This window comes from Pleuronectes platessa, chromosome 9 (genome assembly GCF_947347685.1).
Source record: "Pleuronectes platessa chromosome 9, fPlePla1.1, whole genome shotgun sequence".
NCBI classification, from domain to species: Eukaryota; Metazoa; Chordata; class Actinopteri; order Pleuronectiformes; family Pleuronectidae; genus Pleuronectes; species Pleuronectes platessa.
The window spans coordinates 24545986-24669224 of NC_070634.1; the positions used below are offsets into that span (position 1 = coordinate 24545986).

Consider the following 123239-nt stretch of genomic DNA (forward strand, 5'->3'; position numbering starts at 1 on the left):
TAGATCCGAGTGAACTTAAAGATGAAAAACTGACATTTCTGATCCAGAAAAGTTCCCACGGTCACTTTGGCTGAATAGTTAACTCAACACTATATTGGAATCATCAGTAAACATGGATTTGGTGTTAAATTAAATCAAGCTGCACCAAATTTCACACACTCGTAGATATTAGTCCCCTGAATGTGCATGATTCTTTAAATCAATAACCATGAATTGTGAAATCTGTGAAAATGTCCTAAAAGGTCCCGACTCGCAAGAAAGTGATGCAAATGTCGGGATTCTAATAAAAACAATAATGAAAAACATAACTTGCCTGGCAACAATGGTTATATTTAACCCAGATATTAAAAAATGATTTTGCTTCATGGTAATGTTGCCATCGTATGACGAGGAATCATTTCTGATAAATATAAGATTGATTGACTCCATTATTTACTGGGATGTCTTTCAAAATGTGTATTTTGAGCCTTAGTTTGTTGACTCTCTAACCTTCTGGATATAATAATAATAGATAATAAATAATATTCAGAAACGAGGTACAGTTCACAACAGTCTTTACTGAGGTAGTGGGGTAAAGGTTAATGAAACTTAAATATAGTTTCCTCTCAGGGAATCTTCACAGTATATACGTCAACATTTTCACTCCACCAGTAACAGTAGGAAAGTGAGAGGAGGTGTCTGATCAGATTTCTATTAAGAAGGAAACCTCTAATAAGGCCTCAGGTCAAACGTTGACACATTAAACTGAGGGTTTGAATAGTATCATATTATTGTGCTTGTTCCAAACCTTTTCCTAGGATTGTGTTAAAATCTGTATTTTTCCATGTGCAGGTCTGTGAGTCTGACAGAGAAGTGCCTGCAGTTCGAATCCTAAATGTAAAACAAAAACAATTTCGCTCTTTTCTACGATGATATGTTACGTAAGCTGCTGAAAGGTCTCCAGTTCCGGGGGGGGTAAATGTAGAAATGTTGTCTTTTTTTGGCTCAGTCAACTCCCCATTGAGATCCTCCACAGATTCACCACTGATAACCTTCACTGTTTCCACTGCACTGGAGATAATAACCAGAACCTTTCCTCCTGTCACGAGGGACTTCAGACAACTGAAACCATGTCCTGTGAAGAAGAGGAAGGGTGACACATCACTTTTTCTGGGACAGGTGAGCTGTGAAGATGGTGGCTGGGTGTGTTGTAAAGGACCAGTACGTAGGGGGTCAATTGTTTTCAATGAATTATAATAAATATACATGATAACAACATGTGAGCTGGGATTGACTCCAGCTCCTCCGGCGGCCCTTACAGGAAAAGCCGTAAAGATCATGGATGCTAATGCTTTCTGCATCCTCGTCACTAGGGGGCACTACATCTTTCTTGGTCCTGTAGAGGGAAAATGCTCTGAAACAACCAAACACATTTGAATTGTCAAGGATTCAGTTGGGGGAAGCACAGTGGCACAGTGGCACAGTGGTTAGCGGGGTCATCCCGCAGCAATAAGGTTCTCAGTGTGAATTCCAGTTTGGTCAGGGACTGGTCTGTGTGGATAAGATCTTTAAGGGGAATGCATGAATGGATGGATGAGTGGATGGAAAGATGAATAGATTGAGTGGGGTTGGTTCAATGTATAGACAAGAGATAAGATGACCTGACTGATTCAATATTGTGATATCTAACACATCCCATACTTGATGGATTGTTAGTTTTGCTCTAAATAAATGTTCTCCTTTATCCATGTTGTGTCCTTTCCCGTTATTTGTTCTGACGCACAAGTCGGGTTGTGACAACACACACTCAAAGACACACGGGAATCGAGGGAATCTTCACAGTATGTACCTCAACAACTTCAAATGAATGGGAAAGTGAGAGGAGGCGTCTCATCAGATTCATTATATTATTTTACAGTAAGAATCATCACAATTGGGATGTGGCGCTAACTTGCTGCTGCAGACAGAAGACGTGTGAAAGGCTAAATTACAGATATATTTAATACTTGAACAACTAGCTAGTAAGTGTGGACAGGCCTTGATCCTTCAGATTTATTATCTAACTTTCCCTTCAAAGTCCGGAAATAAAAAACAAACCAAATATGCAAGAATCCCATTAATAAACACTGTGACTGAATTCAGCTCTTGTTTCTCATTTCATCAAATTTATGTCCACGTGCAAAATAAACCACAAAACACACACTTGATGCTGGGAATTATTTTATTAGTAGAAACATGCATCAGGGTTAAACAACCACAGAGACACATGTTTGATTCATCCTGTCACCGGTCGTCAGGAGGTTTCTAACTTAGGGTTGTAGCTAAAATGTTTATTTCAATTTGGTCAATTCTCAAATTAATACTTCTTTAAAAAAGGGCCCCCAGTTTTATAGCAGATTCAAAATGTCAGTTGAGAAAATGTTACTGTTCAGTTAGATCATTTATTTGGGATAAAATCGACCTGTCACAGCTTCATCAGGACAGAATGCAAATTTAGTTTTGTTTCTTTGTGGATAAGTTTGTTTCTCTTTTGTCAACTTTCTTTCACCGCACACATTAAAGTGTACTTCTGTTGTTACATTCAGTTCATCATCACTTTGTATCTTGAAGAACAGATTATAAATGTTTATCTGGAAAAACAGTTGTTCTTCTATTTATTTTTCAGCCTGGCGCCATCAGGATGAGCGAGGATGACGCTGGAGGAAGAGGAGGAGGAAGAAGAAGAAGGTGAGATGTCTGCGTGTCGAGGCTGTAAAGACAAAACAACAAATATTGCTTCAAGTCTGCTGCAATGTTACATTATATATATTAGACAATATTTGACCTTTATTGTTTTTGTTTTTTAAGATGCTCAGAAAAATGTCAAGTATTAACTTCAGTCAACAACTGTTATCATTTCCTGCATGTTTCCATTTCTCATAAGAGGAAGAGTATTTTGATATGGACTCACCATGTGCTAGTCCACACTTCTCTTCCCTCTGTAAAGCACTGCACAGATTGAAGTGGTATTAGAAACAAAAAGCATAATATTGTGATGTAAACCTCAAAACAATTAAAGTTCAAAATATTAAAGTACTCACCTGTGCCGATGTTGTTGTCTGAGCAAGTTACTACAAGAGACAACAACAGCAAGTCAGAACAAATGTTTTATCCTTACTTCTATATTAATAATATTAAAGGTTCATTACTGTCAAATTCTCTTTACTGCTGTCATTATAAGTTTTAACTGTTATAATTGTTGTTATGTAATAATTGCCTATTAAGTCAATTAAACTAAAACTTTCCAGTTGTGTGTTGATGCTTGACATGAGATAAAAAAAAATCTTACTTAAAAACTTAAAAAGGTGCAAACGTGTGTCTCGTCACGTGACGTCACTGTGAGCCTCCTACCTGAGTAAATTCTCTGAGCGCAGAACAGCACTCTGCTGCCCCCTGGTGCGAGCGGAGCCACCACCACGTGGTACACGTCTCCACACTGGACGTTGCCAACATCACAGCTGCTCTCCCCGGGTGATGCAGAGCAGGTGTAGTTGTTGCTGCCTCCCACCATCTCGGCCTGGTGGCTGTGGCTGCTGCCTGAGCTGCGCCAGTACAAGCGCATGGAGTTCCCTGCCGTCCTGTAGAGCCTGACCCCTGATGGACAGCACGCACCTGTGGGACAGGGAGAGAGAGAGAGAGAGAGAGAGAGAGGAAGTCCCTGGTCTGTTGAGGCCTTGTTGTCTCAAACAGGATGTCAGTGAACACCTGACACGAATATCCTGTTTGAAATGATTTAAATCTGTGTGTCTCTGCTTCTCATTGGTCGAGAACCTCCTCACTCACTGGACGAGAAGCCCTGATAGGTGCACTTGGCCTGGCGCCCGCTGTGGCTGAACGCCTCCATGGTGACGGTGTAGTTGGTGCCGCAGGTGATGCATCCCATGAGGCAGTGCGGGTCCTGTGTGTGGCAGCGGGCGTGGCCTCGCGGCGAGGTCAGAGAGCTGATGAAGGACTGAGCCCCTTTGGCCTGAGACCAGGAGACGTTGGTCATGGCCTGGGTCACCTGGGCCACCGTCAGGTTCACCGGGCAGCACGGTTCTGTAACAGAAGAAGAAGAAGAGGAAGGTGGAGGATGATGATGATGAAGAGGGTGTAACTCTGTGTCTGAATCTGCTTCAGAACAAATATATGTATAAATCATAAAGAGTAACGAGAAGTGAGGCCATTTTACATAAGATACAAACAACTTTAAAGAAGGAGAGCAGAGAGAAATAAGAAAGTGATAAATATGAATATATGCTTTTTATTAATGATCTCATAGAACCTCATAACATCAGGAAACATCAACAGGGATGAAGATTAGTGTTATTATACATGTTGAGCTTAAACAAAGTCCTTTGTTTACACAAACACAGGGGGTACAAATATCCAAACACTATAAAAAGACTTCAAAGCACATTAATATCAATGTACAGATAATATCTTTGTATTTGGGGTCCCTCCTACTGGATGTGCATGGTCATAAACTGTTGACCACAGCACATAACATGTATTTTCTATTAATTCTCACATCAAACTGATCTGAGAATCCGTATTGTGCAGTAACTGTATAAATCAGACCTCTCACCTGTCTCCAGGGTTTCAGAGTAGCTGGGTAAACTCCGCCCTGCGACGCCGTGTGCGATGACACTGACTTCAAATGTGCAGCCACAGGGAAGGTCACCGAGGTCGCAGCTGCTTCCTGTGGTGGTGCAGGTGCGTGCTCCGTCGACTCCCACCGCGCTGACGGTGTAATTGACGGCTCTGTTGTTCGCTGTCCAGCTGACACCCACGCAGGAGGAGTTCTTCACGTTCAGCATCGTGTTCATGGGCATGCAGGGAGCTGGTGGGGGGGTGGGGGGGAAGGAGAGGAGGAGGAAAAGTAAATATGTTGTGCTTTGTATTGTCTTGTTATATAAGGTCTTAAACTATGTGTATTGTAATGTTTGTGATAAAACAAAGAAATTTACTGATTTACTGATTTTACGCACATTATATTATATTATATTATACTGCATTACATTGCATATTGCAATGTCTTGCATCTTGCATTTCACTTTTTACTTCACTTTTTATATCTTTTATCTATTACATATATTTTATTTAGATATGTTTATGTCTAAATAAATGTTACTTTGTATAAATATTAGAAAAAGGGAGTAAATAAGAAGTAAATAGTGAGTAAATATATATTGTTTCTTTTTATTGCTTTTCTTATGTGTGTTGTATTTATTGTGTTTTTATGTTTTTATGTTTCTATGTTCATTGTTTGCACCAATAACCAGAGCAAATTCCTTGTGGGTGTAAACCTACTTGGCAATAAATACTTTCTGATTCTGATTCTGATTCTGTAACTTATAGTTTAAATTGTAACTGGGAGTTTGCTGGACGTTCTCCACCTGTGTCTTTGGTGTGAGCTTTGCATCCACGGTTGCAGCCTCTGATGTCGTTGCAGGGGGTCACCACCACGCTGTAGGCCCGGTCACAGTGGAGGTCGGAGAGGGCGCACACCGGCGCCGTGTCGTTGCACAGGATGACCTCTGAACTGTCCGCGGCCCGGGTCTGGTACATCTCCGCCCCCCGAGAAGCCGTCCACATGATCTCCAGAGTGTCTGTGCTCACCGCAGAGATGGACACACCCTCTGGACAACAGGGCACTGAAGGACACAGGGGATTTGCAGGTAAACACACATGAAACATATGATGAAGATGAAGACATGTGATCTCTGCTGCTACTTACAGGTGGTGTAGTTGAATCTGTCTCCTGGAGGACTGGTGCCGGCCTGGTTGAAGGCGAGCACAGACACCAGGTAGGTGTAGCCACACTGGCAGTGGAAGGTGCAGTTGCTGCTGCTGGTGTTGCAGATCTCTTCCCCACCCTCGCCTCTCTTGATGAAGGCCATGTAGCCGTCAGCGTGAGGCACCGTGTTCCAGGTCAGAGAGCAGTTTCCGTCAGTCACCTCCTCCAGGGCCAGAGCCTCCGGTGGGCAGGGGACTGAGAGCACAGGACAGAACGGAGGTCAGTCTCCATCAGGGCTTTTACAGTTTCCTCTAAGTGTCTGTTTGTGTTTTTGTGTCTTTACTCAAGAAGATCTCAATGGTCTAGATTTGTATGTTTTATACTTGGCTTGTCTGCTGCTTCCTGAAGTGGGATCAATAAAGGTTTATCTTATCTTATCTTATCTTCAACATAAAAATAAGGATGTATGTTCACAGAATGTTTGTCATTTCTCCCTTTAATCACAAACTGTGGATTACTGGGACATTTCTACATTTAGTCTGATGCATGTGATCAAAATATCTATTATAGCTTTAATTAATTAATTAATTAATTAATTAATAGTCTGTTTGTTGGTTGGTTGGTTGGTTGGATTTTGAACAAGATTACACAAAAGCTTTTGGACATATTATTACAAAACTTAGTGGAAGGATTGTGGTACGGCTCAGGAAAGAAGTGATGACATTTTGGTTTGGGTCCTGGTGATTAACATTATAGTGAAGTTATGAAATGAAAGTTTCTTTTCAAATTTCAACAATTTGCCAGGGAACAAACCATGAATCTTGATGAAAAGATTCAGGTATATTAAAGGGAATTATATCTATGAATGTGTTCAATTTTGTGCAGCTTGATTGAACATAAAGGGACAGTTAGGCCCTTGTATTGTGATTAAACTTGGACTTGTTTTGTACACAGCTGCCTTCCTACTCAGTTGTGCCAGGAGTCCAAACAGACTAGATCTTAACACTAATATGACCTTTGTAGAAACTGAATCTATTTGTATTGTGTCTATTGTCTCTTGTCATCTCCCGACTGATCTGACTTCTGTGTTGTGCCAAAGTCCAAATCCAACTGTGTGGATCTGACTCAAAGTGACTCTGCTGCTCACAGGTGATGAAGACCTCGGGCTGGGACAGGGTTCTGGACCCGCCCTCGTTGGAGGCGGTGACCTGGATGGTGTGAACCTGTCCACAGCTCACTGGAGACAGGATGCAGGAGCTGGATGTGGAGTTACACGTGAGGTTCTGGTCGCTCGTCACCAGATACTCTACAGGTCCGTGGACCTCCGGACCGACCTCCCAGGACACAGAGAGCTCGGCCACACCGCTACCCATCCCCACGGAGATGTTGACAGCAGAGGGGGTGGGAGATCCTGTTGAAGGACATAAGACAGTGATGCTGTAAGAATACACAGGTTCACACACTGAGCCAGTTAAAACATGTAGATATGTCATACCACTGTGCATCTAGACACTAGTGCAATTGGTTTAAATACAATGTTAGTCATTGATAATTAATTTAATGATGAAAACTTCACATCTCTCCTTGAGGATAATATTGAAGTCATCATACAGCTGCGTAGCATATTTTCTTATGTCAGCTAATACACATGTTGGAGGTGTTCTTCCTCATTATAACAAACACTTATCAGTGAACTGTCAGTGCCTCCTCACGTGTTGTCTGGTTGATGTACAAGCTGCCGTCTCCCTTGCGGCCCTCGATGTCCCAGGCGTAAACCCTGGTGACGTAGAGCGAGCCGGCCTCCAGGTCCGAGATGGTCAGATTGGTGCTGGAGGTGTTGTACTTCATGCTGGTGCTTGAATTAAACTTGTACACGGACAGGGTGTACTGGGCGGCTTGAGCCACCGGAGCCCAGGACACAGTGATGCTGTCGTTGCTGAGGGAGGAGGCGGAGGGCTGAGGAGGAGGCAAAACTGTGGAGGAGAGGAGAGATTGACAAAGTTCACATTTGTGAGATGTCTTAGGAGATGAAGTCTGAGCTGCTATTTACAGGCCACGCGTGTTCCATTAAAGGCAGAATATGAGTACATACATATAGCCTGGTTATTGTACACAAATCCCTACAACCGTCAATAAGATCTGAATAAATTACATCCACCATCTGTTTAATAAAAATACCTTTAGATGTTTTTTGCCTTTAATTGGTGCTTAGTCCTTTGTTTTACGGTTTTATATCTTGTGACTGAAAAGCCTGTTTTTAGATCAAATAATTACTTATTTATCATACATCACCATTTCTTTTGTTAATATGTTTGTTATTTTATTTGTTTATTTTTTAATTATCTATGGAATTGTTTTGAATTTCTCTCTAAATGCTTATTTTTGTATTGTCATGATGCTTTTATATCTTATGTGAATCATGTAGAATAGCCCTGTTGTTGTGCAATACAAATTATTTCCCTTTTCCTTTATCATTTTAATGTGTAAGAATTTGAATCTATGATATAATAAAATTGAATCTGACACATTAAAGTTACATCTGTTCTGCAGATTATCTGGTCTTTCCTTTCAAGCTGTTTCTGCTTCTGTAACACGAAGTTGACGTCATTAAAGTTTTGTCTTTGTTTTTGCAAATAAAACCACTTGTTAATGGATAAGTGATTAATACTACAACTTAATTAGTATTAGGTTTTGAGACCAGGTGAAGAAGAACGTTTCGGAAAAAATTCCCAAGTGATTTTTTTGTGAAGGACAATCAAACAGTGAGCAAACAAATGGTGAAACTGTTGAAATCCTTCTTTACAGCTCACGAGGATCCGATGTTCCCCTGGAGGAGGCAGGGGGGGGGGGTGAGAGGTGACACCTTCGTGCTCGTGATGAGGTCATCTCTTTGTGTGTCTGTCTCACAGGGGTCAGGTGCAGTTACCACAGACCCTGAGGGTTGCTGGGGCATTTCTTCACTTAGACAAATCTGGATTTTTCACACACACCGAGAGTGTATGTGCCTGAGGATGATGCGAGTATCAATCACTCACAGTAATGGACATGCGGGGGGGGGGGGGGGGGGGACAATGGGAAGGATCAGTTGACGACTATGGGGGCACGAGGAGCGATCACAAAAGGGTCCGGTGTCGCTCAGTGAATGTCTGACTCGTTTCTTCACACAAATTCGCCCTGAGGTGATATTTAACTGAATTCATGTCTGAACTGTGGTTATTCAAGCAGTGGAAAGTAAAATTACAAAACTAAACATCCACATCACACCTGTCTTTGCAGTCACAGGCAGAGACGGCTGGCTGCTGCCTCCTGCGTTCACTGCCATGATGCTGAGCGTGTACTCGGTGTACGGAGTGAGGGACTGGATCTCGGCGGGGGGGGGGGACACCGTGTCCTCTCTGAAGAAGCCACTGGACGTCTCGACACGTACGACGTACTGAGTGGCGCCGGTGCTCGGGCTGAAGTCCACCATCAACGTCCTGCTGTCCTTCGGCTTCACTGTGTGGATGGGTTCCATCCTCTCAGGGGCTAAAAGGGAATAAAACAAAAAGGGTTTTCAAAATGTAGTAAGACACAGACACAACAGCACAATAGATATTAAAAAAATGTATATATTCTACTAGATGTCCGTCTGTCTGTCTGTCTGTCTATCTATCTATCTACCATCTATCTATCTATCCATCTATCTATATCTCTATCCATCTATCTATCTATCTATCTATCTATCTATCTATCTATCTATCTATTTATCTATCTGTCTATCTATCTATCTATTTATCTATCTGTCTATCTATCTATCTACCATCTATCTATCTATCCATCTATCTATATCTCTATCCATCTACCTATCTATCTATCTATCTATCTATCTATCTATCTATCTATCTATCTATCTATCTACCTATCTATCTATCTATCTATCTATTTATCTATCTGTCTATCTATCTATCTATTTATCTATCTATCTATCTATCTATCTGTCTATCTATCTGTCTGTCTGTCTGTCTGTCTGTCTGTCTGTCTGTCGGTCTATCTATCTATCTATCTATCTATCTATCTATCTATCTATCTATCTATCTATCTATCTATCTATCTATCCATCTATCTGTCTGTCTGTCTGTCTGTCGGTCTATCTATCTATCTATCTATCTATCTATCTATCTATCTATCCATCTATCCATCTATCTATCTATCCATCCATCCATCCATCCATCCATCCATCTATCCATCCATCCATCCATCCATCCATCTATCTATCTATCTATCTATCTATCTATCTATCTATCTATCTGTCTAGCTGTCTAGCTGTCTATCTATCTATCTGTCTATCTATCTATCTATCTATCTGTCTATCTATCTATCTATCTATCTATCTATCTATCTATCTATCTATCTATCTATCTGTCTAGCTGTCTAGCTGTCTATCTATCTATCTGTCTATCTATCTATCTATCTATCTGTCTATCTATCTATCTGTCTATCTATCTATCTATCTATCTGTCTATCTATCTATCTATCTATCTATCTATCTATCTATCTATCTATCTATCTATCTATCTATCAGCTGTGTCTCTTCTCACCTGTTGATGACTCGACTGATGCGTTGCCCAGTATTTGCTGATTTTGGTCCTGAGCCTGGAAAGTGAAGACATAGTTGACGTTTGGGGACAGAGAGTTGATGGAGCCCATCACAGTGTTTGGACCAAACGTGGAGAAAGCGATGATGCTGCTGGGTGAACTTTTGGTGGCGACCAGGATCTTGTACGAACTCGCTCCCGAGACCCGGGTCCATCTGAGAATCGCAGTCTTGGATGTTACTGAGAACACGGACAGCTGGACGCCTGAAGAGAGACATGAAAGAAATGGAAATTGTACTTATCAACCTCAAACTCTGAAAAATGTATGTGGTACTTTTACTTTTACTTGAGTACATTTCTGTCTATGTATTTGTAATTTTAAGTCAAATATATTTCCTCCACCACTGATAATACAGTTGTGAGATTGTTCTTCCTCATATATGACAGTGATAAGATATTTAAGAGTGGAATTAATGTTGAAAGAGCAAAACAGTACCTGATGCTGTCACAGCCTGCAAATACAGAAAAGAAAATAGATTTAATTATACAATCCAAGTTATTACGAACAAGTTAAAAACTTTCCATGTGATTCTTTAATTGCGTTGCCTTCTTCACTTCTCCTCACAAAATGTCAGTGTCTTTTCAATTTTAAATGAATAAATAAATAAAGTTTCATTACCTGTGAGCATATGCCTAACGAGACCAAAATGGTCAGCCACTTCATGACGCCCATTCTTCACGTCTGTATCTGGAAACACTTTCACCTTCTCAGGTCGTAGCTTCTCTTGGATTTTCTGTTTTGCTTCACTCTTTTCTGTTTGACCTTTTCTTGTCTAGGTGGACATACCCGCATCTGGCTCCTCCCACTGGTTGGAAATGTCCAATCGTAGAGGAGCAGAGAGATGTACCTTGGCGGTCAGGTGCAGGTTGAATAGCATGAGAAGGAACCACCTACAGCTATGGGCATGTTATTCTATATTCAAGGATGTAGTCAAAGAAAAAGAAGAGTGACATGAAGAGGGGGTCAGGAGTTCCCCTGGCTAGAGGCTTCAAAACACACCCTGTCACACTGATGTGTTCACAGGAATAATAGAAATAGAAGCTAATTCCTCCCAGGGAAGAAGGAACAGGGATATTTTACTGAAATCCAGAACATATAAGACAGAGCCTGAGGACAAACAGGGGGTAGTGATTTCACTTTAAAACACTTCTGCAAGTGCTGGATCATAACAAAACTGTAAAAAGTGTAACGTCAGACAGAAGAAGCAAAATGTGGTAAAGGTGGTAAAGATGCTTTAGTACACGGGGCACTGGTCACCTCTGTGGAACTAATAAAAACAGAAAAATACATAAAACCACACTATACAAGAACATTTGATATATGTTATATAATAAATCAGTCCAATATAAAGCTAGAATCACATAATTGAAGATAAATTACTATGAATATGAAAAGTTAGAAGATTGGAAATCAAAATCATGAGATGTGGACATAGCTCACAAAGTAAAAACACAAGCGGAACTTCTGAACATATATCTCAAGACAATGACTAAGTATAATTTATTTTTTACTTATGTGATATTTATACTTTTTCCTTATTTTATTGTTCACTTATTTCATGTTGACAGATGAGTGATTTTGTGTAACTCTTAACATCGTTAAATCGTAAAATTACCCAAGAAACTACTGAACTTTTTTTTTTTAAAGTAAAATCCAAAACTCTTAATAACTATCCAACCGTCAGATATTAAAAGTGAAAATACCTAATACACCTATTAGATTTATTTTTACAAAATTTACCTGTGTTTTTTTTGTGTTTGGTTAAATCATGGAGGACAAAAAACGTTATTTCATTTAGTTATTTTTTTGTCCATAAACTTTGAGTATATTAATGTATGTATTTTACTGATAATGCATTTATTGTTATTTTTGTACTAATTTATATTGTATTCATTAATTAATGTATGAACTTTTTTTCATTGTTTTATTCGGTTGTGAGTCAAAAAACTGCAACGCTCCATCGCACACTTGATGACGCGGATGACGTCAGAAGAGGAGGACACAGGGTACAGGAAGAGGAGGAAAAGAAAGATGGCGGCGGTTTCGGATCACGGGCTGAAGAAAACAGTTTGGAAAAGTAAGTTCACGTCTAACGAAAGACTTTGTGACGTTGAGGGGAAGCAGCGTTAAACATTGTGTTATTATAACGCTAAGGGTTTGAAAGTGAGTGCGTGTTATTTCATTGGACGTTTCTCACAGTGAACGTCAGCTTCAGATCTTGTTGTGTTTCACAACGGAAGTGTTACAAATGTGTGTGTGTGTACGTGAAGCGAAGTGATAACAACAGAATACACAATGAACACCGTCCTGTCGTGACACCGACACGTCCTCCTGTTGTGGCCCCGCTGTAGTCGCCCGGGGCCCCGCCTTGCACGTCTCCGTGTGTCGCTGACACACCGACACACACTGACACCAGGTTGTGTTGTTTCCGGTGGCGTTGGGGTGAAGTGAGGCTACTACAGCATAAACATGTAGAGAGCAACGATCTGTCAGCAGGGTCAACTCCTTTAACCTCCTGCGATGCGACGACATTTGGTTTGGTAGTCTTTTGTGTATGGCCCTCTGTTTCACTCTGTGTGTGTCTGTATTTGTCACTTCTGATCGGGGGGGGGGGGCGTTTGTGCGTGTGTTTGAATGTCCTTATTCTTTCAGTTTCAGTTCTTCAGACAGGCATATAGGCGAATTTCACACTGCCTCCTTAAAAGGTTAAAACCAGTGATCCCATCCACAAACACATCAGAAGAAGAAGAATCAATGATCACTGAGCTCGGACCTCGGTTTTCTAGCCTTGGTTCCGTCCATAGCTTCATGGCTCGGTTGTGACGGGGGGCTGTAGTGGAGTGTTTCTGGGTTTTATTAAAACACCATCATTTAGAACAGTAAATAGAAGAACACTTAAGAACACTGTATGTGTGGTGCGTGTGCGCGTGTGCGTGTGTGTGTGTGTGTGTGTGAGAAACCTGTTAGAAAGCACAAACGATGACAAAACAAAGTGCAGCTTGGGAAATGTAATGCTATCTAATAAAAGGCTGGGAACGTAATATATAATATGTGTTTTAAGAAGTGATTTTAAAAGATTGACTGAACACATGAATTTTTCCATCTCGGTTTGAGTCATGTTGTTTTTTCATGAGTCATGTTCTGTGTCTCTTACAGGAATAAAGGAAACGATTATAGCTGACAGCAGAAAGTCTGATATATGGAAGGTAAGACAGCCCTCACTTCCTAAATCAAAATGAAAGACGACCTCCACGCTCTAGATCCAACTACAATGGCACTCAGTAAAGGGCACACCGCCGCCAAAGGCCAAACAGTCTCCTTCAATTCAACCAAGCCGCACCGAATGCCACACGCTGATCAGAAATCAGTCCCTTCAAAATATGCCAGATTTAGTTTCCATCTAGATCTATGAATTATTCCCTGGGAAATGAGTGAAAATCTCTATGTTAAATAAAGTGGAACAAATTCCTGCATCTGAACCAAAAATGTAATACATAAACTTTTTGTGATTGATTCCAGTTGCGCACAGATTCCCGAAATGAGAATTGTAATGTCTGTATTTCTGCAAAGTTCCAGAACTTTGAATGTCTTGCTCCATAACCTTTCAGTTATAGTTCAGTGTAACCCTTTATCGTTTTCATAGATTTTGATTCTGGACCCTTTCACCACCAAGCTCCTCTCGTCATGCTGCAAAATGTCCGACCTGATGTCAGAAAAAATCACAAGTTAGTGAAACACTTTGTTTATTATTTAGTCGGTATGTGGATTTCCCCGTCACTGCTGTTAAACTAAATATCTTGTTTCAAATATATAGTTGTGGAGGACCTGTACAGAATCAGGGAGCCTGTTCCAGAAATGAAGGCCATCTACTTCATGCCACCCACTGCTAAGGTTTGATATTATAACCCTGTAATGGTCACTTTGCCTTTGGATTCCAGTTTTAATTTCTCTACATTGATTTCCTTTATGATGATGTTTCTTTCCTAGTTTCATTATACCTTCTCTTTCCTACTTCCAGTGTGTGGATGCCTTCATTGCGGACTTCAAAACCAAACCCAAGTATAAAGCAGCTTACGTTTATTTCACTGACTGTGAGTAACAAACAAATATCAACTCCTATCTACTATAGCAGCAACATAACTGAGAAAATGACACATAAACTGACTTCAGCTCAATGTTTGTGATGTTTCTGTGTCCGACAGACTGTCCTGATGACCTGTTCAACAATATGAAGCTTTACTGTGGAAAGTACATCCGAGTCTGTAAGGAAATCAACATTTCCTTCATGCCGCAAGAGGCACAAGTGAGTGGTGAACGCTTGTTTTCATCCTTTGTGTCTTTTTATGTATTTTGTTGTGGTAACTCCCCTTATTTGGATGCTTTATGCTTTGTCATTGAGAGAAGGATTTTTGCAGCGTTCTGTGTGAATCTTTGTGGGTGTTGGCTGCTTCAAGCTGTGATGTAATGATTTTGCTATGTTTTTATTATAGTGGCTCGAGAACAGCAACTAGTTCCAAATGTTTTTGAGATCTTTACAAAGTATAAAACAGTTCTTATTTATTTCTTCAAATATTTAGAGATTTAGATCAGAAGCCAGCAAAAATTTCACGAGATTGAAAAGTTCCACAGTCTGCTTTATTATTTGATTGTGTTTAGATTGTTTAAATAATGAATCGATAATAATAAGTAAACATTTTTTTCAGGTGTTCACATGTGATAATCCGGGAGCGTTCCAAAGCATCTACAGTCCCAACAGCCAGGACAAAAAGAAAACCCTGGAGACCATGGCTGACCAGCTCGTCTCTCTCTGTGCCACGTTGGACGAGTATCCAGGAATCAGATACAAGAAGTATGTCAGAGGAGATTTGGTTTCTCAGCTTAGAACACACCTCAGCCACTAAATCACAGCTCAGGAGAGAACCTTGTGACTGATATCAGGATGTGTTATCGTACTGTAATAGAGGCTCAGGCGAGGGCTCAGGTTGCACGTTACTAGATAAAGAATTGATCACATCAAATATCAAATGTGTTTTTACCTGATATGCTTGGCTTCCCCAGAAGGCAGAGTAACATTGCATCAGTTAAACCTATTTTAACCAATGACGAATAATGTAAAAACTGTTGATATCATTTCTAGAGACAGCAACATGGAGAATGCCAAGACTCTCGCAGAGCTGGTGGACAACAAGCTGGCCAGACACTACGAGCTGGACGACAACAGCAAGAAAAAGGTGAGACTCCTGCGGAGTCAGGAATGTTGGCAGTGTAAACAAGGTCTTAGACCAGGGAGTAAATGAGAAACCGGAGATACAGTGTTTTTTTCTCCCTCAGTGGTTTAACAGTTAAACCTTAAAGAAGTGTTGTCCTTCCTCAGATATTTAAAAGTGAAAATGTTGTTGCTTGGTGGCAACATTCTCACAGAAAGCAAGGAATAAGCATAACAATATAATTGATGTTTCTTGTTGTGTATTTTCCCCTATCACCAGGGAAAGACTCAGGCCCAGCTGCTGATAGTGGAAAGAGGTTTTGACCCCGTCAGCCCCATCCTACACGAGCTGACCTACCAGGCCATGGCCTACGACCTCATCAACGTCACCAACGACTCCTACAAGTGATACAAGCTTTTCTCCCTGGAATTCTCCATATTCACATGTGCAGAATATGCTCCTCTTGTCAGTCAATACGTCTTTCAGATTATAACATTTCTAGTTGAAACCAATTATCCGGTGGTTTTTGTGGCCAGGTTCAAGTCCAAAGATGGCTCGGAGAAGCAGGCCCTGCTGAATGAGGACGACATGCTCTGGGTGAAGCTGAGGCACAAGCACATCGCTGAGGTCTCCGAGTAAGTGTGAGCAGCATCTGATTGGTGGAGGTGTCCTGTTCCTTTCTTCCTCACGTCGACCCTGACCCTGTGTTTCTCTCACGATAGAAAAATCCCCAAGATGGTAAAGGAAATAGCTGCAAGCAAGAAACAGCCGGATGGGAAGGTACAGGTTTTTCTCGGTCTATTGGAACTCTGAGCTTCACACTTGACTTAAAATACCTGAACAGACATTTGATTAGATTTTCTCTCCAGATCTCAATTAGCAACTTGGCCCAGATGATGAAGAAGATGCCTGCGTTCCGTAAAAAGATGACTGAGGTATGAAGCATCACTCTACTTAAAAAGCATTTACTCTTACCTTAAAGTTATCTGTTCAGCTTGATTAGACTTCTAGGACTTGATTATTGGATGCAACAGGTTTAAGGACAAATATAATAAATTAAAGCTCATCACGTTGTGGTTGGGTGTGGAGTTGCAAAGCCCTGTTTTCATGTGTGTTTAACTAAAGCATGTTGTGGCAGCAAAACTAAATGGAAAGTCATAATCATAATTATATGATATATACCTTTTTATTATGGGAAATCCTTGAAACTCCAATAATAACATGTATACAAATTACAAGAGTCACACTGTCTCTCCCACATTGTTTTTGAATTCATAGCAAGCCGTTCACCTGCAGTTGGCCGAGGACTGTATGCAACAATACTCGAACAACGTGGAGAAACTCTGCAAAGCGGAACAGGTCTGTCCGTGCTCCTGTTTTTGTTTTGTTGGGGGGTAAAAAGTGCCAAACATTTTTGCCACTCAACCCTGATGGAGTGAGTCAGTGGGTGGACTGTTGTTTAGTGAGTGGGAGTTTGACATTTAACTCTAAATTGGCTCCTAAAATGTGTCTTAAAGGAAAAGAGTGGGATTGTGGTTACTGGTCATTCCCAGTATTCCCAGCCTTACTGAAAGATGAAACGTGTTTTGGCTCTGTGTAGGACCTCGCTGTGGGAGCGGACGTGGAAGGGGTGAAGGTGAAAGATCAAATGAGGACCCTGCTGCCGGTGCTGCTCCACCCGTACAGCACCCACGAGAAGGTCAGAGCCGTGCTGCTCTACATCTTCAGCCAAAATGGTACGACCTTCCTCTACCCTCAGCAGATTGCTCTCTTTTCGTCTGTAAAGTAGTCCCTTGCTTTGTAGTCGTACATTTTTATATATTATTAGACACTAAGACCCTGATTGTTTGATTGTTTGTTTGTTTGTGTGTAAACAGGAACGACAGAAGAGAACTTGAACAAACTCATCCAACACGTCAAGATCGAGGATGAACGAGAATTTATCCTGAACTGGAAAGAACTGGGAGTCCCCATCATCACATCGGTAAGTGGAACAGACGAGAAGAGAAACCGATCGTGGACGAGTTCTTTATCTTGCGTGTCATCCTGTTCTCGTTCTGTTCGTCTATTCAATTCTCTCGTCGGTCTCTGAATCCCGCTTATTGTTTGGCGTACGTATTTTTGTTTCCAGCCGAGTCTCTTCGCTCGCAGACCATCCAGGCGCGATCGTTCCCAGGATGAGACGTACAACCTCTCCAGATGGACCCCTGTCATAAAAGATGTGATGGAGGTCAGTGAGGGGGGATTATTTTACTATACAATTTATTCTTATATTCAGTCAGGTGTCAGCATGTCAAAACTAAGGCCTGACTTTAGGTATGAGAATAATTTAAACGGCATAACTTCAAGGTTTGGGTACATGTAGGAGGTGGTGATTTAAAGGATGCAGGGTGTAAAGGTAAAAGACGTCTTACATGATACACATGCAGCTCGCTCTAGGTCACTATGCTACCCCAGTCCCCCTGTGGGATTTGAGTGTTGACCCCTGGGGAGCGTCCCTTTGTTTCATCAACTCCCTCTACTGATTCCTAAGTGCCTATAGCGTTGAAGCATTATATGTTTTCTGTAAAAGAGGTGAATACAACAAGGTTTACTGTTCACTGCAGGGACCAGTTTCCTCCTGCAGCAGGAAACAGACTAGTCTTTGATGAGCGGGAGCCTAGAGGGAAAGTTTCTGAGACATCAGATTGTTTCTCTCCATGTTAAGTTGTTTGTTCACATACTACTGACGAACTACTGACGACAAAATCACACTTGTTTCCCTGCTATTTAGCTCTATTCACTGGAAATGTAAGGTTTTAAGTAGTGTTCACAAACTACAGGTTTTATGTTGGGGAAAAAGAAAAGGTCAAACTCAAGCAGAAGGAAAGTTTCAGGACCGTCAGATAAAAATCCAGGATTGAAACTTGTTTTTAAATTGCTGGTTAGAAAGAAAGATACCTCACAAAATGTCAAACTAAATCATAGCTCAAGCCGATTTTTGTCTCTGTGGGGATTAACTTCTGCAGATGATGGATAAGTTAATGGTCCTTCACTTTTCAGGATGCTGTGGAGAACAAGCTGGACACCAGAGAGTGGCCCCACCAGTCCGAGTCTCCTGCTGCCTGGAACGGCTCCGGAGCTGTCAGGTGGGTTGTGTATGAGTCATCGCACGAGAACTAGGTCAGTTAGTTTCTCTGCGAGAGATGCTCTGATCAGACTTTTTTATATTTGATCCCAATTACTTATGGATCAGGAAAGCCCTTTTCTCACTTTCATCTGACAAAACAATCCCGGGGACACATTTGACAGTCATAGTGCTATAATCTAGCGCCCTCTAGTGGTCATTTGTTCGACTGTATTCATCTCCTGTTTCGTGATGTGGTGTTTTTGGTGATAGTTTGCTGTTTCCAGGTCTATGTTCAGTATCCAGGGATAGTTCTCCCATTTTCTTTCTTGCCAGGATGCATATTTATGTTTTTTTGCCCCATAATTTGAACATTCAGCCGGCAGTTTTAATATTTCTAAATGCCCCTCAGCGCCCGTCAGCACAAAACCATCTCTCAGGAAGAGCGGCGGACTGGCTCCCGCCTCATCATCTTCATTATCGGGGGAATGAGCTTCTCAGAGATGCGTTCTGCCTACGAGGTCACCCAGTCCGTCAAATCCTGCGAGGTCATCATAGGTGAGTGTGTTCATTACATAGATTAGGTGTTAAACTGCCTCTTCCTGGACAATTAAGTATTTGTGTATTTTTTGAATTTGACACCTTGTGCTAAATTAGTTTGGCTGCTGGTTGGTTATGATTTTAGTGACACGTATTTTCTTAGTCTTTCCACATGAACACACTGATTGAGTCTAATATTTCTTTATCCTTTGATTCCAGGGTCCTCCCACATTTTGACCCCCACCGGTCTCCTGGAGGACATCAAGGCCCTGAGCAAACGCCCCGTGGAGACCTTCACAGTAGATGAACGGAGCAACGCCTGAGAAGTCTGCTCCCCCCCCCTCCCCTCATCTTCCTGCATTTCCTGTCTCTCTGCACACTGCACTCAAATCTACTTCCTGAATGGAAGGCTGAAGGGAATTTACCTTTATACTCATCTTTATGTTTCCATACTCGTTTAAAAACCACGTGCACATTAACAACAGGTGTGGAACAGATTCTCAATCGAAAACCTTTGGCCAGAAGGATATGGTCTGACTTTGAAACTCAGCCATGTGCACATTGGTCTTATTAAAATTGACTTTTTCTCTTCCTACCGAGAACTTTTGAAGATGGTCTAACTCGCCTCTCTGTGTTTTGCCTTTGTCCTTTAGTAAACCTGCCTGTAATGTTTCATGTTAAAGAGCAACTCTCAGAAACAGAATGATTTTGGAGGAGTGAAGCATGAAGCTGATGTAAATACTGTACGTAAGCACTGAGTTGTTGACCTTTGACCTTTTCAGTCGCTGCTGTTTATAAACACTTAATATAATTTTCAAGAGTGTCTTTAACATAGAATCTTTATGTTGTTGTTTTGAATGACTGACTAATAAAAGGATGAAGTTGTTCAAAACGAGTCAGAGTTTCAGTTAATCTTCTTTTTGCTCTGAGATGGAGTTAAAAATAATTTCTGTAGCTTTGCATGTTTCTATATTATAATGTTGAGTCGCTGCTCTGACTTCAGTGTTTTTATAGAATAGAATATGATGCATTTAAGTGTGTAAAGCATTAAAAAAACACATTGACACCTCTTTACAAATATGCAATCAGAGCTCATGCACGTTGTTGGTCTAAACTGGTGTGTGAGTTTATTTCCTTTCCCCCCCCCTGACTCCTTGAAGCTTTTCCGGCTAATTTCCATTTAAAAAAAGGGTTGTTGAATTCGGGTCTCAGGAATATGCTGTTTTTCAATGCTGCAGAACCAATAATGTTGCCTAAAGTTATAAATACATGAAGTAATAAAGAACTGAAGAACTAACGGCACTTTGCAAGAAGAAATATCTTTATGTTCTGACACGTCTCTGGTGAAGCTGTGATTAAAAATTGTCATCCCATATTAACAAAGGGAGAATTACAGAGAATTAAGAGTCAGGAATCAGTGTCAGGTAACACACACACAGGCTGGTCATGCTCCAGTGATCCTACATGGAGGAGCACTCACCTTTAACAAGGTGACTTACTCTCTCTTTCCTCTTCTTTGGACAGTCAGTAAAGCAGAAGCATAGTTTGATTATTTATATAATATAAAACAACATACAGTGGGAGGCCCTATTGAAATTGTAAAGATTATTTATTTTTACAGGCAAATAGATTGGCTTTTTGAGAGCTTCAATCTGCTCACATTCTTACCAAAGTTTGCAGAAAATTAGAAGGTGGTGAAAATGTACGTATTGTGGAGTAATTCTAAATGGGCGTGGCAAAATGGCTCAACAGCGCCCCCTGGAACGCAGCCTCTAGGTTTCCCTTTGAACGATCTGCACAAAAATCGTAGCCCACGTGTATCATGACCAGACAAACAATAAAGTCTCAAGGGGCAACGTGAAAAACGCAACAGGAAAGCCTGCCATTTTGCATTTAGTGACTTTTTTGGCCATATTCAACATTTTTACTTTGAGGTACTACATTATCATCATAACTCCTATTTCAGAATCAGAATCATAAGGTATTTATTGGCTAGTAGGTTTACACCTACCTGGAATTTGCTCTGGTTATTGGTGCATACAACGAACATAAAAACACAATAAATACAACACACATAAGAAAAACAATATATAAAATAAAATATATAAAACATAAAAGATATAAGATATAAAAAGTAAAGGAAAAAAGGTGAAATGCAAAATGCAAACAGTGGAACAGTTTCAAATTGCAATATGCAATGTAATGACATATTATAATATAATATATGTGTTATGTCTCCACTTTGTGTTGGTCTATTATTAGTCCTGTGTTTTATCTTCTCCTTCTGTTATATTGAAATTGGTGATACATTTTGAGTTATTTAAAATTTGAATAAGAAGTTATATGGGCGCATGCGCGAAAGGGGTTTCCATGACCACCAGCGGGAGACTTTAACCGTTAGAAAACAAATCAGATCGAGAAGATGGAAACTTTTTCCTCCTCGAAACTTTAACGGTTCACCGGTGAATTCCCTCGGTTGAATCGGTGAGTGACTCCGCCGAGTTGTGTCCAGAGACTCGCTCCGGTTGAAATGTTGTCGAGGACCAGGAAAGGTGATCCCCAGGCGGCAGGAGGAGCCGGAGGAGCCGGGGGAGGAGGAGGAGGAGGAGCAGCTGGACGTGGAGGTGAGAAGCCGGGGTCAGGAGGACACAGAGCCGGCCACCAAGCAGCTGCCCCCGGGGAACAGGGGCGGCTTGTCCCCGGTGTCCAGGAGGGAAGCGACGGGTCCAGATACGTGGGACAGTTTATGGACGGGTTGAAACACGGAAGAGGAAAATACACCTTTGTCAACGGAGAGGTAAGAGATGTTTAACTTTATATTTATCATGTAAATATTCAGGTGCAGGAGGAGACTCCATTGTTTTTAATCAAGTCTCCAATGACTCTGACCAGGGAGTTAAAATTGTATTATTTATAAATATACAGATGTGTATTAAAGGTTAAAACATAAAAGATAAAATGTAGTGGAGTAGCATGAATTACTCAAGTGAAGTACAAGTACCTCAAAGTTGTGCCTAAGTACAATACCCGTAAATAGGGTTAGGGTTAGGGTTAAAGGTTAAAACTTATAAAGTAAAATGTGGTAACATGAATCAAGTTAAGTACAAGTACCTCAAAGTACAATACCTGTAAATGCTCCTTGTACTTTCCACTACTTGATGACTTGTTATACTGCTGGGTAACTTGTGATTGGTTTTCAGTGAGGTCATCTTAATCTAGTATAACACATGACACTAGTAAGTATAATAAAATATATTCAATTATATACAAGAACAGTACACTTTAGCGGCCTCCTGCAGTATTGAAGCTGTCTGCTCCTCTGTGTAGTACCACGAGGGCTCTTACTACAAAGACTACAGACATGGGGACGGTCAGTACTGCTGGCCAATGGGACAGAAGTTCACTGGCAAGTTCTACCTCAACAGACGGGAAGGATATGGACACCAAGTGTTTCTTAATGGAGCCACGTTTCAGGTAAACTGGTTTGCGTGGATGATGATATTGTGGATTGAAATACCAGTGAAGAGTAAATCCCCTCTCCCCCCCCCCTCAGGGTTTGTTCCACATGGACCACAGGCTGGGTCCTGGGGTGGTGACTTATTCCGATGGTTGTCAGAATGTGGGACTGTGGGTCGGGCCGCTCCTCCTGAGGTTCTGCTCCCCTCTAGAGGAGGGCTTCAGTCTCAAGAACTTCCCTGAATATGCTGCCTACATGGACCCAGCTGCCGCTCCAGATTCCCTGACCCAGGTACTGAGTTACCGCTAAAACATCTGCATGAAGTATTTGGCTGTAAGAATCAAGTTTTACTGATTTTAAAACAATGTCAGGGTCCAGGCTGGAAGTTGTAAAACCCCTCATCTGACCGTAGATTTGTGTTTTTGTGTTCAAATATTTATACAATTACAAAAACGATTCTGAAATGACCCCTGTGCTTGTCTCTCGTCTTCATCAGCCGCCCATTCTCGATTTCCCGAAGGTAAACTTCTTCTACGATGAATATTTACATGAGATTTGTGATTTAATTGAAAGCAGATGAACTGATCACCTGTTCTCATCAGACTCAAGCAGACAGAGACCTGCTGCTCGTGGATGAGGACTGTATCTACCCCCCCGGCATCGAGAGGTTCTGCACCAACGGAGATCTTCTGCCTCTGCCCCCGCGCCGGAGGAAAAACCTGGATCAGCAATTCTTCGGCGAGCTGTGGGAGCCGGAGATGAATCCGTACCTCGGCTATAAACGAGACCCATACGCCGATTTGCCATTACAGGCCCGCCTGCGGGAGAACATACACAAACACAGGTCAGACATGTGTTATGACATAAAAAGTGCTGTTAGGAGCCACTCATCTTGCAGAAGTGATTGCAAACATGACTGCCAGTGTCTAACATGTAGGTTTCCATGTGTGCTTCTCAGACGACAGGCTGAACACGTGTGCTGGGACGTGGCCGCCGTTCTCTCCATGAACAGAGAAGGTTTCGGTCCCAAGGGGATTCTGGAGGTGTCCTCCGAGCAGCTGATCCGGCACGCTTCCCGGGGGGAGTTACCGGCTGTTACTCAGATCCTCCAAGGGCGTACGGTTTACCCTGATGTAGCAGATTCACAGGACAACACTGCACTGATCGCCGCCACAGTAAGACTCTATTCATTGTTTAGCCTTTTGTTTGTTTAATCAACTCTATGCAACTTAGAATAGTAGCTTCAAAATCAGTTGGGACACTGACTTGGGACAGGGAGAATGTTTCTGCTTCTCTTTCCCTCTCCTCACCCAGATCAATGGAGGACCATACATGACTTAAGTATAAATAAATAATAAATAAATAAATGTATAAATAAATACAGAAATAAATAAATAAATAAAAAGGGAAATAAATTAATTAATACAGAAATAAATAAATAAATACGTTAATAACAACAGAAATGTCTAAATAAATGTCTTAAATATATTTGCACATTTATTTATTCCCTGATTTATTTATTTTACGGTTTCAGTGTCCTTATGCTAATGAGAATGTTGAACCCAACCGCAGTCTCATGCAGGATGCTATTAACATATAAAAAAAATTATTCCTGTATTAATTAATTTATTTCCTTTTTTATTTATTTATTTATTTCTGTATTTATTTTCTACATTTATTTATTTATTTATTTATACTTAAGTCATGTATGGTCCTCCATACAGATCGTCTGTTCTTGTTCTCTGTAACTTTGGTGATATTTGTTGGCGTAAAATTCAAAGTGTCCCTCACTACTGTTCTTTGTGTCTGACAGATAAACAACCGCCATGATGTGATGCACCTGTTGTTGAATAGAGGTGTTGATATAGACAAGCTGAACTGTGAAGGGATGTCCGCCCTCGCCGTGTGTCATGTCCTCTTCTACCCGTCTCACTCTCTGAACACCACCATGTTGGAATCTCCTCAAACCCAGGTAACAACTTTAACATAATGTCAAATCCGATGTGACCATTTCCCCCCCAAGTTCACTTTTCCTGTTTTCTCATAATCTCTAGTTCATATTTGGATTTTGCACTGAAAACAAACTGAAACAAAACTCTTTGCATTGTCCGATGTGTCATCAGGTTTTAAAGAATCCATCTAAATGTGGGAGCAGTTCCCAGATCAGCCAAGTGGACTTCACCAGGGACCCGCCCGTGCTTCACAACAGACCCCAGACCTCTAACACAACCCTGAGCCAGCACTCACACTGGTAGGAGTGTCGCTGTTAACACTGCTCTGACACATTATTCTGCAGGAACTGTATATTAATATATTCCATTTCTTTTTGGATAATAATTAAGAGAAAGCAAAAATGATAATAGTCATGAAAATGTTGCCTTTATATATTTGTTTTCAGTTTCATTTGATGTGTGAATTGATTTGTTGTGGTTTCTTTTCAGGACGGCAGAAGAACCAACCGACCACATCTCTCATCACGGCAGTAATGAGTCAAACAACAGTGAAGAAGAAGTTGAGGTGTTCTAGTCTTCTACGTGTTCCTGCTTATTTTTCACCAAGATCCATGAATTACTTCAGAAATCAGTGAAAATGTCAATGTTACCAATGTCTTATTCACACTCCCTGTGGTGGATCAACATTCCATCCAGTGTCATGGTTAATCCATCTTGTAGTTTTAATGGAATCTTGCTTCACGAACAAACAGAGACACATACAAACTAACAAACCTACTGGAGTAACCAGTCGTCATCTTGTGTGTTTGTTGCAGGATGACTCCTCCTCCTCCGTCAGCAGCACGACCCTCCAGGACACACAGGAGACTGCACACAAAATGGCTGCCATGTCAATTGAGTCAGTTCTCTCTCTTCCTCTGCGTTGTTCTGTTCCGATGATACTTTGCGTGTGTCCATGTGTGAGTTTTATATGTTGTGTGTCCGTCTGAGCAGAAACGATGCTCGATTGGAAACCCTGAAGATTCTGCTGGAGCGGGGAGCTGACCCCAACCTGTCCCGGGTGCCCATGCCTGTCCTCTTCTTAGCAATCATGGCGTCCGACACCGACGGCGTCCGGAGGCTTCTGCTCCGTGGAGCTCGAACTGACATTCCCCTTCCACCTGAGGTAGGGAATTCATAGTTCACCTCCTCTGAAGGAAGTGTTTATTTATGGCAAGTTGAGCCAAAGAGAATAGGCATTTGTGTGATGGCACAAGGATTAAACAAAGACCCCTCGACCTCTCCTCCTCATTGTAGAGGAAAGGGTTTTATCCGCTGCACGTGGCTGCAGCCCTGCCGGGGGGAGCAGGTCTCCAGATCACAGAGATGCTGCTCTGTGCCATCACCGACCCGGACGCACAGGCGTGTGACCAGGACCACGTCTTTGAACCAGATAAGGTGCGTGTCTCCGGTCAGGCCTCTTAAAAGAGTTTATTGAAGCTGATTGATGAGCTCAGGAGATTTTTTTTTTCATTATTGTTCTTTTCGGACTTTCCAGAAGTCTCAGGAAACACTGAGCACTGACGAGCAGCCACGTCTTAGTGGAGGAGGCAGAACAGCTCTGCATGTGGCCTGTCAGAGAGTCAGTGACTCCCAGGTCAGTACTGTGTGTGCACAAACGCACAACTACACTTCACTAACATGACACACAGACGGATCAGGTCTGCAGCATGTTGTCAATAATAAAACACAACTTTGCTGTTGCCTCTCCATAAGATAAGAGCAGCAGGAGGTTTAGTGTGAGGCAGATCACAAATATCACACAGTCTACTCACAGTACGTTCATGGTCCATTTATAAAGAACCTGTGTGTTGGATTGTGTTTTCTCAGGATGCCGGTGAGGTCGTGGCCCTTCTGCTCTCACACCGAGCCAGCACACACCTCCTCTGGAGTGGACACTCCCCTCTCTCTCTGGCTATAGCAAGTGGCAATGAACAGGTGGATACCACACACACATACACACACACACACACACACACACACACACACACACACACACTGTACTTCACACTGTCTTTGACTGTTGTTAGGCTGTGAAGGAGCTGTTGAGAGGAGGTGCAGATCCTAACCTCCCTCTGGGCCGCGAGGTGGGCAGCGCCCTCTGTGCTGTCTCCAACATCAACTACCACTGGGGTGACGACAGACTCCAACTGGTAACACAAAAACACACAAACACACAAAATGGTATCCGCTACAGTCATTCCCAAAGTGTGGGCCTCGGCGCCCTGGTGGGCCGTGAGAGGTCATCAGGAAAGAAATAGATAAACAAGTTTCAGATTTGTTAGTAAGAGTTTAATAACACCAAACATTTATGATTGATTCAAAAAAATGTTATCATCACAGGTTACGAAACAAAGACATGAGGTTTAAATTCCACATTGTTCCTTTTTTATTTGACCTATACTGCAGGTGTTGTTGTATTTGCACTGAAACGCTTTATGTATATGTGGTTACGCCTCAAATGTGTTTGTCTTCTCGCGGATATCGTTGTCGTGCCCTGTTATACAAACAGTAAGAACATATTTTTAACAATACCCTATGTGATATGTATGATATTAGTCCTGTGTGTGGATCATATAGTTGTGATTAAAGGTGTGGGGCGGCCGCACACATTTTTCAGTTTTCAAATTGGGACGCGGCCTTCTTAAGTCTGTGAATGGCTGCCCTACACCAACAAGTGCATACAGTTGTTTTAAAAATGTACATTTAGCAGCTGAATGAACTTTGGTACGGTGATGTTTGTCCGGCATCTCTAAATATTTGTGGTTCTTTACTTTTGAGTCTGTGTTTATCTTCACACCTGTTTTCCAATATGAATATATTTCATTGAGAAAGTGAGACTCAGTTTCACAAGTTACATCTGAAAACACAGATCACTGAACACTAAGCTGTGTTGAGTCATTCAGTCCTGTGTGTGTGTGTGTGTGTGTGTGTGTGTGTGTGTGTGTCTGACGCAGCTCGACATGTTGGTTAAGGCTGGTGCTGACTTCCTGATGCCGGTTATGGTCGGTGGCGTCGAGGGAACCGCAGTGGACTTTGCATACAACTCCTTTAACCAGGTAACGCCCCCTTCTGTAAGAACACTGTGTAGACGATTCAAATGTTTGCATGGCAGAAAACAGAGTCACCACTATATTGTGTTTTGTGCAGTCTAATACACCTCAATACAATAACTTCTGCATTAGTCCTACTTTTGTGATTATGTTGATGTTTATTTTGTGTCAGTGGTGCTGATCCAGTGTGTCTGTACTTGTTGAGGCTGTAGTGAGTTCTGCTGTTTTAATGTACAATATCAAATCGACAAATATCCATATTTTTGTGTCGCTGATGGAGCTGAAGCACCTCTTCTCTGACACTCTGTCAACAAACTGGATGAAGTAAACAAGCCCTGATGACTTTTTATGTTTCTAAAACTTATGTCTGAATCTGAACATCTGTCTCTGGTTTAATGTTCCTGTCCAGGACGGGCGTATTGCCCACACTCCCTATCTCACTTTGACACATCGGGAGAGGGAGACGTTCAACAAACGGCACCAGATCCTGAGCATGATGGGAAATCTGCTGAGAGAGGCCGCTGTCCAGAGGGAGAGGGAGGCTCTAGAGAGAGAGCAGCAGCTCACACTAAATGGTCAGGGTGCTATCATGATGTTTTTGAAGTTCAGCTGTATATAACACAATGTGTTAATGTGAACTAACAGGAAACAGTAACATAGAGAGGTTTGTGTACACAGAGCCTGGGACCAGTTCCTCCAATAAGCCCCCCCTCAGACGTGAAGGTCGAAGACACAATGCAGAAAAACAGAGGTACACATCGATGAAGCATGTTTATATTGTCCCATTTCTTTTTCTAACAAAATGGTCATTAAAAATAACTTTCCTGAGCCTGTTTCCAACTCTATATGTGTGAATCTCTTTTCCAGGAAACCCTTGTTTAAGTTCTGTTATGACTGCGGTCGCTCTGCGTCCGTGAAGCTGACGTCTTGTTTCAGCTGCCACAAGGTTTCCTTCTGCTCGCAGGACTGCAAACTGAAGGCATGGAAGGCAAGACACAGGGACGAGTGTGTCGAGGGGAAAGGTGGGAGTCTTCTTCACTTACAAAATCCTATCACAGGAGATGCTCAGGAATATCACTAAATACGCATTTGATAAAATAACAATTCCAACCTAGTGTTTTTCATCTGTGATATTTACAGAGAATATGATAAAAGTTTGTAAATACTGTGTCTGTCTCTCTGGTTCCAGCGTCTGGATCCCACAGGAAGGATGTGGTCCACAAGCAGCTGACAGGGACAGAGAAGGTCCAAGTCAGGATGAAGCATAACTACAGCCACATCTGACTGTATCTAGTTCAAACTTCACTTTATTACTGAGGACTACATTTAGTGCCATGATCATTTTTATTAACATTGTATTTTATAAACATTTTGTTCTAAGTATCACAGGTAAAAGTTCCTTGATCCTCTGTGACTGATATTATACTGGTATTTGAATTGTTGTACTTGTTTGCTAATTTCTATAAATTGTTTCTTCTCTTATCTTTGCATTTTTGTGAAATACTGGATCATTTCCCCTCGTCCTGAGAAAAGTTACATGTATAAGAAGATGAATTAGAAAATGTTATTTGTAAAAAACGGAAAATCACATATTTCCACCAAAAAATTTGTAATTACAGCAAAATCTATATTAACAATATTATCAAAAGTATTAAATATGACATATAAAAATATTTAGGCCTTAGGTCAATTATATGTAAAGTTTCATCATCTTTCAGGTAAGAGTCAGTACAAAATGTGTGCATTATAAACACAATATTTAAAGAAGGGAAAAAAGCGTTAGAGCATCAAACATGAAAAAAGTGGGGAAAGCACAATTAATATTAAAATTATAAACAACTTTAGTAGCATCAAAATATACTTAAAGTTTATACCACAGCATTTCTGTGAATTTCCGTGAAATTAAACTACAGTTTACTTGTAGAAACTGAATTTTGAACAATGAACTCAAACCTTAATTTCATTGTCTCTCATCCTCCCTCATAAATACCCTCATAAAGACATTTTCAATGTACGGCTGTGAACATCAGTGTGTGTGTGTGTGTGTTTCTTTAATGTAATTGCAGCTGCAGCCCGTGGCCTTGCATCACACACACATGAGTCAGCAGTGGGATGGGCCTCATTGTTTCCTTATGCTGTGGAATCACTGTCAGAGCTGCCGGTGGAAAGACTTGTACAGACTCACAGGAAACAGGAACACACAGTTGTCAGCTGACAGGGAGCTTCAGGGGAGTTGGTCTCAGTGTGGGACACAGGAGACATGACCTCTGACCTGGAGGAGCAGGAGGACGAGCTGCTCGCTCTCCTCAGCATCTTCGGGCCGGAGGAGTTTGTTCGGAATGAGTCGAGTCCGGCCGGTGAAATCCGAGTGTCTGTGGAGCTTCCTGCTGAATTCACTGTGGCTCTGACAGAAGGTAAACAAACCAATGACGCTGTTTATTCTGTAAAATGAAAGTTTTTATATCTGCAAACATAAAATACACAAATCACAAACTCATATCTGCCAATTTGTTAGATCAAAACTGATAAATGAGAATGTTCCTCAGGGAAAAAGTGTTTTCAAAGGTGATATTAATGACTATTGTTAATGTGTGGTGAAAGTTGTGTTGTGGTCACGTTGTGTTGTTGCTTCTCTACCTGAGGTGGAACCGTGAGACAGTATGAGCTGTCGTTCCTCCCCCCTCTGCTCCTGACCTTTGAACTCCCTGCAGATTACCCATCATCCTCCCCTCCTTCCTTCACCCTCACCTGCAGCTGGATGACACGCTCACAGGTACAGATGTGGGTCCCATGTATCACCCAATAAGACAGATGTTTCTCCACAGTTCTGACCCTCTCTCCCTCCACAGCTCTCTGCACTGTGCGCTCAGCTCACTGACCTCTACCAGGCCACCGGAGGCGCTGTGGTGCTCTTCTCCTGGGCCCAGTTTCTCAGAGAGGATGCCCTCAAGTTCCTGGATGTTGATACTCACCTGGAGCTCCCCTCGGGCGAACACATCTCTCAGCACTTTAGCCTGAACTCACAGAATCACAACAATGGAGACACGTCGGAATCAGGATCCACAGATGACCTTAGAGACGCAGGGGTCTATCTCTGGAGGTGATCCCTGCTGAAGGCCCCAATCCTCCCACCTCAGACTGGAGCAGCACACACTCTCAGGGAGCTGGAACATTACAAGACAGTAGTGCACCCTCCCAACATGAATTCATTGAGGATTCAGGGCCTTCTGATGATTCTCAGCAAACTGCACGAGAGTCAGAACCAAGTGATCAGATCCTGAATGATCTGTCGTCAGAGGATAACAAAACCAAACCTCTTCCATTGGCTGACCCTGATCAGAACCGTGAAGGTTTCTCAAATGAAAGGGATGTCTCCTCCTTGCCTCCCTTTGGCCCCTTAGGGGAGATCGATCACATTGAACCAGGAGCTCCTGCTCTGCCGCTGCAGCCGAGAGAATCCTTTCAGAGCACAGAGCCAACCCCCTCCAGTCCCCCCCCATCTCCGTCACTAACTCTCCTGTCCCAGCTCTTGATCCACGACGCTGCCCAGAAGCAGAGACAGTTCTCCGTCACCCTGTTTGACTGCGGCGTGTGTTGTGGGAGCTGGCTGGGGTCGGAGTGTGTGCAGTTGCCTGAGTGTGGTCACGTCTTCTGTCAGGCCTGTCTGTCTCAGTTCTGTAAGATGCAGATAACAGAGGGGAACGTCCGGGGCGTCTCCTGTCCTGAGACGTCCTGCAGGGCCAGTCCCACTCCTGCACAGGTACAACCCTTAGGAATTTTCATCTAAATCATATCTTCATATTTTGTGAGTACAAGTAAAGTACAAGTACCTCACCAATCGGGTGGTTTCAGGTGGACAAGCTATGTGGTGGTGATACTTTTCTCCTGTAGGGACATTTCTGATCTGTATTTGTTACCTGCTTTTATAAATATATATTCATAAGAATGAAATCAGCTAAAACTTTAATTTGACAAAATAACAACGTGGAAAAATGCTTTGGAAATGGTGTAATTGTGTAGTTTGTCCAGCAGAGACCGATACAACTGCATTATAGTTATTTATAATAAAGTTTATTGTATGATAACATCTAAGGGATCATTGCCATTAATATATATATATATATATATATATTTGAGATGAGCTCTAGTTTACACACCATGACTTCCTTCAGCTGATGCAGTTGGAATCTCTTCTGGGTTGAACCTGATTTCTCTCACCTCCCTCAGAACGTGTCTCTGTGAACTTCTGCTCTGGTTCTGTTTCGCAGGTGAGGAGTCTGGTCGGAGAGGAACTGTTCAGCCGGTACGATCGTCTCCTGCTGCAGTCGACTCTGGACCTCATGTCTGGTGTGTTCATGTGAAACTGAAGAGGCTTTATATATACACAAGTCTTTCCTCCAGAGAAGTTAAAGAACCAGAAAACACATCATCTCTAGCACCTTCTTATGAAAAGAAAGTTATTTCAATGTTTTCTATATTGGCTTCATGTCTTTTCTCTTCTCGTCCCACGTGCAGATGTGACCTACTGTCCTCAGCGCTCCTGTGGGTCACCCGTCATCGTGGAGAAGTCCCACGCCGCGGCCCTGTGCTCTGTGTGCCGCTTCCCTTTCTGTGTCCGCTGCAGGAAGACGTACCACGGAGCCGCGGACTGTCAGGAGAACACCACCATGAAGAAACTGATGGAGACAGACCTTCAGGAGGGGAAGGTGGACGTGCCACAGTCACAAGGTGCACGAGGAAAAGATATATCGGCACATATTGGACAGTATATATATATATATATATATACCGATATATCTATGATAGGTGTGTTTGCAGATAACATGTGATCAGTTCATCGGTCAACTCTACAGGTCATTTCTTAACAACCACAAAGAACAATGTTAAACAAGGTCCCATTACGTTGTTCAGCAACAATCCACAGATCAGATAAACGTTTCATGTTTTTTTGGGGAGTTTGAGCTCATGGGATGTGAGGATTTGCCTCTTATCAGTATTTTCTTACTTGTAATATCACTTTGATGTTGATTGGGTCCTTTTTTGATCATTTGATGACAAAGTATTTGGCAAATTTTCTAAATAATAGAAACAATCAGGTGAATGAACTTTATAAATCTGTCAAGTGACATCTAAAAGAGCTGAAGATGTAACGTGTGAGTTGTCAGTTGTACCACAAAATGCAATCAGAATTTAAGTTCAAAGACTTTGTTCTTATCAACTGGTCATAAATTAAGAATTAACATAATGTTATAAATTAATTCAAATGTCTTTACATTTGAGAAGAACTATTGAAGGTAGAAATAACCGATAAAGAAACCAATTTTTTTGTCGTTTTAATATTAATTTACGATCTTTAAATTCATTTCTATGTGGCAGAGATAAAACCTGTCTTAGTGGAAGCAGATACAATTGTTTGACATTTTGAGATGATGATAGAAAACAGTCTGATAGCAGAAAGCAGATGATCTATAAATACCAGTCCTGGAATAATCGGTTTGCTTGGCTGCAGACGTGATGCAGACGTGTGTCAGTGTGGATCTGACGTGATGCCCTGTGTCCCTGTGTCCCTGTGTCCCCGTGTCCCCGTGTCCCTGTGTCCCTGTGTCTCTCAGAGGGGATGAGGGCTCTGTCAGACGACTACACCAGCGGCAGCGAGGAGAGACGGCGCCTCCTGCAGAGCCGATACGGCCGCAGGATGCTGCAGGTCGTTCTGCCGGAGTTCCTGAGTGAGGACTGGGTGGTGTTCAACAGCAAGAGCTGCCCTCACTGCTTCTGCAAGATAGAGGTATGTATACCTATCATCTTATCATGAGCCCAGACAGATCTGGGCCTGTTTCACATTTTAAAACCATGTTAACTTGGTGGTACATGTGTGTTATGATGTGTTTTTTTGCTGCAGAAAAGTGGAGGATGCAACATGATGACGTGCTCTCGGTGTAGACAGCTGTTCTGCTGGACCTGCCTCCTCAGACTGCAGAGAGTTGGTTCAAGTCACTTTCAGGAGGGCACCTGCTCTCTCTATGGAGGATACCTGCCCTAGTCCTTCAGATCCTGTCCCCATCAGTGATGTGGATCATCACTCTTTCATATTAAATTAATAAATACCAAAGTTTAGAGCATGTTTTAAAACTATTATGATCACAGTGGAGAATCTATATCCTGTAAACGTGAGGTGTTTTATGGCTCAGGAATGTTTATTTAAAGAAAACTTCGAAAAATACAAATTACACATTAGTGTTACTGAAAGAAATATAAATTTCAAACTCAGGCTAACTTAATAACCTATTCACAAATAACATGTCCATCATTATGTGTCATAGTGTCGTATGGCTGCTAGAAGTTGTGGTTGCATCATGAATTATGGTTCAACTGATAATGAACTAACAACTGAGAGTTATTTACTTGAAAATCTGATTAGCTGGACAAATGTCCCTCATGTTGTAAATATGATCAATGACTTACAAACTGAAGAGTGAAAAGTAATGTCTTCAAACTGTCTTAAAAGTTAAAAATAAGAAAATTCCATCATTAAAGACAAAGTAAAAAATAAAAACTGACATTTTAGAGGCTAAAACCAGTAAATCAGTTTTACCAAAAAATGACTTGAATGATCATTTGCACTTTACACTCACCACACATTATTTATTTATGTAAATGTTCTTTTATTGTTGCTGCAAAGCCAATCAGCCGCCACCCAAGACTCTTACCTAGCAAATACTACATGCATGTAATTGAATATACATATTAATCATACGTGATCTGATTGCTGCTATTCACTTTTCAATAATCAATCAATTAAATGACTAATCCCTGTAGCTCCCAGTAAACTTGGCATACCCATCACAGCAATGAACGAATAATTCTACTGGAGATTTAACTGTGAAATAACTGCTTAATATTTTCATAGGTGAATAATCACAGGTTTGAATTCCCTGCTCCAATGATCCTGTGAACTAAACAGGTTCTGTTCAGATCGTTTAGTCGCTTCTCTAAATCATCCATCCATCTATTATCTATACTTTTAATTTTGTGCCAGACCAAGCATCTTTTAGCTCCATCCCGTTTTCAGCGTAACAAATAACAATATGGTGTAGGTATCGTAAAAGAAAATATTTTAAGCCTTCGGTAAAAAATGATGATGTGCCTTCTTTTAAGACCCGGCCTCCAGAAGTCTCTCACATGGAGAGGGTCTGATACAGCTTCACTTTGCTCTGAGACCTTTCTGTTCTTATCTCTCAATCAGGGTCCTAAATGTGCACATATGAGAGTATGTGGGTCACTGATTTGCAGATTTATCGGTTGGTGCTGATTTGTTTTCCACATGAGCAGATTCTTCTTTTGTGTATTGTTGTTTTTCTTATTTTTTTTATTGTTTTTGGTGCACTGCTTCTGTATACAACTGAAGTTTCATAAATAAAATATGGGGGAAAAAGGGGTCAGTTTATGGGTCATTTAGCTTCTATCCTCTCCGACTGACTTCCTGTTTTGGAAGCGTCTCCCTCCCTTCCTCCTCTGCTCTGTCACAACAGTGGAACAAAGACCACTGTTACTGCAACATGTCCCCGGGCGGCTGAGACATGATCAGAAATCTACAGCTGTCTTTCATATCGAGCCAAGAAACACTGGCCCCGCTCTCTTGTTGTCTTTCTTTGAGGGTGTGTGTGTTCAGGAAAGAATCCAGTTTCCTCACAGGGGTCATCATTTTCCCCATAAATGTCTAAACATCTTTTTGCCCTCATGACCCACAGTCCTCTGTCAGAGCCTGGAGAGCTGGAGCTGGGCCTCCATGTGTTTTTGTGGTCGACGAGGCTTTTAGTGACAACATGCGAGGCATGACGTTGCCTGTAAATAAAAAGTCACACTTCCAATGTTGTGAAAAAGAACTGGAATTATAAAACGTGTTGAAAATCTAAAAGAAACTAGAGTGGCAATCAGAATGAGTCCTTAACCGCCGCCAAGCTCCAAAGGTCCCCTGGGATTCAATCAAACCACATCACATTACACACTCATAGATATCGGTTCCCTAAATGTGCCTCATTCTTTAAATCATGCTTGAGGAAAAAGTAGATGACATCCACTGGGCGACTGGACAAGTTGGTGAAAAGGCTCGGGGCTCAAGCAAGAGGACCCTGGTGGAGTTGATGCACAGGGAGAAAGCTGCAGACCATCTTGGACAATGTGAACCGTCCCCTGCACAACGTCTTGGACAAAGAAGACACAGCAGTGGACGTCTGATCTCACTGCAGGACGAGTGCTTCTCGATCCTCTGTCCTTTCAGCCATCAGGGTTTTCACTGCTGCGTCCAACGAATCATGAGCTGGACGAAAAACTCAAGCATGCAAGTAAGAAATGTTTTCTATTCTAAACCAGCAATAAAGCAGCTTTAGAATTAAGGGATGGGGAATTTTGAAGAGGAATTATATATATCTAGAAACATACGTCCCATTAATTAAAAAAGGAGCAGTAGTATAGGATTATCTTATTATAGAAAGAGTTTAACTTTTAATTTATTGTATTGCTTTTAATCAGAGGTCGGTTTGTCTTATTGCTTTTTTACCCATTTTCTCTTGCTATATATATCATATTATATTAAACTCTATTCTATTATTATTAATGTTTAAAAGAAAAAAAATTTAAGCAGAAATCTCAGGTTTTATTAACGTCTCCTCATTGCTGGTTTATTTACACCAGCACCTCCAGTAAATATAAACCCTTATAACCTGCATTCATTCATGACAGTGTCAGCAGTAGCAGACGATGGCCCTTTGCAGCATCGTGTCTCTGCTGGACAAATATAAAAGATCCACCGAGTGGCAGAAATCCAAGTTTGTGAATCAACACAATGATTTAAACCTGAGGCCAGGAAACCACATTCTAAGCATAAATATATATATATTTATACTGCTGACAGGCAAGGGGCAGAGGAACAGTTTTCTGGGCAGGACTAACACCAGGAGTAATGACTTCATCATGGTTAACAGCACAGAGCTTCTCCCTGTGAGTCAATAACAACATCAGCCAGCAGAAGCTTTATTTCCCCCGGAGCGGTGCGAGAACAAATGATCATCACAACAGCTCCATCGTTTAGATCATCTGCACGTTTATTCATCAGAAAACACACACACACACACACACACACACACACACACACACACACACACACACACACACACAGCTACAGAAATCAGTGCGTCAGTCGTCCAGGTTTCCAATCAGTCAGTGTATTGGCAACTTTGTTCAGAGGCACATGAAGTGTGCTGAGGTTTTCACATGGGGTGAACACTGTCCTGCAGGGGGCACTGTGATGATATCTGGGGCCCCTGACAGTGGTGTGGGGTCCTGAATTCTGACTGTAATTAAAGATGGACGACACGACGGCTCCCCGAAAAGTGAAGCCAGTGCATCTAGATCGCCCCCCGGTGGCTGGCTACGGTATAGGTTATAAACACTGTCTCCTCCATGTCAGTGCATCGGACATGGACCAAACATATAATTATGATTTCTGTTTGTTCAAGATTTTTCCAGTTGGTTTGGTGTTGATTCGTTGATCGATGTTCAAACCAGACATCATGATTGACTCGACAGTGGCTTGACCTCAGCGCCTCGGTCCCACTCCACATTCACTTCTGCAGAATGGCGTCCAAAATCCTGCATCCGGGATATTGTTAGCTACATTTTTATAAAACGGGACAAAGTGCAGAGGCGTCGTCCATCTTTATTTACAATCTGTGGCCTGCACACAAGGATAAAAGAGCTTTTCTACGTAAGGCAAGCATTCGCCATTCCATATATTCTGAAACCAATGCAGCTGCCATGCACATGATGATACCTGCAGGCAAGAGGAGATTATTTCAGGATCTATGTTTGACATTTTGGGACCAATTCTCATAAAGCTACAGCGCTACCTTTACAAGGTCCATCATCTCTATCGTTTTTTGTCAAACTCTGATCAGTTGTGTCTAATTTCCTTGCAGAGTGTGTATATTATTATGTTTCATATTCCTTTGTGCTACATCTCACAGGTCACAGTGTCGTTTTCTCCTACTTGGCCTCACAGTGTCGCCCGTCTGCCCCCCCGGTCTGATCCGATCAGTCCAGCAGAGCAGCACACGGAGAAACACATTTACAAATATGATACATGTCCATTAACAGCTCCCTCACCTTGTAAACATTAGGATAAAACTCATCGAAGAGGCAAATGATAACAATGGTAGCAAAGCGTTCACTTGAAATAAACGATTATAATCTCTTTATAACAACATTTTGTTTTTATATTCAGTGCAAACTCGTCATTCGGACCAATGCCCCGTTTTGTGGATTCAGCACATTTCAAAACGCACATCTTCATTTTCTCTCATCAGTAGAAACATCGGAATTAAATGTGAAAATATGTAACAATAATACATCTTTGTGATTTACAGCAAAGCACAAACTCTGTAACTTGTGGTGCTGAAACACCGCAGAGTTCAAATCAACATAGGAAATCAATTATTATCTATATATTCTAGTTAGAGAGCGTCACAGTCTCAAACGTGGAAAAGACAAAATAATCCGAAGTGGTTTAAAGACGTCACCGGACCAAACAGCAGCTGAACAGATCGTTTATAAGCGTTAATGTGATCTTATGTATAATTAATAAAAATCCTGATTTAAAATAATACCACCATGAACCTGGTACTGACCCTTTCATCGTATTAATACCTTTATTCACCACCGTGCTTTTTAGCGCCTTAAAACATTTGTGCGACCAATATTATATATTATATATTTAGACGTTTAAGGTTTAATCACTGCAACAATATTGAAGTAGTTGTGTAGACATTTTTCCAGAGATCAGACGTGTTTTACTCCATTACTATAAGATGTGTTTACCATTTCATTTCTAACTCTTTCATTTTCTTTCCATTAATACCTGTTGTGTTCAGGAGTCAATAATCATGTATTGTTTTTTATTATAAATGACATAATATTGATAGTTTTACATTTTTTCCCCTGTGAAACTCTTTCAAATGATCCAGGAGGCTTTGGGTCAAAGGTTTAAAGTCATAAATACAAAAACAGTGCATGTCTCGTCATTTTTTTTACTGTTTTGACTTTAAGCGAGGAGCACAGATGAATTTTTTTACATGTTTCCCAAAATTAAATCTTGTTGTAATAAAAAAAAAGCTGACAATAATGCCTAATGGTTTGGAGCAGTGGCCTCAAGGTAGAAAAGATACATCTCAGGAGTCACAAGATGATTTTGAAAGAAAACAATATTCCTTCAACAAAAAAAAAATCACATTTTTTTTCTTATTTGAAATGAAAATAATTAGATACTGAATGAATTGCAAGGGCGTCTGGGATCCTGTGGCAGCTGCACAGCTTGTCCAGCCTTGTTAAAATGAATCTGAAAAATCAATCTTTGGTTGAGCTGCTCATAAATCAGGTCCAAACTAATCTGCACCGAGGGGTCTCCAGTTGGTATTTCCACATTTTAATTGGGCAGCAACGGGAGCAGAAGCCAAAATGGTTTCCCGATGCTTTCCCCAGTACCTTTAAAGAGCCTTCAAGCAAAGTGTGTAGGAGCCTGTTCATTTCTCCTCCTCTCCTGTGCAGCCTTTTATTTCATGCACTAGCTGAAGGTGTCTGCACTAAGAAGCCTGTCAGCACAATGAAGGCTGATGCTACCAGGACTCTCATATGAGACAAAGCGTGTTATTTCTCTGAGGAGGAGGACAGACCGCAGCTCCGTCTAATGGGAAGATCTCGTCGACTGGGCCTCGCCCACAGCTTTGGTTCCAGCTCTGCTTTCTCCAGCTCCTCTTTGTTCTGCTCTGTGTGAACACGGTGGGCTAATGAAGCAGCCAATGGTTTGATTTGCTTTGCTTTGTTTGTCTCTGCCTCTCTGACTCCCCATCCTCTTCTTTTTCTCACGTTTAAATCCCTGAACGCGGCAGTCCGCTGTCCCCACAGTACGATTCTCCTGAGTGTGTGTGTGTGTTTGTGTGTGTGTGTGTGTGTGTGTGTGATCAGGTGTGTGTCTGTGCTCTGGAGACACATGTGAGATGTAAACAGCTGCATCTCCCCTCAGTGAACGCAACCAACCGCACACAAACACTGGACGCTGCTTGTAACACATCTGGATATGCAACGCTATCAGGCCTGACTGATTGAATTAAGTGTGAGTGTGTGTGTGTGTGTGTGTGTGTGTGTGTGTGTGTGTGTGTGTGTGTGTGTGTGTGTGTGTGTGTGTGTGTGTGTGTGTGTGTGTGTCTGGACATGGCACATGTGTGCACGCACTGCTGTCATAATGGAAAAGTTTGAAAACCAAATTTAGTTTAATTTGTTTTATTTTCAGTCTCATTTTCTAACTCTGAAAAGGGGCTTTGGTTGATAAATCAAGCATTATTATTATTATTATTATTATTATTATTATTATTATTATTATTATTATTATTTGGTAAATACAGTAGATAATAAATAGATTAATATACACTAGATCAATTTAGATTTGTTTGACCTTTGATCCTTGACCTGTTATCTTTGAATGCCGTTGAGTTGAAGGCACTTTTTACTCACGTTTCCTCATTAAATGTTTGACTAAAATGTAAGATCTTCTCAGGATTGGTTGGATGTTGCAGAACAAGCTGAGCAGGTCGTCGAGGGTAAAAGAAAACAAAAGCATTTGTCTGAAGACGCAGACGTGTGTTGCTCCTCTGCAGCCGTTTCACACTTCAGTAGAACCTCAGCTACATACGTCCCCTCTGGGAGTCGAGATTGATCAGGACCATTAACTTGATATGTCTCACAACCAGAAACACTCAGGAGCTCTCCTCACGCAGCACTGTTCATTTCAGTTGCAAACTAATTAGAAAGTTTGGAGTTAAAGACAACAAAGTAGTTTTCAAGAAAGCAGAGAGCAGCTTTTCACTACAGACCAATGGTACCAAAGTTACGTTTTCAACAAAGGCCCCATCCAAGTGGTACAGGGGGCCTGCAGTACACACACACACACACACACACACACACACACACACACACACACACACACACACACACACAGGGCAGACATTCAGTCAGTGCACACTTTGTACAAGATTCCTGATAATTAATAAATAAATTATTTACAATATACACCAGGCTAACATTAAACAAAGAATCTATTGTACTCACTTATTCTATGTTTCAACTCATTGAATTTGAGGATATTTACATGATATTTGTGTAACGAGAAGAAAGATGACAGAGAATATAGAAAATCCCAATCAACACTGTGGATTGGCTTCTACTGTGTTTGCTGAATGGCTCGCCAAGGTTGATTCTTTAGCCTTATTCCCACTGAAGGCACGTACGAAGCTGAGCAGGGCTCGGCCGTTAGCCTGAAACACACCAGAGGGCCGGTAGGTACAAGGTTGGCGAAGGCGAACAGATTTGTGTCACACCGTTTCTTCCAGGTGATGTTCATTGTGCTTTGTTTTAGTTTTTAAATAGTACTTTGGATTTTATTGCCTGCATCAGGTTATAAAATGTTTGATTTTCTCTTTTGTGACCTGTGGTCACTGAGTGGTCCCTGCTATAGAAACACCTGCAGGGCTCATTCCTTCCCTTGTTCGCCGCTCGACTCGTCTCCTTCCTTTTACTTCCATCAACAATTTCTCTCTGTTTTCCAGTTTTCTCTCTCTCTCTCTCTCTCTCTCTCTCTCTCTCTCTCTCTCTCTCTCTCTCTCTCTCTCTCTCTCTCTCTCTGTCTGTCTTTGTCCTCTCCTCTGGCATTTCGTCGTATCCTCTCAGAAAGCAACCCACTCAAGACCTTGGATGAAACTTGACCAGAAACAGTCTCACTAAAGCTTGTAGTCAGTGCCTTGATATATATTTTTTCTTCTGTGGTGAAAGCTGCACTTTTCACCATTTTCCTGCAGCCTGGTTTGTTTCTAAAGGCTGATTTTCAAAATGTCCAAAGCCAATTATAGCTTTGTGTGTTTGAGCATTAGGTCAAGTTTCTGATCCATAAATCAAATGAACTACAACAAGCTCTTGAGGCCATTTGGGCTGGTCCCTTCACTACTGGTCCCTTCACTCAGTATTACCCCTTCAACACAGGTCAGTATTTGCCACCTGGACCCGTTCTATCCCTTCTCTCACCCCCCCTCTCATCACATGTCCCTTAGCTGTAGCCGAGGTTCTCCATCTCGTGGCGGTATCTCAACTCGGACACTTTAGCCTTGTGCTGCTTGCTCTCCAGATGTTGCCTGAAGTCCGTCTCCTGCTCGGCACCACAGTTGCACATGGAGCAGTAGAACTGTCCGCTGGGAGTCACACACATGGCCAAGTCCCTGGGGATGCGCTGCCTGGGCCTGGGGTTGTAGTACGGCCCTGCAGGGACAAAGAGAGGAGAGGTTGGCTGAATTCTCTCTCCTGACAGCTGGAAGGAAACTTTAAAGTAGGTAAAGAGTATATGAGGTGAAGGGCTACAAGGGATAAATGCTTGTTTTGTCTGGCCTGTGGTCCCAAACCTAAAAATATTAAATTTATAAAAGTAAACAGTAGACAAAAGCTGAAAATCCTTAAATTCATGGTCAGCCGAGAATGAATCCTACTGACGTTGGCTTGTTTTGTTATTTAGGTCATCTATGGTTTTGAGTGAATGTTTCAACCATAGACACCAAATCATGATGTTTTTATATCGTCGAATAACTAATTATTCACATGAACACAGTGTGATACAAACTCAATATAATGACAGAAATAAATTTGACGTGTACTAGTTTGGTCCATGTCCCATCCACTAACATGGAGGAGGTCGTGTTTTTCCTGAATGATCGATATGTATTTTGACATTAGCATGAAGGCTGGAGACAAACACAAAGCTACACTTCACGTCTGATGTTGAAAATAGATCAGTATCAAAGAGTGTGTGTGTGTGTGTGTGTGTGTGTGTGTGTGTGTCTGTGTGTGTGTATGTGTGTGTGTCTTTACACGGCAGAGAAAGATAAAAAATGACAGTGAGGAGTGAACTGCAGGAGCAAGTGCAACTATTCTGGGGTTTGTCCATCAAGAAAAATGATTAAATCCGTTGTGAGGAGAGGGAATAAGAGAGAGGGAGTAAGAGAGGAAGAGAGGGAACTAGAGAGAGGGAGTGAGAGAGAGGGAGAGAGAGAGGAAGAGAATTTGCTCTACAGTGAGATTTATGCTGTTTCATGCTAACATGTGGTGTCTGTGTCTTTGCCTGTAGAAAGAGTGAAAGACAGCGAAAGAGAGAGGTGGTTGTTTGACGTGAGCGCAGAGTCTGACGTTACCTCGTCTGTATCTGTTTACACACACACCCACACACACACACACACACACACACACACACACACACACACACACAAACAGAGACACACACACACACAGAGAGACATACGGTCCGGCTAATGGAAGCTTTCAGATAAAAAGGTTGTATTTCCGTCTATAGGTCGGATGAGACACTGGTAAAACTGTCAGTGATGCAGTTGTGTGGTGATTATTGTGTAGGAAGTTATTATTATTATTATTTATGATTAGTATGGTAGTATTAGTAGTAATAGTAGAAGTATTATTGTTACCTCCACCAAGGAAGTTATGTTTTCACCTCATTCAATTTGTTTGCTGGATGGTTTGTTGACATTTTCACTTATTTCCAGGGAATCATTTATGATTCTTGATAAGAAAAATCCAGCATGTTTAGGGGATTGATAACTATGAGTGTGTGAAAGTTAGTGCAGCTTCATTGAACACCCTGAGTGGACTGTCGGGCCTTAGTGGAACCTTTTCACTTATTACTATTGTGCATTATATACTGGGAGAGAGAGGGCTTGCGCTTGAACAAGCCAATAAAGTGACACTGACTTTTCATTATACCACTAAATATGTTTATTTTCAGCGCAGAGGTTCCTAATGTTATCGTCTTGTCCTCAAAATAACACAAATTATTTTCGGTGTCCTTCTCACTGAGCTGCAGCAGCTTATTTCACTGACGTCTCCTGTCATCAGTCTATGGGAGAAGATTTGCTTCTGGTTTTCTTCCCTCTCTCTCTCTCTCTTTCTGCCCCAGGGGCGTTCATTACAGCTCGGCTTCTGGAGTCGAGGATGAGACGCTGGACAGCCAAACGCCCTGGACAGAATATATAGTGCATATGTGCAGAGAATTTTATGGATTATATCACATTTTATGCCGGGGGAAGATCCAGTGTGAAGTGCTAGAAGCCAAAGGGTTGTGCAGTTGCTCACCATGCTGCACAGAGTTAGTGCCGACTGGTGGATTCATGTAGAAGCCAGTGAGGCGTGATGTGCACCCTGAAGATATGGTGCATATACACCATACACCAATCAAGCAGTTCTAACGTTTTATATCATATAATAGATTCCACAATGATGTCATCATGACATAATTTAATCCATATGATGTATGTGATACATTTTCTTGGTTGCAAAAGTGACTTAACTGTATGACGTCATCTTCTGACCTCACGGTGATGCCATGATGATGTTTATCCCACCATATGTTTTTGGGAAATTATTTTCATTGCCCCATATTATATATTACACAGTATATACCTCAGTGGTTTTCCATTTTCTTGACATGTTACCTGGCATGGCGGCCGGTAGCTGTGGGCTGCGGCGGTTTTTCACCAGTTTGTATTCGCTGCCATCTTTCCTGTTTCTTCTTGCGGCCGCCTCATTGCTGCCTTCCCTGTAACAGAGTGAAAATCACTGACTAAGTTTCCTGCGTAACATACAGTATATCTGCACCAAGTAGAATGAGGATGTGCGTATATATCTTTGCCTCCACCTACATGTTAGTGGAATTCTGCTGGGCCTCTGCAAGCCTTAGTTTCTTGGCGTGGTTCTTGCCCTGGTAGTGAGCCTGTGCAACCGCCGGTGAGCTGAAGGAGGCATCGCACAGCTTACAGTAGTCGTTCTCTGTGGCCAAGATGACCCGAGTCGCCCCCTTGTACAAGGCCTGAGGACACGGGAGAAAGCGGTGCATACTGAGAGAAGGGACGGGAGGTGGGAGGACTGCAAGGAAGTCCTTAGATTTTCAATCTTGTACAAATGCATGCATTAAATTCCAAAAACATATTCAATTTCAGTCACAGGCCTAGAATAAAATTCCATGTTTTGTACATTTAAAAAAACGTATTATTGGTTTCTATCTTTACTTTGTTTGTTCAAAGTCAACAACAGGGAAAGAAACACAAACACAGTAGTCGTACTTCAACAACATAACGAAACTCTAAGAATTTATACCCATACTGTAAAATGCACAATATACAATAGTTTAATTTAAGTATATCTCTTAATGCTAATTCGACATCCACTCCTTTTTTTATTTTATTACAATAGTTCTTGCCTTTAAATGGAGTTCAGATTTAACTTCTGGTGGCACCAACCAGACAAAACGAGTCATAGAAAGTTTGTATTTTCTTTTCAAAGTGCATTTCCACTGAGAACAGACAGTAAATTCTTCAGTGGTTAGAAGATAAGGAAATGAAGCAGAGTGACTCAGCAGTTCCTGACCAACTCCTTAGAGAGAAACGAACTCCATCAGCACATCAGTCACTTCCGCAGCAGCTCGCCCACCTCCCAAACTAAAAAGAGTTTGTGTTGCTGAGTCTGACCTGTCGGCCTGTGTCACTGTCTGTGGATCCTGAGTTGAGGGCTGGTTGGCCCGCTGCATCAAGGACTTCTGGGATCCTAATGGCTGGTGGCTGTTGACTGCCAGCGTAGAAATTCCTCAACTTTTTACTGTGGTTCTTCCCCTGGACAGACAGATAAAGAGATATCATTATATGGGTATGAAGGTTCAACATCTGCTTCATGTGTAAATGTGTATTTCCACTGACCTGGTAGTGAGCCTGTGCCTGCTGAGCAGAGTTCAGTGTTACATTGCAGAGTTTACAGTACAGTGGTTTGCACAGTTCCTCCAGCCCCATGTCCTCCTGCTCCTCCATCCCCAGCGGAGAGCCCTCGTCCTGGGGCTGCTCGCTGGCTGGTGCTGCCTGACCAGGGAGATGACAGGGGATGAGGCCGGACGGGATGAGGGTTGGACCTGGGGGCCGGGGCGGCAGCTGTGAGGGATCAGGGCCCCGAGCAGGAGGGGACAACAGAGGGCTGGGAGGGAGGGGGAATCTGCCAGCTCCGGGCACCACTACAGGTGGTGGCACCAGCACTTGTGCATGGTTCATAGGGGGAGGCCCTAATGGCTGCGTGAGGTCCATGGTTAGAGGCACTATCGCTTGTGTGTGATCATGTGGGGGCCCCATGGTGTGTGGCAAGGGTGGAGGTCCCAAAGGCTGAGCTGGCACCATTGGAGGGGGGCCTAAACTGTGTGGTGGGGTAATATGGGGAGGCCTTAATGGGTGAGTAGCACTTATGGGAGGGGGCCCTAGATTCTGGGAGGGGACCATAGTTGGGAGTCCAATTGCCTGAGCCGGGGCCATGGGTGGTGGGCCGAGTGGCTGCGTAGGTGCCATAGGTGGAGGCCCCAGCTGGTGCAGGCAGTCCATGTGGTGGAAAGGATGCTGGGGGTGGCTGAAGAGACTCAGGGGCGGCTTCAACATGTTCTCAGGCCCTGTGGACGGAGCAAAAAACACACAAGTTCGGCCTAATCTGGTGGAGTCGTTACGAAGCAAGACAAAATAGAAATTTAAGACAATTTAATTGAGAACTGAGAAATATGTTTTCTACTAATCAGAAGCAGGATGTATCCTCCAGCTCTTAAAGGAAAGTGTTGCAACACTATTGTGTGCACTGGGTTAGACTGTTGATTATTCTTCAGCTACTGCAGATTGACGTGAATAGTGCGCTCATGTACAGAGACACTAAGGGACACTTGGAGCCTCGAGGCCGGGCAAACACAAAGAGATGGGCGAATGGAAACACATTCTCGGACAGAGGAGCTTCAGTGGGCATCAGAAAGATTAGGCTGATCCTGCAGCGCCAGCAGGCATGAACGCGGGACGTTACGTCCACTTGCATGTGCACACACACACACACACACACAAACACACAGACACACATACTCACACACACAAACACATACACACACCCAGAGTTAGAATAAAATCCTCGAGCCTCTCTCATCATAAGAGATCAGATGGAGATGAAGAGATGAAGTGTGACACTCGAATAGGTTTATACAGTGTGTGTGTTTGTGTTTGTGCATGCGTATACACAAATGGCTGTGTTCCTTTGTACCACTCCGATGCTTCTCTTTATGTATGTGTGCGTGTACGTGTGCGAGTAATGGGCCAACAGCTGTGTCAAACCTCACTGTGCTGCAAGCTTTCATCTGGAATCCAATCGGACGCCCAACGGCAGTGATTCACAGACCCAAAATAACACCCGGGGGTGTTTGTGTGCCCGACTGCTGCTATAGTTGTCTGTGTGTCTTTCGAGTGGCTGCCTGTCCGTCACCTGGCCTGACTGACCTCAGTGTAAAGGTATGCCGGACAAGCCTCTGACCTTATAGTGATGTCAGCAGCTAAATTAGACTGTCAGCAGAGCGGGATCTGTTGTTTATATAGTTAAGGAATAAATTCATTGTTTTCATTAAGATTCACTGCTTAAGGACATTCTGTGCTGTTTAAACATAATGGAAGCTTTTTTACATTTGCTCTGGCGTCCTCTGAGAGGAGCAACACTTATTTACTTGTGTAGACAGAGGGGCTGAGTGAGCATTAAGGGGACAAAGCGAAGCAGCTCTGACAGAAACTCAAGTTTCATCAAAAAGAAAATCCACAAAAAGACAGCACACCTCTCATGTGGAAGGTGATCTGTGCAGAAACACCACAACGACGGCTTCAGCACCGAAGTAAGGAACGGATTATAATTAAAATAAAAGGGGTCAAAAGGTTCTAACAAAAATATATTTTCAGCATATATCTGCTCTTTTTGCTGTCGGTATTGTATGAGACCAATAAGCAGCTCAGCATTAGTGTCATAAAGAAGCAGATCCACCAATCCAGCTCCACCCGCTGCACATCGGGGGCAGCAGCCTCATGAGGAACCTTTGACCTCAATAGAAACGGCCTGCGCAGCATTTCACTGCAGCAGAGCTGAGCCTGTTTGATTGATATGATTCATTAAGTCATTTCCGGGAACATGCTGTTCATGGTGGCTGTAGATAGAGATGGACGACATGTGACCACTTCCTCCCACTATCCAGAAACCAAGCCTCTACCATCTCGAGGATGGAGCAGCCGACCATTCGCTGTCAAATCGTGAAGTTTCTCTCCATTTTTACAACAAATAAATCTTTAAAACCAAACTGACCAGAAAAATGGGCACTACAGAAACCATGTGTGATAAATATGTACTTGACGTTCAATCTGGCTTTCTTTTAAGGGAGCTGACATGTCTCCATCTATTGTTTGTGTATCACGACTGTATTACTACATACTGCACGTATCCTGCCTCATGTATTTACTTGATAACATTACCTTATGTGCTTATTGTTATGTTTAAATTTGTTTCCATTTGGGCTGGGTATTTTCATAGCTACAATGTGAACCTGAACTGAATGTACAGAGCACCCTCTCCTCAGAGACCCTGATCCAAAGGGGTCGGTCCACAGAGATGCATCACACATGTCTGTTCACAGCAGTGGACCTTGCTGCAAAGTCAAAAAAGAAAAGGACGCTGCTGTTCTGCACTTGAGGTTTTTGGAGGTGACAGTCAACTTTGCAAGTGAAAATCAGGCTTGTGTCATGTCGCCCTGAGGCACAAGGAGGAGAGTTATCCCGACACAGTAGTGTTGTCGAGAAATAGTGTTCTCAAAGTCTTACATGAATCCTGCAGAGTTGGGAAAATAACTTTAAACCAGGAGTGATTCATAAAGTCATCAGATCTACTTTCCCTTTCCTGCTTGGCTCAAACATTCTCGGTTTGCTGTATTAAGTCTGAGCCACAAAACAGCTTCTGTCCCGGGGCCTGATAATCTCATGGCCTCCATCAAGAATCTCTAAATAGGCCAAGTGTTCATTTTCTCTAGAGTTCCTCTCGCCGTACTCTGTTGTATCCCATCAATTATAGAGCAATGAGAAGCACATGCCTCCTATTCCATCTGCTTCACTGGACAGTGGACGAGCGCAGGAAGCAGCAGAGGAACAAATATATCTGTCTTGTTCTTAGCAATTGACGTATCTGGACCATTAGAGTCGAGCCTATAGCTTCTACTTCAATATCCCAGCAGCTCAAATCTCTCCTCGTGTGGAGCAGTGGGATCAACTTTAATAATTAACATAAAGTGAGTGGTGTTCTCCTTCAAACACATGTGGGCTCTGCATTAGGCTGCTATTAGTATTATTGATTAGTAAGTAACTCACTAGACATCTCACTTTGGAGATGCTATGTCCTGGTTGGATATACACATGTGTATAATAAGAGCTGCAGTTGTTCTTATGTTTCATCTATAATTTATTTCCTTTAACAACGGATTAGGTCTAAAAAACACGGACAAAAGCCAATCGTGACTTCAAAAGAGTTAAAGATATTGTGTTGAGATTATTTATGTTGCATGCAGAGGTATTAAATCACATTTGAGAAGTTTAATTCAATAAATATTTTGTGTTTTAGAAATGTTTTGAGTGATTTATCAAACACGAACTTGGCTAAAGACATTTTCTGTATATTTTTGGAGCATCCTATCCCATATATACAAATAAAGTTATTATTATTAATCTGATAGATCTGACATTGACACTTATAGACCTATGCAGAGTTTGTACTTTGCTTATCATTTTTGATACTGGAATATGTGTTTCTTGTTTTCTTCTTAGGGGCTGGTGCTAAGACCCTGTCCTCAGGTTCATTCTGCCTGGGGGCCCCAAAGTTCCTTGATATGCTCCCATGTTAATACATCATTTTGTCTAGTCTAGGATGTACCCGCAACCTTACAGAAATGACAGCATGCATCGAACACTGATAAACGCAAGTGTGAATCAAAATAAAACATGTGCATTGTATTTCCAAGTACTTAACTACGATAGAAGCTGGAATACGAGTAACGATGATGAAGATGAACCAACAGGCTTAGGACCAGGTGCACTGATCAACCTCATACTACTAATCTGAATGCGTTGGCTTCATATCTATGGCACTTATCGACCTAAGATCTCCAATAAACCACCAGGAAATCTAGTTTGGATCATCTGTGCATTGGAGACAATGCTCTTTGTGTAATTCCCACATGTCACCATCAGCTGGGCGGTGCACGGGGTGGATGGAAGGGAGCAGCAATGACTCAGTTTCTATTTCTTCACCTGTTATGACCGGAGGCACGCAGCTTGACAGATGAGAGAGTGAACACTGAGGCTGCTTCGGGGTACAAGTCCAGACTGCTTTCCCCTGCACAGTGCAAGACACCATGCGAGTACTCGACCCCCCTGATTTGTCTTTTTTTGTGCACGGCAGCATCCATGCACCACAGAGCTGCGCAGGATGGAAGCTGGTGCACCCCCCCCCCCCCCCCCCCCCCCACACCACCCCACACACACACTTCAATGTAGATTCCAGCAAACATCCACAGCTTCCACATCCACGTTCATCTCTGATTCCCCCTGGTTTGAGGGGGTTTTCTGCATCCCTGCACACTAGAAGCCCAAACCCCCCTGATGGTGGGGACCCCTCTCCTCTTCTTACCTGGTAGCCGGGGCAGATAATGGCTGCAGTGACCGTAGGTGACGGTGGGCGGTGAGGTGTAATTCCTGCAGTATTCTGCGCTGTGGTAGTACGCCGCATCCCCGCTCTTCAGCTGCATCATCGCACTCACATCCCTCCGACAACTTCTGCTCCTCCAGAGCAGGAGGATGACAGCGGCTCTCACCGGAGGGGTGTTCCCCGCAGGCAGGAGGAACACAGACTCGTCGAATCACCGTCAAATAAAGACATTGACTCATTAAAAAAGATGCATTCGTGGTTTGATGTCTACATATTGCCACATGGTAACTTTTCCTCCTCCGTGTTGAAGCGCCTGCAGAGGCTCCCTGCTCCAGTGCGCCCCTTCTTCTTGGTACAGTCCACTTCCGATGCCACCGCTGCTGATTTGCATGGGTGGTAAATCATGACACATTGAATAAATATGTTGCACCTCAGTGTTGCACTCCCATCATTACTACTGCCTGTTTACGAGCCTCACAGCTGCAGGGTGAACCACCGGTGAGGCTTTGTACTGGAAGAGTTCATGTGATCTGAGCCAGTAACACCAGTAGGCTGCAAGACAGGATTAAAGACGGGGAATCAAACAACCTGAGACATAAAGTATGTGAGAGCAAGAAAGGTTGTGATCAGGTTTTGGGAGTATAGGCTACTACAGGGGCGTTGCAACAGGGAGGGGCAACAGGGCAACAGGGTGAGCAAGGGATGCGATGGCGGGGGGCCCCAAGCTGGGGCCCCCCTGAGAATGGCTGATTGACCAGTTCATGCTTCTGTGTCCAAGCTATGCCTATAGGTACGCACATAGCTGACACACCGGGCTCGAGACATTTACACTGCCGAAATGCAAGTGGCGATGGATTGTCCATCCTGGTGTTGAGTCTCTTCCAGTTTCTCGTCCTCTTATTTACAACTTCACTATCCCTAACTCTATTTCACTTCACTGACTCTATTCAGATAGAAATTCACCCTGAACACTTTGCCGATGGGGGGATCTGATGAAGTGTGCACAGAAACACTTTTGGAGTCTCAGGGGTAAACAGCACTGCAGCCAAATCCAATACAACTGAAGTAAATGGTGACCACCTCTTCAAACATGAGCATGGAGGCGTGAGCTTGTGCGGTGTGTGTGTGTGCGTGAACGCCGCTCAAGGCAGGAAGCTATCAGAGGACATTTAGATTCTAGGTATTGCTAAGTTTTTTTTTTTTACAACTCCAGTTACTTGAATTTCACTGTATTCGGTGAACTATCCCTTTAAGGTTAGAGTAAGGGACCAGGAAATGAATTATGCCAATGAGTGTCCTCACAACTATTGAGAGACAAGTGTGTGTGTTAATGTTTGTCACCTCTGTGGGGACCTCAGGGCTTTATAGACACTGATGGGATCACTGGGACAGAACTGAATTTCTCAGGTCGTGGTTGAGGTGAGGGCTCAGATGTGTATTGTGGTTAGGTTAAGGTCAGGGTTAGTTATGGATTGGTTGTGTTTTAAGTTAGTGGTTAGGTTTTGGTTACTGTACACAATGAATGGAGTCAATGCAAAATCCTAGGCTTAGTGTGTGTGTGATTGTCTATTTATAGTTGTTAGGGCCAATTTTGGCTCAATACCATCATTGTGAGGACATTTTGGCTAATCCTCATATATTCAAAGGGCTGTTTGAAGGTCGGAATCAGGTTTAGGTGAAGGTGAAGGTTAGAGGTAATGTTTTGGTTACTGTCCACAATGAATGGCCCAAGTGTGTGTGTGTGTGTGTATGTATTTTTGTGTTTGTGTATACGTGAATTTTTATATGTATGTAGGTATATGTGTATGTGTGTGTTTTGTGTCGTGTGTGTGTATGTGTGTGTGTGTATGTGTGTAGGTGTATACGTGTAGGTTTGTGGTTGGGTAAGTTTGAATGTGTGTGTGTGTGCGTGTGTGTATATGTGTATGTGTATATATATGTATGTGTTGTTTGTGTGTGTGTGTATGTGTATATGTATGTATGTCTGTGTGTATGTTTGTGTATGTGTGTGTGTGTGCGTGTGTACGTGTATATGTATGTCTGTGTGTGTGTGTGTGTGTGTGTGTGTGTGTGTGTGTGTGTGTGTGTGTGTGTTTGTGTATGTGTTTGGGTGTGTGTTTGTGTATGTGTTTGGGTGTGTAAGTGTTAATGTGTGTGTATATGTCTATGAGTGTGCGTATGTGCGTGTGAGTGTGTGCGTGTGTGTGTGTGTGTGTGTGTGGCTGTGTGTGTGTGTGTGTGTGTGTGTCAGAGGAAGGTGAGGGGGGGTGGCTCAGACAGCAGCACTGTGGCCGCTTTGTCGCATCACTTGTCGGCGGCTCCTCATCGGATCCTCAGCGGTTCGTCATTGGATCCTCGGCGGCTCCTCGGCAGCTCCTCATCGGCTCCTCGGCCCCTCAACAGCCGCACACAACATCCTCAGGTCGGAGCTGTTCTCACTGGACCGCGCCTCCGTTTCTTCCTCTGTCCACGTACAAACCCCCCCCCCCCCCACACAAGAGGGGATCTGTCGTCAGCGTGGAAAAGCGGCTGCACTCACGGACGTCACGGCCCCACCGAGGCTGACGGGGGGCGGATAACCAGCCTGCTCTGCCCGGCGCCGGGAGCCACCGACCGGCCGCTGGGAGCCCGGACACCGGAGGGGGCTGGAGACGCTACAGCTAACTGGGAGACGCTGGGAGAAGGGGGAGGATCCTCACACCCTCCGCCGCTCTGAAGGGCAGGTTACCCGGGTAAATGAGGAATATTCGCGACTCTCAGAAGACACGAGTGTTGTGTTGAATGTTTTTTATTTATCCTCCGAGAAGCGGATGACAGGCTCGGCTTTAGCTCGGTGTTAGCTAGCTCCCTTGTTCACCAGCTAACATCAACCATCACCAAACCGGGGGACACAAGTCCAAATAGATGTGTGTGGTCATAATAATATTTGACTTGTTAACGTGTTGTCTACTTTGTGTCATTATTACATGATTATGTGTATTTATTATGACAGGGCAGGGTGGGTGGTGGGGGGGCTCACAGTGTTATGTAGCTGTCACCCCCCCCCCCCCAAAAAAAAAAACAACACCCACTGTTAGCTAACCTGCTGCTAGCCAACCTGAGTCTGAGACTGTGTGTTTGTGTGTGTTGTGTGTTGTTTGTGTTTTAATTTCCTCTCCCACTTGTTCATATTTCCTTGACAGCGTGAAGATGGATTGAAAGATGAAGAGTGGAAGACTCCCATCGTCCGAATAAGAGGACTCCTCTGTGAGGTATGTTCCAATACACCCCCCCCCCCCCCCCCAGTCTGAATGAGCCCCGCACAAACACAATTCATATCACACGCAGTTTTTGTTTGTGTACCTGACAGAGAATCTGCTCATAAATACAGATTAATATGCCACTGACTGTATTGTACTCGGTCGAGCTGGCCAACCTGAAGTTGCAGCACAGCCCTGCACAACTATTGCGTTTCAGTATTCAAAGCAAGCTGGTATCCAGGCCAGTGTTTTCCCACTCCCCACATCCTGTGTTGTGAGGAAGCTTCCTCCTTTGTCCTAAAGTGCTTCGCTGCATCCTGATCAGGGTCACAGATCACACAACAGCTCAATGGGTGGTTTGTTCTGACAGTTCTTTTGCTTGTTTTTCTACATAATATTCAATACTTCCCTTCGTCCGTGAAATAAGTTTGCTGTTTCACAATCGCAGTTTTTCTTCTCGGTTCTATAACACCATGTTTCCCTAAGTTGGAGGATTGGTGTGAGTTTTTCAGTGGGTTTTTCTATATCCTCACTTGCACTTCACAAACTCGTCCTCAATCCAATCAGCCACAGGATGCTCAAACTGTTTGGGATTGTTTTGGCAGCAGGGGAAGCTGAGTTCTTTGGCCAGGCATTGTCCGTTTCCTCTGCAGCTTCCTGCAGCTCGTGAGGGCTCCCTCTGGGGGATACCCTCCAAGTTAACTAACCTAACTGCCATTTCATCTTGTTTGTTTCCATTGTTAACCACAGACGTAGGTAGGGAGATTTATCAGCTGTCAAATCTACAAGTTGATTTTCAACAACCTGTAACAGCCGTGTCTGGAAATGTTATTTTTATCACAGTTTTTCAGTCGACATTACTTTTGTTCTGGAATGGGGGGGGGGATACCTGTTTACTTCTACAAAGCTTAAAGCGGATTTGTTATATTATCATCTGCGGGAAATGGATGTGATCACAAAAAACCTGAGATGTTGCAAACAAGTCAGAGGTCTGGAAGCTGGAAAGAAAGCCCAACAAAGTTAGTTAGGAGATATACACCTACCAGCAGCATGTCAGATATATGCCCCAGGGTCCTGCACCAGACCTTTATTACTCTTATTGATCTACAGGCAAAGTCGTCAGGTGCTTAGATTCCTGGTTGTTAGAACTGGAGGATCAAATTGGTTTTTGTTGAATGAGGTGAAATGTTTTGTGGGAGTTTGATCAATAAATTGACAGATCTTAGGTATTGTTTTGTCGTAGTTGAAAAATCTGCTTGATAGTAATACAATGACCTAAACATATTTGAGAGGTCTTAATTGATTGATATGAGCAGTATGTGGACAGAAGCATTATGTCTGTCTATCCAGCCCAACATTATACCTCAGGAACACTTTGGAGGTATTTCTTGAAAGTTGAAAACGTTCCCTCATGCTCAAAGATGAACTGAGTAGATCATGGTAGTCAAAGGTCAAGCTCACAAACACGTTTTTTTTGTGGGGGCATAACTCAAAGAATCTGTATGTAAAAATGTCACACAAATGACAAATTGTAAAAAAGTATGACAACATGATATTTTGTATCCAAAAGGTCAAAGTTGAACTTTTACTTTGACTTCAAAAACACGTTTCTGGCCACAATTCAAAGCGGTGACTCAGGAACAGAAGATTGTGTCCATATCTCATATAAGGTCAGATACTGAGATAGTGACAATAATCTTGCTGTCCCACCTTCAAACTGTCATAACTGTATAGATATTACATTCCTGCAAGGCTGAAGATATGTGTGTGTGTGAAGCATCAGCCCTCTTTAGATCCATAGCTTTTTTGGGCAACATCCCTTTTTAAAAGCACTGTCATACCATCATGACTGCAACTTTAATCAGAATCAGTTGTTGGTAAACTTTCTGAGTAATCTAGAAGTCACACTGCAGAACAAGAAGGACAAAGCTCAACAAAGTCAGGTCAAATCAATTCTATTTTTATATCATTATCTCTGAAATCAAATATTTGCCTCTAGGGAGTGTCACAATGTGTGCAGCAAACACAATTCTCAGGCTTTGATGACGATCAACTCCCATTAATGGTGAGAATAGAATAAAACTGGTAAATAACTCATCTGATCTTTGTATTTTGTTTATTAAGTATCATTTATATATATTTAACATTTACTGTGTTTTTTGTGTGTGTGCAACAAGCTGCACCAAACTTATTTACCCTAGTGGGTTTAATAAAGTTGTCTACATATTGTTTAATATTGTATGAGCCTGGCAGATATAGATGTAAACTCCAACTTCACTGGTCAATAGGGACATACTAACTGTGAGGCAGTAAATCTAGTTAAAGCTGTGTTATTGTCAGTATAATGTGACTGACTGGGACTGTAACACAGCATCAGGGCGGTAAGAAGGTTCTTATCGTCCTGATGTATATATTACCAATTGAGTTTATACAGTCAAACCTGGTAATAATGAAAGATGAATGTGAGGAAGCGATACTCCTCTGTCTTCTCTTCTCATTTTGACTGTTTTTCTGCAGAATTGTGTGCAGCGGTAAAGCCTTCTAAAGCATAAGTCTAGGCGTACTGTTGTAATTTCCTGAAAGCCCACACAGACGCATATTTTCCCATCATTATGTTACAATCTGCTGTTGCCTCACTGTGGTGTTTTGGTGTTTGTGAGTCAGCGTTGAACCTGTGCAGTCGGGCCAAAATCCCTGTGTCATCGAGGCCCCTGATGTCCTTTAATCCCCCAGCTCTTCATGACAGAAAGTGGAACGAGCTGCTGCACCTTGGTTAAATTAACTTGAGAAACTACAGACACAGTGTTGTACAGAGATGGTCTGATTCTATTTTTATTCTTTCTGACATTGGATTCAACACCTGGACTTTGCGTCTACTCTTATTTTAGTGGATAAAAAAGAAAGAAATGCTACTAACGCTGTATGGAAGTGATGGTTCTTCAAATGCTCTATGAGATATGTGTTGTAATTAGCAACACTGATGTCATCGCTTTAAAAATGCTTCAACGCTACACTACCGGAAGTCAGGGCTCTAAAAACAGTACTTGCCATAGATAGCGTAGCACATCTGTAAAAAGATTGTGGTTTTATGTGTGTGAGGTGAATATACTTTACAGACAAGGCTTCCAATCTACACATAACTTTGTGTATGGCCGACCTGATGCCAGAATCTGAGGCATTTCTGATAGTATAGGAACATCTCTACTGTTGATGTCTGACATCAGCTTTAAAAAGCCTTATTGGTCTATTACTGACAATAATTAGCTGATTGTGTCTTCAACATTTGATTTATTTTGGTTCACTTGGTGTGCAACACTTAACATAAACACCAAAATAACCTCAGATTGAATGTTTTCATAAGATAGGTATCACTATCGACCTGATTTGGCTTTATATTTGTGTTAAAAAACGTCACAAAATGAAACATTTGTTTTCAATAACCATCTGTTACTATTAATGTTAAAACACATTGGTAGTATCATCTTCTTCAAAAAGGAGCAAATCTTTAGCGAGACTTTTATTCATCTCCACATCAATGTCTGTCCTCCATTGATAAAACTTTATTATAACCTGCTTTTAATACATTAAAAATCGATGGCTCCTCCAGTTGAGCTCCCTTTTTTTTAGGCATGTGTTACACAGAATACCGATGAGAGCATTCCAGCGCTTTGCCAATAGAAATCATATTACTCTTTACATGCTTAGCAGCTGCACTGACACAATATCAGTTTGCAAAGTGACATCCAACTTCTCCACAAAGGTCAGGAGGCACCTTTCAAACCCTCTTCCTTTGCATCTGAATGGGCTGCTGTGTGATCTCTAACCTTCCTTTTCTTTGCCAAAAAGCTGCACCGAGTTACCATTTGATTCCACTTTCATTCATTTTGCATTAGTGACAAAAAAATGTGTGTCGGGATGCAGAGAAATGGAAAATCTCTCTCGAGGCCTCTTAACCTCATCAGGGCTGAACTCAGGTCTGATTGGCTTATTGTGGAGGTATCACAATTAACCATAAAACCTTTTGGTAAAGTAAAGCTATAGGATTGTGAGAGGATGAGCTAAAGGACCTGTGATGAAGCTACTCTGTTGGAATTGATCTCAGGGTGATTATCAGTTAAGCACTTGACCTGGCTGAGGAGCCACAGTGGCAGTTCTTTTCTCCTGGTGTTTAGTGTCAAGTGTCAAGCCAAGTAGTGTTCAGAAAAGAAACTCAACTGAGCACGAGACTGACTTCTCAGATTGGGTATAAAGATCTAAACACAAGGATTAGTCTGCATCAGAGGGATAAATGGCTCATTCACATCTCTCATTGAAAGTATTTATCTTTGTGTTTGTGAGCTGGTGCTACAGAAACAGGGTTCCTCTCATCTTGGTATTTTCTCCCCAGGCAAGGAGGTTACATTTTCACTACTGACTGTTTGTTTGTGTTTGTTTTTTAGCAGGATTACGCAAAAACAATTTAACTATTTTCCATGAGATTTTTCTACATTTTCAGAGATTTTTCAGAGATTACACATTAACTGGACTGTGAGTGTGTAGAATTTGCTGCAGCCTAATTGTTTTTAATGGGACTTTGAGGTTCAAGACATTCCTTGCACGTCCGTGTGGTCACCCCCACTGAGTCAGTGTTCCACTTCATCCGTTTTTTTGTAATTTGTGTGTCAGTTGGTTAATCCTGATTTTGATTTATGTTTCTAGCAACATTCTTACTCTGAGCATCATGCAATCTCTATTTCTTGAATACACTAATTGGGGGTTTGAAGATAACACAACTCTCCGTCTGTGTTTTACGTCGTGAGGGACAGAACTTACTTTATTATGTTTTTTATCTTTTAGGGTTTGCTCTGCAGTTTAACTGTGTGACTGAGCTGGGAGTGAGAAGAAGATGCCTCCCAGGCCGTCCTCAGGGGAGCTATGGGGCATCCACTTGATGCCTCCAAGGTGTGTTACACTGTTCACTGTGTTATTGTGTACAAATACACAAAATTCGTACAGTTTTAATTTGCCAATATCAAAATAACAGTAATACACTATTAAGAAATTACTACTGATGTTTATCATTAAACTTGAATAATGGTGGGCGTGTCTGCAGGATCCTGGTGGACTGTCTGCTGCCCAACGGGATGATCCTGACTCTGGAGTGTCTCCGCGAGGCCACGCTCATCACCATCAAACATGAGCTGTTCAAGGAAGCCAGGAAATATCCCCTCCACCATCTCCTACAGGAAGAGACATCCTACATCTTTGTCAGTGTTACACAGGTATGAAGTTTTCAAGTTTCAATATTTGGTGGGAAGAGCTTTGCATCTATAAGTAATAGAAATGTATTATTGAAAGTTTGATGGCACATCCTCAGACAAAGATATACTGAGCTTTGAATACAACATGTTCCTCTGTGGTTGAAATCACAGAGAAACTCTGTCTGTTCTTTGTTCTGATTGAAGAGCTTAAGAATTACTTCTTGTGCTGGGAAAACACACAATTCCCACTTCTCTAAATCACCTATTCTGCGGCTGCAGGCAGATTCTCAGCTCTTCATGTCCGTTCACCGTTTCATGAGAAACAGAAAGTGGAATATTAAACACAGCTTCTGCTTATTCTTTGCCCCCCCGCCGGCAGGAAGCGGAGCGGGAGGAGTTCTATGATGAGACTCGGAGGTTGTGCGATCTCCGACTCTTCCAGCCCTTCCTCAAGGTCATTGAACCAGTTGGCAACCGAGAGGAAAAGATCCTCAACAGAGAGATCGGTGAGATGTTGTTCTCCTCCCATCACACTGTTTGTGTTGTAGCCATGGTTCCCCTTTGTTTTATTATCAAAACACAATCTAGCTGACTTTAGACTTGCACTAACACACCCGTACAACACAAGCCACAATTCTCATGAAGAACCAAAAGCCCACTAACCGCCTTCTCCTCTGTCAGGCTTTGCCATCGGTATGCCTGTGTGCGAGTTCGACCTTGTGAAAGACCCTGAGGTTCAGGACTTCAGGAGAAACATCCTGAATGTTTGTAAAGACTCCGTGGAGCTCCGAGACGCCAGTGGGCCTCACAGCAGAGCACTGTACGTTTACCCACCCAACATAGAATCCACACAGGAACTTCCCAAGCACATCTATAGCAAACTGGACAAAGGTAGGTGAAAGAGTGTTTTTCAATGGGGAGACCAATATCATAGGATGTTTTTAAAGAAAGAAATAGGAATATTTTGAAATAGAAAGTCTTTGCATTTTTGGTCGTCAGTTAACCCTAGAAAGGAGGAAAACACAGAGCAACAAGTGAACATTTCAGCTTTCCATAAATATTGAATCACTACTAGCCAACCTTTCCAATGTATAGGAACTATAGTAATGAGCTTTTCAATCAATTAATTGATTCAAGGGCTCATTATTATTTCCATTGTGTGATGCTTTTATTCTGAAACAATGCACAGAAAAGAATCACAGTACTCAATACATATCCTCTCTGCTCAGAATAATTAATGGTGACTTATTGTATCTCAGTTTTGCTAAATAATTTATCAATTGTCTTTTTGTCTTCTCTTTTTCTAGGTCAGATTATTGTTGTGATCTGGGTGATTGTTTCGCCGAACAATGACAAACAAAAGTACACACTGAAGATCAACCACGACTGCGTACCTGAGCAGGTGGGACATGAATTCTTTGTATTGTCTACGTTCAATTTGTATGTTCGAACTGAGAAATAGAAGAATCCCCTTTAAACATGGTGCAAGCTGCCTGACCATCGTTTTGTGTCTGTGTCCTTAAGGTGATTGCAGAGGCTATTCGTAAGAAGACCCGCAGCATGCTGCTGTCGCCGGAGCAGTTAAAGATGTGTGTTCAGGAATACCAGGGTAAATACATCCTCAAGGTGTGTGGCTGTGATGAGTACCTTCTGGAGAAGTATCCCATCAGTCAGTATAAGGTAAGAGACACGCATCACATTGGACTTTGAATATACATTGACAACACAAACATTGCAAGAAAGGGTTTTCTCTTTTCAGTAGTCAGACATATCAGACATATTGTGAGGGCTGATATCTGTGAGTGTGAGCTCGATTGAATTTAAGATGCCTGTTGTGCCTTGGTGCAGATACGAGCTCTACTCAGTGACATTCTAGTTTCTTTATGATTTAGGTGTAGAGTTGTTTGGAGAACAGTATGAAGGAAGCTCAGCTCGTTTCTGTCTGAGAATCTGTGAACGTTTACTGGTTCACACTAACTGCAGAAGATATAAATGATCAGCCGTTACAGCCATTTACATCATGTAAGAACCCAGATACCAGCTCAGATGTGTCCAAAGGGCTCCACCGTCTCTCAGTTAAGACACTGGAGCCATGTCCTCATGCCCAGCGTCGTGAGCACATGCTGTGAGCCAGGGGCCATTCCCTCTGTGCCAGGATCAAAGTAGAGGTAGTGCACAGTGACGGTCATTGTTCCCTCTCCAGTCAGCTGCTGGAAAGTGACCAACTGACATCACTGGGCCACACTTACGCACGGTGTAACTTAACCAGCTCTGTGTAGACTTTCCTTCTAACTATCCGCCTCTGTCTCGTTCCCTCTCTCTCTCTCTCTCCCCCCCCCCCTCCTCTAGTATATCCGCAGTTGCATCATGCTGGGCAGGTTGCCGAACCTGATGCTCATGGCAAAGGACAGCCTCTACAGCCAGTTGCCAACGGACAACTTCGTCATGCCGTCTTACTCCCGACGCATCTCCACAGCAACCTCCTATATGAACGGCGAGGCGGCTGCCAAGTCGCTGTGGACCATCAACGGAACGCTGAGAATACGAATCCTCTGTGCCACATATGTTAATGTCAACATCCGGGACATAGACAAGGTAGGGATGTCCAGCGCTGAGAGAGAATAAACCACTGTTTGTGTTAATCAGTCACATTAAATAATCCTATTAACAGTCCTCCATTAATCTACACTAACACTTCAGGAAATGCAATGCTCACGTTAATTTGTATTAACTGTATTTTTTACAGTTGAACAACATAAGAAAGGGAACATTTGTTTTTCCAGTTTTGATCGTGTCCCCAACCTCCAACACCATCACATCCTGTGCAAACAAACAGTCACTGTCCGAGTCTCATGTAAACATGTGACTCTTACTGAGAGAAATATTTTTGTTGTAGTTTTTGAATCTTATTTGTGAATGTAGTGTAATGACCGTGTACTTTATTTTGGTCCAGAGATTTAAGGTGTTTCTTTCTTTCTTTCTTTCTTTAAATACTGATTTTGGTCTGTTCTTGTAGATTTATGTCAGGACAGGCATTTACCATGGAGGTGAACAGATGTGTGACAACGTCAACACACAGAGAGTTCCCTGCTCCAACCCCAGGTGATTCACCACCTCCACCTTATCCACTCCTTCAGCCCGCTTCATCCTCTCAATCAGCATAATAACAAGCTCCATTGAACATAGGTGCAACGTGTTTAAACTATATGTTGTGAGAGATGTTAATAAAATCAGAGAGTGACATTTTTAATTGTGCTAAAAACAAAATGTGATAAATCAATTACTGCATCCAATAACTGAAACAAATTCTTCTTTAATTCACTTTCACTTAAATACTCATTTAGACAATCCACAAAGCGAATGAGCTTTAAGCAGTCAGGGGCAGGGGGGTACGTTAACAGTTTAGTTCTTCCTAGTAACACTAAACTGCTGTATTATATTTCTGTTGAGCCTCATTTAAGAGAGATGCTGTCTGCACGAATACCTGATAACAGTGTTCAGGTTGAAACTAGTGTGGTGTTCAGTGTCTTTCTGTTCCACTGGATCAACTCAGATCAAGGTTTTCTGTCAGGAAGCATCAGAACAATTTCTCGGCATAACTCTTTCGTAATGTTTTTTTTCACGTCTTGTTAATTGTCTTTCTATGTCCCTCATTCTCACTCTGCAGGTGGAACGAGTGGCTCACATACGACATGTACATCCCAGACATCCCCCGCGCTGCCAGGCTCTGCCTCTCCATCTGCTCCGTCAAGGGCCGAAAGGGAGCGAAGGAGGTAGGATATGAGCCAGCGAGGTCCACCTCTCCACAGTGCAACACACAGCTCTGAGTTGATGGAGTTTGACTGGTTTAATGTACATTTTAACATTAAAGGAGGGAAACGTATATCGCATCAAACAAATACAATATGGCACCACAGTTGTTCCGACCTAAATATATAGCAGAAGGAAGATGAGCTCCATGTGTCACAACAATGTCACGCTAACCCGTCTTGGAGGGACTTATATCTATAGGTGCCTCGTGCGTGTAAGCATATGCTGGTGTTGGCACAGGCCCATGGTCCGACCCTTCTCTGTGTGTCAGGCTGTCTGAGTGTATGTGTCCAAGGTGAATGAGAGCTGTGGTATCGTCTGTGGCTCTGTTTAATTACTAATCAGCCATGGGTGCTCAGCTGGCATTGAACCTCCCCAGAAACACAATCATCAGATTTCCATTCATGTTGGATTATGTCTCCCTTCTGTTACCCACATTGAGGACATGCCGTGAAAGGAGCTAATTGTTTTAATCTCAAACTTTGGGCTGTGAAGTTAACAAACTACTACATTGACCTTAAAACTTATGAATGATTTTACCTTTTTGATATAAAAAATGATTTGTGCTGTGCACTAATCATTAGCATAATACTCATATATTCTAGACACCTACTCAAACTGACGGTGAACAGAACGGGTGTCTGCACATTTTACTCTAGAGTTTAGAAACCATGTAGTGTAAAAATGTTGGCCTGATACTTGTAACAGACACCCACTGCCATCGATTTTTTTCTCCCGTCTCTATCTAGTGGAAAAGCTGTTGGAAAGGTGTGTGTCTGTCTTTGTGTGAGTGTATCAATGAATGCCAGACATGGATATTGTAACAGACACCTGGGCTGAGGCCAGTCCCCTGCTGCGCCACGATAGGTTGAGGTCGGGTTAGCGGCCGCTCCTTCGTGCGCAACCTGAATTAAAGATAAACACTTCTCTGCAGCCGTCTTTTGTTCCAGCACTTACTATAAATAGGTGCATTTTGACTGGCTGCCTGCATGTAACTCTGTCCAGCTTACTATGCTGCACTTCGTCACCTTGTTCCATTGATGCCACTTGTTGAAGACTCAGGCTGAAGATCAAGATGTTAGGCTAAACACTCCCCCACTGTTTGTGAAGGCTGATAGAGTTTAGTTCAGAGCAGTACAGTTGGAATGGTTTGATATCCTGCAGAAACAGCACAGGCAGATAAAAATGAGAATATTGATGTTGGAGATTGTCCAGGTCAGAAGCATTCACAAGAAAAAACTGTGGCTTTTTCATTTTTTCTGTATTGTCCTGTTTTAATTGATAAAGACTTTTCTGAGTCAGTGCATTAGAATAAAGAAACTCAAATGAGATCTCTTCATACTTCACAGTTATTCATCAGCGCTTTTGTCTGTTTTGTTTCCCCCATGAGATTCTCACATTGAAACTAATTACCGTAATAATCTGACAGTCTATTCGTCTCTTACTCTACATCTCTCTCTGTCTCTCTTCAGGAGCATTGTCCATTAGCGTGGGGAAATGTCAACTTGTTTGACTACACTCATACTCTGGTGGCCAACAAAATGGCTCTGAACCTCTGGCCTGTCCCTCATGGCCTTGAAGACCTCCTCAACCCCATCGGAGTCACTGGATCGAACCCCAACAAGGTATTACATTTCAGCAAATGTACATGAAAAGTTAATGTTTTCATGCCCTGGATCTCTTAATGTTCGCGTTCAGACTACACGGCTGTAGTTGTGGCTGATTTGTCTCGATATTTCAACAGTTTGAAATCAGAGTTCACGCATAATGATTTGTGGCTGCCAATGAAATGCCGATTTTACCCTGATGTGGGTCTTTTTTGGGCGAATGGTAAATCGGGCTGAAAATTGCGCTGCATGAACAAGGCATTCAACTTTTAACAGGCTTCCCTGTTTCCATGAATTTGACTGTTTTATGAGATACCATAATTTACACAACAAAATAATAACTTTTAATCTCTGCCGTCCAGGAAACGCCATGTTTAGAGCTGGAGTTTGACCACTTCAGTAGTCCAGTCAAATACCCAGATATGAACGCAGTAGAGGATCACGCAAACTGGACCATCTCCAGGGAGCTGGGATTTAACTACAACCTCTCTGGACAGGTAATTATAACCTCCTTTACACCCCATAACTTGTAGTTTGGAGAGGTGTATCAACACAATATTAAGAGTTAAAAATGTACTTGAGCATGTGTTTAAATAAAAACACCTCATCTGTATAACAGGGGAGTCAGAGCCCTGTGTTTCCCCCTGCTGTTTGAAGGTGTACGGTTTCATGAGAGTTCATTTATCAAGTAACAGATCTCAAACAGGCACTTGTTTTTATATAGTGTCCACCACTAAGACCAGGTTAATTATTAATGACGGTGATTCATCTTTCATAAGTCTTCTGTTGTGTCATGAGATATTTTGATGATGGTTAATTAGGCCCTCGTGTGAGTTGAAGCTGTATAGTCACGACATGTGGTGTGACAATCTGCCAAGTTAGCTGTGATAGTGTTGTGTGGGTAATTGGAACAGATATGTGTGTTGTGTATGACACCACATGTAATTACTGGTAGGTGTTATTGGATCTGTTGTGAGTGTTGAAAATAGACAGTATTTCTTCTAAAAAAAACGTCTGTAGTGATATCAATGATTCAGAAGTAGGATACAAATTATTCTGCAGACACATTTAAACATAGATAAGAGGTTAAAAGGCATAAATACAAGTAAGATAAGGTAAAAGGTGCTTTTTGGCATAATGATAAAATAATGTGTTGTTCTCCTTCTGTTGTGTTTCAGAATAATCGTGTGGCCAGGGATCACGCCCTGACAGACAGTGACACGGAGCAGCTGAGGCAGCTGAGCAACAGAGACCCTCTGTCAGAAATCACTGAGCAGGAGAAAGACTTCCTCTGGAGACACAGGTTACCTCCCAGCAACATTTAAAGAGCTGTAAACTGTCTATGAAATCTTTAATCGTGTGTGTTAACAGCTGAGACATTTAAATTTGTTCATTTTCCACCGCCCTTAGCGTTTATCCTTGTACGCAGGTCACTGATGCAACACACACTAACTGTCCCTGCTGGTTTTCTGTACTAGGCACTACTGCATGAACATCCCTGAGATCCTTCCCAAGATCCTCCTCGCTGTCAAATGGAACTCCAGGGATGAAGTAGCACAGGTAAGGCTCTGGTAATTCATGTGATTGTTTTCTTGGGATTTTTAACCATTCACCGTTATTTTAGCTTCTTAGCTGTCGCTTGCACAATCAAAAAATAACATGAAATGGTCTGTGCTTTGTTTCCTTGCCTTTTATATATGAGCATTAATTCATATTTCTCGGTTTGCATATTCCCCAGATGTACTGTCTGTTGAAGGAGTGGCCATCCATCCGTCCTGAACAGACCATGGAGCTGCTGGACTGCAACTATCCAGACCCCATGGTCCGACACTTTGCTGTTCGCTGCCTGGACAAATACCTGAGCGATGACAAACTGTCTCAGTACTTGATCCAGCTTGTACAGGTGGGTCCAACAGAGAGCCGGGGCTATTGATGTCAAGGAACGGATAAGAGGAGAACACTTTCAGAATCTAACAGGCTGTGGAGTGTGTTTCTCCAGCAGCTTCTGTTTGTCCCGTGGATGTGGTGGAGATATTCGTGTTCTGTGAAGTGACTCATCTGAATCTCACCTTTGCATCACCCCTTGTTCTTCCCATCCTCTCTCACCTCCTCTTCTAGGTATTAAAATATGAGCAATACCTCGAGAATCCTCTGGCCCGCTTCCTCCTCAAAAAGGCCCTGACCAATCAAAGGATTGGACATTTCTTCTTCTGGCATCTCAAGTGAGTCACCGTCCAGATTCCTTTTTTATCCTAATACAATCTGTTTTATATACAATGCTGTTTTGACAGAACTAGAAAGTGATCCTGCCGCCATTCCCCTCACTGGTTTTTTGTGTCGTCTTCACAGGTCGGAAATGCACAATAAAACCGTGAGCCAGCGGTTCGGGCTGCTGTTAGAGGCTTACTGCCGGGCCTGTGGCATGTACCTCAAACACCTGAGCCGTCAGGTGGAGGCCATGGAGAAGCTCATTAACCTCACCGACATCCTCAAACAGGAGAAGAAGGATGAGACGCAGAAGGTACTTTTCATTTTTAGACGATTTCTTTGTTGATGCGTGTGTATTTGGGTGTGTGTGTACAAATACACATCTTTGTTCTGTTCTCCTGTGTAGGTCCAGATGCGGTTTCTTGTGGACCAGATGAAGAGGCCGGACTACATGGACGCGCTCCAGAACTACACCTCTCCTCTAAACCCTGCGCACCAACTGGGAAACCTGAGGTCAGACACAATAGTGGAAGAGTTTTTGTGAACATGTTTGTGCAGTGGTGTGTACTTGTGTTTGACAGTTGTGAAAAATTGACAGTGTTGTATAACTTGATTTACTTTGTCCACAGGTTAGATGAATGCAGGATAATGTCATCAGCAAAGAGGCCATTGTGGCTGAACTGGGAGAATCCTGACATCATGTCCGAGCTCCTCTTTCAGAACAATGAGATCATCTTCAAAAATGGAGATGGTAAAACACACACACACACACACACACACACACACACACACATGCACACACATGCACACACACACACACGCACACACACACACTCACACACACACTCACACAAATACAAAGTCTGTAATAAGAAAACAAGGTAAGGGAAGTGTATTTATATAGCACACATACACAGGGATGTTTTATTATATGATCAGTCTAACTCATCCTTGCATTTGTGTGTGTGTGTGTGTGTGTGTGTGTGTGTGTCTAATAATAATATTTAATAATAATAATTAGAATTGTAACTATGTTTGTGTTGCAGACTTGCGACAGGATATGCTGACGTTGCAGATTATTAAAATCATGGAGAACATTTGGCAGAATCAGGGACTGGACCTAAGGTACTATCCTCTCAGTCTTTATTTGACTTCTCTACCTTTCTGCCTCAGTTTCTTTCTACTCTCCTTCACCAGCGCACAGTGCTAAGATAGATGCTATGTGTGTCTGTTTGTAGGATGCTCCCCTATGGCTGTCTGTCACTGGGAGACTGTGTGGGTCTCATCGAGGTGGTGCGGAGCTCCCACACCATCATGCAGATCCAGTGTAAAGGAGGCTTGAAGGGAGCCCTGCAGTTCAACTCCAACACTCTGCATCAGTGGCTCAAGGACAAGAACAAGGGCGAAATGTGAGGCTCCTTTTCTCCTGATATCATTTTCACATCATCTCTGCATCATTAGATAGAATGAAGCCGTTAATTAGAATAAAGTGTCTGCAGAATGTCTAAAAGTGGAATTCATGGATCATTAGATTTACAGATAATTTACTAAACCCTGCACTTATTTTGATTGTGTGTGTGTGTGTGTGTGTGTGTGTGTGTGTGTGTGTGTGTGTAGGTATGACTTGGCTGTGGATCTGTTTACAAGGTCCTGTGCAGGCTACTGCGTGGCTACATTTATCCTTGGGATAGGAGACAGGCACAACAGCAACATTATGGTCAAAGATGATGGACAGGTAACACACACACACACACACACCACATCAAGTACACACAAATACCCCTTTCATTGATTCCGTTTTCCTTTAGCCTGGCACCTCCATGTTATGTGCCTATAACTCTGCTCCTTCCTTGTGTAAAATCTGTTTTTGAATATCAAGGAAGTATTCCTGCCTTCTTTGTCTTTTTTTGTGTTTCAGTTTCAGTCAGTTGATATTGTCATAGGACTCATAAAGTAAAATCTGTCAGTAGTGTGGTTATTTTATTGTGACACATGTAGTTCAGAGTATAGAAGAGCGAGATAACACAGACAACAACAGCAAAGTAAAGTTTTAATATAGTTTTTAATAATTATTTTAAAATATGATCCACAATGATCTTTGAACTTTTTAAAATGTAATGAACATAATATAGGAAGCTTCTTTGTCTGGTTTATGTTTAGATTATTCGTTTTTTCTTTTGTCCTGTGCTGTTTGTTGTTGATGATAAGTGCCAGTGCGTTGTGTTTTCCTCTTAATATGAATTTACCTATCACTGATTATTGTCTTTCTGTATTCATTACTATATTCTACTCTCTTTCAGCTGTTTCATATAGATTTTGGTCATTTCTTGGATCATAAGAAGAAGAAATTTGGCTACAAGAGAGAGCGAGTGCCCTTCGTTCTGACTCAGGACTTTCTCATCGTCATCACCAAGGGATCCCAGGAGTGCACGAAGACCAAAGAGTTTGAGAGGTTAGAACGACTCAAGTTTTCCTTTCATGAACCAGATGTAAATGATAGGAAATCAGAGAATATGAATGTTTTCTCAACGGATGACTCAGCGTCAATAATCTCTGTCATAATTCTGTGGAACCCTTTTGCGTCAGTGCTTACGTGAAAAACAGGAACCGACCGACAATCCTTCCTGTCGTGCAAGCAAAATTTGTAACATACAAGCTGCAATTGTCACATGACATCATTTAAGCTAGTCTGGAAATAAAAACGTTTGCTAACTGCTTTGTCTTCCTCACATTTCCCCTCCTCTGTGCCTCTAGGTTCCAGGAGATGTGTTATAAAGCCTACCTGGCCATCCGGCAGCACGCTAACCTCTTCATCAACCTGTTCTCCATGATGCTGGGCTCTGGCATGCCTGAGCTGCAGTCATTTGACGACATCGCCTACATCAGAAAGACTCTGGCTCTGGAGAAGAGTGAGCAGGTGTGTAGGCTTCTCATCTTTATATTGTCTTTAAATTGTCTTTCTGAAGCCAAATTAATTTCACCTACCTTCTTCTCATGTTGTGTACAGGAGGCCTTGGACTACTTTATGAAACAGATGAATGATGCTCACCACGGAGGGTGGACCACTAAGATGGACTGGATATTCCACACAATTAGACAGCATGCACTCAACTGATCTCCTGTGCTTCACATCCCTCAATGGAGAATTGACTTCTGTCAGCGTGAGTCCTTCAAGGAGCTTCAGTTCTGTTACAGTGCACATTACCAACAGCTCACTGTCGAGGAAAGTTCCATTTCGGTTCATATTTTAACAGGGTTTCTTTCTTGGCATGATCATGTGACGATGCTCTCCCTGGAAGCGAGTTTCCTTCCTGCCCTGGTGAAGATATGGCCGTCCTGGCTGATGCTTGTGCCAATGGCTACTAGGCTTCCTTTGTTTTCTTGCCCAACACGATCAGACTTGGGTTCTAAGGAAACGTTACCTCTTACTCAGCTTCTGCTGGGGGAAACACAAATTGGACAAAACAGCATAAAGACGACGTTTGTGCTGAATTATAAATGTAGCCACCTGCTGCACTTTTGACGCTGCACTGTGGCTCCACCGTAGAAGGGCGGTGCTTTGGAAACCCTTTTAAATCTTAGTATTGCTGAGGAGGCAGTGGGCACAAGGAACTACAGTTTAAATGATCTGACACGTGCAGGATTACCCGTGCAAGAGTCCCACTTCACAGTCTTCCACCATCTTCGCCCCCTCTGAGGAATCTTCAGAGCTCAGAAACTGCCCTGCAGCAGAGTGTGTGTGTCGTGCACAGCTCTGCAGTCTCCCATCCAAGAAGCAGCACTCCACTCATGGGAAAATTCGCTTTTAAACTCCTGCATAAACTTCAGGGTGATGATGCCTCTCCATCAAAAAACAGCACTTAGAACTATCAGAGTAATATACCGATTTATTATGACCTTTTTACATTTATTTATGTATCTAGTATCTTTCAGTTTCTACACAGGAAAATCCCTGAATCCACTCTCCACACATCATTGTTTGTGTAAATGTATTAGGAGTTTTCTTTTTATTTCCCTTGACCTGTTTACAGCTTCCTCTGGCTCCTGCAGCTGCAACGGCCCCCCCCCCCCGGTTTTCTCAACTCATTCGTAAACGAAGACTTCTAATCTTCTCTTTTTGGTTCAGTCACTTTCAAGTTCATCTCATTTCACTGTGACAGAAGCCCAATCAGTGTCATTGTGGCTCGTTTGCAGCCCCGTTATGAAATATAAACATGAATTTGTATTGGAATGCGAAACGAGAAGAGCTAAAGTGCCACTCTCCCATTTTTTGGGATAATGGGACCGGTTTTGTACGCCTCTGGCTGTTTGAATGTCAGCGAGCAGGGGCCCAGGGTCACGTCTTCCTGTTGATAAAATGCCTTGGCGTCACTGCACAACATTCTACGACACTGCACATATCGTTAATCTCCTACAATCTCTGCCTGAGCAAGTTGTAGGCAGCAAACAGCAGCAGCACTATTAACATGAAGCATGGCAGTTTGTAGGAAAATGCTAGATTTGACCTTCACTGGGGTTTTATTTGTACTGTATTTCTAACTGTGTCAGGTGGATGAGCTTCATCCCGTCCCCCATTAGAATTTCTTTGAAATGTTGACTCGTGAACAAAGTGCATTTGAACTTGTCAATGGACAACGTTCCTCTGAGCCTGAAGCCCTGGTTGTATTTGAGCCCCGCCTCCTCTCGACAGATACTGTGAAAGCCAATGCTCTTTTTATATATTTGTTTCAGACAGTAACATTTGATCATGTGGGTTTTTGAAAGTGTTGAAGTCACAGTGAAACTGTCATTAGAGTGTCTGTGAAGCAGCATGTGGGGAAAAGGTTTTGAATGAATTTGAAGAGCGACACAGGACTGTTGATCTACCCCCCCCCTCCTCCCTTCAATGAATTTGGTTCCAGCTACATTCTGGTAATGTAAACAAAGTCTTGCCAACTGAAAATCCATAAACACATGGAGGCAGAGTTGAGCAGAGTTCAGTCACATTTCATTAAATGAATGTGTGTACATGCCCCTGACTTTATATCACAATGTTGTACAGCAAGACAACTGAGAAAGTATTTTAATGTAAAAAAAATAAGAGATAACACAATTAACACAGAGTTTTAATTGAATTGAATTTGTATGTCTCTGTTTTAAAAGCAGACTGTAGCTGGCTGCTCTCTGGAGATGATTTGAGATGATTTAAAAAAAAAGGTGCACAGACAGTTTCTGTGTTGAGAACCTGTTGAAAGCTGTGTGGTTTCCTCAGGAGGGAGAGAAGATCCTCACAAGCCCCCGACGCCCTCACCCTGTATCTAGGACACGTGGGTGTGTGTGTGCATGGCTAAATCAACCCTATATTATGAAGCTCTTGTCAGTGGAAAGGAAACTGTTGATTGTATTGAAAAGCCAAAGTCGTGGTCTGTTGTGATGTGTGTGTGTGTGACGTCGTATTTCTGCAGATTTAATGGCTAGAATGTATTTAACCACTAACACAGACCTGACGTGCACTTCTATGATTTCTCCTCGGCCACGTTCTCTTCCTCGAGTCAGATGCAGTGCCACTGAGCGTGGTCTGTGGTTGCTACGCCGTTCATTTGCCATTTTTACTCTAACGTGCCAAACCAGGTCTGAGAACGTGAGGCCTGTGGAAGTCAATGCTGGACTTGCATCCTGCAGTAAAGTCATATCAGTTAGATACTATCTTTTTAAGAAATGGGAGGTTGGTGTATGCACTTAAAAAAAAAAAATTCTCAATGCCTGTTTGTTTTGAAGGAGTCTGTGAGAGTGACGGTGGCCTAGTGTGCATGTCTCCAGGCAGTGTATCCACCATGTAGGGTGACCATTCAGAAGTGTGTATGTGCAGTTACAGTCATTTTCTATAGGAGGCTTAACGTGGGACAAACCCTAGAGGGTTTATAGAGATGGACGACGCAGCTCCACTTCCTCCCACTGTCCTGAATTGTCCCGAATGTGAACGGCAGCTGCGGCAGAGAGGTCCCCCCCCCCCCCCCCCGAATCAAGAGCTCAACCAATCGTGAGTCAGTCTCTGTCCATGTCAATCATGATGTTTCACTCTTAAATCCAAACATAACAAGCAAAACATCAAAGTTATACGAGCTACATCAAACGACAGACACCATCTTAGAAACAATATTAATTTTGCTGTGTATTTTGACTTGTCGTCAACATGTGCTTGCATTGAAGAGGTGGGGGGTGTGAGCTGTACTGCAGCCAGCCACCAGGAGGCGATTGAGATAATTTGGGTTCATTTTTGTGGAGCTGTCATGTCGTCCATCTTTAGGAACAGTCTATGTGACAAACCTGTGGTGTTAGAATTATTCTCTTTTGCCATATATCCTCTAATTGGTTAGTATGAGTGTGTGTGTGTGTGTGTGTGTGTGTGTGTGTGTGTGTGTGTGTGTGTGTGTGTGTGTGTGTGTGTGCATCAATTACCCGTCTGTACAGGTTGCAGAGCTTCATTGGCAGGTCCCAGTGAAAATGTGTGTATTAGTGTGTGTCTGTGTCCATGTGTGTGATGACACTGAACTGTTGCAGTGATTGTGTCTCTAAATGTTTTTATTTATGTGCCACAGAAACGCTTCAGGAACAAACACAAAAGAAGGGAAACGTTTTTTTTTAGTTTTTCTGTTTTCATACTTCAATTGTAAATGTTTTACTTGAAATGTCATGAATCAGATCCGCAGCTGTGTTGGTTTAGAGTTGAGGTGCGGTGTCTACCCTGTGAGAGTGTGTGTTGTGTGATGTACGTGAGAACGTTGAAGCGTTTGTGTACTGGTTGTTTGTTTGATACTGGTCGTGGATGTCATTGGTGCCACAGTCGTGAAATTCAGGAGTCAAATAGCAGCTCCTTCTTGAACGAGTGAAGGACTGAGGTTGAAGTAGGAGCCGTGATGAATCTGATCTCAGATCTTCAGCCTCAGAATCATGTGAATGAGCACTGAAGCGATGTGGCACAACTTTTCAGAGGATGTTTGTTTGATTAAAAGTTCTCCGGGTCGCAGACTGGGAGCTGAATTGGTTCAGGGTTTCTTCAGGACTAGATTTAACTCTGATGTTCCCACAATGAAAACACTGGTCATATTAACAAACCTGCTCAATTGGTCACAGGGTCACTTTAACAACAGTCTGCAGCAGTGTGAGCTTCACACAGTGATGCTCATTGACAGACTATTAACAGAGAGAGGAGGACAACACTCACTTTGTCTCTGCGAGTACAATCACATCGTCTGACCTTTGAGTCCGTGGATCGACATGATGATATGATTGAAAAAGAAACATTAACACAACACACAGAGAGAAAAGTGCAATTTAATCTGGTAAATATTACCTCTGTTGTTTTTAATGAATGTCAGACGAGTCTTTATTCCTGGATGTGTCTGTTTCTGATGAATTTGTGTTCACCTTACTTTGTATGAATAAGTGGCCTAACATTTAGTGTATACGACGGCGTATCCTTTTGTGGGTTTTTACTGTAGAAGCGTTTCAGGAAGTTATCAAAACTAACAGTTACTTATTTTGTTCTTAACCAGCCTTGAATGGGCTTTAAACAGATTTAACCTTGAGGGTTTAAAACTCCGGCAACAAAAAAAAACTACCTAAGAACCAATACGACAAATCCTCCAAATTACTGACGAGTCTTCATCTCGATCGTCCCAGATTCTCACTTTGAACGAGGAGCATTGACTGAATGTTCTGTGGCTTCATGTCCATCTCTGTCCGCAGCACTATAAACTAACACAGTGTATTTCCATACCATGCTGTCAGACCTTAACCTATACTATGAATGAATGTAACGGGCCAATGTATTGTTTCTCACTGCCTATACCTGCATGAGATTGGGTAAAGATGAATATTCTTCCTCCTGCTATACTTGTTTTTTTTTACTTTAGTCTGCTATGCAGCCATACAGATGTTTATGAATTAATGCCTTAAGTTTGCTCCCTGTAGGAACAGTTTCTAGGACAAATTCATTCTCACGATAACCTGCGTTTTTTATTTATACGTGCATATGATTGTGTTTCAGTTTGGCTCCCTGGTCACAGAGTAAAGGTTTGTACCCTGACTGACTGACTGGCTGCTCATCTGATTGTTCTGTGAAGATGTACAAATAAATTTGTTAAACATTCACCCGGCCGTGTTTGCTCGTGCACAGTTTGACTCTACAGCAGGCGTCTTCATACAGGTTTCACCTGACTGAAACATGCACGGTTTAATTGAGAGTAAGATGGAAGAAGATTCTTGATTTCTCTTTAACACTGTAAAATTAGAGAGTGAATTCCTAAAAAAAAGAATTCAGGGAATTGGTTATTTTCCTGGAGACATGAACATGAGCTCTGGAGCATTTCTACTTGTGGTCAATGAACTGTATTTATCTAGCAGTTTCCCAGATTCATCCACGTGGAACTCAAGAGCCCATTAGCTCACTGGTTCATGCAGCACTACTACGGCCTTGGACCCTCAGGATCCAGACTATAGCCGGGGATCAAACCACCGACCTTCTGGTAAGTGGACGACACTTTCTACCTCCCGAGCCGCCAGTGTCACTCAACAGGAGCATACATCATGTTGTATTCTTATGATTGATCCCTAAAGGACGTCATGGGACACATTCTTTTAAAAGCTGATTTATTGTTTGTTTTTATGGAAACAGGAGAGTATAGAGGAAGTAAAAACATTTCAAATTAGCACAGAGGGCGAAGTTTTATTTCATCATCTTTGCAGAATGTGTCTAAAGAACTCACAAGAAACTGACTCTTGTTTTCCTCCTCACTTACACATCAATTTATCTGATAACAGTAAAGACCTCTGTGATCGTCTCAGTCCTGAGGAGCTACAGGGATCAAACATCTGCATACCCCCCAGTAGAGGTTTCCTTCAAATCAAAGACAATCTGTTAGGTTTGAGTTGGAAAATGATTTTGAAATATTTATGCCGCCAGGTCTGCATCACTGAAGCCCTCTGGCTGTGGGGGGATATCCACTAGGGTCGCCTCGCTCGGAACTTCAGTGGCCGAGGGTTGCTCCGGGTGGAAAGTCTTCCAGGGTTTGGAGGGGCAGTGGAAGGGGCTGTCACTCCCAGGTTCTACTGCCATGGCGGGCACAGCGGGCGCTTCTGTGACGTCCTCCTCAGATGATTCTTTTATAGGTGAAGCGGTGGAGGGTGACGGGGACAGCGAAGGTGAAGGTTCGGCCAACAGAATGTTCCTGAGTGGAGACCAGCCGGTGGGACGACGCCTGGTGAACAACTGAGGTGAAGAACACAGGTTGTGGGTGATCGGGTTAATGCATCACCTGGACATGCTGAATGGTGTCACATTATTCTGACTGAATTATTATTAAATTAAATTACATAATATGTTTCTCAAGAGTTAGAAAATTCAAAATAATGTTAAAAGAAGTGTGAATCTTGGATTTAAAAGTGTCAGGGGGAGTTTGTTTCTAACGTTGCTTCAGGTCTGCTGGGAAGTAAAATTGCATAATAATAATAATATTAATTATAAAGTGAATCATAAAGGGAATTTGACCTCCAACTAAATCTCTATCTTATCTGACAGAATCAAATCTAATGGAACCATATATTTAAAACATGATAAATTGGCATTATCGGAACATTTTACCACATAAACATGAAAGATCTCGGGGTTGCAGATCTACAGGGTTCACCTGGAAGTTGTGAGAGTGGAAAGTATCTCAAGGGTTTAGCGGGTATTTTTCTTTTAAGCCTGTTGGACATCTTGGCAAAGTTAGTGTTTGTCTAATTGCAGATCTATTACCTGACTAGACAAGAGAAACACTTGGTTATGTGGGCTTTCATTTTGTAAGGGTGTCTCACCATAGGAGGCAGAGCTCCTGCTTCACACTTTATGTCGGCATCTGTGGACTCATGTCTCCACGGAGCGAAATCCACTGTGGAGTTACAGTTCCTGAACTCCTGCACACACACAAATACACAAACACACACACACAGGTGGGTTGGGTTCAATACGCCTGGAAACAATCACCCGACGTGTCTCTGTCTTGTTGACACACTCACCACGTCCTGATCATCGGGGACACACAGGTCGTTGAGGTCTTTGTGTTCGGCCTTGGCGCAGGTGGTTTTTTTCATGTCGAACCTGAGCGTGAACCTGAAACCTGCGATAACCTGCGGGGACACATGCACACAGGCGTTAGAAAGGAAAGACCAGGAACCCGCCCTCCTCCTCTCCCTTCACCTCCCCCAGTCTGTCCCCCACCTGGCGGGTGGCGTGGCCGACGCTGTTCAGGCTGAACAGGTGAGTGGAGTCGGAGATGGAGTTGAACTTGGCGATGGAGGCAGCGATCGGGGCTTTGACGTCCTCTGAGTTCTCATCGATTTCCACGGGGCAGCCCAGACAGGAAGCTTTCTCTGGAACGATGAAACTGTCTGGAGGAGGAACAAGATGGAGAAAAAGTGAGAAAGTAATGAACAGAAATGAAGAAGAAGAGGAGACGGCAGAGGAAGCTCAGGAGGCGGCTTTAAACACACAAACTATTCATTGACGGAAACACTGGCCTCTGATCTGTCACCACTTCTGCTCCATATTTATAGAAACGAGACCTTTGCTGCTGATGGGAGAGTCTCAATCACAAACAAATTGTAAAATATGATAAACGATCGATAGGGTTTTTGGTTAAAATCTACTTTAGGTTATGATTTTAACGATTTACTAAAGATTTTTTTTTATGCAATTGTCTTTAAACGTGAAATTAGATTTCTGAATCCTCACATGAGTGAAACATTATTTACCATCAGATTGAATCATGTGAAAAGTGAGGTCACGAAGAACATGATGTCATAAAAAGTAACAAAAAAAAGTATATATTGACCTGTAGGACCGGGTGACCTATAATAATTGATGGTCTCCTGTGTAGTTATGCTTTAACCTTTCAACCAGTAAGATTAGAGACATGAGTTACAGCTCATTTCAATCATCATATGACCACAACATTATGTCATTATTAGAATATAGAAAGTTAGCATTGTGTGATTAACATGTACACATCATTCCCCCCCCCCCCCCACTCACCGATCTGACAGTCCACCTGCTGAGTGTCGGCTTCTGTCTCCGTCAGCAGAACCGTGGCGTTGCATAGAGTCGGATTCTGGAGAAACAACAGGACAACAGGAGTTTGATCCGTGTTATAAACAACAACAGAACTTGAACTAACGACCAACCAAGGCCTGAAAATGAGAAGTGGGTGATAATAAATGATTCAGAAATATAATCTGCTCCACTTAATGTCCCAGTGCTCAGGGAACCTGCGGTCTGGTTTACAGTATTCCCAGTACAGTTTAATTCTTAGTGCTTTCTCAGCAGCTTGATTTCCTCCCATCAGCGCCACCTTGTGTCCAGATGACAGATAGTCACAGTCGGTCCAGGGCTTGCTGCTGCCGGCCGCACAGTCACTCCTCCTGGTGGTGAACTGCAGGGAGTACATGGAGCCTGTGTCGTTCTCTGACTGGAGACACACAAACACAAACTGGATCAGTTGGGTCCAAGAGTCTAAACTGGATTTCCCAGAATTCCACAGCTTTAGTTCCTCTGGTTTCATCACCTCAGGTCAGTGAGGGACCAGCTGATCAATTCACCATTTACATTTTTTTTTACTTCTACAAGAACACACTTAATAATATCATCAATATACTTTGATCAGTACATTTAAAAAACTTTTAAACAATTACCTCTTGAACTTTTTTACTTATTTGACTATTTACTGTATTTGTCTGGCAAATGTATAAAAAGATAATTAACATTCACTCAGTATGAAGAGTTAATTAAATATGCACTCTTATTATTTTACCAAAGACACAACCAATTTAAATTTCTTCACGATTTGTAGCGACTGTTTTTTGAAAGGGAAAACACTGATGGATCATTGTGAGTTCATGTGTGTGTGTGTGTCTGTTTGTGTGTTTGTGTGTGTGTGTGTGCGTGTAGTTTTACAGTTTTCATAATAACTGTATGTGACGTAGTGTGTCCAGTTTCAGTGAGACACCGACCAGGTAGAAGCTTCAGTGAAACCACAGCAGACATTTTAAAAAGAAGATAACCCTGCAGCCTCCAGTGAGTTCAGTCTGAATCACACGGAGAATCTGCAGGAGGTCACATCAGTGTGTGTTCGATCACTGCACCTTGACGGCTGACAGCGTCTGGTAGAGAGCCAGTTTGTTCCCGGTGCTCAGCCTCTCGTTGAACTTGTCCACGGCGCTGCTGACGACCTTCTCCACCTCCGGGCTGTCACAGAACAGCAGGATGCCCGACTGCACCTCCTGATGGGGGCGAGGAAGAATCAGCACCAAGCAGAGACGTCTGTCAATGACTTAGTAACTGAAACTGTGGTTTTACCCCATCAAGGCCTGTTTTTCTCAATGAAATATTAATTGAAAACCACCAATTTACAGTTGCCAAGTACATATTTCGGGTATTTATATTCCCTTTGATTATTTCCATATATTCTGCAGTTTAAATTGTTTATACTTTGGCACATTTCAGAGAAAATATAGATTTAGTTATTTTTTTCTGCCTGAGAAAGACTTAAATCAACAACACTGCCCACGGGTCAAAGTCGGCTTCCAGGACAAGATTTACACAATGATCCAAATCTGCAGCTGGGAAATTAACTTTTAATCCAATTAACTACAAATATTGCAGTTTAATCTTAAAATACCTCACATTTACTTTAGTATTCTCATTTTAATGCTACTTAAAGAGAAACACATTTTTTAACATTTTGGAGGAAACTAGTCAGTTGACTGAAACCTACTGTAGCTGGTTTATTGACTGTATTTTAATAAAATGTTAAGGATATTAATAACAGTAATGAACTTATGAATTTATATAGCACCTTTCAAAACAGTTACCAAAGACATGATTTAACAATGAAAGGTTATGTAACATGTATTTTAAGTACTTTTCCCTGTTCTCCCTTTACTACTTGAATACTTCTTGAATGTAGGACTTTTACTTCTAAAAATACTTCTTCCAGTGCTGCAGGGAACTCTGAGCTCTCACATTGTGACGGAGGTTTTCTGCTCACCTGCCCGAACACGGAGCTGTGGAGGCACAGCAGGCCCAGCAGGCCCAGCACACACAGGCCAGCTCCACTCCTCATGGTCGGATCCTCACGTTCGTCTCTGCTGCAAACACACAGCAAGTGTCACACCAGCTGAAAACGTTATCACTTTATCAAGGTCAGTGCGTTTCACGTCCAAATCTCACATCATCTCACATCAGAAGAAAAAACAAAGATTCAGAACCTACAGCTTGTGAAGGCGGAGGCCGGCTGTCGATCCTGCTCCAGGGAGGAAAACTCGACTCCTCTCCACACGGGTCTGGACGACTGAGTGAAGGTCTCCTGGAACTGGGGATCCTGCTGGAGAGGATGATGACACATAGACAGAGGACAGGAGGGCACAGAGGATACACACACACACACACACACACACACACACAAATGATCAAAACGCTCAGTCGGTAAAAGGAGAGTAAATGTTTGCTTCTTTGTTTGCCCTCCTACCTGTCGAGTCAATACAACAGTCATTATCAGACAGAGAGAAAGAGAGGGAGAGAGAGAGGGAGGGGGAGGGGGGAGAGCGAGAGCGGGAGGGAGAGAGAGAGAGGGAGGGAGGGAGAGAGAGAGAGGGGGGGAGAGAGAGAGGGAGAGCATTTGAGGAGATGTGTGTCTCTTTATTGTTAAGTGGTGACAAGCAGTCTTAACTCAAGTCAGACACAGACACACACTCACACACACACATAAGAAATAATCATTTCACAAATAAACCACGTAAAGTACAGTTGATTGGCACATACTGTATGGTAGCAAACAAACAACAACTCTTAGTGTATGTGTTTGAGAGGCCAGTGTGTGTGTGTCTGTTTGTGTCTGTGTGTGTCTGTGTGTTTCCATTTTAAGGTGACAGGTTTAAGGTTAATTTAGGTTAAGGTAGGGGTTAGAGTACGATTTGTTAATCTAATTAACTAGTTCTCCAATTAAGTGAGGACTGGTTACGGTTCAAGTTAGAGGTATTTTTGGGGGGGTTAGACTGTTCACAATGAATGGAAGTCAATGAAAAGTCCTAAAACTCTGGGGACAACATTTTCGAGCAAGAATTTGGGAACGGATGGACCTTATTAGGAAAAAGCCAGATTAGTGGTTATGGCATAATGGTTAAATAATTAGAAGTCTATAAAGCTGACCTATAACCAAGTGTGTGTGTGTTTAGTGTGTTTTGTGTGTTTTGTGTGTACCGGCTGGTACTTTGTCCCTGTCGACCTTTGGCCTTCACCACGCTGGTTTCCTCACCGATCCTCCTGCGAAACCAGGTGACGTGTCTCAGACGTTAAATGCAGATACGCAGACACGTGGACATACATCATACATCACACAGCTGTTTGCTTTGTCTCTGAGAAACTACAGACACACACACCAAGTTCACTGGGTGCACAGCGCCCCCCCCCCCCCCCTCCCCCCCTCCCCTGCAGACTGATGACAGCATGTCAGATCGGTCAACTACGTGCCTGACAGGTCATTGACTCCGTTAGACTTTTACTGAATCACTTTACCTTCATCTCGAGCGATAAAGTCAATATGTTCTAAATGTGGTAACTTTTCTTTGTATGAACTGAAGATACACAAAAAAATAAACCGGAAAAGCACAGTGGCGCCCTCTTGTGGTCACACGTGTAAGGAGCTACTGAGCTGGCGGGAAACAAACTTAGGGTAAACTGTCGGATACATAAAGCACACAAAGGCTGTGGTCTTAAACTTTTGAAACTTCCTTTATGTAGGGAAGCTCATCGGGTTGGAGTACCTCAACTCCCAGACTGGTGCCGCAGCTCTGCAGCCGGACTTGGGCCCAGATGATGATGATGCTCTTGATGGGACGGATGAGCTGGAAGAGGACTGGGAAGAGGAGGAGCATGAGGGCTTTGAAGAGGACCTGCACCCATTGCAGCCCGTTGTTGCCACACAGCCTAATCATCCACCCGCAGTGGAGGAGGAGGTAAGCGATGTCAAGTCTGATGATGGACTTGAAGGGGCTGTGCGTATTGAATACTTGACCTCTGTAGTATCTCTGTCTATTGCAGGAGGTACGGGGTCCAGATGGACACAGTGGCTACCAGCATGCCGTCCATCTAGCCCCTCGGTTCCCAAACTGGGGTACAGGTACCCCAAGGGGTACGCGAAGTGGTTCAGGGGGTACGTGGGGAGAACATTTTATCTGCGTTTTCAAAGTGAAAAAGCCCATTACATTTTCAAACTGAGCTATAAATAATCGCGCAATATTAAATAGTCTGAATAGCCAACTCGCATTGCCAAAAATACCCATATTCAGCAAAATAATTACACTGCCAAAAAAAGTTACAGGTAGGTTAGTGACCGTTAGTCAAAACTAGGGATGGGCATAATTAATCGACAATCGATTAATTGATCCTTAAGAATTTCGTAGATGACATTATTTTGTCATCTACGATTATTATAAATCCTGAAATCCCTGACAATTTCAAAGTTTCAAGTGTTATAGGCTGTATACGTGCGTCGGGGGGTGGGGGGGGTACGTAGCTGGAGATTGAATGTCTGAAGGGGTACGAGACTGTAAAAAGTTTGGGAACCACTGATCTAGATTAACCTCCATTCATTTGAATTGGTCTCCCCAACTTCTTAATATTTATGATTTATTCTTTTATTTATTCATTCACAGCCTCATTCTTTGGTGCATGATATGGCAAGAAGACAGCAGAATCGCATGCTCTTAAGTAAAGCCGACACTGACAGGATTGTGCGGACCCAGTGTCAGACTGTCCTGCAATTTCAAATTCTCAGTTGCTCATTTTTCAGGAATAATCTCAGTTATTTGTCTGTCTATCCTATTATCTGGGAACTCATGAAGCGATGAATATATTCTTTATACGTGTACAAATGAGAGAAATAAATCCTTAAAGCACTGTTGTAATATGCCTTAATTTTAATGCCTATGTTGTGATGACTATATATTTACATAACTCAAAGAAGCTCATGGGGCCAAGGAAGACAATCAGTGCAGTACTGCCTGTTGCACAACTTTTCATGTAGTGAGTGCATAGGACGTTTTGGCAGGCCAGGCCCACCCATCCATGCAACAACTGTCCCACTTAAGCTACTGGAATCCTGATATATGCTGCGAGTTTGTCTCCCAAAAGAAACACATTTTTAGTCCAGTGCACAAACATAAGCTAAGAGTCTCTCTCTGAGTTTCAGCAGACGATACTGAGCTAATTTTAGGAGTCTGACCTCTGATGCCGTATTTATTACACATGCACTGAAATATCTAAAGGATTGGTTGAAAATAGTGTTATTCAACACAAAGCTGCAGTTTGTCCGTCCTTGTCAAATAATATCATGCTCTTGCTGATGATATAATAAAGCCAAGCTTTTTGTCCATTCATAAATATCACTCTCCAGAGGCTTATATTGAATATCCTCACAGCTTGAAGTGAAACTAGTGTTACACAACCAGCTGTTAGGAGATAAAATATGAGATCAATTATGTTTTTTTTACTGAATTCTCATTTGGATTTGATGTTCAGTTCAGGATAAGTACTTTTGTCAAATGTTGTCCCAGAAACTCTCCAGGCATCTGTGCTTTTCATTGATTATTGGGAAAAAGGGAAATGTATAAGTCTTATTTCCCACATGTGTTTTAATTGAAATGTGAGGGCAGCTGCATGCAAGACATAAAAACACCCAAATTAAATTTAAAACATTTTATTCATTAGTCGACAACATAGTACAAACCACAAACAGAGTACAGACATGATGTCACCCAGTGCAAATTATACAGAGTAGGAGCAGGGGTTGCAGTGGTGGGTTTCTGTACATTTACAAATATCACTGTATAAGTTGTATAAGTGTATAAGTTGTATTTCCCACATGAGTTTTCATTAAAAACTTAGTGGGGGGTGGAGTATGCCATCTTCCTGGCATTCACTGTTTCCTTCAACAAAAGGGAGAGCCTTGGTGCCCTCTTCCCTTTCTCTGCCATATAGTTCAGCTGGTTATAGTAGGTGTCCATCAATTCCTTTTCCGTCACCACCTCCAGGTCCTGCTGGATCATCTGGAGGAGCTGACAGAGGCCCTCAAGAGACGGCCCGTCTCCTTTCTGCAACAGCCTCCTGATGCAGCAGTGCATGGATTTCTCTGCCAGCACCTTGGAGAGGAACAGCTCCCCAATAAACCTCAGCATGTTAAGGAACCGACCGGAAGGTTTGGCGTTCTGTTGCTCTTCCCTCAGCCGGTCGGTGACCCTCACGTCCTGGACTGGCTTCAGGCAGGACCAACTCTCTTGATGAATGCCCTCCTTGTCCAAGTTCTTCATGAACTCTGCCTGGCAGTGTTTAACCAGCAGAGACCTGAAGGAGACGCTGGCTGACCAGTCAGACAAGGATTGGAACTCCACCTGAAGAGGAGAAAACCATAAAGGAATATTACACTAATGTAACTCACATACATACATAGTGATCAGTGTGTTCAATTAAGGTTACAACCTGCATACAAATACAAGGTGTCCAACTAAGTAAGAAACAGGATAAAGTAGCTTCCAGTCATAGATGCATCACTTACTTCTGAGAGGTGTTGACACAGCTCCGCGAAGACTGCAGCAGAGTCTGGTTTCTTCACGGCCCTCTTGAAAATGAGCTCCACCATTTCCTGCAGGTTCTCCTCAACGTCCAAGTCCTCGTGACTCAGATCCGTCACGAAGGCTTGAAAGTTTGCAGTGACGCAGCTGACGGACTCGTAGGAGGCAGCGCCGAGAAACCCCACGTGTGTTGGGATCATGTTGATTCAAATCAATCGTAGTTCTCTTAAAGGCAAATCCAAAGAAACGAGTTCAGGAGCAAGAACAGAGTTCAGGAGCAAGAACAGAGTGCAGGAGCAAGAACAGAGTTCAGGAGCAAGAACAGAGTTCAGGAGCAAGAACAGAGTTCAGGAGCAAGAACAGAGTTCAGGTGCAAGAACAGAGTTCAGGTGCAAGAACAGAGTTCAGGAGCAAGAAAAGAGTTCAGGAGCAAGAACAGAGTTCAGGAGCAAGAACAGAGTTCAGGAGCAAGAAACGAGTTCAGGAGCAAGAACAGAGTTCAGGAGCAAGAACAGAGTTCAGGTGCAACGAGCCAAGTATTCCGAAGAGAACTGACTGAAAACTGACTGAAAACTGACGCTTATGTAGGGACAGACTTCAAAGGTATATGGCTGCTGCTTTGGTGACCTTCAGTGACATTCATCAAAGGAACAAAGCCTGAGTGATAACATTCAAAAAAATTCAGAAAATGCCTAATTTTTTTAATGTATAAGTTTAATTTAGATATACATTAAATTCAAACTTAACGGTTTGAGTGAAAAATCCCTGATGATGCTTCTGAAACTGTGTGTTACAAAAATAAAGTACATCTATTTATCTACATCAATTTAGATCTATCTGGGGGGGGGGGTGTTGGGGTATAGGGGGGCTAGTAGCATTCATGCTAATAAGGAACGATAATGCCTGTTGTAAATGTGTCGCTTTCAAGAGTTTTTACAACAACAGTTTTAATTTGGTCAAACCACCACGTGGAAATGTGTCCTTCGAGGGAAATCACTGGCACTAATATGGCAGGCAAAACGTTTGCAGCGCTGTTTGAAGTCAGTGGGCACGATGTACAGTCAGAGTCCGCCTCCGTGTCTTTTTTGAACGGGTGTCTCCTCTTCTTCGTCAGCTTCTTCTTCTTCTGCGCCATTTTGAAGCTTTAACGCTCCTTCAACCGTCGCTGGACAACTTTAATGTGCGGGCAGTGAAGTAAAGATATCTCGGCTCGTAGCGTCTCAGCAAGTAACAACACTGAGGTCGGACATGTTGGATAGACGTTTGAGGGACTTCTTGCTTCCGCTTTAGTGTGAGACTACCACGGTGTTGTCTGATGCTCCACACCGCCTCCGGCCGCTCCGGGGTGGGATTACATGGTTACGGTGGCCGAGAGAGCTGAACGCACTGCAAATGAAGAAAACACTTTCTGTTAATAGCAACATTTGTTAGAAAATGGACACTTGCATCTGTAAATGCCTTTAATTTACATATAATCATTTATTGCACAGATGGGACCAGATCATAGTTCTTGTAAACATTGAATACATTTTCTTTTTGACTCATTTCAAACAGATGATTATGCTTGAAATCTTACCCCTAAATAGGATTGTTCCCTAGGAAATCAGTAAAATGTCCTTTTAAAAACCCTATTGAAAGGCAGGGATGAATCTAGTTAATCTAGCCCATGCCCTCGTAGAGCTCCATCACCACGCCTTTGTTACGGAACTGCAGGTGAGGGAGATAGTGGCTCTTTGGCAGAAGCTGTCACACAGGGACAAGGCGCCCATCTCCTTCCCCCAGGGCCACTGGTCCAAAACTGCCTGCATGCCTGGAGGGGACAGCGTGACAAGGTAAGTGTAGCGTGTAGCATTCAAACTCAGCTTATAGTCATTTTATATATTGTTCTATTTTTATATTTCATTTTCTCCACAGCAAATTAATTGTTTGATTGTGCTCTACGTGACTCCGGTCTGTAACGCAGGACACATCTTTCTCCTCCTCTCCTCTTGGCAGCTTCCCCCATCCAACTCCCAGAGGTCAACAACTGGACCCTTCTGCAGTGGTGAGCGCCTTTTGCGTGAGTGCGTGTGATTGAAGAATGTTCATACGGGGCAGAAGATGCCAATAATCAATATCATTGAATTCCTTTCCGTCAGCCACAACGAGCGGAGCAAGGCGATGATGACAGCCATTGTCATCATTGTCATCATTGTCATCAACCATGTTGATGACAATGATGACAATGACAATGATGAAAGCTGCCCAGGCTTCACAGACCCCCCTCCAGGCAGACCCAGAGCCAGCAGGTAGGACAGTAAATACAGGGGACAACCGGCACAGTCAAAGTTTGGGAGTAACAAAATATCAATGAAATGCTAAAATGTGTACATCAATCTATCAGCTAGTGTATAACAGTGTGTATAAGTACAGGAGGGATTTTTTCTAAAAAAATTCAATCATATCTTGTACATTTCTTGAACTGGAATGACAGTCTCTTTACTTTTTATTCAGGAGGAAGAGCAGAGGGATGAGGAGGACAACGACTGATCTCTTTGCACTTTACTCTCTTCTCAGACTGCTCATTTAATATGTTGCACATGTGTTATGATTTGTCAGCATTTGCCCCTCAAGGCTCCAGTGAGTGTGTAAGATATATAGGTGAAAGGAAAGTATTGGCAGCAATTGATTATCAAATAATCCTACTGATGTTGTCAATAGTGTGTAATCATCTGAATCGTACAAAATGATGGGCCCTTTATGTTCAATATCTTGCTCTTTTTTTTTGTCGGTCATTGCTCGATAAATCCATCCATGAATGATGAACTGAACTGAAAAAGCCTCCTGGATGAGAGGAGACACGTGGTCCAATTTAACACCTCACTTCAATAAACAATAACGTATGTTTTAACAAAAACAAGCTTTAATAAGAAGAATATTACTAATAAGAATACTAATAGTCACGTATGATTAGTGTCATCCTCTGCCTGAATGACTACCGCCCAGTAGCACTCACTTCCATCATCATGAAGTGCTTTGAGCGGCTGGTCCAACCATTCATCACCTCCTCCCTCCCTGACTCTCTGGACCCTCTTTAGTTTGCCTACAGGTCAAATAGGTCGAGTGCAGATACCATCTCCCTCACCCTCCACACTGCCCTCTCCCACCTGGATCACAGGGACTCTTATGTGAGAATGCTGTTCATCGACTACAGTTCAGCATTAAACACCATCGTCAAGTTTGCTGATGACACCACTGTCATAGGCCTGATCACCGGCAACGATGAGAAGGCCTACAGAGAGGAGGTCAGAGCCCGGACATCTTGGTGCCAGGACAACAACCTCCATCTCAACGTCGGCAAATCGAAGGAGCTGATCGTGGACTACAGGAAGAGACGAGGAGAAGAACACGCCCCCCTCTCCATCAATGGGACCACGGTGGAGCGAGTCAGCAGCTTCAGGTTCCCCGGGGTCAACATCAGTGATGACCTGTCCTGGACCCATCACACAGACTTCATTAGGAAGACGGCCAGGCAGCGGCTCTTCTTCCTCCGCAGGCTGTGGAAGATCCACATGGATGAGAGGATTCCCTGCAACTTCTACAGGTGCACAATAGAGAGCATCCTGACTGGCTGCATCACCGCCTGGTACCCCCTGAACCGCAAGGCTTTACAGCGGGTGGTGAAGTCCGCCCAGCACATCACCAGGACGGTGCTGCCATCCATGGAGGACCTCGACACCCAGCGGTGCAGGAAGAAGAGCAACCGGATTATTAAAGACCCCTTTCACACCAGCCATAAACATTTTTACCTGCTGCCGTCTGGCCGACGTTAAGCAGCATCCAGGCTCAGAGACAGTTTCTTCCCCCAGGCCATGAGACTCTTAAACTCCTCTGAACTGTAATAACTCCACCAAACTAGCACCGTGGCATATTTGCACTATTGCACAAAATTGCACTACTGTTCGTTTCTTTCATCAGCTGTATATATATATTTAGATATATATATTTTATTTCATATTTTAAAGTTTTGATATTCTATTTTACACTATTTTAATCAATCATTTTTATTTTTTTTAATTCTTGCATTGTTAGAAGAGAGTCTGTGACTCAAGCATTTCATTGCCAGCAACTGCTTAATTGTTATCTCTGTTCATTTGATAATAAAACTCTTGAATCTTGAATCTTGTACAGAACGCAGAACGAAAACGGGGAACAGCATCTTTCCTACTTATACTGCCCAACTAGTCCACTGATTTCAAAAATTGATTCAACTCCGATTAACAAAGTTTTGATTCGGTATCCGATTTGATTCAATATCGATTCAGTTGTGGGTATGTCAGTCTACAAAACCAACTTAGCTTGGATATGAAATACATTCTCAGGTCGTCCTCTAACTAGTGTCATGTTTTTTTTCAACAGCACTTCAAGGCAGCACCAGGGTTTTCCCTTGTGTCATGGCGCCACCTAGCGTCTGCTTCGGGCCAGCTCGGTGGCTGTGATGCTGTTGATCCACCACAAGAGGGAGCCCGACACCTGCAGTTGCCCTCTTTTCCATTTTGAGAAAAATGAGAACAGAAAGAGAACAAAAAGAGAACAAAAAGAGAACAAAATAGAACAAAAATAGAACAAAACAGAGAAAAATGAGGAACGCTTCACGAATTTGCGTGTCATCCTTGCGCAGGGGCCATGCTAATCTTCTCTGTATCGTTCCAATTTTAGTATATGTGAGACCGAAGTCTCACAAACACGAAGAGGTTGGGACCTGAATATATACCCCTTCGAATCAGGAACATTCCTTAGTCACGGTGCTGAAATTTTGGGACTTAACATGGAGCTCAGACAGAGGCAGACACACTCCTGGAGCCTAACAAACTCTCTTTGGAAGCCGATTTATCAACCATATTTATTTATTAAACTCCACGTTGTTCACAAGCTCACAGAGCTGATGGGAGAAATATTCAGATGAGCCCTTCGTCACGGCAGCCTGATTGGTTGACTACAGGCGCGAGACCAAAAGCTCCACCCACAACCCCCCTCTCAGAGCTCTGTTTCATTGTTCACGCTGGGCAAATTCCTGTGGGGGGGAAGGGTGTTCCAGACTCCCCTATCCTTAATATTATTGAAATGCTATTGCCTAAATAAGTGTAAGTAGTAACATTATGTAACACTAGCTCCCTCCCTCTTGCTGTGTTACTGACTTCCTGTAAGTCGCAGACACAGGAAGACACAGTGAGAGAGACCGAGACACAGTGAGAGAGACCGAGACACAGTGAGAGATAGAGCGGACTGTGTGTTTCCATTGAGAAGCAGCAGCCCTGGTGAAGAGGTTGGGGTTAGGGCTGCGGTTGGCCTCAAAACCACAGAAAAGTGCTGTGTTTCTGTCGTGTGTCATTGTGAAATAATGTGTGTACAGTAAGGTCAACTGTGTTGTTAAAGCTGTCGCCTTCTTCCAGTTCGTTCTGTTAGGAGTTTATATTTAGCTGGAGTCTGTGTTTGACTGAAACTCTATATAAAGAAAGGAGGGGGGGAAAGCAGGAGCCGCTTGGGCCAGATATAAGGCCTTTATACAAATCATTAATAATAACCTTTTGATCTTTGTGTTTAATATTTGGAATTAGCTAGAAATGTATGTGCGTCAAAAAGGCTGGTCAGTCTCACACCTGTCTTGATAAGAGAGCCGAGAAATTTTGTTATGATTCATTTGGTGCAGCCGAGGGAGCAGGAACATTACATTTTCTACTCAAGGTTTTCTAACGTTTATTCTAACGTTAACAGATGGCGCCGCGTACGGCTGCCTCTGTGTTTTGGTGCGTAATGTTTTCTCTTGTTTTGTTAGTTAATGCTGTTTTTTGCTTAAAAACCGGGAGCTCTTTCACCAGAGAGATGCTCATGAACATCAGGGACATAACTTTCATTCTTGGACCCCCTGCAGTTTGCCTACAGAGCCAACAGGTCTGTAGACGATGCAGTCAACATGGCCCTTCACTTCATCCTCCAGCACCTGGAGTCCTCAGGAACCGACGCCAGGATCCTGTTTGTGGACGTCAGCTCTGCCTTCAACACTATCATCCCGGATCTGCTACAGGAGAAGCTCTTCCAGCTGAGTTTGCCTGACTCCACCTGCAGGTGGATCACAGACTTCCTTGTCTGACAGGAGGCAACGCGTGAGGCTGGGGAAGCATGTCTCTGAATTCAGGTCCATTAGCACCGGTTCCCCTCAAGGATGTGTTCATTACCCTCTTCTCTTCTCCCTGTATACCAACAGCTGCACCTCCCGTCACCAGTCCGTCAAACTCCTTAAGTTCGCGGATGACACCACCCTCATTGGGCTCATCTCTGGACGGGATGAGTCCGCCTACAGGTGGGAGATTGACCATCTGCTGACATGGTGTGATCAGAACAACCTGGAGCTCAATGCTCTGAAAACAGAGGAGATGGTTGTGGACTTCAGAAGGAACCCAGCCCCCCCCCCACCCCCATCACCCTGAGAGTCGTCACTGCGGTAAGAAGAGCTGAAGAAGTTCAACCTGCCAAGCCACACCGCCCATGGCATATTGCACATCCACATTCTCTCCTGTTTTGCATTTTACTTTTTATATCTTGTATATATTTTGTTTTGTTTTATATATAGGTATTTCTTTCTTATGTGAAGTACTTATTGTGTTTTTAAGTACTTATTGTGTTTTATGTTCAATGTATGCACCTTTTTTACCAAAGAAACTTCCAGGTAGGTGTAAACCTACTTGGCAATAAATCCTTTCTGATTCTGATTCTGATTCTGATTTATGAGACACAACATCAGACTGTCAGGATAGCATTGCCTAGCAGCCAACAGATTAGAATAGGAGCTTGATGGAGAGGGGCTTCTTGTCACTTCCTGGACTCCGGGACAAGAGGCATGTGACTACAGCTGTGGACCAATAAGGGAGAACCAAATTGATTTGCGGTGACACCCCTACAATATTTGATCACATTACTTTCTACTGTTATAACTATATCAGCCTTCTGTTCGGGGCCATTATTGACTACCTATTGCTAACTGATTTAGCCTGGGCTGTGATAATTGTAAAATACTTTAATTAGGCCAGACTCTTCTAATCTTTGCAGTTACTTGAGAATTTTGAGATAATTATCTCAGTAAAACAGAGGTTTTTCTTACATCAATCAATCAATCAATCAATCAAATTTTATTTGTATAGCCCATATTCACAAATTACAATTCATCTCATAGGGCTTTAACAGGGTGTGGCATCCTCTGTCCTTAACCCTCAGCAAGAGTAAGGAAAAACTACTAAAAACCCTTTTAACAGGGTAAAAATATGTAGAAACCTCAGAGAGAGCCACATGTGAGGGATCCCTCTCCCAGGACGGACAGAAGTGCAATAGATGCCACGTGCAGGAAAACATCATCAATAATCAAAGTCTCTAGCAGCATTTGATGAGGGTAAACATCCCGAAGGACAACCCCAACATGACATGCCAAGCAGTCCCGCTGCAAGCACAGTCCATGCTCAGCAACCATCTAGACCACGATCCACCATCCAGACCAGACGCCACTCCAGTCCTCAGTCACAGTCCACCGCCGCCCACCAGGACCCATCACAAGCCACCACCACGGTCCTGGTCCACCGCCCGTGCCCAATGCCAACGCGGCACAGGGTCCGCCACCAGCACCACGATCAGCCCAGAATCCGCCACAATGGATCCACCACCGCGACCCCCGGTGTACGATCCACAAACCGCAATCCATGGTGCGGCCACAGAGGCCCTGGATCTGCGGGTGATAAAGCAAAGGGATTCCGGGGAAGGGGGATAGGGATGGAGAAGAGGAAGGAGAAGCTGGAAAGAGAAGCTCCGTGTGTCATGTGTCATAAAATAGAACAAGTAACGTTCTGGCGCACTAATTAGCTCTAACTATAAGCTTTATCAAAAAGGAAGGTTTTGAGTCTACTCTTAAATGAAAAGATGGTGTCTGCCTCCCGAACTGAAAGTGGTAGATTATTCCACAGCCGAGGGGCTTGATGGCTAAAAGCTCTGGCTCCTACTCTTTTTTTAGAGAATTTAGGGACGACAAGTAGGCTTGAATTCTGGGAGCGGAGTGCTCTAGCGGGTTTATAAGGTACTAACAGCTCTTTAAGGTAAAAAGGCGCCATATTATTAAGGGCCTTGAAGGTGAGGAGGAGAATTTTAAATTCTATTCTAGATTTAACTGGAAGCCAGTGTAGCGACGCTAATACTGGAGAAATGTGCTCTCTTCTCTTTGTTCTCGTCAGGACACGTGCTGCGGCATTTTGGACAAGCTGTAGAGTCTTTAACGACTTACTGCTGGAGCCAGATAATAATGAATTACAATAGTCCAGTCTCGATGTAACAAAGGCGTGGACTAGTTTTTCTGCATCTTTTTGGGAAAGGACATGTCTAATTTTGGAAATATTATGTAAGTGGAAAAAAGCGGTCCTAGAAATTTGTTTTAAGTGAGAATTAAAGGATAAATCAGGATCAAAGATCACTCCCAAGTTCCTGACTGTTTCATTGGAAGCAAGGGCAATGTCGTCTAGCGCAGCTATATCATTAGATAATGCATCTCTAAGGTGTTTGGGGCCAAGTATTATAACCTCTGTTTTGTCTGAGTTTAATAAGAGAAAATTGCGGGTCATCCAGGTTTTTATGTCCTTGAGACATGTTCGAAGTTTAGTTAATTGATTACTTTGTTCAGGTTTTATTGACAAATATAACTGGGTGTCATCCGCATAGCAGTGGAAATTTACCGAGTGTGTCCTGATAATGTTTCCTAGTGGAAGCATATATAATGAGAAAAAAATTGGGCCGAGCACAGAGCCCTGTGGAACACCATGGTTAACTTTGGTGCGCACAGATGACTCATCATTAATTTGCACAAATTGGGAGCGATCAGAAAAATACGATTTAAACCAGTTAAGGGCGGTTCCATTAATGTTAATTAACTGTTTGAGTCTTTGTAATAAAATTTGATGGTCAATTGTGTCGAATGCTGCACTGAGATCTAACAGAACGAGGACCGACACAAGTCCCTGATCTGAGGCTATTAAAAGGTCATTAGTGACTTTTGCCAAGGCTGTCTCTGTACTGTGATTGGCTCTAAACCCCGATTGAAAGTCTTCATATATATTATTTTCCCGGAGAAACTCACACAGCTGATTGGCAACAACTTTTTCTAAGATTTTAGAGACGAAGGGGAGATTAGATTTTGGTCTGTAATTGGCTAAAACCTCTGGGTCTAGGGTGGGTTTTTTGAGTAGGGGTTTGATGACAGCTATTTTAAAAGACTGTGGTACATAACCTGATGATATTGACAGATTGATGATGTTAAGTAACGAACTATCAATTAGGGGCAGAATTTCTTTAAGTAATTTGGTAGGAATGGGATCTAAGATACAGGTTGTTGGTTTAGAACCTGAGATTAATTTGGTAAACTGATCACGGGTGATCAGAGAGAAGCTGTCTAAGTAATGGGTAGGATTCTCAGCCGTTTCTGAGATCTCTGTTGTTGGGAGGGTATTAGTGCCAATTGAGGGCAGGAGGTGGTTGATTTTATTTCTAATAGTTTGAATTTTATCATTAAAAAAGGTCATAAAGATATTGCTATTTAGGGATCGAGGAATACTGGGTTCGGTGGAGGTGTGACTCTCTGTCAGCCTGGCTACAGTGCTGAAGAGAAACCTGGGGTTGTTTTTATTCTCTTCTATTAGTTTTGAATAGTAGGCGGCTCTTGCTTTGTGGAGAGCCTTTTTATATTCTTTAACACTATTCTTCCAGTCTATTAGATTTTCAACATGGTTGCTGGAGCGCCACTTCCTTTCTAGTTTTCTTGATAATTGTTTTAACTCATTTGTCTGGGAATTATACCACGGAGCTAATTTACTATGTTTGACATTTTTCTTTTTTAGAGGCGCTATTGAGTCTAATGTTAACCGTAATGAGTCTGCAGAGCTATCGACGAGGTGGTCGATCTCAATGGAGCTCAGGGTTTTAAAGAATTTGTTGTTTATATCTACTGCTAATACGGGTTTAAATGTAATTGGGATTATTTCCTTAAATTTAGCTACAGCACTATCAGGTAGACATCTAGAAAATGAATTTTTTATTAGTGGCATATATTCAGTTATTGAAAACTCAAAGGTTATTAAATTATGGTCTGATAGAACTGGATTGCGCGGAAGTACTGTTAAATTTTCAATTCCGACACCGTACGATAATACAAGGTCAAGTGTGTGGTTACCACAATGAGTAGGTTTGTGCACACACTGACTGAAACCAATAGAGTCTAGTATTGAAATAAATGCTACGCTAAGGCAATCTTTATTATTATCAACATGAATATTAAAGTCACCAACAATAATAATTTTATCGGTCTTTAGGACTAAGTTTGATAAAAACTCAGGGAATTCCTTTAAAAATTCAGTATAAGCCCTGGGAGCACGGTAAACTACGGCAAATATGATTGGCTGTTGGTGGTTCCTGGATTGGCGTGGAAGACTAAGAACCAGACATTCAAATGATTTGTAGCTGAGTTTAGGTTTAGGATTAATTGATAGACTGGAGTTAAAAATAGCAGCAACTCCACCTCCTCGCCCAATTTCTCTAGGAACCTGTGAATTGATATGACTGGGGGGAGTAGATTCATTTAGACTGACATATTCATCAGGATGTAGCCACGTCTCAGTGAGGGACAGTAAATCTATGTTGTAATCGGAAACTATTTCATTAACTAAAAGAGCTTTTTTTTCCAGTGATCTAATGTTTAAAAGACCACATTTAAAAGTCTGGGTTTCCTGTATTGTTTCAGAGGTTGTTTTTATTTGTATTAAATTTTTGTGTGGAGTTCTCGCTCTGTTATTGTTTAATTTCAATAATTTAATCGGACGGTGAACAGACACAATCTCTATGGGGTTTTGTGATTGATCCAGAGGGAGCGCAGAGAAGTGTTTAGCACTGCAGCTCTGCTTCCTGGTCCCAACTATGGGTTGTCATGTAATAGACTGAGTAATATTCCTAGATAAGAGAGCTGCTCCATCCCAAGTGGGATGAACGCCGTCTCTCCTAACAAGACCAGGTTTTGTCGAAAAAGGTCCATTAGCACCGGTTCCCCTCAAGGCTGTTATTGACATACACCAAACACCAAACACATAACACATACACATATTGACATACACCAAACACATAATACATACTCATATTGATACACCACATATATTCCTTAAACCATACTCATAGTCAACACTTTATATCACACATCCCAGCTCCCTGATTCAGTTCGCACAGAGACAGTGAGTAGACCTTGGCCCACAATCTCTCCCCAAGACAGCACACTAACGCAGCTGCACTGATACAGCAACATTATCACCTCTGGTAACCACGACAACGGAGTGCACGTACGACATCGACATCACGCGATATTCCAAGAGGATATAATCTATGTGCGCACTCTGTTTAAGCGTCTTTCTTCCTGCGCAGCCTTCTGCATAGAACTAGAGACCCATGCATGTTCAATTGCTGGACACCGCGTTTTCCTGACCTGTGACCTCTGAATAAACTTGCTTAATTTCAACTTGAGAACGACGACTCCTCTCCTTTGATTTCCACCCGCAACAAATGGTAGCAGAGGATGGTTTTAGACGATTGAAAAGAGCGGAGTGGAAATCAACCAGTCGGGGAGGAGGTCGTCTCTCGGACGGGAAAGAACCGCCCTGCGTGGCTTGTCTCTCCTCAGGAACCTGATCAAAACAGCGCTGTACTATTAAAAGGTAAGCAGAGCCTATTTAATTGAAATCTGCATATTGTCATGATAGAAAAAAACCAAATTCTTGATCAGTAGTACTGAGGGTGAGTACAAGTTGCACATGCTAAATTTAGAATAGTAATAAAGAGATACCAGCTGCTTACACCGTAAAATCTGACTAAATGAGTTGGTGTAAGAGTTGCTGAAGAAGAAAAAAGGAGTTAAAATTCAGCCAGACGCATGTTGTAAAATCGCTCCACGACGGTGGTTAATGTGGGGGTTGGCGTGACGACACACACTGTAAAACACAGCGCCTTAACGGGTTTGTGTGTGGGCATGTCGCTACGGATTTAACTCACAGGCCCTCCAAATCTCGCAAAAAAGGGAATGGAAGGGCCTAACAATTGGACTATCAAATATTATATGAAGAAAGAGATATCAAATTAGAAAAAGTGACTGTGGGGGAGACTTCTGAGGAGCAGCCCTTTTTGCGGTCTCTGCCCGTGTGTTAGCATTCCTACACACTGATAGTAAAGCGCACACACATCCCCTCTCACTGACGGAGCAACACACACACAATTTCATGGACTGACTGAAAAAATGGAGGATTTTGGGGAATATGTGACAGCGCAAGTGAGAAATATGACCGCTCCTAAGGAGTGGAAGGGTAGGGAGGAAGTGTGGAGCAAGATTTTGATCGGGTGGCGGAATAAAGGGTGGATATTGCCAGGGAACATAGCCCCAACCCGGAAGGTGATTGGAAATATGAGAGCCGCACTGCTCTTAGCAGTGGACGAGGCGGAATCAGCAGAGAAAGCAGCTAAATGCACTCTGTTCACCAAACACCATGTTACAACTAAAATGGCTAAATTGGAATTGGAGATAGGCTCACAGGCTCTGGATGTTTGCTTGCGGGTTGTGTTCGGAATGCCGAAATACGGAGAAGGGACTGATGGCTTGGGAGTGAATGTCAAAACTCCCAGTGGGGACAAGGAGCAACTGCAGGAAACAGCCAACGCCCTTGCAGTGCCAGATCCGGCCGCTGTGCCATCCCTATATCCCCAAAATGCCCCCTCCTTACGGTGTCAACACAGGTGTAATACCTCTGTCTCCCCAGAAGAGGGAGACAAAGAGGGCTCCAACTGAACTTCCACCAAGTGCCTACACGATGGCGCCAGTGCGCGTAGTAGAGGGAGGAGTGCTTCATGGAGTCATGCAATTGACAGGAGGACAACTTACGGTGAAAGATGATTCACTTTCGGAGGCAACACAGATCCTTACAGGAACAGTAGAAACAGTCCAAGGTGAAATCAGACTGCTGAGAGAGGAAATGGCTGCAATGACTGCAGCGGGAACAACTGAAGGAGACCAAGATGAAGGGCACGAGGGTCACAGAAGCAGAAGAGAGACACCATCGCGCTCCGCCAGTGGATCGGTGAAATCGCATCGCTCACCGTCACCAGATGGGGCTAGAGGAGGGCCGGCCTCTGCCCACGCATTTGAAGGGAGGATCAGAGAAAGGAGGTCCAGCCTTGGAGACCACACTCCATGGGGAAAGGGGTACACCTGGACAAGGTCAAAACAACATCCCTCCATGACACGCACCCTGTTGCCATCAGAACGATGGGACCTGTCTAGTCCACTTAAAAAGGGGGCGCCGGCTTTCCATCAGTCGGATGACGACTGGGAGAAAGAACCACATGATTCTGACAAGCACCAGTATAGGTCGAGCCAATCAGAAGAGGATGACGACAAAGGGGAGGAAAAAGAGGGAGTCCACGTAATAAGCGGCATCTTACATGGCAGTGCCACACCTATGAGGACGAGAGGGCATCATGAAAGATTAAAGGAGGCCCAGAAGGCAGGAAGAAGCAAGACAGGAGGAGAGGCCTGCGTTCTCGCTCCCCTTGAGACAGGCACCTGGACAGGCACCCGGCATGTGTGATTTCCACCCATGGGGATTTGCTGACATGACTGGCCTAATTGAAGGATTGCCTCCTCTCACATCAGGAGCCACCCCTTGGATTGAGGTGTTTGAAACCCTCACCCTGGGGAACAACCTGGCCGCTGGGGACCTCCGCCCGGTGTTAGCTCGCTGCACAGATCCACATCGTGCGGCCAAGCTGCTATAGGAAGGAGGAATCACTGCATCGGTCCCCAACCATGCATCCTTCAACCCCTACCGGAACCCCCTGTGGACCGCCCTGAGGCGCAAGTACCCAACCCCACTAAACAAAGGTGCTCTGAAGGCCTGTAAGTGGGATGGGAAGGTGTCCCCTGCAGAGTTCGCCACAGACACAGCAGGCCTGGAGGAAGGCCTACCTTGGACCCCACGACTCCTCAGACCTTACCCTATCCATGTGGAGAACAGCTACCGTTCAAGGACTTCCACAATCAGTACAGACTAAGCTGGAGGATTGCGTGGGCCTGGACGAAATGGTTGAAACTGAGTGGCAGGCTCAAGTCACTCACCACATGAACAAGCACACTGAAGCCCAAGACAAATATGATGATGAGATGAAGGTGCTGCAGAGAAGGCTCATGGTGGCTCAAGTTTCTGAATATGAAGGCACCAAGACTGAGAGGAAAGCAGCAGCGGCTGCCAAGGTAGTGAAACCTCCCACGGCTGAAGAAGTAGCGGACCTGGTGGTTAAGCGGATGACAGCCACACAGCCTCTTCCTACGCCTCAGCCCCAGATGCAGACTCCTCCCCTCTACTATGGCCCGCAACAACAGCAGCAGTATGGCCAGTATCAGCAACCACAAGGCCCGTATCAGCACCAACCCCAAGGAGGAAGAGGAGGTTGGGCACCAGGAGGAAGAGGAGGTTGGGCACCAAGAGGCAGAGGATGTGGCACAGGAAACACCTCGTTTCTCTGCTATAACTGTGGACAACCAGGGCATTTTGCCAGATACTGCAGGCTGGGACCCCAGCAAATGGGGCCCCCACATGGTCGAGGCTATGACCAACCCAGAGGACCACCTTACCAACCACCCCCTCAGAGACAAGCCAACATCCCTTACCCAGTCCCATATTATGTGGACGCAGCCACCCAGGCCCCCCTGAGGGAGTGGAGGAACCAATGAGGATGCCCGCCACCAAAAGGGGGACTGATGCGACACTTTGGACTAAACACCGAACCACTTGTGTCATGTGACATCGATGGTGTCCCTCATCTCATGCTGGCAGACACTGGAGCAACATACTCCTGTCGGCGGACCACACAGCCACTTTCAGAAAACTCCACTATGGTGGTGGGAGTTACGGGGTCCCCAATTAGACAGTCCTTCACCCAACCCCTCCGTGTGACGCTGGGAAGCCACACAGTTTCTCATGCATTCCTCTCTGCCCCAACATGCCCGGCCAACTTATTAGGACGTGACTTGATGTGCAAACTCAAGTGGAAGATTTATCTCGATGAAAAGGGGGTCCAAATCTCCTCTCAAGTCCCAGAAACCACAAGACAGCATCCAATTTGTATCCTATTCACTGGAGAAACACCCCAACCGCAGGATCAAGAAGTGTTTTGGCTCAGATTGATGCCCACTGGCCCCTCAACACCACACATCCAGTTCCTGTTCAATACATACAAACCTAAAATCTATGCCTTACACCCATACAAAACCCCCCTCTCACACATACACTGCACTCTTAATGTCACCTCGAACCCTGATGAACAATATGAGGAAGACTGGGACGAGAACATGGCTCATCTACAACCCAAGATCACATGTTCAAGTATAGTGTGTGGCAAAGAAGGAGTGGCTGCAGAGGTTAAACTGGATGACTTTGCTGAAGAATGGTACCAGCTCACAGAATCTGCTCCACATGTAACACTAACTGTGGGATTTGGCCATGAAGCTTGCAGTCTAGGCCCCATGATGAAGAGAGCACAAGGTTTGACCTGGATTGCCACCACAGACCCAGAAGTTCTCAAGGCCGCCAATGAAGACATGTGGAAGTTCAACATCCCTGCCACCACGGAAACCACACTCCCAGAACACTTGCCCATACCAAGACATCACGGTTTGTCCTGCACTGGACACACCAGACTACACCAAGCCATTTCATCTTGATGTTGCAGAGATGGGTGGTGTTGTGAATGCAGTACTATTCCAAAGGCGTTCAACAGACCGATGTGTCCTCATTTACCATTCCTCCAAACTCGACACGGTCGAGACAGGACAAAGTTCGTGTGCCCGATACGTTGCAGCTGTAGCGAAAGCCATTGTCAAAACCAGCCATGTCGTCATGGGACATCCAACTCAGATTCACACCCAGCATGGAGTTGCCGCTTTCCTCCAGAGCAAAGAGTTCACCTTCAGTGCAGCCCGGAAGACCAAACTTCAGGTCCAGTGCACTCAGTCACACATAACCTTTGTTCCAAGCATCAACAACATGGCCTCCAACATTGCCAGTGGGACACCCCATGTGTGTGGAGAACTTGCGATCAAGGAAAACAAGACCAGACCTGATTGCAGACCCCATTCTGAATGCTGATGCCTGGCTGTACACGGACGGTTGCTGCTACAAAGGAGAAGATGGCAATGTGGCCACCTATGCTGTAGTGCAGCAACACCCAGATGGAAGTCACAATGAAGCTGCAATCATTCCCCAGCCAGCTTCAGCTCAGTTAGCTGAAGTCACAGCCCTCACAAGAGCCCTAGAGCTGGGACAAGGAAAATTGTAAATGTCTACACTGACTCTGCATATGCACATGGCGCAGTTCAGCTTGATGGCCCGTCCTGGATAAGACGAGGCTTTCTGACCACCGGTGATCAACCGATCAGACATCAAGTTCCAACGAGACACCTATTCACAATTTCAGCCCTATGGTGGCATCCACATCTCGAGAGCATCTCCAATTTATTTTGTGACGAATGTTCCATTTGTGGGAACCCCAATCCTAGAAGACCTTTCCAAACGCCCATAGGTTCATATCCCGTTCCTGCCGTCTGTTTCCAAGACATCAGTATAGACTATACAGATATGGGCGCAGACATGAGAGTGCAGGGAATGAGATACATGTTGGTAATGGTATGTAGGTTTTCTAGATGGGTTGAAGCCATCCCCCCCAGACGGGAGGATGCAAAGTCAGTGATCAAGAGGCTGCAGAAGGACTTGATCCCCCGTTAGGGGGTTCCACGGTTCATCCGCTCAGACAATGGCACACACTTTAACAACACACACCTAAGAGAGGTAGAGGCTGCCTTGGGCATTCACCACAAGTTTGGCTCAGTGTATCATCCACAGTCACAAGGCCTTGTAGAAAGAGCCAATCAAACGTTGAAAACCAAAATTGCGAAGGTTTGTGCAGACATTAAAATGACATGGGTTGAAGCCCTGCCATTTGTGTTGATGACAATGAGGTCATCCCCAGGCGGTAAGACACACCTATCGCCACATGAACTGTTGACAGGCAGAGTTATGCCTGGTCCACCCAGGGATGGAGGTCACGTGCCACCCCTGGATGTACATTGAAATGTCAAGTAATATGAAGGTTTTAACTGCTGTTACTGTAGCTCTCCCGCAACACTGTGTTCATTACCCTCTTCTCTTCTCCCTGTATAACAACAGCTGCACCTCCCGTCACCAGTCCGTCAAACTCCATAAGTTCGCGGATGACACCACCCTATTTGGGCTCATCTCTGGTGGGGATGAGTCCACCTACAGGTGGGAGATTGGCCATCTGGGGACATGGTGTGATCAGAACAACCTGGAGCTCAATGCTCTGAAAACAGAGGAGATGGTTGTGGACTTCAGAAGGAACCAAGCCCCCCCCCCACCTACATCACCCTGAGAGTCGTCACTGCGGTAAGAAGAGCTGAAGAAGTTCAACCTGCCAAGCCACACCGCCCATGGCATATAGCACATCCACATTCTCTCCTGTTTTGCATTTTACTTTTTATATCTTGTATATATTTTGTTTTGTTTTATATATAGGTATTTCTTTCTTATGTGAAGTACTTATTGTGTTTTTAAGTACTTATTGTGTTTTTATGTTTTATGTTCAATGTATGCACCTTTTTTACCAAAGAAACTTCCAGGTAGGTGTAAACCTACTTGGCAATAAATCCTTTCTGATTCTGATTCTGATTCTGATTCTGATTCTGATTCTGATTTATGAGACACAACATCAGACTGTCAGGATAGCATTGCCTAGCAGCCAGCAGATTAGAATAGGAGCTTGATGGAGAGAGGCTTCTTGTCACTTCCTGGATTCCGGGACAAGAGGCATGTGACTACAGCTGTGGACCAATAAGGGAGAACTAAATTGATTTGCGGTGACACCCCTACAATATTTGATCACATTACTTTCTACTGTTATAACTATATCAGCCTTCTGTTCAGGGCCATTATTGACTACCTATTGCTAACTGATTTAGCCTGGGCTGTGATAATTGTTAAATACTTTAATTAGACCAGACTCTTCTAATCTTTGGGATAAACGAACACGCCGACAATTCCCCCGTGAAAACAATGGAAAACGCAGTTTCTCGGACGTGTACCACGGTGATACGATACGGAAGCCTATTGCAGTTACTTGGCTTCCGTACTTGGAGTTTTTTCTGAGATAATTATCTCAATAAAACAGAGTTTTTTCTTACATGCTTTTATTTTGAAAGTAACGTTCCTGTATTACATGTTACTTAAAGTAAAACGGATATAATAATCGGTAAAATGTACAAGATGTACTTAAAAGATATGTATTATTATTATTATTATTATTATTATTATTATTATTATTATTATTATTATTATATCCCATGTGACTGTTACACCATTACATATCATATCATTAGATTATTATCAGTGATGCATTAATGTGTTTTCCAGGATCAAGACAGATGCAAGTGGCATGAAAACGATAAAATTAAAGAACACACAATACTTTTTGTATATTTAACTATAAGAAAGTATCACGTTACAGGTAGATTAAAGTACATTTACAACCATTCATCCACTCACAACTGTTGTTCTTCACTTTCTTTAACATGGAGTTGATCTTGCAGGTGTCATTTTTGCAGCCTTGAAGCTTTTTCGTACTCGGTTTGTCTGTTCATCACTTTGACATCAGAGGTGTCATGTCTGCTGTCACACTTCACTTCCTCTGCTCCGTCCTCTTAGTGTCAAACCGTTTCACACTGAGCCACTAACGAGCGACCTCCTCATCTGGTCTCATCGCTCTCAGGCTTCTCTCCTCCTCTGCAGCCACGATGCTGAGGGGTCTCTCAGCCCGATGGGGTCTTTTCCTCCTGGCTGCTCTGATTCCTGGTAAGTTCGATGATATCCAGTTTAATAAACTGGAGTGTGAACTCTTTGTGTGGCTCAGTGTTTATCTTCGTCTGGAACAAACACATTTCAGTGTTTGATGGAACGTCAGTGTTTCTGTGCTTCTCGTGCAGATCCTCTGTTCCTGAGCCTGGCACTGATATCATTATATATTTATATATTTATGATAACATGCAGCACTAACGTCTGTTTTATAAAATATACCTGATGATGATCTCTAATGATTCATTTAATGTGTCTTTATTGATAATGACAGTTGCTGCTCTCTGCTCTGTGTGTTCTCTGGTTTCCTGTCTGACTCAGTGATCGTTGCTGCTGTGGTCTTTACTTCTCCCACTCACTCTGTCTTCTCTGACTTTGTGTTTTAAACATCAGATGACATGACAATAACCACAGTTCATACGAATACCACAACATTTCCACATCTACTGGTTCACCTTCAGATATCTTTGAACAGCGGCAGTTGTAGCTTTCAAACTGTTTAATCAGAAGCTATTGTTAAGTTATTGTGACTGTGACACTTTGACTGTATCTAAACTTGAGGAAGTTAAACTGGTGAAAGATTGCAGCTGGTTTATTGAATTTGAAAAGTTGTCTTGTTCTATAACAATAATAAAATGTCTCTTCCTCCACCAGGCGTCCAGCTCCAGAGCAGCGACAGCTCTGTCTCGCCGGCCCCCGGCTCTGAGGGAAATAACTTCCATCCGGTCCTGCAGCCCACTGAGGCCACTCCTCCATTAGGTACACACAGACACAACACAGACACAACACAGACACAACACAGACACAACACAATAATTATCATGAAACATGCGAACAAAAGAACCAGTTCCTGTTGCAGAAGGAATCATGAAGATATTGAAATCCTGGAATCAGGGCACGCTGAAGTATTAACTAATTATTACACATTGACAAGTGTGTTTGTGTTTGTGTCTGTGTGTTGGTTAATGTATGTATGTGTGCACATTATGTGTATTTGTGTGCACAGGGAAATACATGCTGAAAGGTCTGGATGGGAAAACATGTATCAGAGCCACAATGGGAGTCGAGTTCATCGTCATCGAGAAGAAGGTTAGAGGCTGTGACTGGCTCAGCACTCTGTGTGTGGGTGGGTGTGTGTGTGTGTGTGTGCGTGTGTGTGTGGGTGGTGTCCAGCCTGTTTCCCTTGGTCTGATTGTGTGAACGTTATATTTTTCAGTATTTCAGCCCGTGTTGCAGAAAGAGTGTGTTTGTGTCAGCATCTGTTCATAAGGTGTTAGAATTTGGTTTCCTGTTCAAACTCAACTTGAAAAGAAAAAAAAAGAGAAATTCAGACTCAACACAGCAAACGTGAAATAAACATGAACGCCCTCTTGCACGAATCAAAGGGAAATGCGTGAAGAGACGATGACTCCATTGATATCAGTAACTTTTCTCTCGTCCCTCTACAGACCTGGTACTTCAGCCTGGACCCGACCAGGGTCCGGACGACCGGCTACTGTGATAAAGAAGCTGCTGTTCTCTCTCTCACGCTGCCAGGAAACGCTGCCAGTCTGCAGCTCACCTTCAAAAAGGTACAAGACGCACAGATTCACATCTCAGACCCAGAACCGGACATTTCCCAGCATGTGTCACATAATCCTGTGATATGAAAATGATAAAGACAACGTGATTCAAGTTTTTCATTCATGTCTCTTTCGGAATGTAAAAGGAATTTGCAAATTCCATGTGAATCGAGGCAGAATGTTGCACTAAGCAAAAAAGTTCATGTACAAACATCACACAAATACATTTCCAAAATATTCAGAATTTCTGGCATTATGAAAATAACTAAAAATAAACTGAGGTTTTCTTCCTCCACTGCTTGAAATGCTTTAAAAATGTTATATCATCACATGATTAGAAATTCAGCTACATCAAGAAAAAATAGTCGGTCAGGTTTTTATATCTATATCAAAATTGAGGTTAAGTTTGTTTATTTGGTAAAAAAGTGCATCTGTTCATAATCCAGAGATTTCTGAGTCGATCTCTGTGTTTTCATCTTCAGGAAAATAAAGTTTTCTACATCACCAAGCTGACGTCTCACCTGTCTCCTCTGCCTGTTTGCCCGAAATGTGCAAGTAAGAGCAGACAGAATAAAAAGGAGAAGACGATAAAACAGTGTCTGGATATTTTCCAGCTGTGAAATGAACCCGTCTGTGTCCCCCCCCCCCACAGATAAGACGTTCTCTGGCATTATGGACCACGACAAGTTGTTCAAATCCGAGAACGGTCGCAGCTTCAACTGCAAATCTGAGAGTTTGCTGTTGATGTCGTCCGAGCTGAGGATCAAACTGGTCCCGCTGCAGTTTCAGGCCTTCACTCTGCTCAACGGACGCTATGGAAAAGGTGAGCGAGCAGAACCACGGCCTGGAAGTGATCGTACGGAACTGAATATAGTTCTGCAAATTAAAATGATATTTCAGACTCTAAAATAGTAAATGGTCTCTGGCCTGTAGCACTTGTTTAGTGTTGGTGAGCAATCAAAGTGTTTTTCAGTACAAGACGCATTCATCCGTTCACACACTTTTGATCCAGATGTCAGGAACCGGGTTTCGAACTATAAACATTCTGGTTAGTGTACAAACCGCTCCTCCCCTCGGCCACAATGGACTTGATTGAGTTTCATCTCTGGAGTTCAAACCAATAAGGAAGCTGTGCCGGATGAAAATTATTATAAAAAGTCTGATCTGTGACGTTTGTACTGATGAGATGAAAGATTCATTTTCTTTACTATCTGTGACCACCGTGCTCCTCTCCTCTGTTGCAGAGGTGGAGTGCTGGGCTGACTTCAACAAGCGAGTGATTCCCATCATCATCGGGGCCACAGTGGTGGGCCTCCTCCTCATCGCTGCGCTGACCTTCCTCTTGATCAAAGACCGCCGCAGACAAGGCTACGACGAACTCTGAGAGATTCACTCCGTCTCAAAGAATGTTTCATACAAAGTTTTTGTCACAAAAGGTTTTTAAAGTCGTCTCCTGAACCTGCGCCTGAATTTGTTAAATGTATTTATTTGACTACTAATTTTAAGCTTGGAAAATAAATACATTTCATTTTCTCTTTGTAACTGGTGTGAACCTGAATTTCAGTTTGTTTTAAATTTCTCTTTAACTTCTGTGATGACTTTAGTTCACTGCTGTTTGTTTACATTTTCTGATTTGCTGTATTTTGAAAAGTTATTTCAATAAAAAAAGAGACTGAAAAGTAGTTATCACCTCAGATGAATGCATTCCAGGAGCCTGCTGGTCCTGGATCTGTTTACCTACTGCACAAAACTGTGAAATTAATAGTGTCCATTTAAAATTTGCTCTGGCTTGCAAAGTCACTCTTCTTGTCAATAAATTTCAATTAATGGTTTAAGAGTGAAATTACTTCTGTAATAATTATTAATTATTAACTGTAATGACCTCCTGTAAGTGGATTATGTGACAGGGGAGAATAATACTACCGTTAATATTATAGAAATACAATAGTAACGATGTGTTATTATTATTGTTATTAGCAGTACGGTTGTTGTTATTTTAAGAAACGATTAAACACCAAATACAAATATATACAAATAAGATAGATAGATAGATTACTTTATTCATCCCCGAAGGGAAATTAAGTCGTCATAGCAGCCGGTACATTTGAATACAATAAAATACAATATAATAGAATAAAAAATTAAATATAAAATATAAAATATTGCGGTAGAAAGAATAAAAAAAGAAACACAAGATAAATGGGTAGATAAGGTGCAGTGGCAGATGATTGTAATAATACTGATGATATGATGGTAATGTTATGTTAGACAGTATATAAAAAACTATTGTTATTATTATTTAAAGAAACTACTAAAAACATATATTTATAATAAATAATAAACACCTCAGCACCACCTGTATATCCTGTGGACCCCCCCCCCCCCCCCCTGCTGGCGGAATGAGCTCACTACAGCTTTCTCCCCACCTCCAATATCTGTGCTTCTCATTGGCTGTGGACGCTACGGAAGCCTGTAAAGACCACTCAAGGTAAAACAACTCTCGCGTGTCATTGACTTTTTTCCTGCGTGTTTCACTTTTTTTGAAGCGTCAGATTTCCACGAGGCTTTAATCTGAGGATTCATCTTTTATTTCACTTTCAGCTGCTGCGGTGAATTCACGCGTCGCTTGTTTCCCCGTCCGGCTGCTCGCTCTGCTAGCCCAAGCTAAGCTAGCAGCTAGCTAGCAAGCTGCTGGTAGCCATGGCTGCAGTTATCCTGAGTTTCCCCAGTCTGCAGAGTCTGAGGATCTTTACCCAGAAAATATCAATGAAATGCTAAAATGTGTACATCAATCTATCTGCTAGTGTATAACAGTGTGTATAAGTACAGGAGGGATTTTTTCTAAAAAAATTCATTCATATCTTGTACATTTCTTGAACTGGAATGACAGTCTCTTTACTTTTTATTCAGGAGGAAGAGCAGAGGGATGAGGAGGACAACGACTGATCTCTTTGTGTGTTTTTGGTGGTGGCGTTTTTTAATAAAAAGCCTTTTTTTGCACTTTTCTCTCTTCTCAGACTGCTCATTTAATATGTTGCACATGTGTTATGATTTGTCAGCATTTGCCCCTCAAGGCTCCAGTGAGTGTGTAAGATATATAGGTGAAAGGAAAGTATTGGCAGCAATTGATTATCAAATAATCCTACTGATGTTGTCAATAGTGTGTAATCATCTGAATCGTACAAAATGATGGGCCCTTTATGTTCAATATCTGGCTCTTTTTTTTTGTCGGTCATTGCTCGATAAATCAATCCATGAATGATGAACTGAACTGAAAAAGCCTCCTGGATGAGAGGAGACACGTGGTCCAATTTAACACCTCACTTCAATAAACAATAACGTATGTTTTAACAAAAACAAGCTTTAATAAGTAGAATATTACTAATAAGAATACTAATATTCACGTATGATTAGTGTCATCCTCTGCCTGAGTGACTACCGCCCAGTAGCACTCACTTCCATCATCATGAAGTGCTTTGAGCGGCTGGTCCAACCATTCATCACCTCCTCCCTCCCTGACTCTCTGGACCCTCTTCAGTTTGCCTACAGGTCAAAGAGGTCGACTGCAGATACCATCTCCCTCACCCTCCACACTGCCCTCTCCCACCTGGATCACAGGGACACTTATGTGAGAATGCTGTTCATCGACTACAGTTCAGCATTAAACACCATCGTCAAGTTTGCTGATGACACCACTGTCATAGGCCTGATCACCGGCCACGAGGAGAAGGCCTACAGAGAGGAGGTCAGAGCCCTGACATGTTGGTGCCAGGACAACCTCCATCTCAACGTCGGCAAATCGAAGGAGCTGATGGTGGACTACAGGAAGAGACGAGGAGAAGAACACGGCCCCCTCTCCATCAATGGGACCACGGTGGAGCGAGTCAGCAGCTTCAGGTTCCCCGGGGTCAACATCAGTGATGACCTGTCCTGGACCCATCACACAGACTTCATTAGGAAGACGGCCAGGCAGCGACTCTTCTTCCTCCGCAGGCTGCGGAAGATCCACATGGATGAGAGGATTCCCTGCAACTTCTACAGGTGCACAATAGAGAGCATCCTGACTGGCTGCATCACCGCCTGGTATGGCAACTGCACCGCCCTGAACCGCAAGGCTTTACAGCGGGTGGTGAAGTCCGCCCAGCACATCACCAGGACGGTGCTACCATCCATGGAGGACCTCGACACCCAGCGGTGCAGGAAGAAGAGCAACCGGATTATTAAAGACCCCTTTCACACCAGCCATAAACATTTTTACCTGCTGCCGTCTGGCCGACGTTAAGCAGCACCCGGGGCCTCACCACCAGGCTCAGAGACAGTTTCTTCTCCCAGGCCACAAGACTCTTAAACTCCTCTGAACTGTAATAACTCCACCAAACTAGCACCGTGGCATATTTGCACTATTGCACAAAATTGCACTACTGTTCGTTCTTTCTTCAGATGTATATATATTTTTAGATATATATATTTTATTTCATATATTAAAGTTTTGATATTCTATTTTACACTATTTTATTCAATCATTTTTTTTTTTTTTTATTCTTGCATTGTTAGAAGAGAGTCTGTGACTCAAGCATTTCATTGCCAGCAACTGCTTAATTGTTATCTCTGTTCATTTGATAATAAAACTCTTGAATCTTGAATCTTGTACAAATGCTCTGCATGCAGAACGAAAACGGGGAACAGCATCTTTCCTACTTATACTGCCCAACTAGTCCACTGATTTCAAAAAATTGATTCAACTCCGATCAACAAAGTTTTGATTCGGTATCCAATTTGATTCAATATCGATTCAGTTGTGGGTATGTCAGTCTACAAAACCAACTTAGCTTGGATATGAAATACATTCTCAGGTCGTCCTCTAACTAGTGTCATGGTTTTGTCGACAGCACCTCAAAACAGCACCAGGGTTTTCCCTTGTGTCATGGCGCCACCTAGCGTCTGCTTCGGGCCAGCTCGGTGGCTGTGATGCTGTTGATCCACCACAAGAGGGAGCCCGACACCTGCAGTTGCCCTCTTTTCCATTTTGAGAAAAATGAGAACAAGAAGAGAACAAAAAGAGAACAAAAGAGAACAAAAAGAGAACAAAAAGAGAACAAAACAGAGAAAAATGAGGAACGCTTCACGAATTTGCGTGTCATCCTTGCGCAGGGGCCATGCTAATCTTCTCTGTATCGTTCCAATTTTAGTATATGTGAGACCGAAGTCTCACAAACACGAAGAGGTCGGGACCTGAATATATACCCCTTCGAATGCGGAATATTCCTTAGTCACGGTGCTGAAATTTTGGGACTTAACATGGAGCTCAGACAGAGGCAGACACAAACCTGGAGCCTAACAAACTCTCTTCGGAAGTCGATTTATCAACCATATTTATTTATTAAACTCCACGTTGTTCACAAGCTCACAGAGCTGATGGGAGAAATATTCAGATGAGCCCTTCGTCACGGCAGCCTGATTGGTTGACTACAGGCGCGAGACCAAAAGCTCCACCCACAACCCCCCTCTCAGAGCTCTGTTTCATTGTTCACGCTGGGCAAATTCCTGTGGGGGGGAAGGGTGTTCCAGACTCCCCTATCCTTAATATTATTGAAATGCTATTGCCTAAATAAGTGTAAGTAGTAACATTATGTAACACTAGCTCCCTCCCTCTTGCTGTGTTACTGACTTCCTGTAAGTCGCAGACACAGGAAGACACAGGAAGACACAGTGAGAGAGACCGAGACACAGTGAGAGAGACCGAGACACAGTGAGAGATAGAGCGGACTGTGTGTTTCCATTGAGAAGCAGCAGCCCTGGTGAAGAGGTTGGGGTTAGGGCTGGGGTTGGCCCCAAAACCACAGAAAAGTGCTGTGTTTCTGTCGTGTGTCATTGTGAAATAATGTGTGTACAGTAAGGTCAACTGTGTTGTTAAAGCTGTCGCCTTCTTCCAGTTCGTTCTGTTAGGAGTTTATATTTAGCTGGAGTCTGTGTTTGACTGAAACTCTATATAAAGAAAGGAGGGGGGGAAAGCAGGAGCCGCCTGGGCCAGATATAAGGCCTCTATACAAATCATTAATAATAACCTTTTGATCTCTGTGTTTAATATTTGGAATTAGCTAGAAATGTATGTGCGTCAAAAAAGCTGGTCAGTCTCACACCTGTCTTGATAAGAGAGCCGAGAAATTTTGTTATGATTCATTTGGTGCAGCCGAGGGAGCAGGAACATTACATTTTCTACTCAAGGCTAGTTTTCTAACGTTTATTCTAACTGTTGCGGGTGGAAATCAAAGGAGAGGAGTCGTCGTTCTCAAGTTGAAGTTAAGCAAGTTTATTCAGAGGTCACAGGTCAGGAAAACGCGGTGTCCAGCAATTGAACATGCATGGGTCTCTAGTTCTACGCAGGAGGCTGCACAGGAAGAAAGACGCTTAAACAGAGTGCGCACATAGATTATATATTGTTATATTGGGCGTGACTGGGGTTCGTCTTGGATTGGTCAAAACTAGATGGAGGCCGCTGCATCTAGACGGGACAGTGCCTCATCCTCTTGGAATGACGCGTGATGAAGATGTCGTACGTGCACTCCGTTGTCGTGGTTACCAGAGGTGATAATGTTGCTGTATCAGTGCAGCTGCGTTAGTGTGCTATCTGGGAGAGATTGTGGGCCAAGGTCTACTCACTGTCTCTGTGCGAACTGAATCAGGGAGCTGGGATGTGTGATATAAAGTGTTGACTATGAGTAAAAGGTATAAGGAATATATGTGGTATATCAATATGAGTATGTATTATGTGTTTGGTGTATGTCAATATGTGTATGTGTTATGTGTTTGGTGTTTGGTGTATGTCAATACCTGTGATATGAAAATGATAAAGATTCAAGTTCTTCATTCATGTCTCTTGCGGAATGTTAAAGGAATTTGCAAATTCCATGTGACCAGAGGCAGAATGTTGCACAAAGCAAAAAAGTTCATGTAACAACATCACACAAATACATTTACAAAATATTCAGAATTTCTGGCATTATGAAAATAACTGAAAATAAACTGAGGTTTTCTTCCTCCACTGCTTGAAATGCTTTAAAAATGTTTTATCCTCACATGATCAGAAATTCAGCTACATCAATCTATATCAAAATTCTCACAACAAATGATGAGGTTATGTTTGGTTATTTGGTAAAAAAGTGCATCTGTTCATAATCCAGAGATTTCTGAGTCGATCTCTGTGTTTTCATCTTCAGGAAAATAAAGTTTTCTACATCACCAAGCTGACGTCTCACCTGTCTCCTCTGCCTGTTTGCCCAAAATGTGCAAGTAAGACCAGACAGAATAAAAAGGAGAAGACGATAAAACAGTATCTGGATATTTTCCAGCTGTGAAATGAACCTGTCTGTGTCCCCCCCCCCCCCCACACACACACACAGATAAGACGTTCTCTGGCATTATGGACCACGACAAGTTGTTCAAATCCGAGAACGGTCGCAGCTTCAACTGCGAATCTGAGAGTTTGCTGCTGATGTCGTCCGAGCTGAGGATCAAACTGGTCCCGCTGCAGTTTCAGGCCTTCACTCTGCTCAACGGACGCTATGGAAAAGGTGAGCGAGCAGAACCACGGCCTGGAAGTGATCGTACGGAACTGAATATAGTTCTGCAAATTAAAATGATATTTCAGACTCTAAAATAGTAAATGGTCTCTGGCCTGTAGCACTTGTTTAGGGTTGGTGAGCAATCAAAGTGCTTTTCAGTACAAGTCGCATTCATCCAATCACACACTTTTGATCCAGATGTCAGGAACCGGGTTTCGAACTATAAACATTCTGGTTAGTGGACAAACCGCTCCTCCCCTTGGGCCACAATGTGTCAGGGCCCCTGCCTCACCTGCCTTCTAGTTTCTCTCTCTCTCTTTCTCTCTCTCTCGCTTGTTGCAGGTGGCGTCACTAATTATTGATGAGGTCCTGGTGTGCTGGAGTTGGGGCTTTGATTGACCAGCTGCCTTTATAAGCTCCACTCCTGCTCTCAGTCGGTGCCGGACTATAGACTAAGCTTAGTCAGTTTATACAGCCAAAGAATCAAGTTAGACTCTGAAGCCTGTTTGTTCCCTGTCTGACCTCCTCTGTCTCCCTGCCCAGGACCAGCAGCTGGACTATTTGCCCCGACTCCAGCCCCTGCCTGCCTGCCTGCCTGCCTGCCTGCCTGCCTGCCTGCCTGCCTGCCTGCCTGCCTGCCTGCCTGCCTGCCTGCCTGCCTGCCTGCCTGCCTGCCTGCCTGCCTGCCTGCCTGCCTGTTATTTGACTATTGGATTCCAATAAAGCATCCTTTAACTTTACTTCTGCCTCAGCCTCTGTCTCTGCCTCTAAGTCCCAAGACCTGGCCTTAACACAATGGACTTGATTGAGTTTCATCTCTGGAGTTCAAACCAAGCAGGAAGCTGTCCCGGATGAAAATTATTATAAAAAGTCTGATCTGTGACGTTTGTACTGATGAGATGAAAGATTCATTTTCTTTACTATCTGTGACCACCGTGCTCCTCTCCTCTGTTGCAGAGGTGGAGTGCTGGGCTGACTTCAACAAGCGAGTGATTCCCATCATCATCGGGGCCACAGTGGTGGGCCTCCTCCTCATCGCTGCGCTGACCTTCCTCTTCATCAAATAACTCTGAGAGACTCACCCCGTCTCAAAGAATGTTTAACACACAGTTTTTGTCACAAAAGGTTTTCAAAGTCGTCTCCTGAACCTGCGCCTGAATTTGTTAAATGTATTTATTTGACTACTAATTTTAAGCTTGGAAAATAAATACATTTCATTTTCTCTTTGTAACTGGTGTGAACCTGAATTTCAGTTTGTTTTAAATTTCTCTTTAACTTCTGTGATGACTTTAGTTCACTGCTGTTTGTTTACATTTTCTGATTTGCTGTATTTTGAAAAGTTATTTCAATAAAAACAGAGACTGAAAAGTAGTTATCCCCTCAGATGAATGCATACCAGGTGCCTGCTGGTCCTGGATCTGTTTACCTACTGCACAAAACTGTGAAATTAATAGTGTCCGTTTTACATTTGCTCTGGTTTGCCAAGTCTCTCTTCTTGTCAATAAAATACAATAAATGGTTAAGAGTGAAATTATTAACTTTAATAATTATTAATTATTAACTGTAATGACCTCCTGTAAGTGGATTATGTGACAGGGGAGAATAATACTACTATTACAAATTATATAAATACAATAGTAACGATGTGTTATTATTATTATTAGTAGTACTGTTGTTATTTTAAGAAACGATTAAACACCCAAAACAAATATATACAAATAATAAACTATTGTTATTCATATTTAAAGAAACTACTAAAAACATATATTTATAATAAATAATAAACACCTCAGCACCACCTGTATATCCTGTGAAACAACCCCTCTGCTGGCGGTATGAGCTCACTACAGCTTTCTCCCCACCTCCAATATCTGTGCTTCTCATTGGCTGTGGACGCTACGGAAGCCTGTAAAGACCACTCAAGGTAAAACAACTCTCGCGTGTCATTGACTTTTTTCCTGCGTGCTTCGGCTCTTTTGAAGCGTCAGATTTCCACGAGGCTTTAATCTGAGGATTCATCTTTTATTTCACTTTCAGCTGCTGCGGTGAATTCACGCGTCGCTTGTTTCCACGTCCGGCTGCTCGCTCTGCTAGCCCAAGCTAAGCTAGCAGCTAGCTAGCAAGCTGCTGGTAGCCATGGCTGCTGTTATCCTGAGTTTCCCCAGTCTGCAGAGTCTGAGGATCTTTACCCAGTGAGTCCATCACACACACACACACACACACACGGACACACACGGAGACACACTGACACACTCACACTGTCATGTCTGATGTGTTGTTGTGATGCTCCTCCGTCCACCGCTGACACAATTAGCTCGTAATGCTAACCTGACCAAACGCTCTGTTGTAGCTCAGATTGTAAATAATATGCTTGTTGTCATTTGTAAACACAACCAGGGTAAAAACACGTGATTCCTCAACTTGACAACAACACGTCGATAAAGAGTTTCTCAGTTTCTGAACTCGTGTTGATGCAGACGAGACGTGAGCAAGGTTAAACACAGGTAGCAGCTAGCAGGGTTAGCATCATGTAGCTTGGACTTCAGCTGTGTTTGTTTACATGAGGTTTGTCTCTGCAGTGACTCAACCTGCTGTTTCCACACTCACTCATTCATTCATGTGTTTCTCTTGTGTTCAGGAAGCTGTCATGGTCCCGGAGCGGCGTGAGGCTGGTGTCAGGAGGTGAGTTCCTGCTGCTCCCACTCTCTTACTGGTCCTGACCAGGTTCACTCAGGGTCAACGGTGGTCTGGTGTTGGACCAGAAGAAACCGCTCAGTGCAATACTTACATTAAAGAAAAGCAAGTTAGAAAGGGCTTTATGTCACAAAAAGTAAAACACACAACTATACACATTCAGAGCTGCAGTGTGACAACCGTTATTGTGTATGTGATGCATCAACATAAGGACTCATAACTTACCACTGTATAAATTGATCACCAGAGTTCATTTTAAAGAGCATCAACATGTCGGTTGTTAAATCTTCTCCAGGAGTGCGGAGGATCGAGAAGGTGCTGATCGCCAACCGGGGAGAGATCGCGTGTCGTGTGATGCGCACGGCGAAGAAGATGGGCGTCCGCTCTGTGGCGGTGTACAGTGACGCAGACAGAGACTCCATGCACGTGGCCATGGTGAGAAGATTGATACCTGCATATAAATTGCATATGTTCAGGTTTCAGGCTCGTTTTCTTAACCCGCCCGGGGATAATGTTTTTGTTTAGCTTGTACTGATCAGTTTTATCTCCCTTGGTTTGTTCTGTAGGCAGATGAAGCCTATCACATCGGTCCTCCGCCCTCCCAGCAGAGTTACCTCTCCATGGAGAAAGTTTTGGAAGTGGCCAAGAAGTCTGGGTCACATGTGAGTATCCTGCAAAAAGGAGACCTCTGTAAATATGTATAGACTCGGAATCATTATAACTTCTTTTTTAAATCTTGTGTGTGTGTCTGTGTGCAGGCGGTCCACCCTGGATATGGCTTTCTATCAGAAAGCACAGAGTTTGCAGAGGCATGTAAACAGGAAGGCATCATCTTCATCGGCCCTCCTTCGTCTGCCATTCGAGACATGGGCATTAAGAGGTGACACACACTTCATATCTCAGGTTGTCTCTAAGTATTTAATCGTGTCATGCAGTTATTTGTAAGATTATAGATTATAGATTAAACTGCTTTTTGTCCATTCTCAGCACATCAAAACACATCATGTCAGCTGCTGGAGTGCCAATCATTGGTGGTTACCATGGAGAGGACCAATCAAACGAGAGGCTCCAAGCGGAGGCTGTTCAGATCGGATACCCTGTGATGATTAAAGCCGTGCGTGGAGGAGGAGGGAAGGTAAGAGGACGGGATAAAAAACGATCATGGACAGTTTGTCATCACAATACAAGATAAAATGGCTCAAAAACATACATCTGATGAGGTAACATCATTGTCTGTGTGTCTGTGTGTTTGTGTGTCTGTGTGTTTGTGTAGGGAATGCGTATTGCACTCACAGACTCAGAATTCTTAGAGCAGCTGGAGTCTGCAAGACGAGAAGCCAGAAAGTCCTTCAACGATGACGTCATGCTGATTGAGAAGTTTGTAGAGGACCCCAGGTAACTTGTACACACACACACACACAAACACACACACAGACTCACACTCACTAATTGCTAACCAGCCACTTCTCCCTCAGACACGTGGAGGTTCAGGTGTTCGGGGACACGCACGGTAACGCCGTCTATCTGTTTGAGAGAGACTGCAGCGTCCAGAGGAGACATCAGAAGATCATAGAGGAGGCACCGGGGGTGAGTCCATGTTTGAAAAGTTACTGGGAATGAAAACAACAGTTAGAAGGAACCAATGGTACTTGAGTTTTAAGTTAATCTAAAAACTTAAAATGTAACCATTTTCTCCGGCAAATTTAAATTTCAGTTTGCAAGATCTTTCAAATCTGACTTGAGGTCAAGGTTCAATATTTGTTGAGCCAATTATCTCCTGGTTTTATTGTTGGCGATGTAAAGTGGATAAAGTAGGTTGTTGGAAATGTCTTTTATAATAGTTTATGTAAGTTATTCTAACTGTGAACAAGGACAAACAGCCTGTTACACCAACATTTGCTTCACACTTGTTTACTTAAACCCACTGATAAACATTCCTCAACTGTTCCGTGTTTACACAGTTTCACAGATTTCCTTATTCTTCCTTTCAGCCTGGGATTAGTCCGGAGGTTCGGAGAAAACTCGGAGAAGCAGCAGTCCGTGCAGCCAAAGCTGTGAACTATGTAGGAGCAGGTGAGACACACACCTCCTCACATTCCCTCAGACCCACAACACACGGTTACACTATATTTACACAACATTTTGTCTTTTCTGTGGAGGTACGGTGGAGTTTATAATGGATGCCAATCATAACTTCTACTTCATGGAGATGAACACCAGGCTGCAGGTGGAACATCCCGTCTCTGAGATGATCACCGGAACCGACCTGGTGGAGTGGCAGCTCAGGGTGAGGAGGGGGGGGGGGACACAGACAGAGGAAACTGAAAAACTGAAGAAACTCACAGTGGTAAAGATGTAAACACTGATTCTGTGTGATGTCATCCTGCAGGTGGCAGCAGGGGAGCGTCTGCCTCTCCTCCAGGATGACATCATCCTCGGGGGTCACTCATTCGAGGCGCGGATCTACGCCGAAGACCCAAACAACGACTTCCTCCCGGGGGCGGGGCCTCTGCTGCATCTCTCCACCCCCCCACCGGACCAACACACCCGCATAGAGACCGGAGTCCGGGAAGGTAGAGAGTCGCAGAACAAGGACTTCACCAGATACATTCGATAATCCCTCTGTTCTTAAAAAAACTAAACAAATTGGGAGCTCATCATAATTTTCCAATCATTTATACAAGAAGTAGAAAAAGTATCTCATCAACGTGTGTGTTTGTTTCCAGGGGACGAGGTGTCGGCTCATTATGACCCAATGATCGCTAAGCTGGTGGTTTGGGGGAAGGACCGACCAGCTGCCTTGAAGAAGCTGCGTTACTGCTTAAGACAATATAACGTAAGAAACACACAAGACCATCACAAGATCAGGAAACATCTCTGGGTGTTTTCACTTTCTTTTCATTCCTTCTTCTTCTTCCTTGTTCTCCTCCTGTCCTCAGATCGTAGGACTGAACACGAACATAGAGTTTCTGCTGAGTCTCTCGGGACACCCTGAGTTTGAGGCTGGGAACGTGACCACCAGCTTCATCCCCCAGCACTACGCCGACCTGTTCCCCGCTCCCAGAGCTCCCACTGGGGAAACCATCTGCCAGGCCGCCCTGGGACTGGTGCTGCAGGAGAGGAAACACACACAGGAGTTCACACAAACATCCACAGGTGAGAGGACGAGACTTTTACTGTCAGGGCAAAGGATCTCACCTGGAAAAAAATAACTTATTTACTAAGTGCACTTTGTGTGTCTGTGTGTGTGTGTGTGTGTGTGTGTGTGTATGTGTCTGTGTGTCTGTGATTCTCAGATCCCTTCTCTCCATTTGGCTCGAGCAGCGGCTGGAGAAGCAACATTCAGTTTAACAGAAATATGACGCTGCAGGTTGGAGACAAAAGTAAGTACCAGTCACTCTGTTTGACCGTTACTGCCCCCTGGTGGACAGGAAGATAATGAATGCAGTCACACACTGACAACAGAGTTTAGATCATAGTTCAGTCGGGGCTGCAACAAATAATATCTATAAATAAAGATATATACTGTATATATGAAGACAACATTACAGCTTCCCAAAGGCAAATCCAACACATCTGTATTGCCCCCTGGTGTCTGACTTTAGTATTGGCAGTAAACCCCTCCTCCATGTTAGTGGGTGGAACACGGACTAAACTAAAGTCAGATATATTTTTCTTGAAGATGGTTTCACCCTGAAGATGTTCCTCTTATCTGATGTGATAAAAAAAGGGGATGAAACCTCATGATTGACAGCTGAATATTACTGTTGAGTGTGTGTCAGTGGGATCGTGACACTTCGGCTTCAGGTCGTGATTATTACTGCACAGACTCCGAATGATGTCACAGTGCAAGATGCTGCAGGAGGAAGTTTAGGAAGTTGAGATGTGTTGTCCATGATGTGTCCATATGCAACCATGTAGATCTTTATGTTTATGTACACACAAGCACAAACACACAGTCAAATATACACATACACGTTGATAACTGACAAACTGCAAACAGATAAATAGAAATCATAGTGTAGTCGTATGTATTTATTTGTTTAGTTTGATTCTGATGATTTATTCAGCACCTTGATCGTCTGTTGACGTTTGATCTTTGTTCGATTACATGAAGATCTGATTCATTGGGTCAGCAGCTGTTTGAGTTTAACGACAGTTTGAATAATTAAGTTCAGAGCCGCTCTGCCCTGCGACACTTTGTTAATGAAGTCACATTCATTATTCAATGTTTCTATTAAAAATGTCACTGCAGAGCCCAGAAATAGGTCCAGTGCTGCTGCTGTGAAGATGATGAAGATGATGAAGATGATGTCTCTTCACTGTTTTAATGAATCCTAAACCTTTTCACAAACCTTTTCCTCTTGTCCGTGTCTCCAGAAGTTGATGTGGTGATCACGTATAACAAAGATGGAAGCTATAATATGCAGGTGAGCTGGAAAACAACTCTTCTTTTTATAACTTCAGCGTCTCATAAACCTGAATGAGAGAAATGTCCCACATTGTGGATTAATTAAATAACTTTAAAAGTTGATACTAAATGTTTACTTTATGTTAGCATCACCAGCAGCTGCAGTAGTATAAGCTCTACATAACTATGGAATCTACTGTTGTTTCAGATTGGCGAGGAGTCATACCATGTGACCGGAGAGGTGGAGTTGGAGGGCGGAGCTTCGTTCCTTCACTGTTCTGTCAACGGAGAGAAGTCTCGTCCCAAACTGGTGATACTGGAAAACACGGTTCACCTGTTCTCTACGGTGCGTTCCCAGTACCAGCTGCTTACACAACACCAGCTGAGTTCCTCCATGACAACACGTTACTTCTTTCTATTTGTGAAGATCTGCAGTTTTCACATGTTTCACAAGTTAGTGAAGCAGAAAAAAACCCTCTTAGATAATGTTAATTATTCAAATTTACTTGGTATCAACCCTTTTTCAAAGATTCAACTTATTGGAAAAGTTCAATTAAATGAGATTTCAGTCCATAAAATTCAGACATGAGTGTGAAAAGTTCTGCTCAGTTTCCTGGAAGCTTCATCGAGTTGTTGTTTTATTTAATTAATATCACAGTTAAAAGTTTCTGGTTCTACAGAATATTTGTCTCTTCTGCTTCAAACAACTTATTTAATGTCTCTTACGACCAAACCTTTATTGATGAAACTCTACCTTCACCTCTGTGTTTGTCAGCCTCAGCAGTTTTACAGCAGTAAAATAAAAAGTCTGTATTTGGTTTTTGGACTTGTTCTGTTTTCAGCTGTGCATCGAAGCTTCCCTGAGTTCATTAAGAGAGAAACTCTGTTCACTGACATCAGGGGAAATTAAAGTCTGTTCTTTTCCTCTCACCTCGGTGAACTTCTGCTCTCTGACGTGTTTCTGTCTGTTCTGCAGGAGGGAACTTCCCAGGTGTCCGTCCCGGTGCCCAAGTATCTGGCCGGTGTGAGCGGCTCTGGGGCCCAGGGCGGGGCCGTGGCCCCCATGACGGGAACCATAGAGAAGGTCAGTAGGGCTGGAGCTGCACAGAGATTTTAATTACATTATAATTAACACTTTTCTAAATGTAGATGTCAATGATTCTTTATCCAAACCTTTAACAAAACTCATATTCAAGGTCCAGCAGTAAAAGTCCATAAACTTATATAAGGAAATATTGATTTTACACTTAACTGGGTAAAAAATAAGCTTCATAACAAACCAATCAACAGACTGACTGATGGTTTTAATATATTTTCATTGTGTGGCTGTGTTATTAAACACTTTAAGTCTCCTGATGACAGTAATGGACTCTGTGGAATAAATGTTTGTTCATTACTTTTAATTTATGAGGAGACTTCTGATTATAATATAATCTATAATATAATATTTGAAAACCTCCTGACAGCCTTTGTTGATCTACTATAATGAAACGATCCTGTTCCTGTGATCAGGTGCTGGTGAAGGTCGGAGACACAGTGGCGGTGGGAGACGCGCTGATGGTGATGAACGCCATGAAGATGGAGGTGAGAAGCTCCTGCTCCTCCTCCTCCTCCTCCTCCTCCTCCTCCTCCTCCTCCTCCTCCTCCTCCTCCTCCTCATCCCATGATCTCACTTTGATCCAGTTTAAAACTCACTCCACTGAGTTTCTGTTAAAGTTGATTCTTTCTTCTGTGTTTGTCTGCAGCACACGATCCGGGCGCCGAAGGCCGGCGTGATCAAGAAGGTTTTCTTCATCGAAGGTTCTCAGGCCAATCGCCACGCTCCTCTGGTGGAGTTTGAGGAGGAGGAGGAGGAGGAGGGGGGGGAGGAGAAGGAGGGAAGCAGCCAGTGAATTCAACAACCACAAACACACACAGGCAGGAAGGAGAGAGACGGAGCTAGTTACTGTGACATCAAGAGCGTCCCCGTCAGGACGTGAGTTACCTGATTGGTCCGGTTCAGTCTGGAATGGATCGAAGCCTCGAACACAAAGAGACCAGACGTGTTCCTGAGTTGAACTCGAGTCACCGACTGTGAATAAAGATGGACGACGACGTCTCTTCATCTTCTCGCTGAACAAAGACGAAGCTGAATTATCATAGTCTGCGCTGTAGCGACCGACCAATCGTGAGTCAGTCTCAGCTGTCAATCATCTTCATCCTGTTTTTTGTTATTTTTATAGCATCAAATAAAACTAAACTTAACAAACACTGAATTATTGTCTAGATGGTCCATGTCCCACTTATGGGGACAGGATGGGGTTTAGATCCTGTACTGTAGCCAGCCACCAGGGGGCGGTATAGATAATTTGGCTTCACTTTCATGTCGTCCATCCTCATTTACAGTCAATGATAAACACCACAGAGATCTTTAATGTGCAGTTGCCTTTCACAGCCGAGTTTTGACTGTTGTTTGTTTCTTCTCTTTTCTTTCTTGTATTTATTCAGTTTCTTTCCTCTGTGTTGTTTTCTTTTGGTTTCTGTTCTGGGAGTTGTGTTGTCTTTGTTCTGCACAGTTTGAGGGACCTCTGGGCTGAAGACACACAATGTCAGGTCTCGTTTTTCTGCTTCATACACAAACACATGTGGAGCAACTGAGCTAAACACTAAAACACAAAGTTTGAGTTAGAAGATGAGAAATGTGACACACAACTGTCTTTAGCCGATCAGGGTCAGTTTCTGAAATCTAGAGGAACAAATATTCAAACTGAATTTAACGACCATGGATTTATTATCACTGCTCAGTGGAAACTATCTTTAAAGTTCACTGGATTGATTTTCCTCTTTTTTTTTTTTTTAATGAGTTGAAGTTGTGTCAAACAGGACAGAATTTAATTGTCACTAAAAACTGTTATTTTTTAAAATTGTGTGGTTTTCAGTGAGCTTGATAAAGACAGAAACTTGGTGTGAACACTCACTTTAGTTATTTTATTGTGGGGAAAACGTTTCATGAGGTTTGTCTTTCATCTTCTGTTCTTCCAGACTGAATCAGATCTTGTATCATGGCTGAGCAGAGTTAAAACCTCTTGAGGAGAAAGACCTGATGAAAGAAGAGGCAGAAAAACACTCCAGAGATAAATGAGCTGCTTCCTTCAGTGTCTTTGTTTCCAGGCTCATAATAATAAACCTGAAAGAATGAAATGTCGGTCGCAGGATTTAAACCGATGTTTGCTTTTGTGTGAATCAAACCAACAAGACGACGTGTTCCTCTGTTCGTCACTAACGTTACTAACCGTGTGTTCTGGGGCCTTGTAGAGTAAAATTAATATTGTAGATAAATGAGGTGATTTCAAAAGAAAGATGATTGTAGAAACTGGATCTGATTCTGTAATAAAGATTTGTTAAAGTAAACCCACGTCTGCGTCTTGTGATACTTGATACATATGTGTTTCTTCTCCAAACGTTAAACAAATTCATCTGGTATCATGTTGGAAACGTCTGCTACACAACACATAAGAGTAAATGCATCTGGAACATTGGAGAAATATTAATAATTCATGTTTGTGTGTTGACTGGAGATCTGAACATCAGCTCAGCAGGTTTCTTATTAATCTGAAGCAAACACACTCGTCCTGGTTGTTATTGTCAAATTTTCAGTCTATAAAATGTCATAATTATGTGACAACAGTTTCTAGTCTCCACATCCAACTATTACCATTTAATGTGTCAGTGTGATTTATGAAACAATTTCTATTGAAAATCAACTGTTTGAAGTTTAAAACCCACAAATTCCAATGTTCAATCTTAAAAAAATGAGAAGCTGCAAATTATCACCTGATTGTTTCACCAACACTAAAATATCTTTGAAGAGTTAAACAAGTTA

The 123239-nt window shown here is 42.9% G+C and overlaps 10 protein-coding genes and 2 non-coding genes across 20 annotated transcripts; 6 read left to right on the forward strand and 6 right to left on the reverse strand.

The window, feature by feature from the left end:
- Positions 1–2190: 2190 nt before the first annotated feature.
- On the reverse strand, positions 2191–12777 carry LOC128448339 (fibronectin type III domain-containing protein 7). The gene is made up of 15 exons (XM_053430938.1): positions 12570–12777; positions 10991–11284; positions 10808–10823; positions 10315–10575; positions 9002–9262; positions 7450–7710; positions 6885–7148; positions 5738–5992; positions 5397–5654; positions 4586–4840; positions 3802–4056; positions 3370–3630; positions 3060–3089; positions 2930–2967; positions 2191–2728 (listed from the first exon to the last, which is right to left on the reverse strand). The coding sequence occupies exons 2-14, from the start codon at positions 11042–11044 to the stop codon at positions 2936–2938; spliced, it is 2463 nt and encodes an 820-aa protein (XP_053286913.1). The 5' UTR covers positions 11045–11284; positions 12570–12777; the 3' UTR covers positions 2191–2728; positions 2930–2935.
- Positions 12354–20120, forward strand: stxbp3 (syntaxin binding protein 3). Its single transcript, XM_053430939.1, has 19 exons — positions 12354–12449; positions 13529–13578; positions 14016–14097; positions 14187–14263; positions 14391–14463; positions 14575–14675; positions 15076–15221; positions 15510–15603; positions 15859–15983; positions 16116–16214; positions 16302–16359; positions 16449–16514; positions 16858–16938; positions 17180–17315; positions 17457–17563; positions 17711–17809; positions 18622–18707; positions 19098–19243; positions 19445–20120. Exons 1-19 carry the CDS (start codon positions 12404–12406, stop codon positions 19546–19548), a joined length of 1776 nt encoding a protein of 591 aa, XP_053286914.1. The 5' UTR covers positions 12354–12403; the 3' UTR covers positions 19549–20120.
- An 831-nt stretch (positions 20121–20951) lies between these two features.
- ankmy1 (ankyrin repeat and MYND domain containing 1) lies at positions 20952–29010 on the forward strand. The gene is made up of 20 exons (XM_053431490.1): positions 20952–21001; positions 21878–22022; positions 22553–22699; positions 22779–22973; positions 23285–23526; positions 23641–23857; positions 24496–24654; positions 24806–24933; positions 25124–25199; positions 25450–25532; positions 25628–25799; positions 25931–26089; positions 26181–26270; positions 26504–26611; positions 26704–26826; positions 27631–27732; positions 28136–28301; positions 28372–28477; positions 28594–28748; positions 28916–29010. Exons 1-20 carry the CDS (start codon positions 20952–20954, stop codon positions 29008–29010), a joined length of 2718 nt encoding a protein of 905 aa, XP_053287465.1.
- Positions 29011–29849: 839 nt separating this feature from the next.
- Positions 29850–33865, forward strand: LOC128448663 (E3 ubiquitin-protein ligase RNF14). The gene is made up of 8 exons (XM_053431417.1): positions 29850–30140; positions 30369–30499; positions 30576–30772; positions 31093–31486; positions 31995–32073; positions 32242–32454; positions 33339–33511; positions 33626–33865. Exons 1-8 carry the CDS (start codon positions 29987–29989, stop codon positions 33764–33766), a joined length of 1482 nt encoding a protein of 493 aa, XP_053287392.1. The 5' UTR covers positions 29850–29986; the 3' UTR covers positions 33767–33865.
- Positions 33866–37424: 3559 nt separating this feature from the next.
- On the reverse strand, positions 37425–50505 carry zmat3 (zinc finger, matrin-type 3). Its single transcript, XM_053431491.1, has 6 exons — positions 50371–50505; positions 45573–46300; positions 45348–45488; positions 44523–44689; positions 44316–44419; positions 37425–42081 (listed from the first exon to the last, which is right to left on the reverse strand). The coding sequence occupies exons 1-6, from the start codon at positions 50489–50491 to the stop codon at positions 41873–41875; spliced, it is 1470 nt and encodes a 489-aa protein (XP_053287466.1). The 5' UTR covers positions 50492–50505; the 3' UTR covers positions 37425–41872.
- A 2483-nt stretch (positions 50506–52988) lies between these two features.
- On the forward strand, positions 52989–74625 carry LOC128447885 (phosphatidylinositol 4,5-bisphosphate 3-kinase catalytic subunit alpha isoform). 2 transcript variants are annotated; one of them, XM_053430281.1, is made up of 27 exons: positions 52989–53120; positions 53571–53639; positions 58464–58568; positions 58720–58888; positions 59247–59373; positions 59549–59758; positions 60175–60269; positions 60392–60547; positions 61217–61462; positions 61884–61969; positions 62535–62640; positions 64150–64302; positions 64647–64781; positions 65463–65587; positions 65763–65844; positions 66023–66187; positions 66403–66506; positions 66634–66805; positions 66899–67005; positions 67122–67243; positions 67539–67617; positions 67731–67901; positions 68110–68227; positions 68793–68944; positions 69247–69409; positions 69500–69653; positions 69747–74625. In XM_053430281.1, the coding sequence occupies exons 3-26, from the start codon at positions 58513–58515 to the stop codon at positions 69605–69607; spliced, it is 3207 nt and encodes a 1068-aa protein (XP_053286256.1). In that variant the 5' UTR covers positions 52989–53120; positions 53571–53639; positions 58464–58512; the 3' UTR covers positions 69608–69653; positions 69747–74625. The 2 variants fall into 2 exon arrangements, with proteins under 2 accessions (XP_053286256.1, XP_053286255.1); XM_053430280.1 differs by having other exon boundaries at positions 69500–74625.
- Positions 74626–75106: 481 nt separating this feature from the next.
- On the reverse strand, positions 75107–79981 carry kng1 (kininogen 1). 3 transcript variants are annotated; one of them, XM_053430283.1, is made up of 9 exons: positions 79781–79981; positions 79557–79653; positions 78652–78789; positions 77862–77978; positions 77546–77621; positions 76733–76902; positions 76531–76641; positions 76330–76428; positions 75107–75742 (listed from the first exon to the last, which is right to left on the reverse strand). In XM_053430283.1, the coding sequence occupies exons 2-9, from the start codon at positions 79629–79631 to the stop codon at positions 75425–75427; spliced, it is 1104 nt and encodes a 367-aa protein (XP_053286258.1). In that variant the 5' UTR covers positions 79632–79653; positions 79781–79981; the 3' UTR covers positions 75107–75424. The 3 variants fall into 3 exon arrangements, with proteins under 3 accessions (XP_053286258.1, XP_053286259.1, XP_053286257.1); XM_053430284.1 differs by having other exon boundaries at positions 79557–79685; XM_053430282.1 differs by having other exon boundaries at positions 79557–79656; positions 79781–79980.
- A 3267-nt stretch (positions 79982–83248) lies between these two features.
- On the reverse strand, positions 83249–85426 carry LOC128448300 (eukaryotic translation initiation factor 4 gamma 1). 4 transcript variants are annotated; one of them, XM_053430890.1, is made up of 3 exons: positions 85195–85426; positions 84120–84360; positions 83249–83955 (listed from the first exon to the last, which is right to left on the reverse strand). In XM_053430890.1, exons 2-3 carry the CDS (start codon positions 84333–84335, stop codon positions 83449–83451), a joined length of 723 nt encoding a protein of 240 aa, XP_053286865.1. In that variant the 5' UTR covers positions 84336–84360; positions 85195–85426; the 3' UTR covers positions 83249–83448. The 4 variants fall into 4 exon arrangements, with proteins under 4 accessions (XP_053286865.1, XP_053286861.1, XP_053286862.1 ...); XM_053430886.1 differs by having other exon boundaries at positions 85101–85426; XM_053430887.1 differs by having other exon boundaries at positions 85098–85426.
- A 3324-nt stretch (positions 85427–88750) lies between these two features.
- On the reverse strand, positions 88751–88856 carry LOC128448769 (U6 spliceosomal RNA). Its single transcript, XR_008339798.1, has one exon. It is a non-coding gene; the product is annotated as a U6 spliceosomal RNA (small nuclear RNA).
- Positions 88857–102937: 14081 nt separating this feature from the next.
- Positions 102938–113795, forward strand: LOC128448438 (lysosome-associated membrane glycoprotein 3). Of its 2 annotated transcripts, none has more exons than XM_053431088.1 (7): positions 102938–103148; positions 103803–103907; positions 104155–104237; positions 104597–104719; positions 111928–112000; positions 112111–112281; positions 113230–113795. In XM_053431088.1, exons 1-7 carry the CDS (start codon positions 103091–103093, stop codon positions 113337–113339), a joined length of 723 nt encoding a protein of 240 aa, XP_053287063.1. In that variant the 5' UTR covers positions 102938–103090; the 3' UTR covers positions 113340–113795. The 2 variants fall into 2 exon arrangements, with proteins under 2 accessions (XP_053287063.1, XP_053287062.1); XM_053431087.1 differs by lacking the exons at positions 111928–112000; positions 112111–112281; positions 113230–113795 and adding exons at positions 105193–105265; positions 105363–105533; positions 105955–106545 and having other exon boundaries at positions 102967–103148.
- Positions 109817–109922, reverse strand: LOC128448780 (U6 spliceosomal RNA). Its single transcript, XR_008339808.1, has one exon. It is a non-coding gene; the product is annotated as a U6 spliceosomal RNA (small nuclear RNA).
- A 355-nt stretch (positions 113796–114150) lies between the features above and the next one.
- Positions 114151–122767, forward strand: mccc1 (methylcrotonyl-CoA carboxylase subunit). 2 transcript variants are annotated; one of them, XM_053431092.1, is made up of 20 exons: positions 114151–114196; positions 114310–114464; positions 114911–114954; positions 115262–115401; positions 115533–115628; positions 115725–115846; positions 115954–116101; positions 116240–116361; positions 116442–116553; positions 116958–117039; positions 117126–117253; positions 117356–117539; positions 117693–117802; positions 117906–118122; positions 118263–118349; positions 119347–119396; positions 119586–119723; positions 120354–120461; positions 120890–120961; positions 121123–122767. In XM_053431092.1, exons 2-20 carry the CDS (start codon positions 114409–114411, stop codon positions 121267–121269), a joined length of 2163 nt encoding a protein of 720 aa, XP_053287067.1. In that variant the 5' UTR covers positions 114151–114196; positions 114310–114408; the 3' UTR covers positions 121270–122767. The 2 variants fall into 2 exon arrangements, with proteins under 2 accessions (XP_053287067.1, XP_053287068.1); XM_053431093.1 differs by lacking the exon at positions 114151–114196 and having other exon boundaries at positions 114203–114464.
- Positions 122768–123239: the final 472 nt, after the last annotated feature.

What these genes read in the sequence shown, in the direction of transcription:
- LOC128448339 (XM_053430938.1), bottom strand. Translation starts at nt 11,044, where the DNA reads ATGGGCGTCATGAAGTGGCTGACCATTTTGGTCTCGTTAGGCATATGC. An exon ending in AGCTCACACCAAAGACACAG is followed by an intron (nt 4,841 to 5,396) that starts GTGGAGAACGTC and finishes CCCCCCCACCAG; the next exon opens with CTCCCTGCATGCCCATGAAC. An exon ending in CGCTCAGAGAATTTACTCAG is followed by an intron (nt 3,090 to 3,369) that starts GTAGGAGGCTCA and finishes TGTCTCTTGTAG; the next exon opens with TAACTTGCTCAGACAACAAC.
- ankmy1 (XM_053431490.1), top strand. Translation starts at nt 20,952, where the DNA reads ATGGGCGTGGCAAAATGGCTCAACAGCGCCCCCTGGAACGCAGCCTCT. An exon ending in AGAGAGTCAGTGACTCCCAG is followed by an intron (nt 26,271 to 26,503) that starts GTCAGTACTGTG and finishes GTGTTTTCTCAG; the next exon opens with GATGCCGGTGAGGTCGTGGC. An exon ending in TAGCAAGTGGCAATGAACAG is followed by an intron (nt 26,612 to 26,703) that starts GTGGATACCACA and finishes GACTGTTGTTAG; the next exon opens with GCTGTGAAGGAGCTGTTGAG.
- LOC128447885 (XM_053430280.1), top strand. Translation starts at nt 58,513, where the DNA reads ATGCCTCCCAGGCCGTCCTCAGGGGAGCTATGGGGCATCCACTTGATG. An exon ending in ATCCACTTGATGCCTCCAAG is followed by an intron (nt 58,569 to 58,719) that starts GTGTGTTACACT and finishes GCGTGTCTGCAG; the next exon opens with GATCCTGGTGGACTGTCTGC. An exon ending in ATCCCATCAGTCAGTATAAG is followed by an intron (nt 60,548 to 61,216) that starts GTAAGAGACACG and finishes CCCCTCCTCTAG; the next exon opens with TATATCCGCAGTTGCATCAT.
- LOC128448300 (XM_053430890.1), bottom strand. Translation starts at nt 84,335, where the DNA reads ATGATCCCAACACACGTGGGGTTTCTCGGCGCTGCCTCCTACGAGTCC. An exon ending in TGTGTCAACACCTCTCAGAA is followed by an intron (nt 83,956 to 84,119) that starts GTAAGTGATGCA and finishes TCTCCTCTTCAG; the next exon opens with GTGGAGTTCCAATCCTTGTC.
- mccc1 (XM_053431092.1), top strand. Translation starts at nt 114,409, where the DNA reads ATGGCTGCTGTTATCCTGAGTTTCCCCAGTCTGCAGAGTCTGAGGATC. An exon ending in TGGTGGAGTGGCAGCTCAGG is followed by an intron (nt 117,254 to 117,355) that starts GTGAGGAGGGGG and finishes GTCATCCTGCAG; the next exon opens with GTGGCAGCAGGGGAGCGTCT. An exon ending in TGACGGGAACCATAGAGAAG is followed by an intron (nt 120,462 to 120,889) that starts GTCAGTAGGGCT and finishes TCCTGTGATCAG; the next exon opens with GTGCTGGTGAAGGTCGGAGA.
- zmat3 (XM_053431491.1), bottom strand. Translation starts at nt 50,491, where the DNA reads ATGATGCAGCTGAAGAGCGGGGATGCGGCGTACTACCACAGCGCAGAA. An exon ending in TTATCTGCCCCGGCTACCAG is followed by an intron (nt 46,301 to 50,370) that starts GTAAGAAGAGGA and finishes CTCCGTCCACAG; the next exon opens with GGCCTGAGAACATGTTGAAG. An exon ending in CAGCAGAATTCCACTAACAT is followed by an intron (nt 44,420 to 44,522) that starts GTAGGTGGAGGC and finishes ACTCTGTTACAG; the next exon opens with GGAAGGCAGCAATGAGGCGG.
- LOC128448438 (XM_053431087.1), top strand. Translation starts at nt 103,091, where the DNA reads ATGCTGAGGGGTCTCTCAGCCCGATGGGGTCTTTTCCTCCTGGCTGCT. An exon ending in CCTGGCTGCTCTGATTCCTG is followed by an intron (nt 103,149 to 103,802) that starts GTAAGTTCGATG and finishes TTCCTCCACCAG; the next exon opens with GCGTCCAGCTCCAGAGCAGC. An exon ending in TGCAGCTCACCTTCAAAAAG is followed by an intron (nt 104,720 to 105,192) that starts GTACAAGACGCA and finishes TTTCATCTTCAG; the next exon opens with GAAAATAAAGTTTTCTACAT.
- LOC128448663 (XM_053431417.1), top strand. Translation starts at nt 29,987, where the DNA reads ATGACCTCTGACCTGGAGGAGCAGGAGGACGAGCTGCTCGCTCTCCTC. An exon ending in GCTGGATGACACGCTCACAG is followed by an intron (nt 30,500 to 30,575) that starts GTACAGATGTGG and finishes CTCCCTCCACAG; the next exon opens with CTCTCTGCACTGTGCGCTCA. An exon ending in AATCACAACAATGGAGACAC is followed by an intron (nt 30,773 to 31,092) that starts GTCGGAATCAGG and finishes CTCAAATGAAAG; the next exon opens with GGATGTCTCCTCCTTGCCTC.
- kng1 (XM_053430283.1), bottom strand. Translation starts at nt 79,631, where the DNA reads ATGAGGAGTGGAGCTGGCCTGTGTGTGCTGGGCCTGCTGGGCCTGCTG. An exon ending in ATCTGTCATCTGGACACAAG is followed by an intron (nt 77,622 to 77,861) that starts GTGGCGCTGATG and finishes TTGTTTCTCCAG; the next exon opens with AATCCGACTCTATGCAACGC. An exon ending in TCGGCCACGCCACCCGCCAG is followed by an intron (nt 76,642 to 76,732) that starts GTGGGGGACAGA and finishes GTGTCCCCGCAG; the next exon opens with GTTATCGCAGGTTTCAGGTT.
- stxbp3 (XM_053430939.1), top strand. Translation starts at nt 12,404, where the DNA reads ATGGCGGCGGTTTCGGATCACGGGCTGAAGAAAACAGTTTGGAAAA. An exon ending in TTACGTTTATTTCACTGACT is followed by an intron (nt 14,464 to 14,574) that starts GTGAGTAACAAA and finishes TGTGTCCGACAG; the next exon opens with ACTGTCCTGATGACCTGTTC. An exon ending in TCATAAAAGATGTGATGGAG is followed by an intron (nt 17,810 to 18,621) that starts GTCAGTGAGGGG and finishes TTCACTTTTCAG; the next exon opens with GATGCTGTGGAGAACAAGCT.